We start from the raw sequence: 136,884 nt of genomic DNA on the forward strand, positions 1-136,884 counted from the left end.
TGTATGCATTGGGAATGTGCAGCTGAGACAGACACACAGACAGAGACAAAGAGACAGAGCGCATGCATGTGTGAAAGTGATGCTGTGAGGCTGCTACGACCAGTGTTGCCAACTCTTTTGCAGTGAAAGTGGCTAGCACCAGCTCCAAAAGTCAATAGAAGTTGCTAGATGATGGGTTAGATGATGCTCATTTACATATTGGTGGCATCACTGGGGATTAATGGAAGCAATGAAACTTGGCCACATTCGATTTGATGGAAATATCCTGAGCAAAACCATGAGAAATATGGAGCTTATACTACAGAACTTCCAGTGCAGTCTCCTTTCTTCCTGCCTGTCACACAACTACTGCAAGCCACAAGAGGAGAGAGGGGAAGAGACTCGGCATTGATGATGAAACAGACATGGACAACAATTTCTCTCAGCATGCATGGTAAAAGATCACAATTTATTACTCGCTTTTAGTCGCTTTTTAGAAATAAAGTCACCAAGAGGGTCTAAAAAGTCGCTAAATATACAGACAAAGTCGCAAAGTTGGCAACACTGACCGTGACCAGATTAGGGAGTATGGAGTTAAAAGTAGCAGTGCAATGTGTGACCGGTTTAAATCAGTGCCATTTAAAAATTAAATAATTAAATAAACAAAAACAATTATGATTAAGGCTATTTATTTGGCAATGAATAAATGCTGGAATTCTGCGACACCGGAGCCACATTGTGTGTCTTACTTGCCAGCTGCAGATTAAAGTGAAGACGGTTAGACCCAGATTTGCGAAGTAAAGTCAGCGAGCGAAATTAGTCTCTCACTGGAACCTGACTGGGTTCACTTAAGGTGGACTGTTAAGGTGGACCAGCTTTTGTCACTGTAATGATACTCTCAGCCACCCCTTAACAGATAATGTCTGGTTGCAGAGTCTCTGCTGACGCTGAGAGACAATAATTGATCACGGCTCAAATTTATTTTGCTGTTAATAGTACTGTAGCTGTTATTTAGTAATAGTTTATTATTTAAAGTAAACATTTTTTTTTTAAGTGTCAGTTCAGGCACCTTGTAGGCACTGGTGCCATTTTAAAAGTAATGTTTCCATACCAGAATCTGAAAAAGCCTAAATGATACTAAACCCTATCTATGACCCTGAAGAGCTGGTCACCAAGCTGGATGACTTTAAAAATACTTCAAAATGAAATCATCTATTAAACATAACTAATCGTTCACAATAATCTATTGTTAGGGAATGCAATGTAATCAGAGCAACTGCATAATCCAATCAAGCTTATCCAGCAATATACAGGCAGCTGCAGCTTTGACCAACACTGTGACTGTGAAGAGTTTCAGAGCAAGGGCAGACAGATGACCAAGAAATGAAAAGGAGATGCAGGTTTTGGAGAGCAGAGAGAAAAGGAGAAAGGAAAAAAAGAAGAGGGCAAAGCAGGTCAGAGCTGGTAAAGCCATCGTGTGGGCTGGCAGCTGAGTTCATGTCTTAGGCCAAAGCCACAAGCTTCTCCAGATGCTTTTACACCAGCTCTTGGAGCGAGACAGAGGGCAGCTTTCTGTAACTTAGAAATTTAAAAAATATCACAAAATATAAACTGATAAACCTCGATGTCTTTGAAAAGTGAGTTGTGATTTTAAACTTTAGCTTTTGTTTGTAGGAGATCATCAAACACACTCTTACCTCTAAGCTACACATTACCTTGGATTTAGACATCATGTACGTCTGGTGAAGTCAAGTACCAAATGTCAAATTCAATCCGGAACACGCTCCGTAAAATGTAAAGTTTACAAGACCAACTGTTGATTTCCCTTCTTACTGCAGATTTGAAGCATGTTTCATCCATTAGCTATAAAACAAAACCCAATATGACCAAAGAAAACACTGTGATTAAGAAGAATGTGTTCTTTGGCAGGGTTTTTTTAGGAGACAGCTTGACAATACAAATCATGCTGTGGTATACTGGATTCAGACAGAGCATTAGCTCAAGTTGCAGGTCGTAAAAGAGACAACGTCCAGATGTCTGGCAGAATGCACAAGAACACAGAAGAGGATTTTGAGGACCTAGTTTTATTTCCAGTCAGCTACTGATGGTCGTGGTTCCCCCAGGTTGAGGATCAAATCCTTATTGGGAACCACACTGGAAAAACCAAAGAAACCACCTCTTATTCTACATGTATTTTCAGAGGATAAAGTTAGCGCTGATGAATATCTTTGTTAATGTCAACAAACCCCATGAAAAGGCCAAAACCAACAATGAAGTACTCCATCTCAGATGACTTTCAGGGTTTCCCACACATTCACTTATTTGTGGCAGCGCCATCATAACAACATGAGCGGCCACACATATATACACACACACACACACACATATATATATATATATATATATGTATATATATATATATATATATATATATATATATATATATATATATATATATATATATATATATATATATATATATATATATATATATATGTATATATATATATATATTCCATCATTTATTGCACCACACTCTCAGAGCGCAGAGAGTACTCTGAGTGCCGACAGAGCAGCAGAGTGCCAGGCATAGTGAAAGTGAAACCATTTATTGCACTTTTTCTAAAAGTTTGCTTTCATTCGCCTCTGCAGCTGCTGCTCTTCTCATCCATCAATCTGATCATATCAGCTCTGAATGGATCAATCAATGCGTGTTCAACAACAGATATGAGTCTTTTCAATGTCAGTGTGAGTAAGACGGTGTTAGCAGCTGCTGCTGTGTCAGCTCCTGTTAGCTAGGCAGATGTTGAACTGACTGGGAGGAGAGGGGCTCCGGACTATGGAGATAGTCATTTAGTGCTGCATGTCACCTAAATAACGGACAACAATGGCAATGACAGGAGGATCTTTCATGTAAACTTTGAGTTTATAGTTTAATAGGCTGCTTGAAACCTGGTTGTTCAATAAGTGAATTTCAAATTACACTTGTTTTCTGTTGTTAGCCAATTTACATCCCACTTCTTTACTTCAGATTTGTTTCTTTAGTAATACTTGAATGCTTACTGTGAGTACTTGAATATAGTCTGTCTATATACGTTACTCACAATAACCATCCCTAAAAGTAGTCAGTGTTTCCCACAGAATGACAGTGTATGTGTGGCAGCAGCTGACGACGGGCGGGTCCCTGAACGCAGAGCTGCAGGCAGAGTTTCCATGACTTTTTTCCTTTTCCACAGCACTTGTCACACAAGCCGATCCGTTCACAGCTGATCATATCACATCAATGGAGGAGAGGAGCTGTTTGCAGAGGCTTGTGAGTGAAAGTAAAGTTTATTATATTTGTTTAGCTGTATTTGGCAAAGGTATGTTTTATTCATATAGGAATTAAGGCTTTTTTTAAAGCCGTTTTTGCCTTTATTGAACAGTAAAGAATTTAAGCATGAAACGGGAGAGAGAGGGGATGACATGCAGCAAAGGACCACAAGCTGGAAGTGAACCAACAGCCATCGCGGCATGGATATAGCCTTTGTACATGCGGCACCTGCAGCTAGCAGGCGCTTCCTGAATTTAGGAATTTTAACAATACTCTCATTTGGCTGACATTTTTCACTTTAGGATCCTACTATATGGTTGCTAGGCTTGCTGAGGGGTATGTCATAATTTCACCATAACGGTCTTTTCTTTTTTTAAAAAAAAAGTGTCGGAGGCTTGGCGGAACAAAAGATAAATGACATGAGAGTCTGCAAATAACCTTCCTCACAATGACACGTTTTTTCCTGTCTTGGTCTTATCATGAAGACTTATGAAAGCCGGTGCCTCTTGCAATAAAGGAGAATTAATGATCCCAGCTATTGGCTTTTGTGTTCTTTCACAAAGAATTCCATTGATATAAATTAAACTCAACCAAAAAATTGCCTTCAAAAAACTGCCATTGTAACCCCTTTTCTCGAGACACAAATTCAAGTGTTGCCACGTGTGCCATTAGGTTCTCATTCCCTGTCTAGTGGAGAAGAAGCATTTAACCTGGAAGAATAATTAGCACCTTTTAAGTACTTCTTATGTAACCCACTCTACCTAAGCTTGCTCTCTAATCCTCAGATGGCAATGCTTTACAAGAGAAAAATTGCACTGATGTAAAATCAACACCTCGTTTTGAAGGGCCCATAAAAATACCAACCTCACACCCAATACTAAGAGAATGCCCCACATTACAGAAGTGAGTCAATGAAGTGTGGGGTGCAATGTGATGCATACAGGGAGTGAAAAAGTGTTCCCTATAAAGCCCCATGAAGGTGTATGGGGAAGCTTGGAGAACTTGCAGAAACTCAAATTCTCTGTGGATTTCATTTCAAAGCCATTTCAAAGCCACCGCAAGCCAGCGTAAGCAGCTTTGTTCCTTTGCCACCTATCCTCACTTTCTGCCGATTCTAAACCTATCTTCATTGTTTTGGCCACAGCTCTCTATCAAGTCTCAGCTGCCTGCTTTTCACATTCCTAAGTCATGGGGACATAAGCTTCGGTTTTCCTCTCCCACACTCTTCAGCCCCTCAGAAAACAGGGATACGGGCTGGCGGAGCCGCTGTATCAAATCTATTTGTCGGTTAAACCTTCTTCAGAGTGGAGCCTGGATTAGGCCTGCTTTTAGCTGCTGCTGCTATTCAGTGAAACCTGGCGTGTGCGTTTGCTTGCACTGACGGCCAGTGAGCTCTGACAGGCCAAGCTATTCACGAAGCTCCTGATTTGCCAAGAGGAGTTCACCCAACGGCCACAAAAGCCTCAAATTTATCATCATCATGGATATAGTCATGAGAGAACTGTGGGCTTATGATTGCTTACATTTGGGTCTGTGAAACTTTGCGTAATTTTCACATTTGAACACACACTAAAGGCCCAGACACACCAAACTGACAGAGAACTAGCAGTTACAAAAGCCACCTGCTGTGTCGTCTCACATGGCCGTGTCTTGGCCAAAAAGTTGCACATAAAACAAGCACATCAACAGCTAACATTCACTTACTGTATGTTCTGCACCTGCATGAGAGGAGATACCCCTTCATACCAGCAGACGGCAGTAGTCTGTAATCGCCATTCAAAAAAAAGAGACCAGAAGACCGTCTTGGCACTAGTGTGCAAGTTAGCACATCAACAACACAATCCAATGTTGAAAGAACAGAGACTGTGTGTCAGTGAACAAAAACACAAACCACCAGGAAACATTTCTGCTAAAGAGCTCAGTGGCTAAAGAAAAACAATCATAACTCACAGAACAAATTTGTTTTGAACTCAGTCCCTCTTGTCTTAAGCAGTTAGTTTACATTTTGCACTTCGGTTTCTCTTCTCGTATGCTGAGCATATGTTTACGATGTACAAAGGCTATATCCTTGTAGCAGGGGCCGCCCTTGGCCCCGTTGCATATCATCCCCTTTCTCTATCTCCCTTTCATATAGCTGTCCTGTCTAATAAAGGCCAAAAAGCCCCCCAAAAATCTAGTTTCCTACCCAAATAAAACCACAGTTTTGCTGAAAATCGAGTATTTTTGGCTACTTTAAAACAGTGACCTACATGCAAGTTGGGTTTGCAGCCACTGGCAACTTCTGTTTTAAAGCATTAAAGAATTGTTTTCCGGCGAATATATAATAGTGTTAGGTTATACATGAGAAAAATTTTGAAATTTGGAAATATTTTACACTGCAAAGTCCCACCAGCTCAAAATCTGTACGGGGAAGAAAACATTTGTATCGAGACATCTTCAGCTAGTTATACCAAAAACAAATGCCCATTGCTTCAAAGGGCCATTTCTCCAAAAAAATGCTACACACTCACCCAAACAGAAGTATATGGCATATAATTCAGTGGAATGACATCATTGGACCCTCCTACTACGGCGATGCATGTTTCGCATATGTGACATTTTTTGTTAATGTTCAAATGTGTGACCTTCTTGGTTGCATGTGAGGAGTCAGATATGGGTCACGTCAACACATGAATGTGAACAGTCAAGGCAAAGAGATCAGAAACCGGGAAATAGTTGAGCGTAGGCCCTGTAATGTGAACGCAGCCTAAGAGTCTATTGAGAGAATCAATGTTAATCACAAGAGTATTGAGGAGAGGACGTTTAAGTGCCACGGCAGCAGCGTGGCTGCGTTTTTAGCCAAGTGTCGCTGCCATCAAGCCAATAAGATGAGTAGAATTAAAGACAGAGGAGAAAGAAGAAAAGAGAGGAAAAGAAAGGAACAAGTCTGTGTGTGTCTGAAGAAGCCTGGGAATCATCTGTGCACGGAGGGAAATTGACAAAATGTGGTAAGGAAAAAAAAGCATGACCAAAGTAGCAGATCCTCTGCTTCGACTGTAAATCACACCACAGCTGAGGTCCACGAGCAAGAGGCAGGGTGAGGTGGGGAGAGGAAGAACAGAAAGTGTTATCTAGAAAAAACAAGCTAAATCTGAGTAAAAAGAGCTGTTCAGGGCCAAAGAGAGTGCTGCAGACAGAAATATACAAAGATTAACTGAGATAGAAAAGAAAATGTTAGAGGCAGAGAAGTGTAGAGTCTCAACGTGAGTTCACAAGTTCAACTGGGAAAAAAACCTTTCCGTTCTCTCCTCTTTCTACTTGTCTGCACTTCACAGTGAGAACAGGAAAAGAAAAATATCAAGGATTCAGGTAGCCAAGAACGCCTGTTTATCTGTGTGTGGCCATGAGTATGTGTGTGCTGTGTCTCAAAACGCCACCTGCACCTCACCCCCCTGATACAGGCCTGGAGCAGCATTAAGCTTTAATCCTTGTGGTCAAAACTGCACCTAAGAAAACTTTAACTGTCCAGCACCTCTGTCTCACCACAATCTGGCAAAGTACAAGCGTCCGCAGATATTTCAAGTGTCCGTGCAGGGTCTGTGTGGTGTCTACTGGGAACCAACAGTGTGGTAAAACCTTGATAATGAAAGCTATAAATCACCACGACCACATCCCCAGCTCCAAAGGTCATAAAACTTCAGCCGACAACAGCTTGACAGAAAAAAAATGCCGTTATCTCTCTGTTTTTTTTTCTTTTCGATGTTTTCTACTCTTTGCTAGCGTTCGCACTATAAACAAAGGCAGTGGCAGGGGTAGCCATGGAACAGCCAAATTGCCTTTAAGACTTTTGCCTCTTGTTTCTCCCCATTACATTTCTCCTGACACTTCAAGATGTATCTCCAAGTTGGTTTTGACTACAAGTCTGTCCAATCTTTTTAACGATGTACACAGGTCTGGAAACTGAGATGAAAAAGCTTACAATTCTGAGAAAAGAGCTGAAGTTTGCCTTGAGACACACCTCTTTGACTGAGCTGCCCTGACACACTAACCTTTTTTGTCACAGTACAAATAATCGCGTTGTTCTTGTTGGTGTATGACATTAATAAAGCATTTCTTTAAAATAGCATTACATGTGTCAGATCTGATTTAACAGCTTGGCTCAGGGGAATTCTCTGGCCCTTTCATCACCTTGGAAAAAATGGCAAGACTTTAGTCGACAACCGTCCTCCCCTGCATAAAAACTCTTCAGATCTACACTAATTACGAGGGTGTAATATTTTTCATTCGAAACAGAAAACTTTGCCAAAAGTTGACAAGCTTGCAGCTGTGCACACTGTATGTCTGCCAACATTTCAGAGGCATAATGCTAGACGGGAGTCAAGGTTGGGTGCAAGTTCACGACATCAGGAAAGAAAAGCATAAGGATACATTTCTTTTTGGTTATTTTGAACAGACAGTAGTGCACATGTCAAAGACTGACAGAGTCCTTGTGCTGGGGACTGAGGTAACGTTTTGTCCAATGGCAGCGCTGGTGAACTATTTCCATTATAAGCTCTAGTACCCCCCTCAGAGGGTGACTAAAGGTGCCAGCTCCTCTTTACTTTTTTTTCTCTCTTTAGTTATCTATTCAGTTGACTTATTTATATTTTTATAGTATTATTATCATATTAATTATTAACTATATTCAGTATAATATTACTCATATCATTATGTATATTTTGTATTTTTCTATTAGAGTTATTTGCTCAGGCCCTCTTCTCTATCTTCCTTATAAGCTGCAGACATGCATGCACCTCAGCACATGCACAAGTGCCCTAAGTGACTACTCATAGTAAAACAGCTGGTTTGCTTATCAAAAATAACAAGCGTACTATTGTGGTAGATTATCTTGTGCATGTTTTTTTGGTTTGCTTGCCCTGTTTTATCCCATCTTGTCTATATTCCTGTTTCCATCTACCCCCATGCATGCATTGTCTGTCACTATCTTGATATTTTTTGTGCTGCACTTTGCATTCAGTGTAAAATGGTAAAAAATAAGGATTTTTTCAACACTTCTGTATTACACTGTACAAACACTGACCACTTTCCCCAACAGGTCAAATAAGGCTATAAAACTGAAAAGCATCTCTTATGCTGTGAAATTAAAAATATTGAATAAATACAACAATAAAATACAAAACTTGTGAGGAGTGTTACAATAAGCTCTACATATGACAATGAAAATGCCATTTCTTCAGTAACGATTTTATCTCTTTCTGCTTTTGTGTCTGAAGGCTGCTTGAAAGCTGTGTGTATTAGAGTTAGCATTTGTTTTTTCCTCATCCTGCATATCATCTAGATGAAATCATCATATGCACAACTCTCTTTCCGTTGCTTTTGTAGCTGACCAAGAACCTGCAGACCGGTCTTAAAGCTCTGCCATTTCATTTGCGCTTACCATAGTGTGACTGGCTCTCACATCAATCTAACCGATGGCTTTCAACTAAAAGTTTCCGTGCAGATATCACCGTGTATTCTGCATGTGACTGCATGCACTATACGATGCCCCCCCACAGCATTACAGTTTGGCACAGGTACACAAACCATTACAGTCCTACTACGTTTTTGTTGTTTTGTGATCCGAGATATATTTTACAAAATTCTGCTATTCAAGTCTGCAGACTTTGCGGTGTATTTAGTAAAGTGGAAACAAATGTTTTGTTTATTTGTGTACACATAATAACAGATGAAGTTGTACATAATTGCTAGCTAGAACATTCATCTTTGCAAACGGATCTAAATCTGTGTTTCTTAACAATATGATCTGATTTCTATCCTACCATTTTAAATCAAATGAATTATGATTAACTTCGTTTGTCTACAATCGTGTTATTTCAAAGGACATAAAGTCAGGAGTCAATGATAGTCAGAGATGTGTACCAATTTACCAACCACACACACATACATTTGGCAAGAACAGCTCTTAAACAAGGCATAGGGAAAAATATGCAGCTCTAACATAAAGGTAAGAGAGAGCCAAGTGTACGCTAATGCTTTTAATCCTGACATCCGAAGACACATGCCCACGTCTTACAGCAATTAGCCTAGAGTTTTGTTCTCGCTCTTTTCTTTATTGTGCTGACAGTCCAAACAATCTCAAAGCACCAGACATAGTCCCAGGTAGCATCATTAACAGGCAAAGCCAAAAAACAACATCCACGTTCTGTGGGTGTACAGCTTAAGTTGACAGAACAACTTCCCAGAGGAGATGGTCAACTGTAAATAAAGGCATAAACACATCCATGACTTTGAAAACAGAAAGATAGCTCTTTGATTGAAGGTGTAGTTCCTGCTTTGAATATTTGGAAGTAAAGCAGCTAAACATGATGACAGCAGAGGTCTACTAGAACTAATTCAAGTCAAACCCGTGATGTACGGCACAATGCAAAACAAATATTGTTATGCACTTAACCAAAGGTGGTTCTATTTATGACAAATATTTAGTTTGGCAAATATTCAAAGCTATTTTTTACATAAACTCTAGCAACAGATACTGTCTGTATATGGCTATAGTTTGCTACAGCAGACTATGCATGAGCCATGAAACTAAACAGCAGTGATCCCAAACCACATTTTTGTTTTTATTCCAACTAAACTCAATGGCAGCTAGGGTTGGGTACTGCTCAAATTTAAACCAATACTGGTACCCTTGCCCTTAATTCAGTACCAGTACCCAGGGTTACCCACACATTCATTTATTTGTGGCGCACTGTCATAACATCAGCACCCGCTGCAACATGTAGATTTTCTGGGGTTGGAGCACACTGTCTCTTGTGTGTGAGTGGCAGAGCATACCCTGGGCACACACAGAGCAGCAGAGTGCCAAGCACACTGAATGTGACAGTGAACCACTTGTTAGTGTACGCAGCTTCAATGAAGTTTGTTATTTGAACCTTCTTTAAATGAAACAGGCTGCATTCCAGTGAAAACTAGACACACCATGGTCCTGCTGAGTCTTACCACAGCAGCAGAGGAAAGTTTGCTTTCAATTACCTCTGCAGCCGCTGCTCCTCTTATCCATCAATCTGATCAGCATGATCCGAGCACAGACTGATGAAAGGAAGTCTTGAATGTGATAATCAAAGAGTTTGTTTCTCAATTAACCACCCCGCAACTCAAACTCATGAAACTGCAGCTAATGAAAGAAAAAGGATTGAGGTTCTGCTTGTGTTGCGTTCACGAACCTGGAAAAACCTCACAGTTTAGAAAGAGGACACAGAATGTTTGCAAAAAAAATAATAATTCTGCGTGTATTTAACTCCCCTCCACCCCCTCCACAGCCGTCATCAAGTGCTGCCACGCATAAAATCTATGTCTGTGGGTAACACTGGGTACCTGAACCTGTAATTCCCTATGGTACACAATGAAACCCTTTTTTTGGTAGTATACTTTCTTTGAAAAAAATGAAATGAATCACATACATCACAATTTGCTGTGAAAGTATTTTGAAAAAATCAGTTCACATTCGTAAGTACAAATCCCACTCATTTATGAAGTCAACAGCCTGGTCCTGCAAATATTTCAAAATAAAATGCCTCATGTCAGCAACTAATGGGAATCTGTCAACAGAGACGCTGTTAGAGGGCTTTAAGTTTGAAATGGGAACAGGGAAGATTGAGTACAACAGACATCTTTGTATTTCCTCATCTCTGTGGCAGAGAGAGACTTTTAAAGTGTAGTAAAAGGTGGTATAGAGTCAATATAATCATCAAAACACCATTTTCACCGTCTATTTCTGCTGACAACTGCGCACAGCACGCGGAAAAAAATCAGCAAGCCACCGTTTCTCAAGATGTGCCGCGGCTGACAAGCAGCTGAGACGCACCTGACAAGCGCTGCTCAGGCAGGCAGTGTGGATGCTCTAACCTGTTTACACGGGCGCCGCTGCTAAACGCTTTGTGTCGAGTTAATATTTCAGGCCACTGTGACCTTCAATGATGCACCAGGTCAAAGCACACTACAGAACACGATTAATCAGCGTTAATTCTTTCAATGCATTATTATTTCTGTGACTGATTAATCAAAATTAACGTGTATTTTGACAGCCCTACCAAAAAGTCATTCTCCCTGCGAAGCTCTGTTTCCAGCCTCTAAGCCCTGGGGCTGGTTTACAGGCTATGGGGCACTTCGCACCACTTCTGCCTCTTGTCCAGTGTTCTCATCCAAATGCACTCTGAGGTACCAACATTTGGCACCGATTCATTAAACATGAGTCGGTACTCAGTAGTTCAGACGTCATCCAGGTGGTATCCTTAAAAGTTTAGAGTATGTACCCAATCCTAATAGCAACCAGTTTAAAAGAGTAATTAATCACAAATGGGTAGAAAGTGATGGTGCAGGGTGTAACTTGGCATTGATATGCCTCTCAAAGGCACCTGTTTGGAGACCACTGGGGTAGAAAATCTGTACTTGTATTGATTAGGCCTAAACCAGCTGAGAGGCAAATGGATGTAATGCAATCGGTCACAAGACGAGGAGGCAGATTGACAAGTGCATGTTTAATGGCCGTGAGAAACAGTGTGCATGGGTTCCTGGGTAATCGTTGTTGTAAGAGATGGGAGAGGGACAGGGCTGTAGACAGCAAGCCCTGTGACACTTTGACAGATGTGAGGCTTTGCACCTCTCAAAGGGGCAAAACAGAGAAAAGGCCTTTAAATAAAAGGCGGACTGCTAAGCTTTCTGTGCAGTGCCCCCTGCTCCGCGGCTCACAACCAAAGAAAGGGTCAAGCCGTTGCTTGACTACAGGCATCTGGGGTTTTTACTGGCAAAACAAAACAATTAAGTCTGGGGGGCTGGATCTTCCTAAGGTCCACCTTTCTCTTTCTTGCGATCATCACTCTAAAACCTCTACTACTCTTCATTTCTCTCTACCCTCAGCCTTTTCCCTCTATACAGATCAAATGTCTCCATTTTTCATTTTTTCTTTTCTACTTCTAACTGCCAAAACTCATCTTTTGATCTTTCATCAAACTTCCTTCCCCTGCGTATCTCTAACTCCCTGCCTTATCTCTATCAGGTGTTGCTGCTATCCATGTATCTCTTTGTATTTTTTTTTGACCATCTCACTCTCTCTCCCAATCTCCCACTGTAGCCCACCTCCTCAATTCATCCCATTCATTTGAGTTGATTTATGATTTGATTTAAATATAACAATATTTTTTGAACTTTACTAACATATTACTTTATTTAACTTTATACTTTACTTTATTTAACATTATAACAGTATTTTATTAAACTTCATTATGACAGTAGTTTATGTAGCTTTTTTTTATGGCAGTAGCTACTTTATTTGTAACTGTAGTTCATTTAATGATTTTGTATTTTAGAAGTTTATAGTAGTTTTGAGGAGATTTCAAAATATCAAGATATATATTGTGTATTGCGACATAGCCTAAAAATATCCTGATATTATTTTGCTGTTACACCACCTCATCAGTCTGTATATAACATAGGAGTGCAGAATGGGGGGCCAGAGTTTAAGCCGCCATGAGAGGTGGTAACAGCGCTGAAACAGTCTCTGTATCAACAGGACAGCCTGTGGGACGGTATCCACGGTCAGCGTGGGTGTGACGTTTTGACAGCATGTTTTGTGTGCAACCCACTGTGGGATTAGTTAGCGGCATACTCAAAAAAGAAGAACAGCGGCTGAAAACGTCCACAAATTGGATAAATACTGAGGTCAGGGATCTCCTTATCCTTCAAGCACAGGATAAGATCAGCTACCACATGCCAGGGACAGAAAATGACAAATTTCGGCATTGTTATTGTTTCGAAAATGCTAGTGACTTGTATGTCGTACAGTATGTCAAAATAGAGGCCGAGCATGTTATCTTGAACGTCTCTTGTTCTGCGATGCCAACATGCTGTCTAAAATCACACAATGGAGCAGCATGATACTGTTATTGTGTAGTTTTGTGTAAAAATGCAAACTTCGTAGCAGCCCTATAGCATGAGCTCTCTGTAAAAAGGGCCTAAGTATCACATGCCATACTTCAAATCTGAATGTATTGCACTGCCATAACAAAAATGTAATAATCTGACCTTGAAAATGTTCACTTTTTCCCCCCAATTACATTTTCATCAATACAACAAGCATACCAGAAATACCTACATAAACTCAAAGTTTTTCTTACAAAACATCATGAGCTGAACCTCATATTTTTTAGTTTGGATATTTCCTTTGGATAAAACACATCACAAATTGCCATACAACACAAACAGATCACAGCCGACAGTCCTGCTTACATTTCTTTTAATGGTTTTAGTCCCCTAATGGCTGATGTGTACACAGGAGTTTGAGTTTCAGCCCTTGTTTGTTCAAAACAAACTTCTAGTTCATGGAAAATCTGAGTTTGTCTGTCTTGTTGTAATGCCGTATCAGAGAAACAGAGTTCAGGATAAAACACAGACGCCTCTTCCATTAATTACAGAGGTCTGGGAGGGCAACATGACAAGCTTTTAATGATAGTGACTCTGGTACAGACTTTTAAATAGAGCTTGCAGGGCGACAGGCCCCTTCCTGAAAGACACCTGCAGCGAATTATTCAGTCTTTATTCAAGGTTTATGCCACTTGCAGAGTCTACCAAATGAAACACATGAGCCCTCTGGGGAAATTGACAGTAACTGAGTCTTTGCAGAGGTTCCTGTCCACAATCTCTGTGTAACACATTGACAATATGAGGGGAGAAGATAGTACAAGTGGTGTAAGCTGCCTTCTTTTGACAACACATGATGAAAGGATACTTCCTCTTGGTGCATTGCTCCACTGAAGAGTGGCTGTGGGGATAAAAGAGCGCTACAGAAGGAAGCTTTAGTTGTAAAAAAAAAAAAAAAAAAAAAAGGCTTCTAATTACTGTTGTTAGAGCCCTGCATTATCATTACCCTCCAAGGTTTCTGACAACACAACAACTGTGCTGCTATGGCAACACAGTGCCGGAAGAGATGATGATGGTGCTGCCGTCTCTCGATTTGCCAGTTCAGTCTGTTCAGTGTCAATCTGGTTACTGACCTGTGCCCTAATGCCGAACCCACTCTGATGAGCGCAGGTGGACTCATCAGTCGGCTTGGCTGCCACCGCTTCACCCATAGGCTAAACAACACAGCACAGCTGGGTTCATCCGATATTATGTAACGCAGCAGCACCACCCCCGCAGGCCCTGTTCACACTACCCCTCTCCTCCTACTCCGCCTCCCACTAGTGCACCATTGGCCATTTGCGGGCAGAGGTGCTTTGTGAGACAAGAGTGCTCCAGCTCTGACACAACCTGTAGGGCTATTTATGGAGGATTCAGCTTTGGAAAATACATGTAAGATAAAGCCAGTGCAAAGGGATGCTTTGACTCGCAGCTCATGTCCCCCCTGATTAATTCAACTGGAAAAAACATAAGGTAGCCTGTGTGGTAGGGCTGCACAATAAATCAAATATCAATCACTATTTTGGCTTTCCACAATTAAATGAACATGATCGACTGCGATATTGGCGTTTAAAATGTGTCCTCCGCTCTAAAAAAAACCCTGCTGCACATCAAACCAAGCGCTTCCTAAACTAACAGCCAGCCTCCACTTTTGAAGAGCTGCCATGCCGTTACATGCGCACCCTGCTGCGGCATTCTGTGAAAAACTTTCCTGAATTATGCGACTGCAGATGGCAAGACAAAAATCATCTGTCATTAACCCCCATCATCCGTTTTAGTATTTCGGATTAAGGAGAGGACTAATCACATTCAGAGAGAGAATAAGCCCTGTGTCTGCACCACAAAGCAACTCAACTAACTTGTTAAACCACCTGAAAAAACAAGAAGAATAACTAACATTACCAGGCTGTTATCATTAGTCAACTTAGACATTCATAATAAAAGCCGTACCGCAGTGGAACTGAGCAGATACATATGCATGGGAGATGCAATGAATTCAGGTAAAGAGGAACTTTATTTGAAGTCTTATTTTGAAGTCCTGTTTTGAGGACTGAGCAGGACTCTGTTGATTTTAATTTGGTTAAAAAGTTTTGGTACTATTTTATGTATATTTTGCGAGGAGGTGCACTGACTTCATTTAAAAAAGAACCTTATTTGAGTCTTATTTTGATGCATATTTTAGTAGGCTACTTTACCAGGACTGCAGTATTACATATAAGTAAAAGTGTTGCAATGTTTTAAATCATTTTTATTGAACTGTCACATTTAAGTAATGTGAAAGTGCAATTCAATAGATAATTGAACTTTGTCTATTTATCTATTGTCAATTTACTTCTACATTTTAGTCTGTTTCATTATTATTATTTTGAACATATTTAATAATTATTTTAACTTGTGATTGTGTATTCTGTTATTACTATTATCATTTTCTTTCTTTTTTTATTTAATTATTTATATATTTCTATTTATAGATTTTATCCTGCCTCTGGTGTTTCCTCATTTTCTGGTTTTAATGAGTACTCCTAATTTTTAGTGCCTTACTTTAGTTGCATTTCTTAAGTTGTATGTCTTTTTGTAAAAATGTGCTTAAAAACAATGAATAATCATAAGGAATAATCATGATCTAAATATTGATCAAAATAATATTGATTATCATTCTGGCAATAATCCTGTGGGGCATATACTACCCTATTCTGTAGTTTAACATAGTAACTGCTTTAAATTCCTAAAATGTGTGTTTAGATTTCAGGGTTGTATCCATCATTGATCCCACCAGTGCTTCTGCCTTTACTTCTTGGAAACAAATTTTGTTACTAAGCAATACTTGCCAAAAGTGGAATAGCACCCGTTGCCTGGCAACATTAGCTTATTGAATCTCATATCAGGAAGCAACGAGAACCCAGTGGTGCTTTGAGCTACAACCCTCTAGATACTCTTTTCATCTCGGGTACAGACTGTGATGTCCAACTACAATCATGCTATTCAAGTCATCTGATATCCCATTAAATCTCGACACCTGGCCTCTCATAATCATTGATATAATCCTACATGCAGGCAAAAACTGGATACATATGAATTAATGGCACAAAAGTATCCTCGTGACAGTTACTCAGGTCCATTGTTTATTTTGTAAAGGTCTGTTCTTTAACTCTCACTGCAAAGAAAAAAGGCCATTTCTTTCACACCAGTATGTCGATGATGAGACCATAAAATAGAGAAAGCGAGGGAGGCAGGCTGAAGGGAGTCCCTTCATTTCAACCTCTCCTCAGCCGTGGCCATTTTCCCCCAAGTGCTTTATAACATGCGAAAGGGCTTCAGGCAGTCTCTTCATTAAAAACAACCCTGTGGGCCCTTGTTGCAGACACTTTACTTCTAAACTAGCCTGCTGTCATTAGAAAGAACCGCTAGGGCTGTCAACTTTCCTCCCATGCGCCAGTTGCTTCTTAATGAAAAACAGTGGCTTGCTTAAGCTCGCATGTCTCACATCCATAAACCACTGATCGAACCGTCCTCCTCGCAGCTGGAAGGACCCAGCGGAGGCATTAGCTAGAAGCTGTCAGAACGCCACTGGAATGGATCAAAGCTCCGTGTGGTAAATCGCCTCCGATGACCATTTAAAGCACTCTAATGCCAAAGAGCTGCCCGCTCAATTTGAGCGACTGGGTAACAAAGCAGCAACAGTCTGTGTCTTTGGTGATAGGCAGAAGAGAGAAATGCAAAGGAAGCAGGTGTGAGAGGAGAAGGAGGTGGGGAGGTTTTCTGATAGACAAGGTCACCATCACTTGCTCCCCGAGTCTAGAGTTATTCAAGCAGGACTGAGGGATGACAGCAGGTTACTTGTAGGGCTGCAATTAACAATTATTTTCATTATCAATTAATTTGTTGTATATTTTCTCCATTAATCTTTTTGTTTAATTAATGTTAAAAAACAGGGAAAAGAAACTCCCATCACAATTTGTCAGAGCACAAAATGACTTCAAATTGCTCTTTTTGTCTGAATGACAGCCCAAAAAACAAGGATATTCAGTTTACTATCATGTGACAAAATCAGCTAAATCAAACATTTGAGGAGCCGTGAGAGGATCTCCACCAGCGGCATATGCCAAGTGGCCAGTAAGACCTGATGGGAGAAACAAAACCGTAAGTGCCAGAGGAAGAGAGGAGGAGAGTCGGCATCAAGGCGAGGCTGACTCGACTTGGACTGAAAGCTGGTCCTCTGCCAAGCTTTCTTCTGCCTAATGTCCGGTCGCAAGAAAATTAAATGGATGAGATGTGACTGAGGCTCACTCAGCAACAGGGAATCAGAGACTGCTCTTCACAGAGACATGGTTAACCCCTAACATCCCAGATCAAGCTGTTGAACAGGATGGGCAGACCTTGTTCAGAGCCAACAGGACACAAGACTCTGATGCAAAGTCAAAAATTGCTCTGCAGGAATTGTATAATGCCAACAGCAGCAATATGCTCAAACAACGGGATGGAATTTTTATAGTAGCTGGTGATTTTAATCAACTCATCCTTTAATTCCAAAGATGTAGCAGGATCAAGGACAAATTATAATTTCATTTTTTAAGCTTTGCTTAAAAAATGACTAATAAATCTACCTTGTACCTTGTACCTTGATTTGAAATGCATCCCCACAGTTCACTAAGTCAATGGAGCACTGGACTTAAAAGAAAGGCCTCTTGTATTTCACATCATTTTGTGTCTTTTCTTATAAATTAACCAATTAGTTACTGGTTAATTAGTGTGGCGCTATAGAAAGTAAAATTAACCAAAGCTGAAATCACAGATCGAGACAATACACTGCAATACAGGCCATCTTTACTCTGAGTGAGTTTTTGTGATTGGAGATGAAAGCATAAATTAGATTTTCCCTCAGTTTACAGGCTATCTGAGCAAAAGTTCAGCAGGGTCAGTGAGGTCGGCACTACATTCACTAACTGACACCAGGAACAAAGCCCATTGGAGTTGGCAGGTCTGCGACAACATAACCCCAGTGTGTGTAGCCCAACAATTCCAATTCTGCTTGTCCAAATAATCATTAACCAGTTCAGCCCTGAGTAAATATTTTAAGAACCTCTGTAAACTAGAATGTTAATACACACCTCAGAGATGGCCACGTAAACACACAAATGTAGTGTAAGGTGGGGGAGGTTTGGGCTGTGTGGCAGGCAGATTTCATTGTTCTTCAGCATGTTGAGCTTAGATGAAGTTGAAAACAATGAGGTCATCCCTATTGTGTACACACTGCATTCTCACACATTCTGCTGCATGCCATTGCACACCCATGGCCCGACTAAAAGCATGATGGGATGAGCCCAGTGAAAGACTCACACACTTTCACCAAACATTTGCTCTTTACAAAGCCATGAACCTGAAATCCATTAAACCCCAGAATGGAAACTCCACTCTGACTCTCAAGGCCATCACCTTACATGCCAAAACACTCCCCTTCTTGGATGAGCTCAGTGAGCGGAGAGGTTGCATGGAGCACCACAGATCATGACAGACCACTTTCCTGTTTTGGTTTCTGCTTCCACCACCTGCAAGCCAGATGTTGTCAGCCTGGGCATTGTGACCTCATTTTTCTGGTTTCAAAGAAAATCATCTCAAGGTCTTCTTGCTCCAGTCCAATTTTTGTAGCCTAGTTTATGTTTGTTTGGGGAATATGTACTGATATCAACAGAATAAGCCCTTTTTTTGATTGAAGGAAAATTCATCAATAACTTAAATGTCATATTGTTTAATCAACGAACAATGCCAAAACTGACTAGTTAAAAGTTTCTAAAAAAAAAAAATACACTTATGGCTTTTTGTTTGATGTCACTGTAAATTGGATGCCTATGAGTTTTTAAGAAGCAATATGAGGCCTGAGTTTCAGTGCAAACAGATATTTTCTAGACTCAATCACAATTTTTGTTACGACCCCCCCCCACACACACACACATCACTTTCATGACTCATTTGGTTAGTTTTTAGTCACCTTAAAAAAGTCCACCAAAAAAAAAAAATCAGTTTTAGTGTATGCTACATTTAGACTATTTTTAAGGCTTTACATTGTCCACAGACAGCCCTTTCCAATGGGAAACTGTAGCTGTTACCTCAAAGCCACAAGACATCATTGACAAAAGCAGCAAATTTACTTCGCAGAACATGTGAGTTGCTGGTATACAACTGCCTTGACTGATTAGTGTCTAACGTTAAGTGGAGAAAATTTGCATTTGTTGAATCGTAGTTGATAAAATGATTTGCAAACCAGTTGCGGGAGTCTGGATGAATTAGCGGACATTATTCTCTTTATGGAGTGTTTTGCTACTTTTGCTATCTAGCAATTTGTCCAGCTGACAGCTGTCAGCTGACATTAGCCAGCTAAAACAACAATATCACAACGTATTTCACATGTAAGCGTTTCCTTAGTGATTTTATTAGCGCTGTGGATCCTTGAATTTGTTAATTAGACCATGAAAAAGCATAAACATCAGATAGGTCATACCACTGTGTTTAACTACCTTTAAATGTCACATTTACAGCTAAAAATAATAACAGACATAAACAAGTTCGTAATTATCACATATGTCCACAACTTAAATGTCTTGCCAGTTTTCTACCAGAAGTGATTGTTGTCCTAAGTGCAACAGCATAGTGGTGTGGTTCACAGAATAAACTATCAATCCCTTTGACAAATAATTCAAATGACAATAAATAACACAATATATCCCAAGCCTAATAACAACTGCAACAAAAAGAGCATCATGTCCGGCTCCTACCAAAGTGTTAGTGAGGAATTCACTGCTATCAGCATTATCTCTGGCTTTGTGTCAGTACATGGATCTGCGAAGCAGGAAGACTGTCGAGGGTTCAGCCAAAAGCTGCTGCTGCTGCTGCTCTCAGTGCATCAGGATGGATTTATGTGTTTACCTCCCCTGGCACAATCTAGGACCTCCTTGGAACCCACAAATCCGAGCAAGACGGCTTTCATTACGAGGGATCCACCAGAGCGCTTTTCTCCTTGGCACAATGAGCGACTGCTGGAGCCTTATTCAACTTTTTTTAGTGAAATGACATCAATGAAAATATGCCTCGATTTTCTTTGTTTACCAAATGTAACTTTTTTTTACAGCGGTCTTTAATCCAGATGCATGCTGTTTTTTACAATAAAATGTTTAAACCAGCATGTGATCAGCCAAGTAGTGGATATGCTTTATACTGAACTTGATATTACGATGCAAACATTTAACACACAGAGATGTAACCATTAGTGACCCCTAAGACAGAGAAGTAGCTGCAACCAGCGTGACTGCTAGCAAGCTGGCAACATCTGAGCTCAAGCAAGAAACATCCATACATCAATTTGTTACTTGCCCTGTTCAAGGTCACAGGAGGCTAGAACATTGACTATGCATGCCACACATTTTCACTGCATGCTGGGGTGTGTTAAAACCCAATTCACATCAACATTTAATATATATAAAGTCTTGTTGCCAGCACTGTCAATCAAATGTGACTAAACCACATCCAAAAGTAATTTCAGTCTGATGAGGCAGCTCTGCTTCATCAGTTTTGAGAAATGAGCTCTTGATGTCTTGATAAATAATATGTGTTGTTTTTTTTTATTTCAAAAGTTAACTTGATTTCTGTTTATTTGGTCCTAAATATCAAATTTTATGTAGAAATTACATTTGAAACCAAGTTTTCAGGGTCTTTAAAAACTAAGCCCTGATCAGATCCCCATCTATCACAGGATGACATTCATCCACAATGGTAATCATAGTTGTCAGCATCTTTCTGTATTTTTTAGTATTACTTAACAGGTGCTGTTTAAAGACTCTAAGGAGAACAGCCTACAAATTTGGTTTAAAAACAGCTCTTTTAAACTGTCCATTTATAAGCTTTGACAAATTCCCTTTTCACAACTGACATTTTTAAGTGTCTCAAGGACTTAACCACATCTCTCCCTTAAATGTGTGTTCCAGTATCTTAACACAACCCCTCCCAGGCAGCTGCATTACCAGAAACATCAACATGGCCACAAGATTATCTGTTTGGTTTGCTGTGGCTCAGTGGGACATTAAAGCCAGGGAAGAGAACTCAAACTGACAGTGAAATCACAGAGACTGTCAATTACAGCGCACTTAATGAATCAATTCCAAGGACGGGAAACAACTCAAAAGCCTGTTGACTTTAAAGCCAGATTTTCTCTCTGAACCACTTCTTCATGCTGTGGCGGCTCTGCAATGTGTGCTATGACATAGAAGAAGACAACATCCCTTATATCTCCTTCATCACATGAAAGGGCAGCTGCTTAAAAAGTTTGTGACAGTTTTTTTTCACTGCATGCAGTATTTTATCAAAAAGTAAACTTACTGCCAAGAGATGACAGTTTTCCCAACTTCAAGTAGTAACGGTTTCCTTGAGATCAGAGAGGGGACCCCATCCAGCAGTGGTGAACAATGACCAGGATGCGTCTTCCTTTAATCCTGTTCCTACTTGTGTGACTGTCTTCAGACGAGGTTTTCTTCCTAAAGCTGCATATGAGAAAAACAGGAGTCTGTTCAGGAAATTGCATATTTTACAAGACACAGTCAGTTGAACACCTAAAAATTGGTCAGGACTGCACTTGACAAAACAAGAATTACTGCCTCACGGTTGTATGCCTCCAGCATCCAGTCAAGTTGCAGTTTACATCCACATCTGTCCAGACTCATGAAATAGTTCATTCCCTTCCGACTTTTTTTCATACGCTAGTTTTAGAAATTGTTGTGGGCTGAAGTACCAAATTTTAAGACAGCTTTATTAGCGATTTGGGATGCATGTTGCAGTTTTTTTTGGTTGGTTGGTTTTATTTTGTTTGTAATAAAATAGCTGAAGCAAGTGAAAAATGCAGATAAAGTTGCAATGCTTGGGCTATTATTATTGTGAGCATTCAGTGTTCCAACAAAGTTATAAACAGTGAACTTTGACCTATGACCACAAAATCTAATCAGTTCATTCTTGATTCCCTCGAGGCGTTCCTGAGATATCACGTTAACAATAAAGGGACTGACGGACAGACGGAGAAAAAGTAAAAGGAAAGAAACCTCGAAACTGAATTGCAATTGCTTGACTATGCTTATCCAGCCTATATTAGCAAAACAATACGTATCATATAGAGTCTGCTGCATTAATCAGTAATAAACATGGTCAGAGTCTAGAGAACATCCAGAGGGCAGGAGTGGTATTTTTCCAAACTGTACTCCCTGTTTTATGGAATACAATTAACCATGATCTGATTTTGTAGTTTATATCACAGTAATTCAGGCATCAAATTGAGTGGATGTCTCATGCCATCCGAATGCTTGGATGCCAACACAGTCCCACGAGGATGGGTCAAATGTTCTAGGGGCATGTGGGTGATAAAAACTGGCCATGCTCCTTGGTGTAACTGGATTATTCTGGAAAGCATTTTAGCCAATGCAGAAATATAGTTAATGATTCGTAATTAACACCACTTTGCCTGGACATGCTGTGTAAGGTGAAGTGCAACACCAGCAGGCCTTCTGAATATAAGCAGCCTTTTAACATATAGTTACACAACCACAGCTTAAAGCCTGGATCTTCTAATACAATTAGCTGAAAATACGATTATTGGTTAAGGCTACAGGGTCACCTCTCCAAACAGAGGTCCTTTTTTTGTTTGTCTGAATACATTTCTTTTAACATTAACAAAATCCTAACTAAAATCTTTCATTGCACCTCACAGAGCTCAATTTGCTGGTAGCACACAAATACCCACCTATATATTGCAGAGAATAAAACATCTCATTGGCCTTGCAAAATTATTTCAGTTGAAGATTCATTCATCATAAAAAAATACTGACAAGAATGTCAAAAAACAGAGCATTTAGGGCTCCACTTAAGAAAAATCTTGTGTGTTTCCATCTGAAGGGGAATGGTTAAAACTTCCAATTACGGAGCTTCGTCAGGTAAAATCTATCACATGATAAGAGTGCTTTAATCTCTTAACAGTTTGTCCTTCACAGAACGCAAACATTCTTCATTATCATTCATATTATTCTCCTCTCAGTGTCTTATAAAGCAAAAATGTATGCCCATCTGGCTGAAGCTTTGCCCACTGTTTGGCTCCAGAATTTGCTCCTGGTGCCAATTTACCAATCAATTTAGGTGGACCTGGATTTAGCGTGCAATGTGATGGATTATTTGACATTGTTGCCATGGTTTCAACTGTTTGCATTTATAATGACTGTCACTGTTGCTCTTTCTGTATTAACTTTCCCTTAACTATGCCCAAACATTGGCTATCCAGTATTATACATCCTCAAAATGTGATGTTGAAATGTTAACTCCACAAAGAGTTGGTGTCGGTTTAAGTGTTGAATTTTCTAAAAGTAATTTTGAACTCAGTTTTCCAAAAGATATTGAGGTCAACACAGATGAGATCCTGTTATTTTTTTCATGTTAGGGCTATAGGTAAAGGCTTGTATAAAACCATGATGTTGTCTCTCCTGTACACACACAGTTTCAGGCCTTAATCTTAACCTCTTCTAAAGTGATTTTTGAAAACTGCGGTTACTGTCCATCCGAGGGCACGTGTAAAACATCATCTCCTCAATTCATCCGTGCCCATTGTTGCTTTGTTTAATGAGCATATTTTCTAAAAAAAAAAAAATAACAACACCAGCAAGACTACTGGTTTGCTAATATTTTGTGAGCAATGCTTGATCTTAGGACTACTTGAAATTTTAATTTAGTATTGCTGCACCACTTAATGGTCAGAGGGATCAGCTCTAGAAATTCCAGTTTTGGATCTGGCTCTGGGATAATTTCCAGAGTGGGATTGTAGTTGATGAGGAATGGAAGGAAAACTTTCACAAGTCTGATGCATCAATCGTGCGTTTGCGTGAGCTCAACGTTGACGAGATCTCCAGTGGTAGGTTTTGAAAATTGTATTGTTAGCTTGTGCACCAGGTATCACAGTATTACAGAATGATAATCACTATTTTTACTATTATTACTACAGTCAGAATGACCCTTGAAACAGAAGGGTTGGAACTGGATGAACAAATGCTTTATCACTATAATTAAGACGTGAAGCAATATTTTTTAATGACAGGATGGTTAAAAATTCTCCCTTTTGAAAATGTCTAAAATAAATGTGAGACTCTCTGTCCAGTTGCATTTTTATCAATATTGTAGATAAGCAAATGAGCACTGTTGATAATTGTCATCTTTCATATCATGGTATATCTTAAAACTATTATATCACTGCAACCCTGTGTGCTTTCCTACCTTTGTGATGACAGGAGACTGTTGATTACAGCTAACACCGGTGGGCTTTTAGGGTCAATTTTGCATTCTAGTGTGGATGGAGATATTTGTACAACAAAGGTCTCACAAGCACATTTTCTTTTATCTTTGTTTTTAAAGGAGGTGAAAAAATCTGCTTTCAAAATATCTGCATACACGCAAACAGGGCCTAAAGCATGTTTGGTAATGAGCAGAGGAACACTTGTGTATTCGAAGTGATGATGCATTATGTTCTGTCAAACTACAGGGATGTCTTTCAGGGTGGTGCTTCACTGTAAATATGTACAGGCAAGGTTGGTTACACGGTCTTTTAAACTGTCTATATTTCACAAAGACAAAAAAACAATCCCAAAACAGAGAGATACTGTGTAAGATTTTCCCGGGCCCTTAGCTGATACCAAGTAAGTTGCAAGTATTGACAAATCCAGGAAGATAAACTGCTCTCAAAACATTAAGTAACACAGATTGCACTAGAATTTACCTGATGACATTTAAAGAACATTTGAGAAACATAAAAATATTCAGAAAACATATTGGCAAAACTGTTTTAAGAATTTGCAACACATGGAATATGTTACAGTTAATTCTAGAATGAAGAACAGGGCTAAGTTACCAACTATTAATCCAATATGAGCCAGTAGCTCCAAGTTTTATGAGAAATTGAATCTAGTTCCAGACTGACAACAATCTAATTGCATTCTCATCACATCCTTTCTCATCGAGTGTTGAAATAGCTTTGTAATTTCCTGACAAACAGCTTGCATAAATTTCAGGTTGCAGCTCCACACACACACACACCAATTTTCCCAAAATGGCACAGGAGAGACAGCAACAATTAACAAACCCAACAAGGTCAGAATAAGCACTTCTATCAGTAATACCAGCCCCAGCAGCCAACAGTAGGAACATCCTTTTAGTCATCCAGCAAGACAAAATTGAGAGCTCTGTCTGCATGAAAACAGATGGCAAGGCAGTTGGTGGGAATTTCAGCGATGCTCCCATACATGTTTTGGGGATAAGATTTACAGTTCTCGTGCACAGTCGCGTTCTTGCGATGTCATCATGGTGTCGAAGAGAGGAGGAATTGAGGACATTTTGATGCAGATTAATGAACACATGTTCCACCTGCACTTGACTTTTCAAACCAGACAGTTGCCATGTTGTGACTGTTCTCCTACTTCTGTAAAATATTTATATCAGAGCACAGAATCGTAAACAACATCACTGATTCCCATTAATAACCAAGACGATGGCGGGCCGCCATAGTCTAATTTGTCCCGCCATAGTCTCAGCGGAGCTGGACTGTTAATTAGGAGCAGTATTAAAACACTGTTGGGTAATTTATAGCGCAGTAGCGGCAGAGAGGAGCAGCAGACCGTCATTAAAAATTAAACTAAACATTCTGCTGGGCCTAAAACTCTCTTTCACTTCCAAAAATCTGCAAATATTTTCTCTTATCCATTGATCTGATCAGCTCTGAACATATTAACAGATCAATTATCCACCTCACGAGTAACATACAGCCGGCAGAGGAGATAAAAAGAACTTCACCTGCTGCGCTGCATTCATGGACCCACAAAAAACTTTGGATATTAGTGAGACCACAGAATGCATGAAAATACCTGTAAGTTGATGACTGCCTTTTGCAATATTTGTAGTTAATATTGACCACAGTCATTCTGCAGACATTTAGTTTTGGGTGTTTTTTTTTATGAATACATAGTTAACTCAACAACATGCATTTTACTACATGTTTTAGCTTCTCTGAGATTAAAGGGGCTCTGTGCAAAATCACAGCATATGAGTTATCTGTACATGATTCTCAACATACAGGTGGCTGTGTAGGCAGATAGCAGCTAACGGTGCTAGCTCTAGGGCTGTAGCTGACTCAGAATTATGCCAGTCTTATCGGATTTGGCCGTTCGATACAAATATTCAACGATTTCTTTTGTTCTCTAAACAAACTTTTAGTTGATCGGGCTCCGCGGGATGTTCGGTGTGACAGCAGCATTCACATCATATTGTAAACAAGCTAAACACACTAACATCAGCTCGTAAATGTGCAACATTTCTTGCTGAGACTAGATATCGATCAAAAGCCAGAGACTGTATTGTATTTAGTTGCTGTGAGCTGTAAATGTACAACTTCTAAGCAGAAAGTGTTGCCTCACCTGTGTTGCTCATGGTGCTGCTGCCTGCATGCCCACAGCCCCAAAAGAGTTACATGAAGGTCAAGAGCACCCACTCCACAGCAAAATCTGGGGACCTAAACATCCCCGGAAATAGTCTACACAGCACACTGACTAGCAAAAAACGAAAAGAAAAAAAGACTGCTGGACTTGAAGCAATCTCATTTGACTGAGGGTCTTCAACTGATGATTCGAATCTCTGACTTTCAAGCTGCAGCCTTAGCTAACTCCATAAACAGCACTTAACAACAGTGAAAGTGCTGACAGAGTTAACAGTGTTAACAGGTGGGAATTGCAAGGTGGGCCCAAAGCTTCAGAAAAAACGCCTTCTCAATACCTGCTGTAACTGCCAAATGAGTGGCATTCTACAATTATTTTATAGCATAGTATACAAATATTTATCATCTCTCGAAACTGAGCATTGTCAGACCTACATTAAATCCAAGGCCAGGAGCAGAATCATGAAGTCAGATGGAAAGTCATTCAGTCAGTTAGTTGAATCATTCACACTATTCTCAAACACGGTTCATTCTGGATCAATGCATCGGCCTTGACAGGGTCTGAGGCCACATGAAGGAAAAAACAGGCAGAATAAAATTCCCAATTGGGTGTTTTGCCTGCAGCAGGAATGAAATCAATTTCGTTGATATTTCTAAAAGATTTTGGATTTACACTCAACATAAATAAGTTGAAGGGAAAGGGTTGAGGGCTTCAAATAGTAAACCTCAAAGGTCCAGCTAAATAAGCCTGCTGTCCTCAGGCAGACGGTTCTCAATGTTGTTATACCCTTAATAGGCTTTAAGAGACAAGCAGGAGTATTTCATGTTTTTAATACAAGCCACTTTTGCATTACAATGTGGAGCCATCAAATTTGCTCATATTGTCAATACTTGTTTTGGGAGATACCCTGAAACCAAACTTAAAACCTGCCAAGTACCAAATGTGGGTAGATTTTCTGTTTAGCGAGTAAATCTTGGAATGCTATCCACCACTCTGGCGGGTAAATGTTTGTACCAAAATAGTCAAGTAATAAAAAAAAAATGCAGAATGTCTCCACTGGGTTTTGGTGTCATTTACGAGTGTGTCGTTTCTGTCCTCTGCTGTCTGTGTCAGAAATCGACACATATGCTGACACACACACACCAATAGTGTTTAAAGAGTTACTAAAGCTCCCAACCACGTTTTTTAGTTGAACAGCTATATAGATATTTAGTAGTGTTATTGATTGATTCCCATCCTGATCTTGACATTTAAGTGAAAGTATTAAAATTCTACCTGTTGTGATATAAATATGTGTAGTGACTGCTCTCCAAAGCTTGGAAACTGGCTATTGCAAATTGAAGTTAGTCACTGGCTAATCCTGGTACCAGGAGCCTGCTTTCATCACCAACCAAGCCCCCAGTCGCCGCCCTTTAATAAACTGATTAGTCTGTGTGTGTGCGGAGGGCAGGGAGGTGCTGTGGATAGAGATGTGGCGCATTTGGATGACTGGGTGTGTCTAAGCCCTTTCCCAGCTCTGCCCAATTTTGAGACTGTTTTCACACTCCAGGGAAGAGGCACTCTTCAGAAGTGGCCAAAAGTGGGGATTGTAGTTATTCTTTAATGTCTAAACAGTGCTGTGAAATTTAAAAAAAAAAAACAAAAACATGTCAAGTTCCAATTATAATAACACATTTTCCCAACCCCAAAAGTCCCTCTGTTTTTATTCCTTTAAGGTAACTAATAAAAATAACAATAACTGTGTACTGTTAACTATTATACAGGGAAACCATGATATTTTCTGAGGCAGATATCATACTGTGCAGATTTCATACAGTTGCAACCCTATTTGGAGATAAAGGAGTTGTAAGAGGCTGACTGCAGTATGATGCTGAGGCTGTGTTGATGAGTTGTTCTGTGTGTCACCAATATGCCAAAGACAAAAATAGAAACAACTCATTTTGCTCTGGCTTCTTCTTTATGTTTGTATTCAACTGACGCCTTACTACCTCAATGAAAGGTACTGAGACAAATGTATGCCAACTGTGTAGAAAAGGGCAATTCATCATTTTGGCCAGTAAAAAATATGCCTGGAATTTTTTCAGCATTCATCATTGGTTCCCTTTGCCGGCGAGTCAAAAAGCTTATTTCGGTCACTGCAGATACCCAACTTGAGATATCCTGATTGATATGTGGAATGTGGGGAGATCTAATAGATTTTGTCCAAAAGTGACAAATATTACACATAGTCTTTTCATATGTATGTAAAAGTATACATTTGGCTGGTGTTAAATGTCCACCTTGGCTTGTAGCATTATAAGAATTATGAATGCTGGCTAATGCTGAAAGTATTAAAGCATGGTTATAATATCCAGGCTGCCCCCCCCGCTCTCAGGGCTCTCCATCTGTACAGTATGTTCCTTCTGTTTACTTCTGCATGGATTAGCCTGCTTAGTCATTGTTTCATGATGTTTTTATAGATTTTTTGCTCATCTGTCACAACTGAAATCTGGGCCTTTTTTTTAATCCACACTGCTTTCATGTACCATAATCCACTCATACAGCCCTAATTAAGAAGTTATTTCTGCAGACAGCGGGGAGAAAATGGAGAAAGAGAAAGGGATCCCATACAGGGAAAATTTAGCTTTTAAGTCCCCTCACCTCAGGTGGAACGGCTAAAATTAACTGGCTCTTCTTGTGCCCTCTCTTTCCTTCCTCTGGCTGCTATGAAAGACCCTGACACAGCCCAATGAAAGCCTCAACAGGGTTTCCGATTTATTCTGTGCAAAAGACTGTGGATCAAAAGAGATCTGCAATTTCACATATCAGAGAAAACACCGCAAGGGCTGTTTGTTAAGTGAAAACAATATGCTGGCTTGCACTTCAAATGTGTCAGAGCACACAGACCTAGCCTTTCTAACAACACTGCCCTCAAAGTCTTCAGGGATAAAATATTTTAAAATACTTTTTAGATTTTACAGTCTTACTAAAATAGCCAGACATGCCCAACTATCTACAGAATCAGAGTTCCCAGACATTTTTAGGGACAAAATTTCAAAACTTTTCCATGACTTTTCAAGGACCCATAATAAAAGAAACAATTTCCTGCCCCACTTTTCTGCCTTTCCATGATGCAAATACATCACAGTTTTTTAAAAGAGATCATGCCATGGCTCAATATTTTTTTTACATTCTCATTATTTATTATGCACGACACATTGCCATGATTTTTCCAAAACTTTCAAGGATTTTTACTACTTCCATGACTTTTCCAGGCCTAGAAAATGTTATTGTGAAATTCCGTGACTTCTCCAGGTTTTCCATGACTGTAGGCATGCTACATGTCTTGTCTGTAATATGAAATTTGCTTAAAATGGTCAGTGTGTCTTTCAGTGTATGCTATTTTATTGTTTTTACTGAGGATTTTATGGTGTCTTTAATATTTGGAGCACTGGACCAAATGAATTACCCTGTGTGGGATAATGAATCTGAATCTGCTGATTAGCTGGCATAGCATCTTAGAGCCATCCTGGACCGATTCTGTTGCTGCAATCGCAGTTGGCAATGATGTATTTAAGATAGCACTCTTGAAAGAGATGTTATGTTAAGGTTAAGGTAAAAAATCTGCACAGTAATTGAATGAGAAGGCCACTTTTCAATTCTCTATGCAGGAAAACCCTGATTTGCCAGAGCCTAGTAGTTTTATTAAATCATCCTGCCCTGCAGTGTGATATTTTCACTGTTAACGAGTATTTCTTCCTCTGGTATTTCTCAAGAGACAGCCCACCCCAAGACCTTAAACAGAGGGAACTCACATTCCAATCTCCAGCATGCAGAGAGACAGCGGAGAAAGGGAGGGAGACAGACACACGGAGAAAAGGAGAAATGAAGACCAGGGAGAGGGAGGGGGAGTGAGAGAAAGAGAGAAGGATAGATAAGGTTAGGGATGTGGACAGAAATGATGAGAATGTCAGAGTCTTGACATGCTTTCCACAACAGGAAGGAAGCAAGACGAGAGGAAAAGGCACTGTCAGTGATGGGAGAGGGAGGAGGGAAACGTGGGAGGTGGAGAGTAAAGAAGTAGCGTCAGAAGTGAGACAGAAGGGGAGGACGACGCAGAAATGCGAGAAAGTTGTCTGGCAAAGGCGAGGGGGGGGGGCATAGTGAAGCTAGAGTGGGGAATCATAAACAGGTAAGACCCCATTTTTAGCTCCTGTCAGCACAAGCAAGCCCCAGGGAGTGTGCCAGGCTCTGATGCAAAGTTTACACAGTGGCCAAAAGTGAAATTACACCATCCAGGTCCATCACGAGATAGAAAGACTTTTCCCAATTGACTTACATTGGAAAACAGATGTCTGTAAACCAGTGGCTACGTTTTCATGAGTGTCAAAACTTTGCAAAACGACTAATTTCACTATCTAGATTCAAGCCATCCAGTTCGATAACATTTGGAAAGTCGAAAAGAGCTGCATGATTATATTTTTTAGACTGCCATTCAAGCTAACGAAGCACTAAACTGGAAGTCGCTTCGCCGGTGTTGTTGATGTTACCCACTCGGACACACTCGGTCACAGTAAGTCTCTAGTGCCCAAACCTCATCAGCCCATAGATCTGGGTATTTTATACCACAAAAAATAGCTTACTTTGTTTCATGCACCACTGAGCAGCTCTCATTGGAATCAATAAGACCCCGCCTCCATGCTGTATCCAGACTTTCTTAATATATTTCTTAATATATATATCCAGAATTTCTTAATATATACTTTCTTAATATTCCCCCATTATTCTGAAATTGACAGTCTTATGAATTTGTTACAGGTCATGTAAACAGCATATACTGTTTAAATATTCCAAATTACACTTCTTTCCCAAATTTTACATTTTTCAACTAAGACATGTGGGATATGCCAGTAATATTCAGTTTTTGGAGCATTATTTGGGCATGTACACAGCCAATTTGGAATATGAGTCTCAACTGTGTTCTTTTGACCCCAATTTGCGACACATGGCCTGTTGTCTGTTTACAGTCAGCTCTGTGCATTGTCAAGGATACATTGTACACAAACCAACTCGCCAACAGTTTGCAAAGCTGTGAGGTAGAAATGCATGCAAAAGAAAATCCCACAGTTCTGGTCGGACAGAGAAACACTCCCGCTTTTAAAGCCTTTTTAAAGACAGATATCAACAGGTTTTTGGATATGTGCAAATATTGCAGCACCGACCTTTTCAAGAAGGTGAATGAAGGAGAGAAGGGGGTTCAACAAATCTGCCACTGATAGAAAATGTTTAAAAAAAATCTTATTTTGATGCAAAAAGGCAAAAGGCCTTCAGCTTTTCTACTTCTCCATGTTATGATGTGATAAATGGCGTATTAGGGCACATTAATCAGAGTATGCACGGATGCAAGTAAAGGGGAGTGTTAGTGGAATATTCCTTTTCATTAGACATGCAAACATTTTAGTGGGAATATTGTCCTTTTTGGAATAAGGGCAAAAACCACACTATTTTGTGCATGTAAACGTACTCAATGAAAGTGCAAGCTGGCCAGCTATGAGATTGAAATGTCCTCTTTTTCCTGACTTTGCATTTGCCAGATTTCTCTCTGTGTGCACTGCCAAAAGCCTTGTCTGTTCCAGATAGGCCTAGGCTACACATGAGAGGATTTTTGAAAGAGTGACCACATCGCGATCACAGTGCATCTGATACAAATTTAAAGCTAAAGATTTTGCTTGCAAGGCCCTGGGAAAATCTTCATTTGAAACTCCCAATAAGAGCCCCTACTGTGCTTACATTTGAGCAGGCTGAAGCCCTTCCGGAGACAAGTTTTTAGCCAACTCCAGCTGTTTAATCCAGGAACACCTAGAGGCTGCTCTACATCCCAAAAGCCCTTTGATAGTCTTGCCGCTGCCCATCAGCAGCCCTGACATGTTTCCCTTTCTTTTTCTCCCACCTCTTCCTTAATTCCGCAGCTACATGTGTTACAGAACATGTGCGCCTCCACCTACACACTCAATCTCTCAATAGCCTACTTAATATTGTAAATGCAACACAGCCCCCAGATCTGCTCAGCCTTGGCATTCACAAGCACTGACAAGGGAGGGCTGATGGCATGAGATGTTCACACATGGGAGTTTTTTGGGAGGTGGGGGGGTTGACACAGCGGCTGCAGCAAGCAAAGCAAAGTGGACAAAGCAATTGAAATGCTGTCTCCAGGAGAGAATATATCTCTAATGCTGCTGTTGTGTTTCAAGTTGAGAATCTGACCCAGCCCGGCCACCCGATGAATAGAGATGAGATCTCTTTGACGTGTCCATTTAGGACTTGTCAAAGGAGGAAGCAGTGTGTTTCTGTGTGCGTGTTTAAGCCCCCTGGGAGGCTGAAGCTGGTAGCCTGGGGGCTAACTCCACAGGTTGAGATGGCAGCAATAACACAAGACAGAGCAGCTACGGGGGGGCCGCACTTTCAATGAAAATCCCTCTCAGGGTGTCATTAGGGCAGAGGAGCACTCTGAGAAACTAACAAACTTGCATACAAGCTCACATTAGTGTGTCTTGTCTTAAATGACCTAAAACATTATTGAATTTTACAGAATAATTTATAATTCTCCGGGTAAATCATCTGATGATCAAAAGCTTTCTGGCACCTTCATCACTTAAATGTAGCACTGTTACATCACTACTCAAATCTGACTAGACTACACAGACGGCCATTTTGATTAATGAGACTGGTTTTGACAGAGCACTGGGTGGAAATGATGCTTTAACTTGATATGTGATTCCATGCAAGTTCCCAGGCATTGCTTTCTTCAGTAAGAGATCATGCAAAACATTTTAATAACCCTAAAGTCTGTTTTGCAGAGAAAGAATTGATAAACTTTTACTGCAAAAAAAAGAAACAGTCGCACTTCACTGAAGGATTTCTATGTGCATCCACACCTACAGAGATTTGGTGAAGCACTGCAAATGTCCAAACAACCCGTGCAAACGACAGCAATGCATGACAACAAACTGCACTGCAATACTTCAGAGAAAAGAGAGGGCTTCTTCACCAGATGTATGACAAGATATTTCTGGTCACTGTGGTTGTGTCATCGGTCACAAGTTAAAAAAAAAAAAAAGATGGACAGCGAGGTTGAGATGGACAGGAAACCCACAACTGCAGCTAGCCATCCCAATTATACAGCAGCCACGCAGGGACTAAACCAAACAGCAATTACCTTTATCTGATGGTGATTTTGCAGGGTTTCCTGTTTCTTTAAGAGCAACTGTGACAAACGTTAAATTTTAAACGGTGTGGGGTCTCATTAAAAAACATTTATTGTGAAAATCGCAATGTTTAATTAGCTAAAATACCGCTAAGTTAATCAGATGTTAGCAAGAAATAAAGGCGGTGCACGAGCCGTGACACACCACAGAGCAACGCTACTATCATTACCCGACTGCTAACTAAACTTTACAGTGTAGTTTTCCCTCTGAAACGATACCTTGAATGTTTATATGAATCACAAACGTTTGCGCAATTGTTTAAATGGACAAATATCGACTAAACCGCCAACAACTTGACTGTTAAGCCCAAACTAACGGTGTTGATATCGCCTGTGTGTCAGTGGGAAGACCAACGGGAGGAGAGAGCGCACTCACCTTTATTAATTTCCACCTTGTCGGCGTTTTCCGAGAGGAAAAATAACGTTTTCGCTGGTCAGTCACCGGCACACACACACCGTCAGAGCCGGTAGAGATAAAACGAAGCTGCTGTAAAGACTTGGCAGCAGAAAACCCTCTGAATCTCTTCACCTTTGTTGTTGTCCGTGCACTCTGCCGACCGCCTCTCGGTTTGTTCAAATCAGAAGTTCATCCAAAGTTGCAGCGGTTCGCTCCGCCTCGCGACGACGATGAGGTCACCGCCTCTCTCTCAAACTCCTCTGGGCTATACTCTCGCGAGACGAAGCAAGAACCGTGGTACTCGCATGGGGCGCAATCTCGCGAGAGCGGGACAGAAACTGCGAACGGGCACATTGCTGGTGAAAGGATGGGGGAAGTGAGGGAGAGCGTTGCTCTGGCAACAGAGTCGGACGGGCTTCTCAGCAACAGCTTTTCTCCTCAAGCAACTGGTGTTTGTGTGGCAGGTTTCACTGTGATGATGAACACTGCACATAATGAAACCCCAGTAGCTGGAATTGCATCATCTGTTGCAGATTGCATCCAGGTATGATGAATTGACAGCCATCAGGAGCCATATAGCCCATCTGAAAGATGTGTTGTTGGGAAATTTGGGCCCCTTGACAAAATAACATGACATCATTATAAACCACAGTAATAATATATAGCACAGCTGTGGAGACAGTAAGTCAGTATAAGTATTTGGGCACCGTCTTTGGGCGACAAACTGACTTTTGAGGTCAACACTGACTACATCTGCAAAAAGGCCAATCAGAGACTGTTCTTTTTGAGGAAATTAAGGAATTTTTAATGTCGATAGATTGCATGTAGAGGGCAAAGGTCTTTTTGGCAAACCATGCAAAGTTTAGACCCCGGCCTCAGCTGTTGGGTTTTTAAACAAGCTTTAGGCCCTTATGTCTTTGTAATGAACAATTAATAATTAACCTGCAATGTTTTATTTTCACTACAACTAACTTTAATGAAATCTACTGTATGTTATATGTATCTATGCCTTTTTTTCTTGTATTTATTTATTATGGTGTGAATTGGCTGTGTTAACTACTGTTGCAAACCAAATTGTCCCTTTGGGACAATAAAGACTTTCTAATCTAATCTAATCACTTCATGTAGCTACAGAGTTAATAACAGTCCAGTATTTAAGTGGGAGGTTTATTAATCTTGTAAAATCAGTTTCTGGCTGAGTCAAAAGTCCTGCTTTGGTTTCCACCAGCTCCACAAGAAATGTCTAGAACGTAAACCCCTTGAAACCTGGAGCGATATCACTTTTCTTGTGCTGCTTCCAGACGCCTTTCACAAGTATTTAACCTCTGACCCCTGAGCAAATTGATGCAATTTCTTTCAAAAAAATGGGGGAAAAGGCAATAAGACACTTGGTAAGAAATGTCCCACGAACTGCAAGCAACTAGTAGATTCAGAAAATTGTTTAAAAAAGCTCGGGTGAAAATGTTCAGTAAAAAGAAAAAAACTTGACTATGACTGTAATCGCATATTTTAAACTGTTGTTTTTTATAGAGGTTTTTGTTATATTTTAAGCACTTTTAGCAGATCATTTACATGTTTTTTTAACTTATTTTTTCTTTTCTTTCAGGTAATTTTCTTGCACTTTATACTATTTTATTTGCTATTTTTGGGTCATATCCTCTTTCCATGTTTTTGAAAGAAATGAAACCAATTTGCTCAAGTACGTTTGTCTTTCCTTACCTGTTACTTGCTAATTTTCACTGCTGTTTGGTGCTGCAGTTTACACACGGTAGGTTGATCCGAACTTTAATGCTGAAAACAGCTTCGCACTGTGGCTGAGAGTGCTTAGACTTCACTGAAAGAGTTAAGTTGTGGGTCATAAAAAGGCCTTTACTGAAAGTGAAGGGGGTCTTGGCCTTATAACTCTTGAAGACCCCTGCTATAGACTTAACTAATACCCTTTTTCACCAAAATTAGCATGTGTACGTTTTTGTTTTTTTGTTTGTTTGTTTAATATGGGTAAAAATATGCTATGCACCTCTTTACCGTTGGTGGTAGAGCAGAGATGTGTACACGGCACATTGTGAAAATTCAATGCGTTCTCATCTTAACTCATCACATGTTGCCGTTTTTCAGTGGACTTCCGTGTATACATAATACATTTTAGTATCCTTTGGCATCTGCTTTTTACCTTCCAGGATGCCACCACTGTGATGTGTACACAGCTCTGCAGCATGCAAGTATGCATTTCTGTGTGTTTTTATTTTTTAAAATATTTTTGGTGTGTCACATTTGACGTCAGAGACAGGCCGGGGAACAGGCTACTAAACAATAGAAATCAGTATGGATGGAGTCTTCTTTTTATATATCTCTAACATATTCAGCCTGTCTTTCAAACTCAGTGCAGACTAATTTGGATCGATGTTTGAGCACCGCTCAGACAGAAACGGACAGTATTTAGTGGCAGTGCGTCATTGCATCTCACCAGTAAAGGGACTAAAATTAACACGTTCAACAGAGTTTCCATCAGTGCCGATCAGAGCTGCTGATGATAAATACCATTGACGACTGCAGAGTTATTTCACCTGTGTGTGAATGCAGATCGTTGCCTCTCCCATTACATTAAAAAGCCAGATGTTAGCAGATGTTACTGAGGGTTTTTTGTGCAATGGGAATGAGGCTTAAGTGACACCCCTGGAGGTAATTTATCAGACTTCACACTCTGGAGCCACAGAAGGCTTTATGCAGCCTTTTGTTTCAAATTTCCAAAAGTTCTCCTCACGACCTGCAAGGAGACTTTGACTTTTACATTATGATACTTGAGTAGTTGTACTTAGTCTTTATCCTCTGCTGATTATTTGGTGAGCTAAAAAAGTTGACCAATGAAACATTGGTTGTTTATGCCACCCAACAAACAGCCTTTGCATCATGGCATGAGTAATAAAACCCATCACATCTTTCTGTGTGCCATCCATCAGACATTAAATGTCACAAACAGCAGTGATGACGCATTTATGTATGTGAAAAAAAAACTAATTATAACATGAATGCTGTGAGCCCAGCTTTGCAAATTCCACCTGCTTGCTTTCCGCACATACATTAATTATTTCAGCATAAAAAATTAATTAGATAAGAGAAAGAACACTGCCCTAATTAAAGCAGCTCAGCAGGTACTAACATGGGGAGTGGGTGAATAGTATCGGAGTCACAGGAATTCATCTCTCTCTCCTACTCTCCTAATTACCTGCGAATAGTTACAACCTTGCTCTTAGTAGTCTCTGTCTGCAAAGTCTGTCTGTCTTTTCTTCTGTATGATTATTAATTCTGGTTGCACTGACAGTACCTCTAGTTCTCATCTTCATTTACTCATTCTCTCCGCATTTACCTCTGCCTCCCTTTCATTTCCACTTTCCATCCATGCATCCATTATTCTAAAATGTCATCTAGGATTGCATAACAATCTAATAAAGACAAAGGAAAAGAGATTACCGTCATTAAAACCTCTATTCCTGTAGCTCTGTGGGTCCTAACACTACCCACCCCATTCTGTCATGGGGCGGATATTTGTGTGGGCGGGTTGTATTGTTCTCTGGTGAAAAACTGCTCCCCCAGGATTAGCTCATGTAGTCTAATTGGGTTAGCCACAGAATGAGATTCAGTATGGATTAATGCATAGAGACGACACCTTCACCGACGATAAACGACAGCGAAACTTTGCTGTTTATTCTGCCAAAAACATAATGGGGCATCAGTAACTTGGGTGGCAGAAAAAAAGTGAGGACTTGAAAACACTAAATGTATATGGTGGTGGGATGTTATGAGAAATGGTGAGGCGTATACTGTGTCTTTAATTTGTTTTATTTATGAGATCTTTTGAAATACGCTATAATACTTTCACCCTTTGAAAGCTAAGCATATGAGCTTGATTTCTTTTAAAAACATGGGAGTAAGGCAATGAGCAACGAAAGAAGAAATTACCCCATAATTATCAGGAAATTAGTAAAAGAACAAGAAAAATACCCCAAAACAAAACAAAACAAAAAAAAAAGAGTTTAAAACATTCAACAAGGCAAACAAGACTTGGGAAATGTGCTTTAAAAAAATAATAATTGAATATAATAACTACATTTGATTAAATTAGAAAAAAAAGATGTAACATAATTTTAAAGATGTGATAATATTAATAATAATATTAACAATAGTTATTATTAGTAATAGTAGTATAAGTATTATATTTTTCCCTAGCCTTTTAAAAAAAATTGTCTAAATATACTATTTTCTTGCATTCAGTTGAATATTTCTTTCAGAGTTGCTCATTGCCTTTTTAAAAAAAATGGGTTCAAATTTTTAAATACTTTTGAAAGGCGTCTGAAAGCAGCACAAGAAAAGTGATGTAGCTTCAGGTTTCAAAGGGTTAAGTACATCATTAGACTAAAAGATGAATGGCACATTTATCCACAATTTATAAGAAAACTCACTGTGCAGAGCAAAAGAAGACAGCCTCTCAAAATACTGTGCTCTGATGTGCAGGAATGTGTGTGTGTGTGACCTTCAGCGTATGTGTCGATGATGCAGCAAACACTTTATCAGCTGCTGACATTTCTTACTCTCAAAACTCACTTTCCAGCTCATTTTCCCTGAAATTACAGGACTGTGATGGTGAAAAACACCACATACAGTCCGCTAACATATGTAGCTTATAAGTACATTCTAGACACTTTATGCTCTTTAGAATTACACCAGTCCAACCAGTCACTCTTGATAACTCTGATACTTTAACCATTAACCACTAACCATCTGCGCTCTCCACTTTAATCTACCCCAGAATGCAAATTACCCTGTGCGATGCTGCATATAGTGAAATTCCAATCATATTTCTGATATCTACGTACTCATTTTCCTTCTTCCTTGTGTATCTCATATTCTGCTTCTAATGTTGCACTGAAGCGTTGTACCAAGTGAATTTCCCCAATGTGAGGATCAGTAAAGACTATTTTATCCAGTCTTATATTAATCAAGAGTAGCGTGATAATGAAAGCATTGAATTTTATAGTAACACTGACAAAAAAAAGCTGTATTTAAAGGAACAGTGTGTAAAATTTTGGGGTATTTAGTGGCATCTAGTGGTGAAGATTGCAGGTTGCAATCTGGTGAAACTACTCCTGGTTGAAATTATTTCACTGTTCATTGTTTAAGAATTTTGGGGCTTTTTTTTTTTTAACCTAAAGCTGAACTATCGGCAGAGGCCTCTTCCTTTCCAAAACAAACATATAGCAGAGATTTAAACCAGTAAAATCACTGAGTAAAGCAGTTTCATGTATACAAAAAAAAAATCTTTTTTTTTTTTACTATGCTCTTGTCATAGAGGGGCTTCTAACTATGGTGACCGATGTTAAAAAAAAACACAAAAATATGATTGGCCCCATCTGGAGGTAGTGTTTGGTTTGTCCGCTCTGGGCTACTATAGAAACATGGTGGTGCAACATGGCAATCTCTGTGGACAAGGACCTGTAATGTAGATAAAAACTGCTCATTATAACAACAAAAGCAACAAAAACCCAACAATTCTTATTTTGAGGCGAGTATTATACACTAAAGAAAACAGATTGTGATATTTTATTCAATTTCTGCTACAATCCTAAACACTGGACATTTAATGAGGGTTGGTTACATCTCAGCTGATACTCTATTTGCTTAATGTCAGTACAAGAGCAGATACCAACTAAGTGTATCAGATTGTTGCAACTTCATAGTATGCTTATATACATTTTTGGCAGTTTGTGAATAACAAAGAAATGTACTTTCCTTTTTGGGGGTATTGGAAATTGATAAAAGATGCTACTTTGAAATTTCTATGTTAACGTTTGGCAGACAATAAAATAGCTTCTGTTTCCACTGTGTGTTACATTATGTAAAAACAGTGTCTATTCAAAAATCACACTTTCAGTGTAAATGTACAATACTACATTGGCAAAATATGGTTAAAATGTGTGTGTGGCTTGGAAATGGGACACTGATAGTACTAAGCTTTATACTGTGTCCCAGTTCCATACTATATATTAATTATGTACAGTATGTACTAGATGGTTATTGTAATATATTATGTTTGTTCTGTTAGTATGCAAAAAACAATTAGTGTGTCCCATTTCCATACAAATTGTATACATTATTTGCTGTAATTGTCCTAATATACCGTTTGTACCATCAGTATATATATATATATATAAAACAGCATAGTGCTTTCAGTTTCGCACAGGAAATTTAGCATGTTCATGTTCATGTTCAGTCGGCTGGACAGCATACGTTTAAAAAAAAAACATGTGAAACTATACTAGTGTGTATTTTAACATATTCATTCTGTTCAATGCAATGCAAAACTTGAGGTGACATTCTAAGAACACAATTTATTTAAAGCCAGAAAGTCACTAATTATTAAGTATATTCCCACTGTAGTGACCACTATGCGTGACAGGCTTAGATTTAGTTTTATTATAAAATTGGTACAAATCAAAAGATAATATTGTAGTACCTACTTCCTAGCAATGGATGTCACGGATTATTTTATAACGTTTCTTTAATGTCATGAGCTATAGGGCCTTTCTTTTCACTTGCAGCATCTTGGCCTTTACCTCAGCTATTACCTTTGATGTACTCCCTTGGTGGTATGATGGACTGAACTGTGGAGAAAGAAGACATCTTAATGAGGGAGGCTATTTTCAAAGCTCAGTCTCTGACCCTGACTCATTTACAGCCCGCCCTTTACTGTACAGCATCAAATGGGATGTTATCATGTCTGACTGTGACTCTGCTGCAGCCGGCTGTTACGTTCTGTCTGAGATATATTAAGATGTCAAGTAGTGAAGTCAGACGTGGGGCGACCACCTATAGGATACATGACCGCAGTAACCCGGAGAGGGAGAGTGGTGAAATTCCTGGCTATGTTGCCCCTGGAAGCAGAGGAATGAAAAGAATGGGCCCATTCACAAAGTTCCACTCAAGCGGCGCTCCTACGCTAATAGAGATTGACATGAAGAAAGGCGACAAGTTGTTTTCACATACACTGGCTCTTTTGTCTGTTTTACTAAAGGGCTGCAAGCAGACAGTGCGCTCCTAAAATAGACAGAATTTGATGCGCTTGTTTTTCATAAGTGGAGACCACTGTGTCTTGATTGGAGTGTGTGTGTAATTAGTGTTTTGTCGCGCATTGTTATTCTGAGAGTAAACTGGAGGGGTTAACTGCTAGGTTGAATGATTGGCAGACATGTGAGGTGGGCTACTTCTTTCTGACTGTTTTTCTCAGCCCTTACATCTTGTGCTGCATCACGTCTGAGGGACATTTTGAGCAAAATGGATACTTTATGCCCCATGCATTCCTAAAGGGTATGATCACAAGATTGCACATGAAAAAGAGACACAAATAACACAGTTAAGCAAGAGTCTGCAGCGACGCCCGCAGCTCTTTGAGGCTGTTCATAGATACAGCTGTGCTTTCAAAATGATAACTTCAGATTGCTACTGTTCAATGACAGTGTTAACATGCTAATGTTTAGTAGGTAATGTTTTCCATGCTCACCATCTTACTCACGGGCAGATTATGAGATGGATGGACGAATTTTAAGCCCCTCAGCACACATATGCTGAAGGCCCAAGCAGCCACGACAAACAGACTTATGTGGCTGAGATATTTTTGTGTCATTTTTAGTTGTTTTGTGTCTCTTTAACATAGTTTTTTGCATTTTATGGTTATTTTTTGTAAGTTTTTTGGGGGTGAATTTGTGGGGTTTTTTGGGGGTTTTTTTTTTGCTTGTTTTGTGTCTCTTTGAAGTAATATTATATCTTTTTTAATTGTTGTGTGCCTCTTACATATTTTTGTGTCGTGTCGTTTCTCAGAGGTATTTGTGCCTTTTTAGTCATTTTTTGTGTCTTCTTGAAATAATTTTGTTTCTTTTTTTAGTCATTGTGTGTCTTAGGAGAACTAACTGTCATTATCCACAGCATTAGAGGAATTAAAAGTATGACCTGATGCTGATGATAAGTTAATTGATTGAGTTGTTGCCATGACCTTGAACAGGATAAACACTTTAGAAAATGGACAGATGATTAGTTGGTGCTGGAATATTATCATAAAAAGTATGGATTCTTCAGTCTTACTGTGTTTAGGTTTGTAGCCTGGGGCATATGGCTCAGACGTACTTGAAGCAGTTAGAGCTAGACAAACAAACCACTTCATCACAAGCCCTGCGCAATCAGCTCTATTTGAACACGCCTTAAAGCCTTGTCCACCAAGTTGAATGCCAGTTGCTAAAACAAACACAGCAAAGACAAGACTAAGGAAGGATAAATCTTCGATTATTTACCATGTGTATATCTTATGGGTGCAGCTTTGCAGCATGCCTGAAGCATATTGAATACATTGAATGAAAGTTAGAAAGAGAGGCAAGCTTTCTTCTCCTCTCGTACCTTTACCCCCTTATTCTCAGTAACGCACACAAAAAACAATTTATTTTTTGTTTTCTTGTTCATTCAATGTTACTGCATTGCAATTAAAGCAACTTTGTGAAACTCCCTCTTCACATGTTCAGATTTTCTTCAGCCACAGGCATCTAGACAGATCTGTCCCATGGGAATTTGAGTTATCATTGTGCATACTCCATTGCAAACTCTATGTCATACTTGTTAAGAGACTAAAATATTAAATGAAGTGCACTGTCAGAGATGAATATATAGTAAATATATTATATATATTGTTCCCAGTCTCTGCATATAGTAAAGAGGCAGAAAGTTCAGCAGAGGATTAACATCGGAGCTGCCTGTCAGAGGCTTCGCTGCACTATGATCCTCTCAACCCCAGCCTCCCTTTGTAGAGTGCAGGAACCAACAGAGAACTCTTTTAAGCTATGTATAAAAAGGCGGAGGCATAGACAGAATTTAGGTTCAAAATACCCCCCATTTGGCTCTGTATGCACACACAAATACACACACACTCACTCACCTCCCTACGAAGAGAGCTGGAGCGGTGTGACTCACGTTGGTGTGAAAACACAGTGGAGAGGTGGGAGGATGACATCACAGCACCCTGCAGAAGAACAAGTGCATTGGAGTTGGACTTGTTCTGACATGCACATAAGGGCATGTACACATGCACACCCCTATATACACACACACACATTATATATATATATATATATATATATATACACACACACACACACACACACATTTCTACACACACGTACACACAGTCCTCCCCCACCCGCCTCTCAATTGTACCAACCGCCCCCGCCACACGTGCACACAAACACTGAACATTTCCTCACCAGAAATAACATTTGTTGTCCTGAGGAGACTTTGGAGTTGTTTATGATTCCCAACTTCATATGGAGCGGGGGGCGTGGGAAGAGGCGAGCCAATGGTTGGCCTGGATACGGACACGCTCTGATGGGATTTGGGGGCTGAGGTTGAAAAAAAATAGATATTAGAAAGGAGAAGGTGCCATCCAACTCAGATGAATCTCCACCAAACTCTTGCATGTCTATGTACGTTAGAGCGCCTGCATTCAGTATATGTTTACCCCCCTGCTGCTCGGGCCCGGCTCCAGCTCCTGTGATGACAGCACAAGTAGAGAGGAAGTGTGATTAATTGTCAAACAGAGCCCCCCCCCATACATACTGCTTTCATATGCAAGAACACGCACATGCTCAGTGTTTCAAACGCGATTGAAAGGAAGGAGGCAGGATTAAAGCTTGATCTGTGAGACAAGTTGCTGATGCAGTGATTCACCAACAAAAACACATTTCACCATGCTTCCGACAAGCACTGTGTCTTCCTCGGCAGTGATTAAAAATAGAAGAATGCACGCTTGAGTCATGCAAACATGGTTGCTTTGAAAATAAATCTATTTTATAGCTGTTCTGGAGCTTTTAATCATAATGCATCTTCATTAGCTGATAGAAATGTCTTTCCTATCATGGAATTGTAGATGTTTACAATCCCGTAAAACCAAAACAAAGATGCACAAAAGCTCTTTAGAGCAAAGGTGAACTGCAGAGCTGAGTGGTTCATTGCAGCGAGCGACCCCCTTAACGTTACACGTTCAGACACTTGATCCCTTTAAAATATTGATTAGAGCAGCTGTAAGCAGAGCAGCTCGTATTCAAGTCGGAACTTCTTTTAAAGATTAAAATCCACATCACAGAGCTCCACGTAAAAACGCGTTACCAGTTATGTGATGCAATCAGTGTAATCAGGTGTGTTTCTTGTGTATTCACAAGTGGGAGGATGACAGCACTGACTCATTTCAATTGCACTGGCTCGATATGGCTCTAAAGTGCTCCTTGGAATCCCCTAATTATTAGTTTGTAAGTCTCAGGCACACATTTGTCTAGATTAAAGTGCACACATGGGCAGAAATAACACTAATATGATGGCCCCTGGAAAGAGTTGTTTTTATTATCAGCATCAACCAGCAAAAATTTATTTTGGGCTGCAGTGGAAAATCAAAGGGAGAAAAAACGTGTTATGTGACTGATGTTTAAAGAAATATTGATTATCGTTTCGGTGCTTTTGTTCATGGAAATGATCCCATTATAAAGTTAACAAGACAAAATCTTTAGGAAACAGTTACCTACAGTAATAACTCACCCCGGAGTTGGCGCATCATTTGTATCCATTTTCAAGTTGTGTTGTTCGATATTCACAGATTATCTTTGATTCAGAGTAAGGGTGGGATTGTCTGCACATGGTTCTCAACATGGAGGTGTCTGAGGCAGCGGTTAGCAGCGAACAGTTTTAATCTATAGACAGCGCTAACAACTGTAGCGGTGGCCGCTATGGTTCTGTGATGACACCCTCTGGTTATCCTCATTTACTGAAATATGAGCACAGTGCTGAGCATCAGTGATTAGTTAGCCTGAAGGATGCACACACACAAACTCACACACACTAACATCAATGTGTGGCTGAACAGAGCAGCTCAGATTACAGCGCACAAGGCGAGTGTGACTTTATTTTCTGCCATCATATCACTCCTCTATATTTGTTGCTATATTAACGCTCCGAATGTCACCTACAGCTCCTTTAAAATCTCTGTAAAAAAAAATAGCTGTGATAATTCTTTGTGGGTTGTTACTATGAGCAACATGTTTCACATTACACATAGTCATTTGGTCAGTTGTTGATATAATAATATTAAGTAGTGCAACTTTAAATTTATCCTTTGACACCTGTTTTTTCTTGCACTGCATTCAATGCATTTCACAAGCTTTTTGACCCTTTAAAACCTGAGCAAATTGGTTTCATTTCCTTTGAAAACATGGACAAAAAAAGCCATGGCCAACTTGCCAAGAAATGTCCCACAAATCACAATAAACTAGTAAAAGGTGACAAGAAAATTATTTTTAAAAAAAGCCAAAAATCATCCAAAAAATAGTGGAAAATGTCCAGAAAAAAAAATAAATAAATAATATATATATATATATATATATATATATATATATATATATGTCATTTTCCTTTTTGTTTTTTTTCTGTTTATTTTCATGTAATTTTCATGAAACTTTTTAATGAATGTTTTTTGCATCTTTTTTAACAGAAATTAAACCAATTTGCTCAATTTTCAAAGGCTTAGTCAGTTTGCTATATTTTACTGTATGTGCTCAACTGTGGAAGCAGAGCATATGCAGCATTTATTGTTCTGAGAGTAATGTAGGATCTGCATCGTTTATACTTTCATTCAAATTTTTCCGACATCTCTTAGTTACATGCTCTTTTCTCTTTGAACTACATGAAAGCACTCAATGTGTGCAGCAAAATTACTCAAAAGTATTGATGACAACATGCGAGTGAGGCATAATGTCTGTATTACTGTTGCTTTTTGGAGGGAGATGTTTGTGCAGCAGACTAGCCCTTCCCACTCAGTTTGTTTTTTAGATATTGTTAAGGAGGTCAGGTGGAGGTGGTTCTCGAGAACACAGGTAGCTTTAAAAAGCACAGTGCAACCACAGGTGGCATGAGAAGATGGAGGACAAAAATGATTCAATGTTAGATCTGGCTGTACAAGAAACCTTCCACCTACACTGCTACATCTGAATGTGTGATTTAGAGTCTATTTTCTCCGCTGATTTTCTGGCTCGCTGTGAACATGAAGCTACAGCTCCTTTTGGAATGGAGGCATTGGCGCAGATACTGGGAAGTGCGGAGATGAAGGGGGGGCGTCTGGGTCTGGCTTGGCAGCGCGGCGCTATAGCAGTTAATTAAAGCTGCTGGTCAGGTATTTAGGTTTGGGAGTGGGTGTGCAGAGAGGTCACATGAAGTCATCATCTCGTGGGTAGTAGTGACTGTGAACACTTTATTTGCTGATAGTGACTCTGAATGTTGTTACATTAAGAGGATTCATTTCATGATTTGTTACAACTGGGCACGAAGCATTTTTGTCGGTGATGCATTTGATAAATCTCGTGCTAAGATGTCATCCTGCTGGCCGGCAAATCAAAGCCTACATATTCAGCGAAGCACTATATGAGTGTGTGATTATGTCTCATGGTTTGTTTTCCCCTGGTTACAGATAATGTGATTTCAACAGAACAATAGGCGTAGATGTTTTTTTGGGGGGTGGTGCAGAATTTAGAACATGAGCATTTGTCCCACCTCCAAGGGAGAAGATATTAAAGAAGCGAAGGACTTTCATTTTGTCGAACTCAAACACAACAATGTTTGATAATAAATTAAAGTAAAGCAGAAATTCCCTACCTCTAGTTAAATAAAGATTAATAATAATAATAATAATAATAATAATAATAATAATAATAATAATAATAATAATAAATAAATAAATAAATAAATAAATTAATTAATTAATTAATAAATAAATAAATAAATAAATAAATAAATAAATAAATAAATAAATAAATAAATAAATAAATACAGATACTCTTTCCACACTGAACCAAAGACTGAAATGGTTTAAAAAACAACTATTTAAATAAATACATCACCAAGTCAAATTAAGTGCTGTGCAGTGGCAATAGGTAAAATTCATTGTAATAAATAATCAAGGTGAAATAAATAGGGAAACAGATAAGTAATAAATAATCAACGTATGTAATCTTAAAAACGATCTCATCCAGATACACATAAAAGACAGTAAACTGGGACAGCGAATTCTTCTTGTAAATGGCAGCAGGGATAAAAGAACCCTGCCATGTGTTATTTTTGTGGCATAACATTAAAAAATGAGTTAAAAAAACTAGAAACTTTCACAGGATGTTGCAATTTTGCAATACAAAGTATCCTCATACTACGGTTCGTATGAAACCCTTCGTATTAGCAACCCCTGAATAACCTCAGCAGCCGCGGGTTCAATTCCCGCCTCTGCCCTTTGCTGCATTTTCTCCCTCTCTCTCTCCCCCTTTCAGTCTTTCCTATTCATTAAAGGCATAAAAGCCCTCAAAAATAATCTTTTTTTTTTTTTTTTTGAAGAATTATTTCATATTTAATAGCAAAATGGCCGGTAATTACTTTCAAAAGATTGCAATTTTTCAAATTGTGTTTACAAGAAAACAGCCATATCAAGACAGAAGACCTTGGATATCTCATGATCTGTTCATTTTCATGTTAACAATTAATTAAATTACTGTGTGTAATTTGAAACAACAAATCCATAGACATGTCTGCTCATCGTCCCCAGGGTCTGTCAAACACAGAGATTCAACTTTCAGACGCACCACAGAAATAAACTTCCAAACCATTTGAGATCTGTCCCCAACTTTGTTCTATTAAACTGAGGCTTTTCTGTTTATCACCTCTTTTTCTGAGGTCATTAAATGATGTAGCATTAAGTAATTAACATTAAATCCCTTTTTTGCTTTATTCTTTTATGCTTTTTTCTTTTCTTTTTCATTAATTGTCTTATATTGTTTTATATGTTTTCTTTTGTATGTTTATGCTTATGTAAAGCACTTTGAATTGCCCTTGTGTCTAAAACGCGCTATGTAAATAAACTTGTCTTGCCTTTTAAGGTAATCAGTAGAAATTAGTGTCAGCAGAGGATATTGGAAGTAAAACTGTAAGTTGTGTTTTCTGTTTCAGAAGTATGAAAACCTTTCTTTTAATAGATGTTGTTTCCCACAAGCCCAAGACCTTTGCCGGCTCAGGTTGACCAGCTCACGGGGAGGGGCCAGTTTAGTCGCCATGACGGGTCTAGATATGGCAGGACAACAACGTCGATATCTTCAACACTTTGCAACTTACACCAAAACAATCTAGACCGACAAAAACAGCACTACAGGTCAAAGGAAACATATATATATATTTCTGATTTAGGGGTGAACTGCCCCTTTAATAAATAAGTCTTTATACTCCCAACACTCAAGGCTATTTTTTACAGGTATTTCTTATATTCTTCTCTGGGTGTTGCCAGTGGAACTGTACAAATTCAAACGTGCACGGTGTGAGGGTCACAGGGGAATTCAGCCCGCTCTCTCATGTGAACATGAATGAGCCATTCTGTCTTTGTCTGTCTGTACCTGTCCTCATCAGAGCACGTCTCTGTCTTACTCCTTCTTTCTCACTTTCCTACACACAGATACAGTTTTATCACCCTGATGCCCAAACATTCAGTCATTTACTCTCACATACACTGAGACACACACACACACACACACACACACACACCATATGGCCGAATGTCAGACAGCTGCAAGACCTGGAGTAATGTGATGTGGGATTGTGTTGCAGAAATGATGATGATGGGCTTCTGCTCACAACAACACCAAACCCCCTCCTCGTGAACATATATTTGTGTGTGTGTGTGTGTGTGTGTGCACGCGTGGGTGCTATGTGTCAGCGTGCAAGTTGACTTGTTATTCTGTACGTGTGTCTGTGTGTCACTCAGCCGTGTGATAGATACTGAGCTGTCATATCTGTCAAGCAGACAACAGTCCTGCATGCATATTCATCATTATGCTGATTTTCACCCAAAAAGCTTTTAATGACTTCACAACATTAACAACTCAGATGAGGTGATGAACAAAAGCTTCGCAGCTTTTTTTTTCCCCTGTAATTATTTCTGAGAAAACCCCATCACTGACGACTTATGATGAATTATTATTACTGTTAATTTCCTGTGTGCACTAAATTTGTGTGCGCGGGTGATAAAACTGTCAGGGTTTAGCAGTAAAGTGGCTTCTGGCTGTTTAAAGTAATCAAGTTATTTTAACAAAAGTGACCACCAGATGGCAACTTTATTATTCTGTGGTAACAAGTTGTTCTGTATATTGTTGTAAATATTTCTTAAGTAACACTATAAGTGATTAATATCTCTGTCACCATGACACATTTTTTAAGTGCCTCACACTCTGAAAGTAGACTGACAAACTGAGGAGTAAAAACAATATAATAGAGTAAACCTGCCACCTAGTGGTCACATTAGGAAGTAACAGATGTTTCTCAGTTCATTTGCTGCCAGTATCACTTCTGTCTACAGTATTTCATGCTGTGGAACATTACATTGAAAATCTCTCTTACTACTTTTTATGTGATTTGGTATGCATCCTCAGTATCATAATATTAACCCTTTAAAACATGAGCAAACTCTTATTTTTTTCAAAAACATGAAAAGAAGGCAATGAGCAACTTGAAGAGAAATTACCCAAACATTAAGAAAATATTAGTAAAAAGTTAGAAAAAAATAAAAATCAGCAACAACATAAAAATTAGCACAAAATTGAAAAGTAATAGAACAAAAACAGGAAATGACCAGAAAAGTGCTAAAATAAAATTTTAAAAAGTTGAGTTAATTACTAAATATACTTTTCCCCACTGTACCCTTATTTTAAGGGTACAGTTTATTTGATTATGAAAATAAAAATATAATTTGGGGAATTTTTTTGGATCATTTTCTGATCATTCTCTCTCTGTTTTCTGAGCTAATTTTCAGGCAATTTTCTTGTCACCTTTTAATAATTTACTGTAATTTGCAAGTCATTTTATGCCAAGTGGCTGATTGCCTTTAAAAAATAAAAATCACATTTCAAATGTTTAAACAGCACAATCAAGACTGCTCAACACCACAACTGCAGAGATATTACTGAACTGCCCATGCAAAAAAAGGAATTTGGAATAAATGTGTTGAATTTAGCCTCTTAGGAAAATCTCACACATCAAATTTTACCTCTGAATTCACCTTTTGATTATTTTATAAGACCTTTCTCACAGTTTACTTAAACATACATACAGAATTAAAAAAGGGTGAATAAAGAGGATCCTTCATGTGTTTTCTGTGGATGTTTTCTGGAAAAATTGATTTTTAAGATGAAATTGAGGAGTACTAATGGTTTGCATGTTTCAAATTGTGTCTTTTCTTGTCTCAGTCTCAGTTTTTTTGGGGCCTGGTCACGAACGTTAACCCTGACCTGTTTAGAGAGCTCCTTTGTCTCTATGGTGCCGTTTGCTTGGTGCTGGGTCTTGTTTAGTGTTGCTGCAGACGCTGGGGACTTTCAGAACAGGTGTGTAGGTACCGAGATCATGTGACACTGTGATTACACACAGGTGGACTTCATTTGACTAACTGTGTGACTTTTGAAGCTCATTGGGAGCACCAGAGCTTATTTAAGCATCAGTCCAAAGTGCATTAATATATATGCATGCACCACTTTTTAGTTCATTCAGTTTATTTTCTAATCATTTAGCAATTCAAATGTTTTTCACTATAACAAGGAAGCTATTTTTTTTCCAAAAAAAAAGAAGAAAAAATAGTGTCCAGGCTGCCTTAAAATTTAAAGTTGACTGAATTTTAGAGGACCAGTTGAGGTCATTTTGAAATTATTCAACTTGTCATCTCAAATTTTGTCAACTTAAAAATTTAAGGCAGCCCACACACTAACTTTTAGAAGCTGAAACTAATAGTTTATTTCTACAGTGTAATATAACAAAACTAAAAAATTACCAAGCGAGGTGACTTTTCTTGTGAGACGCAGTATATCATGGCACATATCAAGATACAAGATTACCTTATCTTCATATTGCCCATCACTGCATATCAGTACTTTAAAAATATTCTTATTCAGGTATTGGTTTCAGCCATATTACCCAGTCATAATTTGATGTTTTTTTCCCCCATTATTTCATTCACCACCACTACACATGCAATTTAATACACTCTACTTTCAGGGAAAGGATCCTGAATTACAGGCAGGATAAGCATGGATGTGCTCTCGCCTGCCTGATTTCACATGTAAATAAAAATACTCCAGTAAATGTGCACATCATCAATAACTCATACCCTAATGCACGGCTCAGGAAAATAAGACAATATTTATAAACCAATAACCAATATCAGGGTTTCCACAGCTTAAGAGTTAAGACTTAAGAATTTTAAATGTCATTTACAATTAAATTGAAATCTAATTTTACAAAAGAAGAAAAGGAAAGAAAATTAAAGTTTAAAAAAAACATGGGGAGAAATTAATTACTTAAAGTTAGGGATAATTTAAGAAAGAAAGAAATCATCACAGTTTTCTCAGGTTTTAGAGGGTTCATGAATGAATTAGGAGGATGTGCACAGCCAACAGCCCATAGTTTTTGTATTGTAGTTGAGATCGTGTTCTCCTCAGACATTCAGTACTTGCTACTTCCACACAGCGCCACAGTGTTTATTTTGTACTGTAGGTCTCCACATAACCAAGAAGACACACTGGCACGGAGTCATATATCTGCAAGTATTTATTCATAAACATCTGACATCTTTTCTCCAAGAATAACATGTTGCATTTTACATGTTTGCATGTAATATATTTTCACAAATACAAGTTGAAGAAGTCTAAAAGAAAGAAAAATAGTTCTTGAAAACGACAAAGATACATTGTGTATCTAGAGCTTAGTCCAGAACATCATTCAGTACAACATACTGCCATTTCACACAGTGCACAGATTAACAACTGTTTTTGAGTAGCATTTAGTATTACTATGTTGCAAAAAAAAAAAAAAAAAAGTAGCCAAAGTTTGTCCGATGATGGCCATTCTGTTTAAGTCTCAAACAGGCAACTCTGGTCAAATGCTATACTTGTATTACTGTCAGTTGATTATTAACTTCACTGAAGTTGCGATAAAAGAAAGGAAAGAAGAGTGGATTGCATGCAAAACTCTCGCTTGTCCCTTTTAAAGTCTGAGGGGAGGAAAAGAAGAAATAGCATCTCCACTGAACTCTGTACAAAACAGTGAGAAAAGGACAAAGTGACCAAGACATTATTATCTTCACAGAGGGAATATTTCAGACCATCTAAATTATCACTGCAGACTTTTTTACACAGCCCCCTAAATGGTAATACATTAAATTAATGGCATGTCCCCATGACTCTATCGACCTACGATTCTTTGTAAAATCTGGTATGTACAATGCAGCGGGCAGTTATCAAAGCATCTGTACTTTAAGATACTTTCTCTTCAAAACAAAGACTAAAAAATGAAAAATGTCTTCACTTTTGCTACAGGGAAATCATTTTGTCCTCAGTGTTTCCCTCAGTTAACAGCTTACACTGGCGCACTTAAATGAAATGATCAGATGAATGTGTGGTCTCACATGGATGACATTACAATATCTGCTTAAAAAACAAAATAACAAAATTGCTGCATATTTTTAAAAAATGTTTCATCGCATTATGGTAGTCGTTGCAAGCATGGATGAATTATCAGGGGATCCCCGGGCCTTCATCTGCAAAATGTAACTAAAATTATCGCAACAAGGTAGAAACTCAAAATGACAATGAGCAGATGCAAAGCAATTGTAAAGACACACTTAATAACAAACAGGGACAAAAAACAACAACAAAAAAACTCAAAATAACTCAGTAGAGACACAAAATGACTACAGAGATGCGAAAAAGAAAACAAGAGGCAAAATGACCACAAAGAGACATGAAATGAAAACAAAAGGGTCAAAATAACTACAAAGAGACAGAAAACTAAATCAAAAAAGTGCAAAACAACTACAGACATACAACAACCCCAAAACACTCAGAAAAACTCAGTAGAGACACAAAATGACTACAAAGAGACATAAAACAAAACTTAAAAAGGAGTAAAAATAAATAATAATTGGTGCTCCTGAATTATAAAAATAATAATAAAGAGACACTGAAAATAACTTCGAAAAGACAAATTGACCTCAGAGGCACAAAATGAAATCCAAAAAAGGGACAGAATAACTTAAGAGACACAAAATGACAAAAAGCCCACTCAAAGTAACAAAACCACTACAGAGGCAGAAAATGGGAATAAAAAATGACTTAAAAGAGACACAAAGCAACTACAAAAAGATGCAAAGTGATAACAAAAGGGGCAAAACGGCTACAAATATACACAAAATGAAATAAAAGGGGGAAAAAAAAACCACAAAGACAAACAAAACAACAGAAAGAGAGAAAACCACCACAAAGTCTGTGTGTCTCACTCCTGTGTCGTAGAGGTGCTGGAGCCTTTTTGCAAGTCTGTGCTCAGGGGCCCACGATTGCAAGTGCATTACAACCAAAAACAAAAAGAAGAAGAAGAAAAGGCAGTGAACTACCTTAACACCGAACACCTCGCCAGTGCGTGTGCGGTTTGTCACATGCACGTAGCTCCCTCTAGTGGTCCGATCTTCACACTACATCCGATGCTCGGCTGCAGAGAGGCTGCAGGTGCATCAAAGGAAAACACTGAAGGGGTGGATAAAGGCCAAATGTAATCAATCACATTGTTGATCTGCCAGCCCTATGATCAATATCAGAGACAGCGCTTGGAAAATAATGTGGAATACAACATTGTCAAAAGTTTCAAGTCAGTGGCGGACGATTCCAAGTCATTCTGCGTCCCCCAGGTCAGGACTCTGTACAAAGTCTGTAAGAAAAGGTGATGAAATCTCCATTTCCAGCTCTACTGGAAGTTTTGACTTTTCAACCATATGTCAAATTCAAAGTTAGTGGTGGGCAGGGGTTTGCATTTGTTTACATCAAATACACGCTGAACTGAGCAGGAATTACTGCTTCAGACAGGTGGTTCCCAACTGGTGGGTCGCGGGTCCATTCTGATTTCACTGTGAATTTGCAGCACAGAGCTTTTGTTCTGAAGTGTGGTTTCCTACTGTAGAGTTTAAGAGTTGTTTAGTTTTTTTTTCTTCTGAGAGCAGTAACAATTTTCTTTTCTTTTTTTCAAAAATAAGAACCAGCCTAAGTAGCTGTTCTTTACTTATTAGAGGAGGGGGGTCGCTGTGTTTTTTTTGTACCTCCTAAAAGCTACAAATATTTTTCAAGGACAGTCAGAAATGTGAAAATCCAGTGATAATTTCTGTTTCTACAGTTTCTGGCGGTGATGAATGGTGTCATTTTTAGTGATAATTATCCTGGCAGGCCTGTTTGGAAGGCATGTTTTCTTAGAAAAATTACCAAAAATTTCCGAGGATCAAAAAACTGGCAAAAAAGTTTAGTGGAAAAGGAAATCACCTCTGAAGAAAAATTACCATTTATAAAAGAAAGATAAAAAAAATCCTTGTCAAAATGTTTTAAAGAATTTTTTTTACCAAAAATTTTTTTGTAAAATAAAACGTTCTTAAAAATCAGCAAAAAATCTAAAAAAAAAAAAAAAAAAGCCAAAATTTTAAAAGGGAAAAAAACTTTTCAAAGAAAATGACACCTGTCAAACCTATGGGCCTGCAGGTTTGAAAGACGTGTTTTAAAAATGTGGGCAAATTTTTTTCTTTCAGCGGTTCAGCTAAACCCCCAATATCCTCAAATCTTAGGAATGTCCTTGGTTTTAACTAATTGCACTTTATTCTTGCAACATGTTTTATCTTACTCTGCTTTAAGCCCTCGTGTTATTTACAGGTGGTGAAATAAAATCAAATATGTGGTCATCTCTCTTGCCCATGAAGAAATCTGGACCCGGTGGCTGGACCAGTTGGGAACCACTGTTTTAGAAAATGAACATTATGTCCCACTGAGGGACACCTTGACATCTGGACCCTTCAGTTGACTAATCCACAGCACACTTGGCACTGTATGACAAAATGTTTCCACCTTTTGTCCTTGAAACTGCTCTCAAATGGCTCGTTAGCATTTTTTGGCAACGCTCATGCGAAACAGAGAAACACGGCTGGTTTCAAAATCGCAGCCCGATGTTCCTCTCAATTTCGACAAAAAGGAGCAACATTTTGCCCGTAGTGTGCAAAGTGTCTGGTGACAGCAGACGAACTTGAACTGTTTCTTTAACACCAGCAGCCTTTTCCTTGGTCGTGCGGCGCGCCGTCACAGAGTCCCTCCTCTTCCTCCAGAGCAGCAAGATTAATCTCGTCATTAATGGACGTCCGGAGAAGATCCAGGTCCTTTTTATTGGCTGACAGCACCTGTTCAGCCAGTCGTGTGAAAGTCTTGAAGGGGAAACAGAGCCCACAGATTAGAAAAGAGAGATAAGACGTACTGTGAGCGGGAAAAGAGGCCCTCAGAGCTCAGCGGTAAGAGCACTGTTCACTGGAGCCCGACTCTTTTCAACGTCACTCTGTCAGTGAATTTTCTTAATAAAGTTGAATCTGATCTAATTTATTCATAATCATGACCCAGATATGGAAACGTAGCTATCTCGCTGGCAGCTGTACGTCAGAGTTGTCACCATATTGGAGACTCGCCTATAAACGCATGCAGTAAATCAGAGGAGCTACAGTCGTTCTGGATAAAAAAGCATTATACCCTCATTTTTTTTCAACTGATCGCGTCAAGACGTTTTTTTATATTCAAGGATTTATGATCTATGTGTAGTAGGGATGAAAAGTTTTGTCACCGTTTAAGTAGAATCATGATTTTTAGGTTATAATTGCGTGGACTAAACCACCGATGTGGTTAAAGGTAAGTCATCATCATAAATCAAAATTTTTAAAAAATCAAGTTTGTCAAGTATGAATTTGGTTAATTTTAAGACACTGAATCAGAAATATTTATAATGTGAATAAAATACTAATTGTAGAAAGTATAAATAAGATTAATAAATAAGAATATGAACTAAGATTAAAAAACAAATAAAAATATGCGCATTATGCTTCAATGTCACACTAATATGTAAAATGTTTTTTAAAAAAGTAAATTAAGTATAATATAATAAATGTGTAAAGTGTTAAAAAATATCAAAACATATGCCTTATGCTACATGACAGTTTGCAAAACTAGTACAGAAATGTTTAAAAATATAAGAAATATGTGCATTTGCTACAATGCACAGCACAATATATACATAAGTAGGAATAAGAATTAAAAACAATATTGAGGTCTTCCTTGGTTAAATACTTGAATAATAATTTTTGAAATGCTGACATATTGCTGCAGTGGGCCGACCGTATACATATGCACGTCTCTGCTAATGACTGCATGCATTGCTTTGATGGCGTTACTAACTTGTGCATGGCTATAAATGCTGTGAGCTCCTCTCACCTCTGTGATATTTTGGTTGGTGAAGGCACTTGTCTCAAAGAAGTCCATCCCATAAGCCTTGGCCAGCTGCAAGACAGAAAACAGTGACACGTTTCACTTTGCTGTTTTGGTCTTTTTGAATTAGCAGCAGAGACTGACTGACTCGTTATTTCCTCTCTCGCACAGGTGCAGCGTGATCCGTCGCCTGTCTGCTTTTAATGGAAACTGTGAGGCGACGTGAGGCGAAGCATGAGTCTGAGGTCGGCTCGATGCGTCAACAAACGCCCGACTGAAACTGAAGACAGAGGTGTCCTACATTGTGGTGAATTTGGAGCCAAAGTTTCTACCAGAGCAAAAACCAAGAAGGAGCATGAACTTTTGCTGAATTCTGAGCAACTTTTTATTTTCATTTTTTTACTAAACTGAGGGAGCTGGAAAAGCTGTTTCCTCCTGCTTACAGTCTTGATGCTAACTGCCTCCAGTTTGATATTTAATAGAGACAGAGAGAGACTTTATTGTCCATCTCAGTGGAAACGTGTCCTTGGCTTTGCTCAGACGCAGCAAAGATACATACAAAACACATAAAACAATACAACATTAAAAATGCACAAATGTTCAATATATGTAAATATAAATACACCATAAAATATCTAACAGAAGAAGTAGTTTTCCCTCATATGAATATTCGGTGTTCATCGATCTACTACTGAAATAGGTTTTAACTGAACTTTGAGCCTATTATTTTCTTACAGAACCCAAACTGACCATAAAGGCTGCAGGCTCCTGGTAACTAATATAACTCAAATAAAAACCAGAATCATAATTTTGTATTTTAGAACATCTTTTTTTTAATCCATCGTTTTTGAACCCATGTGAAACAGTAAGAACAGAGCCGGTGACGGACCCACCTTGATACCTTGCTCTGTGGCCACCTGCCTCTTGTCCACCTCATCTGCTTTGTTCCCGACCAGGATCTTCTGGACCTTTTCAGGAGCGTACTGCGGGGGTTTTGCCATGTGAATACAAAAGAGATGAGGACATTTACCGATAAGGAACTGTAATAATAAAAACAACGTGAAAGAGACAGGAAGAGAGAGAGATTTCAAATGTCAAGAGACTGCAGAGTGGAGAAAACACAGCGCTCAGGAAATGAGACCTAAATTAAAAGTAAATGGGAAGCGTGCCAAGATCAATAGAGTGTATATTCAGACAGACACATAGAGGAAATTAGGTCCGTAATGACTAAATGAATAGAATAAAATCATTTGGGAAATGACAGAGGGGAAGCAGGACAGACGAGACTGCTTTATGGAGACTCGGAGACGGTTCAAGAATGTGACTGCAAGAGGAAAAAATGATCGCCGTCTAATGTTTATGACGACACGTTTAAAAATAAGCTGAGAGATATTTGGAAATGAAGATGATAAACAGAGCAAAGCAATATCTGTCAGGCCAGAGCATTTGGTTTTTATCACACCACGTCAGGCAGCTGTTGTCTGCCAGCGTGAGGTGTCTGCACAGTAAGTAGTTGTGTCAGTTTTGCCCTTTTCCACAATGTGGGGAAAAAAAAAAAAGTCTGTTGATCTTAAATCTGCGATCTGTGCGTGACTCACCTCATCCACATCACTGGCCCACTTCATGATGTGTTGGAAGGATCGCTCACTCGTGATATCATACACCAGGAAGATTCCCTGAGGAGAGATGTTTGAGGATTTAAAAAAAACAAACAGAGGATTTCATGTTGCAGCATGTTTCAAAACGTGTTGATCCATAAACGTCGGTGAACGACGTTTAAAGTCGGGACATTTGGAAACATTAATATGATTCTTGTATTAAATCCAGACCGCCACTCAGAAAGTTGGCAGCCTTTACCAACAATTCATTTTACAAGGACATTATAAGACACTGGCTGATTTTTTATTGCACAAAACAGGAACAGGACACAATTTGATTGTCATTTTCTGGTAAACGCACAATTCAATTTTGAGTCAGTTTAACCTCTTTAAAAGCCAAAAGCAAAGTCAAAATTCAGCAACGTCGGTGTCGTACTTGTTGTGTTTGGCCTCGGAGAGCTACTCGTAACATCCTCCACACTGACTACAGCACTGCTGTGACACTGAATCCTTTAACAATTTTACTTTTATTGATGTTTTAAAGTTGCTACATGCAGCAACTTTGATCCATGAGAGATCCCTTTAAAACCTGAGCAAACTGGTTTGATTTCTTTCAAAAACACGGGAGACAATGAGCAATGAAATGACTCCAAAATAAGCCGGAAAATTAGTTTAAAAAAACCCTAGAAAAGTACTGTAAACTTTGGAAAAACAAACAAACAAAAAAAGAAAGAAAAGAAAACAAACAAGGCAAACAAGGTTAAAATTTATTACAATTATTTTTAAAAATTATTTTTTAAAAAATCTGTAATGTAATTATAATAGTTATGAATACAGTTTTTCCATAGATGTCTCCACTACCTTTTTTAAGTATTAAAATAATTTATAAATCTAGTAATTTCTTACAATTTGTGGAACTTAATTTCTTTTTACCAAACTGCTCATTGCCTTTTTTTTTAATGTTTTTGAAAGAAACCAAACCGATTTGCTCAAGGTTCAAAGGGTTAATAGTTCATCAAAGCACCTGATGAACTATTAACCTGTACATATTTAATTTCGGAGATAAATTTGATTACATTTTTTTATTCTTCTCTGTAGTACTGATATTACTTTAGAGGCATGCTTCACCCACAAAATGATTATTTTTATATTAGTTATTTCAAATATGTCACGTTGAAAAGGCTCCATGTTTAACAGTAACAAAACTAAATAATACAATAATACTAATAATAATAGAATAAAACCATCCATTTACAAACTCTCGCACAATTTGTGCAGTATAATTCAAATCTCCTTTATCCAGTTGTAAGATCAGATCTTGACAAACACACATTTTTTCTACAGCCTTACTGTCTGAATGCAGACCCTTTTAGTCCAATTCATTAAAAAACGTTTGCCAACTTTTGTGTTCTTTGTTCACTGTGGAGGCTGGCGAGAAAAACAACATTTTCATGGGAGATTGCTGTAAAGACGATCATTTTTTTGGGGTAAACTCATCAGTTAATGTGTGTAAAATCAGCTGCGGCAGCAGTCCGTGGAGGACAGCTGGTACCTGTGCTCGTCTGTAGTACTGCTTCGTGATGGTCTGGTATCTTTCTTGGCCTGCAGTGTCCCTGAAAAAATGAGAGGCATAAAAGAACATCAACACCCACAGAAACACATTATGTGAGATTACAATATGACAACACAGCCACCAGGGTAGTGGCCAGGATTTATAGAAATACTCGGGTTGTTATTCCCCGTCCCCCCCTAGTGCACTCCTTCTTAAAATCATGCTTGTGGGGACCTAAATGTTTTCTCTTTTCAGTTTTAAATACCTTTAACTTTGTGTCATTCAGATGTACGTCCACACTGTTTATCCTACTGTGCGATTCCCTAAAGAAATCTAATAAAATGACTAAATGTTCTTTTCTATTGGCCTTATATTCACTTCAGAGTATTAAAGAGTTCACATTTAACTGGCATTTTTTATCCTTGATTTGCAATTACAGCAGCCTAGATTATTATGGCATGGACACAAATGTATCAGATTTGTCAGCTAAACTTTCATTTTGTTCATGTTCATTAATTTTTTTAACATACTGAGAAAGCTAATACAATTGAGTAAATGTTCTTCTTTTCTTCATATTCACTTCAGAGTACTGAAGTTCACATTTACTCGGCATTGTTCATGTTCCTTGATTTGCAATTACAGCAGATTATTAGCAGATTTGTCATTTTAACAGTAATTCTGTGAACTCTACTCCTGCATCATATAGCAAAAAATAGGTTTCAACACTGGTAATGCTGTTTATCCCAAATTCCTACACTACCTTTGTTATGTAATTTTATTAAAATAGTTACATCAGATCATTTTGTCTCTTTTTAGGTGTCAGGAGTGAAAATTAGTCAGCAGTATTTGTTGTGTTACAGTTTCCGAATGATGAAGACAGTTGGACAACAGATGCAAAATAGGATGTAGGCTCTAAAATAGCTTGAAAAATAGTGCATGTAGCTGCTGTAATTGGGGAAAAATGCCCCCCAGACCCTCCAGGTTTGAGCTGTGCCTTGTGTTGTAATTTTTATTAGCAAGTGTGCATGCAAATACTCTGGCTACATCAATATCCTTTTTTAAATCACCTTTGAAGACCTCTGTCTATTGAAATATTTTTACTTTAAAAGGTCTACTTCATTATTATAGTGTGCCTTACTCCTGAAATAGCACTGAAATCTTTCACTGCTCTGTTTTGATTTTAAATTCAACCATTGTTTTTACATTTTTCTTTTATATTTTTTTCCCTGTGTGTTGATTTAATGTTTTTCTTTTGTATTGTGTTTTTAAATTTGTCCTCTGTGTGTTTTTTTGTGTTTTAAGTGTAAAGCACTTTGTAATGTTGGTTTTGATAAGTGCCATATAAATAAACTTTATTATTATTATTATAATTAAACAGACTAAACTAAATAGCGACCCTTACCCGCTAAAGATCAATATATTAGCATATTCAGTGTGAGCGTGTTAGCTGACGATCACCTCTGTGCCCAAATTCTGCCTCACAGAGACGCTAGACCAGTGCAATATATATTGGATGAGAAATGTTTTTTAAATTGTGACGGTAAAAATTCGACCTTTAGGTTTTGAAATTCTTGAATTCTCCAGTATCATAAAACAATTACACTGTAACTAAGTTTAGGAAGTTTAGGATCATGGCTCCACTTTATAAAAGCAGGTTTATAGCAGGCGACAAAGTCCAGTCTCAATCTAAATTATTTAATTGACCTAAGAGTAGGTAAATGTAACTGTATTAAGTCTAAAACTAGATGAATCGAGCAATTTGCTCAGGTTTCAAAGGGTTAATCTTGGGGTTAAAGCAAATATTACAAATGAATAATATCCCCTTTATCAGATCTACTGTTGTGTAATATCTAATGACAGTTTTTTTCATCTCCTGCATGAAGCCTTCCAGCCTGGCGCCTCATGCCGCTGTCTTACCATATCTGTATCCGCACTTTGATACCATCTATTAGCAGTGTCTTCATTTTGAAGTCGACTCCTGCGAGAGAGAAAAGATAGGAAATATTACATTCACAGAGGAACTTTACATGTATTTGATATTCGTCCAGACCCGTGAGCGCCGTGTTCAGACTAAATGTTCTGAATCTTCTCAGAGGCGTTTGCACTTTCCACCCAGTCATTGACTGAAATCAATTAACCCCGCGTGTCTTTTACAGACGGAGGTTCACCAGTGTCTGCTGCAGCTTTGCTACATCATAGAGGGCATTAACGCAACGAGAGCCACATCATCGCTGTATAATCAGCCTGTTCGAGGATGGGGCTAATGATCCAGCCAGCCGAGTCCTCGTTTAGCTCAGTTCTCTGCATCGATCACACGGGAGGTGAAATAAGCGAGAAGGGCAAAACGATGGAGGAAGAGATGAGAGAAGAGGAGCAGAGCTGAGATGGGGAGGGGGGGCACTCATGCTTCAGTGGTTTCTGATCTCTTTCAGACGGCTGAGTGTGATGTTGTTCATGGATGGAAAACCACAGGCGGGGCCAATTTTTTATTTCTATCAAGTCTCACCCTGAGTTCATGAATAGATATTGACATACGTCAACAGACAGGCTGCTGATAGTTCATATTTTGTGCTGATGCATTAAAGTATTTTTTTAATGCATAAAAAAAAGTAAATTCATACATTGATTACTTCTGCAGAAAAAAGACCATCTATTCACGGTTCAACATAGTTTAACCAGTTGGCTACTATTCAGGATTATTTTAGTATTTTAAATAATATTAATCTCTTTATTTATATACATATCTATCACGCACACTGACTTGTATATATTAGCTAAAAAATATTTAATATGGGCTTTTACATAAGAAAATTTAAAACTAGATTTTTCTGTTTTCTGTTCTATATTTATATTTTTTACTTTATTTTTTATTTTCCTTTTTATTTAATGTTTAATTTCCCTTACATTGAGAGCAAAGCTAACTGAAGTCAAATTCCTTGTCTGTGTAAGCATACTTGGCTAATAAAGATGATTGTGATTCTGTTTTAGGGTTGTTCAATTTTGGCAAAAATCACAATACCAAATATTTGGGTCAGAATTTAGATTATGATTATCTAACTCAATTGACTTTGGAAGTGCATCATGCATTTATCGAACTTTAAAAAAAACTTTTCAAACAGTGTTTTTTTTTTAACTTTAAATATAATTCAACTAAAAAACTAATTTTAAAAATGTAGAAATAATAATAATTACCTTTATTCCCAGAAATGTTACAGAGATGAATTGCTGCAAAGTTTGGAAATGGTTAACCAGCAATATGCCACAAAATATGTGCAAAGCAATTGCAAGAAACACGGCTCGGTCTGTGGCGAGGGCGCGACTTGCTGCCATGTGGGAGTGGTGCTTAATCTGTTCATGCTGAGGACACAACCCTGTTTTCCTCAATGATAGCTACAGCCCTGAGCATCTAATACCACTAAAATAATCCTTAACAATAGCAATAACAAACATAATCATGGACTTGTTAATAAGGTACAATTAAAATGCCCAAGCAGAAGAGTTTGAATTTTTACCATTTAAATATGCCAGTTTAAGCATTAGCTCAGTCTCTGCTGAATTCTTTCCTTCGTGTCTCTTTTCTCCATGACTGTCTCCTCAGACTAATGCATCCAAGTCGAAGAAAAGCAAACCCACAGGCTTCTACAGACCACACTAATCCCAGAGAAATCAATTAACAGTTCATCCCAATTAACCTGACACTCAACACCCATATGTCACAGCCGGCATCACGCTCCGAGAAAGAACTGCTGCTTTTTTTATAGCTGTATTTCTGCAAGGTTTGTATTCCAAGAGATTGACATAAAGAAACAGCTGACATATGTACTATAGCTAGCCTGGCTATTTGCTAAAAAAAACAAAAACAAAAAAAAAAAACAAGCTGGAGTCGAGGGAAGACCCCGCGGAGTCAGGAGCTCACAGAGGCGACAGCATGACGCCTCATTTAAGTCGTGAGGCAGCCTTTGCCTTTGACGAGAGAGCATTCAGACTAAATGAAAGGTCACCATAACAATCAGTGGCTTGCTTTGCCTGAGGCTCGCGAGCAGATCATGAAATAGAGGCTGTCCTCCTGCACCATTGTCCAGCTGTAACAGCAGCATATAAAGCTCCAGTCAGGAGTCATCCATGCAAACAGCGATGATTTTAATATGAAATGCAGACCTGGACTGATGGGTTCTCCAGATGTACAGTGGGTGTCTACAGCAAGGGGGTCGTACCAAGTCTGGAAAGTTGAATATAAATCCAGATTGACTACACAGGCAAGTCACATGAGAATTAATAAAAATCAGCAGTGAGTCTCTCAGACACGAGTACATTTTGAATTATATTTACCAGACAACAAAAGATGCTTCAACCCACTCTGTCTGATTCCTTCTGTGAAACATAAATTGTATAGACAACCATGTGATTGCTCTGCATTGTTTTATAACAGCCGAGCAAAATGAGGCTGTTTGCAAACAATTAATGACCCAACAGCTGTCGTGAAGGTATAAAAAAATGTCTCTTTTTATTAGAGGTTTAATATTCAAATTGTTCTGGGTATTGCCGTCACTACAGCAGAGGTCCCATTTGCGGCACAATTTCTCATTTCTCTCGGAGACAGAAAGATTAGAGTTGCACACATGTCCTCTGCAGCCAAGGATGTTGCATTCAAGACAACACAATCACCGGAATAATGTTGGGATTGTATGTTTCTGTAAACCATGTATGTGTAACACTTGTACATTATTATGTAGCGAACATGTTGAAATTTTGCTTTGGTTGACGTGTGATTATTCTTAGGCACAAAAACCACCTTGTTATAGTTTGGGAAAAGATCATGTTCTGGCTTAAAATACCCATTTGTTGTCGCACAATGACTGGAAATGTCAGCTATGACTCACTTAAAAATCACCTGCTTTTGGTTTGGAGGCACGACTGCTGCTGTAAATGTTGTCTTGTTAAAAACAATCATCTGCTTGCAATGGCACAATATTAGCTGGAAATACCACCAATTTTTCACAAAAGAGTACATACGTTTGGTTGTACAATTACTGCCTGAAATGCTGCTGGTCAATAAACGACTGTTTTTGTTGTCTCCTGGTTTTGAACAGCGGTTGGCAGATTAGCAGCTGTCTCGCCAATAATGCACTAAAAATCACCCACTTTTGTTTGGTGGAAATACTGCTGCTGTCTGGCTAAAAAACAACCGGTTTAAATTTGAACAGTGATCTGCAACGGTCTGCGGCTTACTAGCCGTCTTGATGAAATCTGCAAAAAACACCCTTTTGGTTTGGTGGCAAGACTTCCACTGGAAATGCCAGCAATGTCTTGCGAAAAAAACAATCACTTTTGGTGGAAGAATTACGGCTGGAAAATCTGTCTAGCTAAAAAAACGTTTTTTGTTTGTTTGTTACTATTGGTAGACATCCCGCTATGGTGGAAATGCTGCTGATGTCTCGCTAATAAAACAACTGCTTTTGGTGGCAAGACTGCAGATAAAAATGCCACTGATGTCTTGGTAAAAATCAACCGGCTTGTTCATGTTTATTGTGGACAGTTATGTTAAAAGTGGACCACAGCTGGGTCCAACAACTGTTGGCATAATTGCTGCTGGAAATGCCGCTGATGTACGCTCATTTACATGTAATCAGAGCTACATCCCTACTCACAAAATATTGATACAGAAATTCATCTGCAGGCTTACAGGCAAACTGTGAGCAAACCCCAGCTTACACCTCACACTGACTGAGGACCTAGTTTTAGGAATACTTCTGCTGTTCAGCCTAAATCACCAACACCAGCTTGAAGAAAGAAAGTCATTCTGCAGACTCCCCTCTCCTCTTCAGAGGGAGCTGTGACAATGGAGACAGGCACGATGTGCGAGGAGAGACGGCGGTTAATTTAACACGGCAGCCTTTCACAATCAGCAGTGTGAAAGCCATGTAAAACCTAATGGGTGCACACCTAAAATTGACTTGACGAATTACCAGGATGACTGTGTTCGACTATGCAAGACGGATTAGGTGGCGACACGTGTCAGCGTGCTGTAGGTAATGGCGACAGGCTCACTAATGGATGGACGGATGGATGCTCTGGCGCTGACACAAATTCACTGGGGAGCAGGTCTGTCATCCATGATGATCAGAGGACAGCCAACAACTGTCAACAGCAGTTGTCTTTGGGGCTCAGAAGGACATGGGACACTTTTTGTCCAATTATGAACTTGTTATCAATCTGGAACAATTTAGCTTTGTGTTGAGCCCCTGTATGAAATGAAACACGTATAGTGAATCATTGTGGTTATTTCATATCAAACCAGTGTTACACAGCATTTATATTGTGATTAAACACATAAATGAGCCCAAATCTCTTATCAAAGAATAAGACAAAGTGATAATGGAGAGGAAAAATCAGTTTTACTAAAAATAAAACAAAAATAAAATTTAAAAAAATGTTATTGTTTGTTATTTGTTATTCTTGAGCCTGTAAAAAAATAAAATAGTACTAAAAATACCATCAAAAGTACTGAAGCGCTTAAAAAAAAACAGATTTACAATGAAACCTTCAACCTAAGCCTGCACAAAAGAAAAAACAGAGAAGAAAATGAGTCTGACTGATAAACAGATATATTGACATGGCTGTATATTAGGGCTAACAATTAACAAGAACTCGCAGTACAGAAATGCCAAAGACATACGGCCGATGTTTGACATAGTTTTTTGTAACTGAAAAGTTCATTTATTGACTGTAAAATGTCCTGCTAAGTAAGGATCCTTATTAAAAATATTTGTTAATGTAAACTTCAAAATCAAAACACCAAATTCTGTTCATGTGTTGGGAAGTACTACTGCAAACATGGAAGTTGTTTAAAGCCTTTAAAGCCTAAAGTCTGACAAAGACATTTCTCTTGAGTCAGAGTCGTTTGTATCTGAAGACGACAAATTTGAAAATGTAATAAATCTCGAGTCGTGGAGTTCAAAAAAAAGGTGAGCTTACCCGAGCTCTGTAGTGTCTCGTTGCAGTTTAGCAGCTCAGGGTTACATAAAGTGCTGCTAACATAACATACCTCAATCTCTGACTGAACTGATGGTGGCCAAGTAGCATTGTGGGTAATGTAGGCGACAGGTTTTGACAAGAAAGTAAATTAAAGTAAAAAAAAAAGTTTTCAAAAGGATAAATACTTTGATTCTTTTTTGATACTGCATGTTTAAATGCTGATCCCAACTTGTCAAATACTGCCGCTGTGTCAGTGGACCTTCGTGTCCAAATCGGACGTGGTAGGTACCCTCCCGCGTTTGTTGTTGACGTTTTGGGACGGCATATGAATTTGCACTTGATACAAAAATACACTTCCGTTTTCACAGGACATGATTTTTTAAAGATTTTTTGGGGGGGCTTTTATGCCTTTGATTGATAGGAAAGCTGAAGTGTGAAAGGGGGAAAGAGAGGGGACGACATGCAGCAAAGGGCTGAAACCGGAATCAAACCTGCAGTCGCTGCAGCGAGGACACAGCCTCTGTACATGGGGCGCCTGCTCTACCCACTGAGCCACCTATCTATGTTCATTTTATTATGTAACAAAAGTACAGATACATTTAGAGAGAAAAAAACATCATCAGTAAGCAAACAGCGGGCTCCTGGATGAAAGTCCAGGGTTTGGTGGATCCCTGACAAAGCGGCAGTATTTGATAAGATGAGAGCCAACAGACTGGTTCAAAATGATGAGATCTCTCTTAATTATCCATTCAATAGTATAAAAAGCACTGAAGCAAAGAGACGTTTCCCATACCAGCACTGTGTGCAGGCTGTTCAAAAAATCTATTTTTTGAGCTTTGGAATTTTGTATCAAAAGACATATTGAGTGTTTTTTTATTATAAAAGCATTGAACCAAAGTTAAATTCTAGTATCGTCACATGACTATGACAGCACCCCTGTCTTCTTTGGAAGCTCTTTATGAGGTGATAACTGTCTGCGGAGGCTGCGACCCATGCCCGGCCCTTTGGACTAATGAGCCCGTCGAGCAGTGGCGCGCTGAGTGTGCCACCAGGCCGTGACCATAACACCACTGGGATCACCACCAGGACAGCTGCTTATTGAGCCATGATATAGGGCAAGCGCCGGTATTTTATAGGTGTTTTGACAGCCAGGTGCTCCGAGGAGCCCGGTGACGAGACTGCCGAGGTAACAGTGAGGAAGATTAAACCCAGCAGTGTGACTGAATAGCATTAATAAATCATCTCTACAGCTGCTCTTTGCCAGAGAAATGTGCTCTCTCGGGCCCAGATGAAAGTCCAATGTGGAACAGAGTGACCTGTTAAAATAAAATACCTGGACGAGCGAGGGTGGTTTAGTCTTTTAGGTAAGAATAGTCCAAACTAGTCCAGATTCCAAAGAGTCTGGCTTGATTTTTATTGATATTGAAGGTAGGAAAGCCGGAGATTTCGCTTTAAAGTGAGCTGTAATCAGGGAAAAAGTAAGATCTTTTTTAAGATTTTTTATATAGATTTTCATTTTTATTGTTTTTTTTACATTTCTGGGCATTTTATGTGTTGTCAAAAAGCCTTGGCGGATCAACAGTGGTGGATTTGAATGCCTCGTTCTGTAGTTTCGACTCTCTTTTGTGAGAGATAATCTTTGACACTCTGAATACAAACCCTGACTGTCCTTCAACTTCATAAGGGGTTAGAGACACGATGTGCAAGACCACAAGGTTAAACTATATTGCTGCTGTATTTCATCATGTTGTCTGTAATGACTATGCACAGTATCAATGTGAAGAGAAAATAAGAAAAAAGCAGTTAAAGCACGAGAGAAAGGCGCCTTAAACATTCATCTAAATTTACATAAAAATGACAAATGTCTGATTATAGCAGAGGAAACAAACACTTCTGGAAGTGGGTAACCTCGTCCAATTATTTTAACTTTTGTGTATTTGAGTTCTGGGGCTCTTTTTCCATGGTTTGAGCCAAGCAAGTTCCAATTAAGCAAAATCTTGTTTAAGATGAGACTTTGTCGCAGCAGACCCTTTATTGTTTCAACATGAAAATGCTGTTGTGCACAACACGAGGTCCATGAAGCAAAAGTTTTCTGAGATTGTTGTGGAAGAACTTGACTGCCCTGCACAGAGCCCTGACCTCAGCATGATCCCACACCTTTGGGATGAACTGAAATGATGCTCTTATGGCTGAAAAGGAGCAAATCTCTGCAGCAGTGTCAAAAATATTGTGTAAAGTGGACGGTATCTACTTTTTCATACCTTTCTGAAATTTCACCTTGGTGTATAATATATGTGGTATTTGTGTGCATGGCAGTATCTACTCCCCCGCCCCAACGGGTTTGCTACGATCTGCAAGCTCTCTCAGCTTTTACAATAACCTCACAACAATGTAAGGAAGGTAATATTATTACACTTACTTTCCATATCAAACAATGAAATACAACCGCACAGATTCTCAATTCGGGTGTTTATCTTTCACCAAACTAATACAGCTAACACTGCCTTGTCAACGCATAGTAAAACACATTTCATTCAGACTCGAGTGAAACAAAATAAAACTCAACAACACTTTATTATTTCGTCTCGTTGGTGGTCTGGTGAGACAGTCCACTGTTCCAACAATCACCAACTCTGGTTTGGTTAAACTAAACCTTTAATTCACAGTTAGATGTGAAAATATGCTGTTTTCCCTCACAGTCTCTCTCCTCTTTTGACTAATCCTGTATTTCTGACAGTATTAAAAAACCACAGTCTGGATTTCTAAATACCCTGGTATAACGAAATCAGGGTTGCAAAAGAGTTTTGTGGTGAAACAATAGTATCAGAAAACACCATGGTTTCATGATATCACAGCATACATTACAATTCCATGTTTTTGTTGTTGGTTGAGCAAACACTATTATAATTGAAAGTTGAAACTTTGAATGAAAGTTTGTGCACAAACTCTGATAAGCAGTCCAGGAGGAAAGAAAATCAAGGTTCCTACAGCTTAAGGCAAGCTGGATTTAAGACTTCACATGCAATTAAATCTAAGACCAATTTTCGAAAAAAATGCAGAAACAAACACGAATTGGTATCTATTACTATGGGTTAGGAAGAATTTTGTCCAAATATTTATTGTAATATAAAGCATCATTTTTTGTGTATTGTTAATGTAAGCAGCAGTCTGTATATTTCAATTATGTTCTTTTAAATATATCAATTATTTTAAGATTTTACAATGCAAAGTCAGAAAAAATGACCATGTGTTGAAGACATTTTAATGCTACTTAAGGCCTTATTTTTTGTATTAATGATTTTGATGCCTTTTAAGACTTTTAAAGGATAATAGACAATAACAGAATACTGTAAATGTGCATATGTATGTCAGATTTTCCATCCAGTTGCCTTTTTTTTCCAATATCGTTGATCAGCAAATGTACACAATATGATCAATTTTCACACCCTGGTATACATTAAAATCTGTATATTCAACCATAATACCGTGATACTACCCAAGCCCGGCGTAAAGCATCGATAGAAGAGTGAAGGCAGCATGTCAATGTCCATGTTTTTAGAATAAGATGCACATCAGTCGCATAGGAGTACTGTTTGGGTGCCCACATACTGTATCTGCATCTATTCATCAGTGCACTGTTTGCTCAGTGTATGTATTTTCTGGGTTTATTATTATGCATAGCTGCAGGGGATGCTAAATAAGACTCTTATCTGCTTTTTACTCTCTAATGTTTATACACAAACTTGAGGTGCTTGGCTGAATTCAACCCTCCATGGGAGAGAGGTCCCAGCAGTTTTTCAGATAATTAAGAGCAAAAACTGAGCGAGCGGACTGCAACAGAAACTGATAAATTATGGAGCTATACCCACGAGGAGGATACAGGAGAGAATTTATATCCCTCTGTCACCGTGAAGGTTGGGAAATTATTTATTGATCCTCTGCAGGGGAGCACTGATGGTGGTCACCTTTGATCTCTCCGTCTCTTTGGACTTTGTTTGGCTTGGTTATTCTTAAGACCTCCCAGCGTGGCTTGCACACACAGGCGGCTGCCCACAACTATTCAGTCCAATATAAATATCTGGACGCCACCGCCTGCGTCGACACAAGAGCCTGATTTCTCAGCACGCAGCTGTGGTTGTAAACACTTGGTACACTGCAACAGTAGATTGGTACATGCAGATAAGGCTGGACCTTCGTTGTATGAAACATCAGAAGGGCTTGCAATTATATGAACATGAGGGAGAAGTGTCCAGTGGAGCGCTATAGGTGCACGACTTAAAATAGCATACTGCAGTCTCAGTAAGCCTTATGAGCATCATTACTGTTAGAGCAGGTGAAACAAAAGCCTTTGAAGTGCGCTGTGATGAGCACAAGAGTCTAAAACTTTGAGTTTGAGCCTCGTGCTGTGGCAGAGGGGCCACCGAGCGCTCGGAAATCAAGACTTTGAATTCACCATAAAAGCTTTCATGCAAACACACCAGGGGTCCAAAAAGTGTTAATAAATGATGTTAAAATGAAGAATTAGTTGTGGCATTGTATTAGTTTTCTGTTAGATCTTTTCAGGCACCATCTGTCTGCAAGCCAGCCTGAGTACCACCTCCATGATTGACTCCCTTGACCTCACACTCACAGCATATTCTCTGTCTTTTCAACAAAAAGGCAGCTTTCCATCACAACCACGAGAAACATCTCCCGACTTCAACTTCACACTCGAGCCACGGGGGTGTCTGTATTTCGTCCACATTATGGCCAATTACTGCAAACAATGTCAAGAAGTAAGTACTCCCACAAAAAAACAGGAGCTTACCGGGAGAAAACATCTCTATTAACTGAACACTCGCGCGCACACACACACACACACACACACACACACACACACACACACACACACACACACACACACACACACACAGAAGCGGCCGCCCAGTTGCCACAGATAACAGACACAACCACAGCATGTGGAAAAAAAACCTACTGCTTACTGTACGTCCTTCTTTCCTTCACCTCAAAGTGAAGCACGGTGATGTGCCTGTCATGCTCTGCACTCTGAATCCCAACTATGAGGTAGATATACTGCAAAGCCCATATCAACTATAGAGGAAAGAGGCTGGTTCAGCTTTGCTGAGTCAACAGTCGTCTATGACCAAAGGTAGGAAAAGGTACTGTTCGTTTGCTCAATACAAACTCTGAATTAAAATAAGATATGTTTGTTTTCATTGTTTACAGGTAAATAATTTGGTCAATGCAACAACAGAAATTGGTCAAAAATTCCAACAATAATTTACCTGATGCCTAGCTGGTGCCTTATAATTGCTGTATTTGTAGGGCTGGGCCATATGTTATATTAATATTGTGATGTGAGACTTTTTTTCAATTCATAAGCACATAAATGTGTATAGAAAAGACAGTAAGAATTTAAAAAGTTTAAACACTGCGCATGACAGGTTAGAAGCAAAAAGTGACTTATGAAGATACCTCCCGTATTAAATACCAATAATCATAAATAAAAAGGAAAAAGATAAAAAACAAAGATTGCATAATTGATCAAAATTTCATGCAGTAATACAGCAGACTAAACAATGACACACAACTGATAGAAATGTAGGGAAAATGTTTACATATACAAGTTGAGATGCATTACAAATGAATCAAGTGTAACGAATCTTTTAAAATTAGATTTCTTTTAGATTTTTCTTTATTGTTCATAACAATAACGTAGGATATTATAAGATATTTTTCTGGTTTTAAAGGCTGCTTTACAATAAAGTTATTTATTTCCTGACATTACCAGACTGTTCTATTATTTAATTTTACCCACTTAGTCAATTATCCATATTACTAATGATTATTTATCAAAAATCTCATTATGTAAATACCTTGCAAAAGCACCTATAGTCAATTCTTCAATATTGTTGCAATATTGATATAGAGAAAGTGATATTTGATTTTCTCCTTATCATTCAGCCTTGCATTTTTATCCAAAACCCAAAGATTCACTGTGATTGCTTAAGAAGCTGAAGCCATCAAATGTTTTGCTTGAAAACCACGCAATTCACCAATTGTCATAACAGTTGCTGATTTATTTTCTGTTGCACCTATTTATTGCATAATTGCTTGGCAAAAAGGAATTTAAACTGGGTCAGGAGTTCCTGAAAAAAACAAACAACACAACAAGGACCCTTCTCTGCACACAGGACAGGCGTCCATGTACAAACTCTGCTAACTAGTACTGAAATAAAACTAGTGTTTATTTGTATCAGGAGCCAACCAACAGACCCAAGAGAGCCCAGTTTCGTGGGTTCCTGATACAAAACAAGTATAAAACTCTGCTTTCGCTATATTTTGTATGTCAGTTGCTTGCTCTGGCAGTGCCAAGTGCTGATAGTTGGTAAACTCATCTGCATGGCTGCCAAGTGTTGGATCTTCCCCCTCAGGGCTTTCCCAGCCAATGCAATTACGCTGATTTTACAGTTATCTCTCTCGTTATTTCCAAGTGAATACACCGCTCTAATTAAATCTAAACAAAGCCATTAAAAACCCCCCCATCAAAATCTTATTTGTGGAAATTAAAGTGAAAATCCTGTGGCCACAAAGAGAGGGTGCTGCGCAAATGGCATCAAGAAAAAAAAACGCTGAAAGATGATGCAAACGGCAGTTAATTAACGCGCATAAAGAGAAAAAATCAAAAACTCACCGATGGTGGAGATGTGAGACGGGTGAAACTCGTTGTCCGTGAATCTGCATAACAAACATGTTTTCCCAACCCCGGAATCTCCGAGGAGCAGGAGTCGGAAGAGCACATCGTACTGCTTGGCCATGGTGTTGGATGTGTTGTTGAATCAAACAAAGGTCCGGTCAGCTAACTCAGCGATGGATGAGCGATCCCTCCGCACCTGCAGCCCATGATGCTCACGCGGCCACCATGAGGCTCCGGCTGCCGGGCTTCTTTGTGTTCACTGACGCTGGGTCGGCGGGTGACAAAACAGGGATGCTCCGGCTTCCCAGGCAGCCTCCAGCTTCCAGTGGGTGCGGTGGATCATCGTCGTCAGGTGAGACCTTTTGAGAAAAGGAGGCTTCCGGTGGGTTTTTCAACATAAAAGTCATAGGAATTGTGAATTTTAATTTGGTACAAAGAGGACTGGATGTTTTGGTAGCAAAATTGGTAATAGTGTGATTGCAATGCCCCCCCCAAAAAAATCTTTATAACATCATTATTGTTGTGAAAATAATAAAGCTTTTAAATATTTTCTTGTATTTGTAGGCTCTGACAGTGGTGTGTTCAGACTTTATTTAATGAGATGGCCCAAGTGGGCACTGATTTATGCAGGGGTGGCATGACATGGCTGAAAAAAACCCCAGCTTGACCAGCTTAAGATATTTAAACTGGTTGACCAGCTTGTTTGACCATCTTGAGGTGTGTTTTTGCATATTTTTTTAAGGTTTAGCTTGTCATAACAGCTAGTTATTATCACTCTAGCTGGTTTATCAGTTGAAGTACCTGTACAACTGAAACCAAAGCAATGTTCTTGAGTATGGAGTATGAAAAGCAAAGGTTATAAATCAGTCTACTGTCATGGGATATGCATGAAAACAGATGTGCCCATTGTAATAGGCTGGTCACATCCGCATAAAAGACCAGCAAGAACTGGGTCAGGACCATCTAAGACAATCTTCGACCAGCTTAAGCCAAACAAAACCAACTAAAACCAGCTACCAGCATAAGCTGTTTTATTAGCTGTTTTTAGTGAGCCCTGCTGCAGGCACACCCGTTGGTTTAAGTTTAATTTATCACTTTTGTCTCCACTACCCATACCTATTTTAATTACTAGCATTGAGGTGTCTTACATTTCTGTTAATAGTTTATTTTAAAAGGTAAATAGACATACCAATCACAACTCAACAGAGTGATGCTGCATAAATGTAAAAATAAAACTCTAAAGCTGAAGCAGGATCAAGGACATTTTAATTTCACTTTGTAAACTATATTTTAAAAATGACTCTACTTTGTAGCATATATTTAAAAGTATCTTTATCATATTTTTATCATAATTTTCCAATTCCATATTTTTGTTCTTGAGTGTTACAGTACTTTGCCTTATGTTCTATTCATCTTTTTATGTTTACAGTATCCATGCACTAAAAAAAGTAAATTTCTTATAAGTGAAAAACCGACTTTGGCAATAAATCTTTTTCTGAGTCAGACTAATAGTTTATTTTGAAAGCTAAGTCACATCACTTCTGGTCCTGTTTGGTTGTTTTTGTGGCTGACTTGACGCAAATCAACGCGTGCGATTGCGTCGCTTCTTTCGACGTCAGTGAAATAACACCAATGAGAGAGTGGGGATGAAATAAAACCGGGATGCACCCATGTACTCACTCGTTAATCCACAATTTATAACAAAACTTTAACGACCGTCCGTGTGTGTTTGTGTGCCTTCCATCCGCACAGTGAACGAGACAAGTTTGTTCCCTTGGAGACGCCGTAGCGGGCGGGCGCGCAGTTTCCGCCCACTCCAGCCTCAGCAGGAAGTGAGCAGAGTCCAGACAAACTAAACTATCAAAACAAACTGACAGCTCCGCGTCCATCATCTCTGCTGAAAACCGGGTCCCAGCATCACCACCATGGACGGTGTGCCGACGCCTCTGCGGTGCTTCAGTGAGCGCCATTCCGCAGAGATGTTCGTGGATGACGCCGTGGAGACGGTGACTTCGGTGGAGCAGGTGAGCGGCGGCACAGATTAGCTCCGTTAGGTAATGTGGCTAACGCTAATGCTGGGACTGAGCGGCAGCCCCGCGCTCTGGATGGAGGCGCGTCTGCGAAAGTGTGACAGAGATTCAGCTCTCTCTCTCTCTCTCTCTCTCTCTCTCTCTCTCTCTCTCTCTCACACACACACACTTTATTTTTACACTCGTGAATCGATCCGCGGATTAGGAGAATGATCGGGAACTGGTTAGGGTTCATTTGCTAGCTGGTTAGCAAACTTGAGCGTTTAGGTAGCTAGCATTGTGCCTTAATGAGATTATGAATTACCTTAGCTTTTAGCTAAGTAACTTAAACAGTTAAGCCTGAGTACAGCCAATGTAAATTTAGTGTAAGACCGTTAATGACACTAGGAGTAAAAGCTCTATTATCTATCAGAGATCTAATGGTGTGTTTTTTTTAGTCGGCGTGTGTGTGTGTGTGTGTGTGTGTGTGTGTGTGTGTGTGTGAGAGAGAGAGAGAGAGAGAGAGAAATTCATTCAAGACGGCAGCAATTAACCCTTTGAAACCCTAGCAAACTGGCTTGATTTCTTACAAAATATGTGAAGAAAGCAATACGCATCTTAACAAGAAATGACTCAAAAGACATAAGTATGAAGTATTATTAGAAATTAGCAAGAATAAATAAAGAAAACAATAACAGCAAAAACAGTCCTGAAAAAGTGCTGGACTAAGATGGAATAATAAATATAAAAAAAATAAAAACAAACATACAGCACTGTGCAGCAAAAGTCTTAGGCCACCATAGATAATGACATTATATATATATATATATACAAACAAAGACTACAGAAAGCATGTACAATGCATTGAAACAGCTAAAAGGTCAGAACAAAACGTCTTCTGACTGAAGTCCATATTCACTTCCTCCTGCTCTTTTCAGATATGAAATACTTATGTTTGTTTACTGAACATGTCCAGTGGGCTTTTTTTTCTTGTTTATATTTTATTTTTGTTGTCTTATTTTATTTTCCGAAATACAGATCTTAACTGCATCCATAATTATTATCCAGTCAGTGATATATGTATTATTCTGAAATAGATAATTCTGCATATAAATTATATGAGTATATTATAAAGTATATAAATGAACACATATGTTTAATGTCTGTGATGCTTGTATTTTTAAGTCTGTTGCTCTCTAAGTGAACCATAGCTCTGCATCTGACTAATGATAACGAGCAGTTAATGAAAAGCTGATGCTGTTGTTGTCTTTCATTCAAGATGACCGTCATAATGGCTGTTTACCCTCTCTTCTTTCCTGTCCTTTGTTTTTAACTAGAAAAAAGTGGAACGCAGCATTGAAGAAGTCATCACTGTTTACAAGCAAATACACAGCTTACCACAGTGAGTATCCAAAGAGAAAATATGTTGCTACAACTGTTTTTTAAACAACAAGCTCCAGAAATGGTAGCACAGACAGTGGTTGGGTCTGTTCCCTTTTGGTCTTTTAATTTTCCCTTCAGGAACCGTAATCAAAGAATTTTTTGGGGTCAGAAATGGAATATACAGAATAGATTAATGCATTTAATTTAATTTTCTGTTATCAAAAAATAAAATACTAAGAAAACAAAAACGTTAAACTAGTCTTTTTACATTTCTGGAACCATACGTCGCCCTGTGTAAATAAATAAATAAATAAAAAACACTGCTCAATGCATGGGCACCAAAATGAAATGAGTATATTTAGTAAATTTGTGCCAGGCGTGATCTCCCAGTTACAATTCCTTATGTGTTCATTGCTCAGGAGGTTTTTACACATAGCCAAAATATCCACAGAGGTCTCTTTCTCTCCAAAACAAAATGACCAGGTGATTAAAGCCAGTAATAACACAGAATAAAGCATTAAAAATCTGTTTCTCTAACATTGTTTTAGCTCTTTGCAGACAGGTTGCTTACCTGCTGATGTGTGCTCACCTGTTTTCTCTGATAACTCCAGACATGCAGGAGGTTTTACGGGAGCAGAATTATCCACAGGGGTCTCCTCCTCTCCTAAAGAAAAACAGACCTGGTCATTGAAACAAATAAAACACTGAATAAATCAATACTAAAAATGAGTGTTTTTCTGATGCTTTTTGGCTCATCATGGTGGGGCTGCATAGGGCTATGTAAGATATAAACGACTCATTCTAAGGTTAAAAAAACAGGACAATTCTTATTTTCAGGTGATGATACACTTAAGAAACATACTTATAATATTATCTGCCAATATAACCCCCTAAATCCGACATACTGAACCTTTACCTGAGTCCGTCTATGAGAGAGAAGTGCATTGCTAAACTGGTTGTGCACTCTTTCAAGAGAAGAGGGACTGCCTTTTCTCTGTTTATGAAACTGAAAATGAAGTAGCATTGCTTTCACTTCAGGCTTGACTGTTGTCAGATATTAGTACAATAATTGTGTGAAATCAGGACTCTAAATTGGCCCTCGACATGTAGTAGTATCGTGTAGTATATCAGCCTTCATACAGTATATAAACACTGAGTCTTTTCAAACCCATGGTACCAAACTGTTCAGATAACGTGTATCTGAAGTAACGAGGCGCGTCTATTCATCACACTCATAATGCTGAATACATTTTGCCGCCTTTATGAGACATTTCTAGGAATGCTGCTCATTGGCTGTCGCTGGTTTTGATCACCTGCTGTGTGACTGTAGAGATGCTGCATGCTGATGTATGGTGGCTGTTATCTAAACGACGTGTTGATCGGCCTACATACTTTGCTCCTGCTATCAGCTGTCATCAGTCTGCTCTTAATGGGGTGACTCATCTCATTTCTATGACAACTGTGCAGACCTGAATGCCACCGCCATCACAGTCGGTGGGGAAATGTACTACTAGAAAATGAGCGGTATTTATCAGCAGAGGTCATGTGTTAAGTGCTGATCATGTGTTTTCTGTTTGGACTATGGAATGAATGCAGGGTTAGTTTTCATCTGTGGGATAAAGTTAGAACAAGAGAGGTTTTTGAAAATGACTGCAGTCGTCTTGCATGCTTTACTATGATTTTTTGCAGTTTAATCAGAAATTTAATGATGCAAGTTTTTTTTTGTTTTTTTAGTTAATGGTGACATGTACGCAATTTCCACCCACATCTGCCAGATGAAATATATAATACCAATATTACTGTTAATCTTATTTTTTATATTCATATTTCTTTTGCACATAGAAGTGAAAATTAATCACTTTATCTGCTTTTTATTTGCACATATACACATATATAAAAAAAGGCAGTAAGAAAGAAAAATGGATCATGATTCAAGAGAGAGAGGAGCTCAACAATGGCCTGCGTCTTCTCTGTTTATTGTAAATAGAAAAGATGCTGACTTTAAAGCAGCGTCTCTCAGGTAGGGTATGGGTACCTCTAGGGGTATTTTGTAGTAAAAAACAAACAAACAAAAAACTGTCATTCCTAAAATAATTATACTATAATATAAATACATTAGAAATTGAAATGTAGGTTTGACAAACCACATTTTATATTCAATATTCCTATTATCAGTGCAGTTGTCAGTTGCCTCAACAAATGCAACAATGTTTACATTTTCTTTTGTTCACTGTGTGTTTCTAGCGGTGCTGTTATGAGGTGGTAAGGGAGAAAAGCTGAAAAATTATTATTTAAAAAAGTTGAAAAAAGTTTTGGGAACCACTGCTGCATTATTTACCCTCAAGCATCAGAGTGTTTGCCCTTTCTCATTCAGATGTTAGTCCTGCTAAACTTGATGCTGAAATTATAGGTTTTATTTACATGCACACTCATCTCTAGCAGGTCTGCCCTCAACTTTCTAACCGCTGAGTCAAAGTCTTGTCTGAGGAGCATAGCTGCTGTGGGTGGACTGGCTTTTAGCAGCTTAGCACTGGTCCTGTTGTTTTGTTGCAGAATGGCAGCGATGAAACCTTGGGCAGCGATCTGTGATTAACCCTGTGTAGGCAGGGTGTAAACACAGTCGTCGTAGCGAACACTGCACGAGGAGGGCAGGCAGTAAACGGGACTGGGTGGGTGGTCGCGAGGGAGGGAGGGTCAGCTGTCTTTGACTCACTGACACACACACACACACACTGTCATGCACCTGTGTGTGTAAGGAGCTACAGATGCAGATGAAAGTTTCTGTGGCGCACAGTGACATTAAAGTGGGCGTTTTGGCATCCGCTAGAAATTTCCGTCACTAACTGACATTTTATCCAGTTTTAGGACATCATTTTATGATGCACTTTTAGGTTTTTGTCGCTTTTACCCTCCAGTTTAAGACAGTTTAAAAAATTTTAGTCATCGGGTGCTTGGATCTGGAGTAATTTCTCTCGGCGGAGGACCTGAATCTGCTCTGATCTCTGCTGAAGTTAACGCTGTGGACTCCCGTCTGTGGAGTCCTCGCGTGCAAGTTTTTATTTTGTGCCTCTGCAAATCTCTAGCCAAACCAGGAGTAGCAGGGATTTAATACACACTACATGCCACCACTCACCTCGCCATCCGGGTGTGACCGCTGCTTTTATCTGACCCGATCCATCTCAGAGCTGGAGGTCTCCGGTCTTTCCTCACTCAGGGATGAAGAAGTGGTCCTTGATTCCCTGGTTAAAGTTGGCGCTGCGGATCTAGACTCCACTATCCCGGTTGACCAGTCCCACGCTGAGGACCTCTGTCAACAGCAGGGAGCGAAACCAAAGAAAATGTCTTCACAACATATCCGAAAATCCTCAGCTCCACTTTCAACCAGGAGCCCTGGTCCATCGTGCGTAGGAACAGCAGGGGGGAGAAGTCCCCCGTGCGTCCCTCTCCAACCTGTGAAGTTCAGACCACCAGCCGGTTCAGCATCCTGGATGAACAGGACTTCCCCCGCTGACAGAAAACCGTCCAAACTCGTCTCCGCTGCCGCCACCTGCACCAGTACTCCCGGCTCCGGGTGCTCGGTCGGGCCGCTTGGTTAAAGCCGGCTCCACTCCCCCAAAACCGGCTGGCAGTCATGTAGCTCCACGGCCTGTTAACCTGATTGTTGGTGACTCCATCGTTAAATATGTTTTAAAAAAGTCCCTTAACTCATTGTTTACCAGGTGTTAAAGCTGCTGCTCGGCAAACACCCAAATGTTCATAACGTTATAGTTCACGTTGGCATAAACCGGCAGCAGTCTGAAGTCCTAAAAGAGGATTTCAGTCTTTTTAACGAGCTTAAAACATGAAAGTCCATCTTCATTTCAGCCCCCCTCCCCTCGAGCGTTTCACTCGGCTGCTCTCTTTGCATACCTGGTTGTCACCTTGTCTTTTATAGACATTTTAATCTATTTTGGGAAGGAGCTCATTTCTTTAACGGCGACGGTATCCACCGTCCCCGACCCCAGCGTCCACGGCACTTTCAGCAAACATTTTCCACGCAGTTAGCATAGCCTCTGTGACTGACCGCTAATCACGCCGCTACCCTCGCGCTACACACCGGTCACTAATTGCACTTCTTCGGTGACCCATTCACCTCCTGTCAGCACCACTAGCTCCCCCTACAGCCCAATAATGGTCCTAACGCTCCAGAGAGCCACACTAGCCCGGTCTAGCCTGCATGTCATTTTCTCAATACCTGCCGTAAGAAAAATAATTTAATTCCAGTAAAACCAGTTACCATTGCCGGTCAGTATCCCCTTGTTTCAAATATATCAAATGTCGCCTCAAACCCATTAGATCTGTATTCTTTTAAATTAAGAAAAGGCTTGGGTTTGACGCATGTCAATGTAACAAAAAAAATAGAAAAATGGAGCACATTGGTGTTTTAATATCTCAGTCTGAACCGGTTATCCTTGTTTTTACTAAATCATGGTTAAAAAATAGTATCAGCGATGCAGAAGTGGCTGTTAATAATTATAATTTATCTTAGTTTTAACTAAAGGTTTGAATGAATGAAAAAGGGAACAGTGTTTTACTGATGCTCAGAATGTTTTTATGTGCTCTTCAATAATTATATAAAAACTTCACTTTTTGCTAGTGATATGAGGAAACTGAATTTTTTCCCTTTTTTTGCAGTCATACATTACATCAGTGCTCATTCATGCTTTGTATGTATCGGGGATACTCACCTTCAAGCTGCTGCCTGTTTCTGAATGAGCCCTCTGTCTTGTATTTTTTCTTCAGGCCGACGTTGTTGCGGGAACAACACTACCAATATCTCAAGAAGGGCTTACGTCACTTATCAGATGCCTATGAGGTACAGTATCACACCTCCAAAAAAAAAAAAAGTATCACACCTCCAGCGAGCAAGGAACAAAGGGTTGTAAATGAGCACCAGCCAAATGCTGGTAAAATATGCAAGTGGCTGCTTGATTCGCTTCAGTCACCAACCAAAAAACAATGGTAAACTATTGAGTAGCTGGTAGATTTTGAAATCCACCAGTTACATCAGCTCAATTTTAATTTTATTTTCTCTGAGGGGCAATTTGTCTTGCTGCCAGGTCAAAAGCATAATACACAAGGAGACGGAGACACAAGAAGTCGGGGACAAAAAACTATATGAACACATCAAGTGACAAAAAGAAACCTATATAATGTCATCGCTAAAACCGTCATCATCTGCCACAACAGTCAAATGGAAAACTACTCATCAGTTAGGTCGATGTGGGCATTTAACACCTAATGGGCTTAAAAAACAAAATATTTTTTCAGCTTGTTACACCAAGCCTTTGGATATGTCAAGCTCCAAATTTTCATGCAGAGGATAAAGAGGGCACTTAAAATATCTTAAGCCTTAGAAATTTCTCTCTCACAGGAGGTAAACAAAGACATTTGAATGAAAATTAATTGAAAATAATCGTGATATTGAAAAGATTAAATATTGATATCATGTTAATGATACACATATATTGTGTAAATAATCCAGCACCCCTTAAATAATTTCCAGTTCTTTCTGTTCTGGCTTTGTCTCCCTCCCCCAGCGCCATCTGGTTGCCTTTGCACTATTAATTGTAATTGCTCTTTTTGTACACTTTTGTGCAGTTATGGTGACAGACTGTCTCCCTACAGTCGTTTATTGAGTTTAATTCATTTGCCAGAGAACAAGACAAAATAAAGAGGAGTCTGACTAATAGCATTATTGTATTTTCAAAATGTCTATAAATGTCAAGATAATATTGTAATTGGGAAGACTTTTGGCCATGATATCTGATATAGTTGCAACGTACATGTTGAAATGTGTATAATAGTGACATTTAATGAGTCCTCCTCTGACTTTCACTTAGTTCGCATTAGTTTCTGTGTGTCATTAACAGCAGGACAAAGGGACATTATAACACTCATTGCCTCTGAATGACCGTCTCTCTCTGCTTTAAATAGAAATACTGTTGTATTCACTTTGCAAAAAATATACTTTCCTGCTCTGGGCAAGGTCACCTCTCTTTTTGTGTTTTTACTATTCTCTACTCTCAGCAGAAAAGAGAGAGCAAAGCACTCGTTGTGCAGCCAGCCCTCATCATTTCAGTGTTTCCTTTGATTGGCAGCAAGTGTGTTTTTGTGCAGTTGCATTGTGCAGTCGTCGTATGTCCAATTCAAACAGAGCAGCACTGTTGCAAAGAATGAAATTAGAAGCTGAGTCACATAACAATGTGATAAAAGAGCAGCACATCGCTCAAATTGTTTTCACCATAAACACCATCATTTATCAGCTCCATCATTTTCCTCCTGTGGGCTCGATCTCTGCGGCTTCTGTTTACTCTCGCCTCTGACTCTGACTGACTGATCTCACCAGCTCATTTACTGTTATAATTGGTCATCTGATGCGCATCTCATCATGTGATGTGTGTGTGTGTGTGTGTGTGTGTGTGTGTGTGTGTGTGTGTGTGTGTGTGTGTGTGGGTTGCTGTCTGTCCATGTGTGGGTAGTGTCTGGATGCTAGCAGACCGTGGCTTTGCTTCTGGATTCTTCACAGTCTGGAGTTACTAGAGGAGCCCATTCCTGCTGCTGTCGCCTCTGAGTGAGTCACACACACACACACACACACACACACTCACACACTCTCACAACTAGGCTGCTACAGAGGGGCTCTGCCAAAGACTTTTATTATTTATTACCCTTGCATAGTTCTCATAATTACCGGAGAAGAGCAAATGCTGCTGCAGTGCAAAAAATGTGGATAATTAAACACAGCAGCTAAACACAAACTGTTCACATGCAGAAGTGGTAGTTCAAAATGTTTTTTATTGTTTCATACACTAAAAATATATATCACAAGTAATACAATACAAGTGTCCTACCCACATGTACTTAGAAGACACTATATTTACACCAGTCCAAAGGTTCACATGTTAAAGTAATAACATCAGGGTTTCTGCGGATCCTTAAACAGTCCTCAAAGGCTTTGAATCTATTCATGCAAATATAATGCCTCAATTATTATCAGTGGAATCCCACAAGCAGAGTGAGAAACACAAAATTGCAAAAAAAAAACCTCGCCAACAAATTCTCCCAGTTCTGTTCTACCCTCGTCTCCAAACAAGACAAAAAAAAGTCATGTTTCATGTTACAATAAACATTTGGGCAAGTTTTTTTTAATATAATCATCCCGCCAGTCTAAATTACGAGATAAAAAGGACATTAAACATTAAATTAAGATATAATGAGCGATAGTCCATCATCTCCACTTTTCCAGTCCAGCATTGATAAATAGTCAGGCTAGTGCTGTTAAATCATTTCTTGCCGTTGTAGTTTCCATAAATAACAGCAACAATGAATCTTAACTTTCCTCTGTAATCAGACACCCACGGTAATTAATAGTCACACTGTTGATGTATGAAGAAATGAATGCTTCACCCCAGTCATGGTTACTGGTAATTGTGATTAGTCTGTAATGGCAGTTTTGAGCAGAACAAGCAGGTGTATTGTTTTAGACATGTTTATGCAGCCGTGACTTCAAACGGTGTCGGTTTTATTGCTACCAAAATGTCATTTGATTAAATTACTGCCAGTCGAAAGTAACACTCAGCAAACCCCGTAGTGAGCATGGATGCCAGGCTGCCAACCCACACTCTCATTATGACTGCGAGGCGTGCCAGCACACCGGCTGGCACTGCCCAGCGCCAATGTGACGCCCTCGTGCTCACACACACACACTCTCACACACACACACACACACACACACACACACACACACACACACAGACCCTGTTCAAGGATTTCTAACAATGCAACCTACAACAGATCGCTTTCTCCATCCAATGAAACGTACACTGTTCTCAGGTCAGCATCGACACCAGACTGGCCGGCCAAAGTTAATGTAGGTTTCACTTCCAACTCAGTTGGCTCACGGCAGGCTTGCAGTTTTGTGATTTCTCTCCATGGCGGAGGATGAAGAGGACATTTATGAGGAAAGCAGCTCGGTGCACAGAAGCTGGAAAGAAATGAGACTGTGGTTGAGATGATCTGTGCTCGCTGCCACGTAAGCTAGAAGCCAGCGGTGCTGATTTAACAGCCTGCTGATGTCCTGCACATCTGACATGCAGCGTTACGGCTCTGAAGATGTAGTGCGCAAAACGTGTGTTTATAAAAAAGGCAGCTATTACGCTTTTCCTTATCTTCTGTCATATATATAATATTAAAGTGATGATGTTCATATTAAAATGGTCAAGTTCTAAGTTCTCAGACAGTTCTATTTCCAATTGTTTTTTCTAATTTCGAGACAAGCTGACATCAGCTCATAATAGATTTCTTTATATTTTCATTTGCTGCAGTCTCACTACCGCGTGCATTGACGTTACATACACTGCTACATGTAGCTACATGCTAACATCAGGGGAAACATGTAATCTTTATTCATTTCTCTCTGATTTGGGTGCATATTCCTGCTGCAACATGTCTGCTTGTGACAGTGTTGGTGTAGAAGCTGTTACTGGAGATTTTTATCGGTAAAAAGATCTAGGGATGCACAAAAAAAGCGGTTTGCCCATGTGAGGTTTTTAGAAGACAAGTGTTTGCATGTGTTTTTGAATCTTCAATGAAAATTTGCGTGCATTTTAGATCTTTTTGAGCATCATTAGGCTACACTGACACTGAAATCTGTCCTGTACAACCTCTGATAGAAACCGAGCAGCTCCATTTGGGGTTAGTCAAAGAGAAGAAAGGATTACTCAAACAATAAGACACTATCGCTTTAGTCACCCATTCAGTGTCTTCCACTAAATTATGCAAATGTAATATTTAGAAGTTGTCTATTTGTATGAAAGTAGGGAAAGTTTTCTTTTATTCCTTTTTTCAACACTTCATTAGACAAATTCTTTTTTTTAAATCTGTCCTCAGTCGCTTACTCGCACATAAAAAATGCAAATCCTCATGTTTAATGCTCCCATCTTCATAAATCTGTATTGGGTACGGTTACATAATCAGTGCAGATGCCTCAATCAAATATGCAAGACACACTTTTTGTTGTCTGATATTTCACTATTAGTGTAGTAAGATTCAGCTGTTAATGTATCTATCTGTTTGTTTAAGTACAATGAAACAGTTTTTGGTCATAACTTTTTGATCTTCTTCTCTCCAGTGTGTGTCAGTTTCTGGCTCGTTGTCAGAGCCCAACAGGCGGTTTTGCCGGGGGACCAGCACAACATGCCCACCTCGCTCCTACCTATGCTGCTGTCAACGCCCTCTGTATCATCGGCACAGAAGAGGCCTATAATATTATAGACAGGTACAGTGATGGTCAAACAATCACAGATACCCTGCTGTCTTAACACTACGCCAAGATGGAAAAACTTAGAGTTAAAGAACACAGAAGAGATATTCAAGAAGATTTGGTCCATAGTTAGTTAATTGTTTTGTTATAATACTCCTTTATACTGTGGATGCTTCCTCTATAGATATTTTAATACAAAAATGCAGCTGGGAAGCAGAAAAGCTTTTCAGCTGATTTTACTGAGCGTGAGACAAGAAATGTTTGTCTATAGAAAATGTAATTCAACTCATATTTAGAGGAGCTGTATATCTGATGTGTGCACAATTCACTAATATAATTTTTTGGTGATTTCTGGCTTACTGCTTTCAGTCATTAAAAAATCCAAACACGTCAGCAGCTTTGGTGAAGAGCAAACATTTTGCTGACAGCAATACCCGAGACTCTCGAAAAAATCCCTTCAGATGCCAAGATCAACAATTTGTGATGATGCCTTCATTGTAGAGCGATAACTCTGAGTAACACGATGTGCTGTGGATAGTAGAATACACACAACACTGTATACATCAAATATACGGAGCCCGGGGGTGTTAAAGTACGTCACAGGTGTGCCAAAGGAACTTGGCCACAAATTTACCAAAAGTGCATTTGGCACAATCCTGACGTACTTGGCAGGGCACACAAAGGTTCGCTGTACCCCCCTATTCTGGCACAAGTGTCTGCAGTCCCTCTCATTCCCTGCCAGCAGGAGACTTCTTCACCAAGAGGAGAGCTGCTGGCCATTTAAGTCGGCAGCTCTATCAAGGCGAATTCAGGCAGTGCAGACCCCACCGCAGGCTGGTGGCCAGTGGCAGCGCTGGGTCTAACCTGTGTAATGGCAGCAACAGAAAGTTTGGGTAGTGAAACTGAACCGCTGGACGCACTGTGCTGCTTCTCTTCTCACTTATTTTCTGCGCACAAATTTTCCAAAAACATGGGAATGTTTTAATTAAATAGAGGTCACAAATTATATAGAGATATCTCAAGAACGCCCAGAGGCGTTCTCCATGTTTAGCACAAATTTCCACTCATCACAGTGTTTTTATCCTGAAGTTACATGCAGTCTGAATGAAACTGCTTCAGGTTATGAATTTAAAAAATGGAACAACAGGGGTGTTTGTCAATAATATTAAATCAGTTTGACATTAGTATAACGATAATCATATTCACATGTCATTATTCAGTGGCTCTTTAATGATATTTGAAACTCATGTATTCATTAAAATCTCTTTGGGTGTAATTGAATTTTTCTTCGGACACTGTTACAGTTGTGGGAGAATATTACAGACATAGCTAGGTGGTGTTATATCACCAGAAGCTAATTATAAGAACATGTAGAGGTAGTGTTTACATGACACTTCATTTTCTGCACGTATATCTGCATAACTGATTTCTTTGTGTTGACTTTTATTATGAAATTAGCAGTATTTACTTACCCTCTACCCTCTTCCTCTGTTTTTTCTCTCGCCTCACCTCCTTCACTCCATCCATTATCTCCCCTCCTCCTCTCCTCCTCTTATCCCCCCGTCTCTTCTCCTGTGCCGACCCTCTCCAGGGAGAAGCTGTTAGATTTCCTAATGTCAGTGAAACAGCCAGATGGCTCGTTTGTGATGCACGTCGGAGGGGAGGTGGATGTCAGGTGAGAGCCCAGAAGATAACGCACCACACAGGAAGACAAAATCACCAAAATCACTGTCACGATTAAGAGCAGGTTTGGAATCCACAGTCCTATTCATTATTGAGTATTTGCTGTGTGACAGTCAGCACATTTTACACACACATTTGCACATTTAGTCTCTTCCCCAAATAAGTAGGACATTTTTTTTTTTCAAAAAGTAAGTCTTCCCTTTTATCTCCATCTCCTTTGTATTTTTTGGCTCCTTTGTTCCCCTTGAGTGTTGATAAAAAAGAGGAGATATACCCACATCCCTCTTGCGTAAGAGTGGATTTATGTTATTTGAGTTGTGTGTGTGTGTGTGTGTGTGTGTGTGTGTGTGTTTCTGGCTTTGGATCTACTTTGTGTGCCAGTGGATTTTTAATAAGCAGCTTTGAGGTATCGTCTTCTGTTTCAACAAAGAACCTCAAAAGTCAAAGTTACTTTTTGGCTCTCAGAGGAGGCTGTTATCGGTTGCCAACCAATTAATGTTCTGCTGTCATTATGCATTATTTAAACTCTTTTTTTTCTCTCAGACGGGTTTGCTTATCTGTTACTGTCCTGTGAAAACCACATATCGTAACTGTTTGTGTGGCCTGTTTTAAATTTCTGAAGTAACCCTGTGGGTTTTTTAAGGGTTTTATTATTCATTTGTTGATCCATATCAGCCTGTGTTTCCTCCTTTTTCGTAGGAGTGCGTACTGTGCAGCCTCTGTAGCGTCGCTCACAAACATCATCACACCTAAACTGTTTGAGAACACGACCAACTGGATCCTCAGGTACAACCCACCGCCACGGCGGCCTATTACTGAATATTAAAGACTGTTTCGTGCCTCCGCTCATCCGTAAATCAGGCAGCGTGTTATCATGTGTTTATTTCCTCCGTGTCCAGCTGTCAGAACTGGGAGGGCGGTCTGAGCGGAGTGCCGGGTTTGGAGGCTCACGGTGGCTACACTTTCTGTGGCACGGCCGCACTCGTCATCCTGGGCAAAGAACATATGCTGGACCTCAAAGCGTTGCTGGTGAGAAACTCTCATTCACTCCTGACTTTTACACAATCACAGATTTGCAGGTGAGCAAACTAGAGGTTTTGTTGTTAAGTTCCCTTCAGCCATCGAGAGGTTTCTCTTTTTGTCCCCAGTCAACTGGGGAATGAAAGACTATGGAAAAGACTTCAGTGCTGATTTTTTTAAAAATTGAGTATTGAATCAGATCTTGACCTTAATCAAAAGTAAAGTTGAAATGTGGATTTAGAGAATAGTGAGACCCTCTAAATAAATAAGTAATAATTAACATTAAACAGGATAACCTGGAACTACTTGGCTCGAGATCTAAAGACAAAAACAAGATGCTATCAGTATCAGTCACAACAGAGCCTTTGTGTTGAAGCAATATCCGTTTTATGGGCTGCTCACCGCTGTGACGGGCCAAGCAGAAACACACGGCTGTGATAAAAATAAAATCTTATAACCAAGAGCAAGATTTCATTAAGTAAAGCGGCTGATAACGCCTGCTGGAGACCTATTTTGCCCTGAAATACAACACAGCCTTAGTCTCTTTCTTGCTTATTTTGATCAGATTTTGTCCTAAATGTGTGGCCAGTAATGTTTTCTGTCCCTCAGAACCATCCAGAGACGCAGCTGTGAGCAAAACCATGACATTTCTTTCATTTTAGTTGATTATGTTGCCACCAGGCTCTCGACATATCAGAGGACAAAGTTCCCATCAGTTTTCTAACAGTGGCTTGAGTTGTCACCATTTGGGATACTCTGTTGGTCCATGTCGGGGTCAGAGCAGCAGTCCCGAGCTTTAGTTTGGGTAGAGACTCTGAAGCAGGGCAGATTTTTCCAAATTTTTGCAATTTTTGGATGATTTTCCTGCTGGTGCATGTCCGCTTGTATTTTAAAGTTTTATTAGTTTTTTTTTTTTGTGTGATAAAGACTGCCGCTACTCACCGCCATTCCCTGGCTGCAATGACAGTGCAGAGATGCTAAGATATGGAGGACCCAGAAATGCTGACCAATCAGAGCAGACTGGGCTTTTTCAGCAGTGAGGCTTAAAGAGACAGGTGCCAAAACACAGCGTTTTAGACACGTGCTCAATCACAGACAGTAAAAGGAAAAGTGTTTTTTTAACATTAAAGTATGTAAACATGTTTTATCTGAACTCCAGATGCAAGTATGAACCTGAAAATAAGCAGAAGAGGCCCTCTTTAAGTTTGTATGTGACTGTTTAGAAAATCTGTTCCCAACATGCTTTGGGGCTGGGACTAACAGATGTACATGATCAGTCAACCAGGCGTTTAAACGTGGCTAATCCACACCAGCAATACTAGGTTAAGGATTTATTTTGCTCAAGAATAATGATTTCAACAAATGTTATTTAACTGTTTACTGAGTGGTTGTCATGTTCTGTAGGACAGTGTGCCTTGTTTTTTCTTTTTTCTTTTTTTAATTTAAGACTAATGAATTAGTCTTACACAGTTCTGGACCAACATCCACTCAACAGCCAGCCAAAGTCACAGGTTAATAGATTGCGCTTGCTTAAGTATCTGGTGTCTATGAAACCCCCCCCTGCAAATATGGATTCCTGCCTCAGAGGTTTAACCTGAGTGTCAGTGGAGCTGGAGGTGCCAGAGATGGTCTTTGGTGGTTCAGCAAAGGTTGTAAGTCGACACCAGGTCGAGAATATTTACATCAGCATGACTCACCTCCTGTACACTGACACATCTGTCACTGTCCACAACAGATACGTGTCAGAGCAGTTGATACACAAAGTCCTTTAGTGTTTTATAGTGTGATTATGCAATAGAAAATTCGACAGTTTTCGAGCCTTTATTTTCCTAAGCGGCCGCACCCAGTGGCAGACAGATTTGCATAGTGAAAGCAAGGCTCAAAGAGAACCAGTCTAGACGCTGATGGTATTATTCTTTAGCCTTTATATTGTGAAGTCAACATTTACTTCATAATGATAACTTAAAGCAAAAAAACATGTAAAATTTCCACTTGTGGTATGATGTGGTATTTGAGTGCGTATGAAAAAAAACAGCTTTCATCAAGTTGTCCTTTATTAAGTGATGAGTCACGCTGAATAAATCAACCCCAGTTTCATCTCGGAAAGAATAATTTAATCATCCACATTTGTTTTTTTATCCAATTTTACTTTTGTTCCACTTTCAGGGACGACAATTAACAATCGGCTGATAAGTGCAGATATGAATGTGTACAGCGAATACAAGGCTGCAAAAACAGCTGACAACTTAAAATGACAATTTGGAGTAGGTAGATGCAATTGTCTCTCTGACAATAATTAATCAGTTCCAGGTGTTTCATTTGAATATCAGAGTTTTCACCGGCATTACAAAAACAATATTACATATTGCCTGTCGTGCACAGAGACGGAGAGGCAGCATAATTCCCACAGCGCCGTCTGACCAGTGAGTGATCTGTCTGTCTGTTCTAATCAAATAAAGACGGCACTAAACTCAGCGGCAGCATGAGGTGACATCATTCGGAGCCATAATCTGCACAGTAGCCATCTTCTTGGTATCAAGTTCCCGCCCAAACGCCTGTCCGACCAATCGCGTGCAACACTATTGATAGCGAGCAAACCCGACGTCAAGCCCCCTTTTTATAGCATGAAATAACTAATTCAAACTTATCAGAAACACAAACACTTAAACAAACGTCAGCGTAATAGCAACTTCATTAAAGGACAGAAACCATCTTTGGGAAAAATGTATTTGATGTGTATTTACTCATTAACATGCAAGGTTTGTAACCTTTACTGCAGCCAGACACCAGGGGGAGATTAAAATGTTTTGGCTTCACTTTTGGAGAGCTGTCATGCCATCCATCTTTATTGTACAGTCCACAGTGGACACACACACACACGCACACACACACACGCACACACACGCACACACACACACGGCTGCAGTGACCTCAAAGCGCTGCCATCTCTCACTGGCTCACAGTGTTCTTCTTGTCGTTCGTCTCTTTCACAGACTTTTGTGGCACCATTTTGTTTTTTTACTTGGAATTTATTGCATTTTTAATCTGTGTCAATTTCAGAGGGGTTTGCACATGTGCACTACTGCAAGAGGAATATTATTTTAACAAATGTATACAAAAGTTTTAACTATTGTTAATGTTACTTCAGTCATTCCGCTGCTACCAACCAAGAAAAGAAAAGTTGTCATGTCACAGCCTTGTTATATTAATCTTTTAAGAAAAATATAAAATGTTACGCCCTTAATGTCAGTTTTCCCTGTGGTATTGATAGTGGTATCTAAAAATTTTTTTTTCAAGTTATTGCGTCAAAGTTAGAACTTCCAGTGTCATAAAAACACTGGGAAGGATTACACGCCGCTCCAGCTCTGTTCCTCGAACATGCTCGACCTCCTCTGCGTCAAACTTTTTTTTCTTTCTTCACTGAAACACCTTTTTCCTTCTTCAGGTGCTGAAATGAATCCCAAAACTTGTGATAATGAGCTTAACACAATGTCCCTCTTCCTCACAGACAGACTCGACCCCCAGCTGGTATTAAACCCAATATTCAATTTTCACTTAATCCAAGCTGAGCAGACTGGATGTTCACCAATTAGTGGTTTCCATGGCAACAATATGGCAAATTCTGTCCCATTTTGAAAATAATAAGACATCATCTTCATCCCTTCTTCTGTGTCTCTCTCTCCTTTGTGACCCTGCGGGGCTTCAGCTCTGTGTCTGGCAGCGTTCAAGGCAGACGCCGTTACACTCAGTTATTAGATCAGAGTTAAACAAAGTTTTCAGGGGATTTGCACGTGATTGTGTTGAATGTGTGTTTGTCATGTGTCCTCCTCAGCGGTGGGTGGTCAGCAGACAGATGCGATTCGAGGGAGGCTTCCAGGGCCGCTGTAATAAACTGGTGGACGGCTGCTACTCTTTCTGGCAGGCAGGACTTCTGCCTCTACTCCACAGAGCCTTATTCAAAGAAGGTACAGTGAGCCCCGTGGCTTTCTCTGAAGGGACAGTTCACCCCCAGAATCAAAAATACATATCTTTCCCCTTACCTGTAGTGCTGTTTATCACTCTAGATATTTTGGTGTGAGTTGCTAAGTGTTGGAAATGTCTGCCATAGAGAAAAAAAGTCTGCCTTCTCTCCAATACAAAGGAACTCAATGGCGCTTGGCTCAAAAAAATGTATTCAATTTTATTTATAAAGCCCATTATCACAAAACACACTTTGTCTCAGAGGGCAAACGCCTTAAGTGGTAAAAACGCAGCTTGTTTCGCTGCCGCTGGCTGCATCGCTCTCCCTCCTTACTGGACTTGTTTCAAAAATTGTCAAAAAAGTCACTTAGACACAAGAACGTGGGGAAAACGGACCAGTAATTAAAGCTTTCCTTTGAATCCTGACTTCAATTTGACCCTTTTTGTTTTTTTTATTTTTTATTTATTTTTTGTTTTTAAACAAATGTGTGAAGTTTTGTGTTTGGCTGATTTGTGTTTGTGCAGGAGAGTCGGAGCTGAGTCGGCAGCGGTGGATGTTCGAGCAGCAGGCCTTGCAGGAGTACATCCTCCTGTGCTGTCAGAACCCAACAGGGGGCCTTTTGGATAAGCCTGGCAAGTCAGTACCACACCATCTGGACACACACACACACACACACACACACACACACACACACACACACACACACACACACACACACACACACACACACACATAATAAAGGCTGGTGGCAGCACCCACACTCTCCACACATTCAAATGTAATTCCCATAGTTTTTCACTCCTGCACATTATTTACTCTGTCCTGTATTCTGTCTTCATGTGTCCAGATCCAGAGATTTTTACCACACGTGTTACTGCCTGAGCGGACTCTCCATAGCGCAGCACTTTGGAAACATGGACCTTCATCATGAGATGATCCTCGGCAGGGAGGAGAACAGATTGGTGAGGACTGCAGCAGGGCTGGGAGGGAGGACTGGCTGAATGAGGGTGGATTAATACAGACATGGATTATTTATTATCAGGAAAGGATTCGATTTTAGTAGAAACAAAAAAGGAGCTGATAAGATATCTCAAGATATCTCTAGTATTATTATTATTATTATTATTATTACGACTTCTCATCAGTTCAAGAAAATAAAAGCCTTGGTGCAGCTGAAGTAATGTTAGGTTAACATGAGCTTAAGTGCGTCTTTATGTTTTTTATTATTTTAAACACATTAGTTTTTAACATCCCTCTTTATAAATAACACTTAAAATGTTGAAGGCGATAGTAGAAGAAGTAAAACCATACTTAAATGTTTAATTTTTACCTCTTTACTTAAGATTTCGTCAAACTTATTTTTTCTCTTTTTTTTTTTTTACTTGCTACAAAATAAAAGAAAACACTGACAATAAGAAAGATCTCAGGTGTAATAATGAAACTGTGGATAGAAAAAATGGACACAAATAATTATGTGATCATTTGGCACTGTTTGGCCAAATTTCTTATTTTGTATTTTTGAAGTAGGTTTGGATATTTTGCAGTACAAATACCCATTTATCCGTCACTCTGATTTTACTCCTCCACTAGCTCACAAACTGGTTTTCATGCGCTGTCAGCTGGCAGGTGGTGGTTTGAGAAATAGTTGGACAATTTGGAAAATATGCGTATTCAGTTTTGCTGAGAGGGTACATACCAATCCCCTGGTTGGGAATCTCTGGTTTATCACACTCTGCTGCAGGAGCTGTAAGAAAAGCTGAGCAGCTGAGCAGGCAGCGGTGCAGTCTGCTAAAAATAATATTTATTTTTCACATGAAGAATATCCTGTATCCAGCACAGAGCTTTCATAGCGTACAGCATTATAAAAAAAGAAAAAAAAAAGTCATAGCATAGTATGCCATCCACAAAAAAAAAAAACCCTAATGTTGTAGTATGTCCTTGAAAATAGCATATAAAGTTAATAGTTTAATGTGTCTGATAGTCAAAGAGGAGGGTTTCTTTCAAAAACATTAATGGTTATGTTGATGAAGAACTATCAAAACATTTTTTAATCCCAATAGTTGCCCCAAAAAATACCAGCATTAGTCAGGCTTCTTAAATAGTTCTTTTATTTATTACCAAACAACATTATAAGTAATTAGTTTCAATGATTTAATGGTTAGAATAACAGAGTGTAATCTGCAAGTCCTTGAAAATGAAAATATATTTTTTTTAATAAGTATCATTTTACCCATAAAGCTCGCTTTCATTTTTCCGCCATGCGGTTAATTAAACTATTGGCTTTTTTTCTGCCATTTTTTTCAGTTTACAGATGCATTTTCAGACACATTCAGTCAAGAGAGCATGATGCTGTTCCTCTTTTTTTGCACCTTTGAATGTACTACATGCCTGAGATTTCCTTCAGATGGTTTGAGGGTTTACTTCCTGATCAGGTTGCATTTGGATGCAAATATAAAACAAGAGTCTGACTGACGCTGGGTGGTGCTGAGAATGAGATTGCATGTGGTTTTACTCGAAGATGGCGGTGGTTTTAGCTTTATTTTCCTGTTTCCTGTTGAATTACTGGCACTTTGAGTTGGTTACGGCAAGTCTGCTCCTACACATGCACATATCACCTCTGAGATTACAGCAGATCATTCTGCATCTTATCAGTAACACAACATGTGTTATCACATCTATAGTAAAAGTGGCATAGTAATTATACTGTCACTTAAAAAAAAAAAAAAAAACAGGAACATGTTCAGTCTAAAACATCAGCCGTGAGCATTGGTCTCTTGTTCTCTTTTTTCAGACGTCGTCAGCAACGTGTTGACTCAACACTGGAAAGTTTGAGGCTGCATTTGTGGCAGTGTTACATTAGACAGCGTTGCACTGTTGTGTCCCCCACCACATACTTACAAAATACAGAAACAGGACAATAAAAACAGATGTTTTTATTTACGTTTACACGGCATTGTTCATGTTTACGAATGTTATTGTTTAATAAATATTGGGAAAATGTCATTTATGTACGCCTTCATGCCGTATAGAAGTGGATATTTAACAGATCAGTTTTATTCTGACGTAATCAATCACAAGTCTCCATGGATAGTGGAGCACAGTTTGCGCTGTACTATGATTAAAACAGACTGTATAGGTAAAAACATAACTGGAAATACACCCAAACCAGGTTAAGTAAAGCTGTTGGAAATAGAGCTACTTTTTTGGCCTAAGAGGAGGCTTAAAATAAAATATTATGTTACAGCAGCAGTCTTATTTTCCTCTTGTTCTCTCTCATAGGCTCCAACTCATCCAGTTTACAACATTTGTCCAGAGAAAGTGGCTCAGGCCCTGCAGCACTTTCTCCGCCTGCCCGTCCCGGACGACAACAGACAGCCAGGAGCCTCTGCTGACGACAGACTGTCGGACCCCGCCACTACCTCTGGTCCAGAGGACCATCAGTCCTAGTTAGTCATCAGTGGAGACGTCACTGTGTATGAACCAGCCGCCTCCGGGGAACGGGCTCAAACCAGCGAACAGCAGTCAGCAGTCTGATGTAGTCGAGCCCTAAAATAACGGTCAGAGGGTCGGCCGTTGGTAGAAATGAAGGCTGGAGTTTAGGAGGAGTTTGCCTGAATAAAGGTCAACAGTTGTGTGCGGGCAGCTTAGCATTCAGCTGATTTTTTTGTTTGCAATGCCTAATGTTTTGATTCTCTGAAATAAAAGGGAAAGTTGGTAAGGTTTCTGTATGACCTAAGTTAATAAAACTTTATATAGAACTTTTCATAATGGCGTTTTAAAATGCTTTACAACCTTCAGACGCTCTTTTGATATATATAATTCTACATTCAAAAACACGATGTGCTTCACGTGACTACATTTGTACTGAAATTTTATTTCATTCATGATCTGTAATGCATCCTGACTATTAATTTATGCACAAATCGTGCTAATACGTGTAAAGTTATCGTGGAATATGAAAATATTCAAACCACCTGCAGGACAGCACAAGTGATAAGTTTTGCATTGAAAGACAACCACCTTTTTACTCAACCACTGAACAAATCAGCTGATTCTTGGTCATTGTATGCTTTTTTCCCTTCTTTTAACATAAGTTGAACACATTGGATATTTGACATTTGTCACCAATGTATGGGAATTTTAGTTTGGAAATTAAGAGAGTAGCACAGGGTATGGCAAGTTAACTTTAAATCACAAAAGTTCACAACGGATGGGCCGAAGCATGAAATCTACACAGGTGCAGGTAGTTTACTGACGACCTCTTTAACTTCACTCAAGGCCAGAAACCGGCCTCAAAATGAGGAAGCAAAGAAAGGGAGATTTTAAACTTAAAATAATGCCAACAAGTTCACTGTTTGGAATACAAGTCTGAAATTAGTAACACATTAATCTGCTACTTTCTGTTTTACTATCTAATACTTTAAATAAAGTTGTTCAGGAAGTGAGTGCTTGGCAGCCTGGGACTGCAACCTTGGACATCTACAGCAACAAGGCAGACACAGTTTCTGTCAAACCCTCTGACAACCTGAAGCAGTGATGCCACTGTTAAGCCCAGGACCACACAGTAACCATTTAAATTAACATATAAAAGATAACACGACCAAAGCAAACCAAGATGTAGGTCAGTAGTCAGTGGTGAGGTGTGTGGGTTTTAACTCAGACCATAAGGAAACAAAAGACTAACCAAACAAACCAAACAAAACCATGTTGAGTGAAGGAGAGCTATCGTGGAAATGGTCGAGCTTAAATAGACCTGTGGCAGGTGAGGCGAATCCCAACAACGAGGTGGGAGGAGCCGAGCAGGGAGAGAGATCCTAAAACAAAGAGCACAGGCAGGCCAAACAGGAACTGACAAGTGTCCATGGGGCATGACAGTCACAGACAAAACGTCATAGAACAGTATGTTGTCCAAAATATGTTCAAAATGTCATAGTATTGTATGTCATTGAAAATTTGGTAACTGCATAATTTAGTTCGTCACCCAAAATATGATGAAAACATGATAGTACTGTATGTCGTCAAAAATTTTATGAAAATGTCATTGTATAGTATATTGTACAAAATCATAAAAAAACGCCATAGTATCGTATGTCGTCCAAAATCATGAGAATATTTCAAAGTAAAGTCATAAATGTAATAAATCATGATAAAAACGTCATGGTGAAGTATGTCGTCCAAAATCATGAAAAAAAAGTCATAGTATCGTATGTCGTCCAAAATTTGATCAAAATGTCATAGTATTGTATTTCGTCAAAAATATGATAAAGCCATGCTGTTGTCTGTCGCTGAAAATGGAATAATAAAATATTCCTAAAGTTTGTCATTCAAAGTGGCATAAAAAAAGTCATGCAACAGTACGTAAACAGAAATGGTATAAAAAAGTCATAATGTAGTATAATGTCCAAAATATGTCTGCCAAAAAAGCATAAAAAATATAATATTATAAAATGTCATCCAAAATTGCATAAAAAGCATTATGTTCGCGTGTCATCCAAAATGGCTTAAACAAGTCATACTTAAGTATGTTGATGAAAATAGCATAAAAACATCATACTATAGCACGTCGTCCAAACTCTGCTATTAACATCATAGTAGACTATGTTGTCCCAAATATAAAAAAAATACATACTATAGTTTGTCTGTCCAAAAACAGAAAAAAATCATACCACAGTATATCGTCCAATAGAGCACAGAAAACTTATTCTTTATTACGTCCTCCAAATGGACATGATGTAAAATACCACAAAAATGTCATACTCTTGTATGTCGTCCAAAATGGCGTGACAGGGTCATACTATAGTATGTTGTTTAAAATAGCATAAAAACATTATACTATAGTATATCGTCCAAAATAGCAAAAAAAACCCAAAAAACAGTTGTACTATAGCCTGTTGTTCAAAATGGCATAAAAAAGTTATATTCTATGGCATCTAAACTTGCATATAAATTCTTACCATCGTATGTCATTTAATATATCTTAAAAACGTCATACTATAGTGTGTCACCCAAAGCAGCATATAAATTTCAGAACATACAATGTTTCCCAAAAAGCGCAAAAAAGACAAAGTTTTTTATTTCCTTTAAAATAGCAAAGTTGTGGCATATTATGTCAACCAAAATAGCGTAAAAAAAGTCATACTAAAGTATGTTGTCCCAAATAACATTAAAAATTTCATAGTATAATATGTCCTCAAAAAATAGCATTAAAAGGCATAGTATAGTATAAATAATATTAGAACAGCTTGTTTTGGAAGATAAATAAATGTATACTGAACGATTATAAGTTTAAGAATCACAGAAAAGCCACACGTTTTGGAACCTCAAACTTGTGAATGTTTTTTTGTGTTTTTTGCTTGAAATATAAATTCATCAATCATCAGAATTAACATTAAATAATCAACTGAATGACCATTTCACCTGCAGTCTGGTTTAAAAGTTCATTTTTCAAACAGGTCCAGTTAAAATCAAGTTGCAGAATGTAATCAGCTTACTCAGTAAATAAAATATGAAACATCAAAATAATTAAACATTTTAGACTTCCTTTTCAGGGTCAGCATGAGCTGTTACATGGGGACTTTGACTCATCCAGGCAACATTCCTGCCTAAAAGCAGCAAATTCAAACCAGGATCTAACTCCGAAACAAGGCAGATTCACTGTGTTCACACTGACGGGAGGCTGACTACTGGCTGCTGCTCACAGATGAAAAAGCACATCAGCTGGACCGGTCTCTTTTTTCCTCCACGTAGTTAAAATCAACACCAGAAAAAAGAGAGACTGGTTACATAACAAGACATGTAAGGACAGTATGCCCTCAGTCTTTATTCTAGACACCTGCCAGCATCACTGGAAACCAGAAAAACCTGAAGTTATGTTTGCCTGCAGGACCACAGCACATCCAGCCCCGGAAACTCTGCTGACAGCAGCTTTACGAGTCACAGGGAGGAAGGGCGACTGATTACTAGAATTAGCGCAATGCTCCTTTAAAACGTCTGGAACAATGTGAATGCTTGGTTTATGGTTTTGTTACTGTAGCTTTCTCCAGAACCACTCATTCAAAAAAAAAAGTCAAAATTGCATCAAATTTGACACTGCACGTCCTTGGATGCCCTGAAATAGACCCGCCAAGTTTGGAGTAGATCGGATAAACAGTTGAGACATGCGAGTGACTCACATACATAGAGATTAGATTAGAGCATAGATTGGTCTAAGGATGGGACGATCTACAATTTAATCGCGATAAAAACACTCACAGTAAGTTGATCATGGTGAATTTCCAACATAAATTTGATGCACGATTATGTATTTTTATGAAGCCTTTATGTCCAAGACTACCTGTCCTGGGAAAAATAAAGTTATCTTGAATAAATGAGACGTGGATTATGCTGCACAAGTATACCATGAGAGTTTGTAGACGGATGTTTTGTTTAGTTTTGCAGTAGTAAAAAGTGATCGCCTTTGACTTCAGTTCATCAAGAATTTTTGCCGTTTGGGGTTATTTATTCACCAGAGGCATGCGAGACAAGTTTTCTTTAAAGATTCAAGGTAGCCTGCGGTGAGTAATTGATACACAAATGGTCATTTTGTAGTATTTTTTTTTTTTATAATAAGAGATAATTTTGTGAGTCACAATTATTTTGGCCGGGATAATCGTAACATGATTATGGGCTGAATAACCACAAAGAGCATGTTAAAGGATAAAATAGTTTATTTTATAGTCTCATAGTAAAGGTAGGCCTCAACTTGCAAGACAATTGTTGGCAGTATGTACAACATACTCGTAATTTCCATGGAATGGAATCGGACAAACAAAGACCTATTACACTAATTATATCCTCCTAAATGGAAATAAAATGGAAACAATATACATACACACACGTTTCCTAGACACGCAAAATGCTTCCTTTTTTTCCTTGGGGGATTCAGCAACATTGATTTTTACTGTGTAAAGCACAACACATCGACAGGGATTATTTTTGCTTCCTTGTACTGCAAAAGACGGGAGCTACCTTTTTGACATTCAATACCTATTTCATACCCTTAAGGAAAACTACATGTGACAAATTGGCATTTTCCCATGACTCGTGAGATTACTACAAAATGCATAACATACTTTGAAACTTGAAAACATCCAATCAATGCTTTTTTTTATAATATATAAAACGAGATGCCTAACGTATTCAGCCACCTAAAGTCATTCACTACTTCAAGCTAAAGGACAAATTACGATACAAGTTTAGGATTATTCTCCTTCAAAACATCAATTTCAACAAAGGAGGGTTTTTTCTTTAAATCTTGTGTTAACAAACGTGTCGGGCAGAAAACATCTGCAATCCAGTGGGCCTGAGGTGGGTATCACTTTTAATATTTGCTTCAAAGCATCTTCACATTCTTTAGTGGAAAAAAGTAAGCTACAAATGTTTTATTGTTTTTTTTTACTTTAAAAAGGTCTCCGGGACAATTTATCTAGGTGTGTGTGTGTGTGTGTGTGTGTGTGTGTGTGTAAATTCTAAACAGGTTTTTATCAAGAATAACAAAATAAACAAAAACAAAAATATATAATATAGCAGTGCTTGGAGTACGCCAGGCGCGCCCTTCCCCCCCAAAAAACAACCCGGGGAGGAGGAGGGGCTTTATTGAGGGTACAAAAAAAGCATCAAGTCCTTAAGTAGCCAAGCTGCCTCTTTTTGGGTTTTGGATTGTAGATGTTGCCGGGGGGGGAAATACCAATGCCGGAGAGAAAAGAGAGAGAGGGAGGGAGGGACGGGGACGGGAAAAAACCTGAAGCTCTCTACATGGATTGAAGCAGTCATCTTCCACCCTGCAGACTTCCTCCCTCCTGATTCTGGAGATCGGGTGGAGAGAGAGACAATTGTGGCGGCGGTGTGAGGAGGTCAGAGGGGTCATGAGTCTCCAGTGCGAGCCCACCCACAGATGGAGGAGAGAGGAGGACGGTGACGGAGGCCGAGGTTGGTGGTTGTGGGCATGAGAGGGGGGGAGGGGTCGTTGAGCCTCGAAAGGCTGCGTTTCCTCTTGCCCTCCTTTGTGCCCCGCCGCCTCGACCTTAGCCAGCTTTTTACCGCTCCACTCTCTAGCTGGCCTCCACGCGCAGCTTCTTCCTGTTGGGAGGCTCCTCGGCCTCAGACTCGGAGCTGGAGTCGGAGCCTCCGTCGAACGCCGACACGGCGCTGCCTTTGGGGTTGGTGTACAGGCTGCTGTCGGAAGATGAGTAGCTGGCCTGGAGCTGCGCGGAGCCCTTCACCTTCTCCAGAGCACGGACTGCGTCAACACACACACACACACACACACACACACACACACACACACACACACACACACACACACACACACACACACACACACACACACACACACACACACACACACACACACACACACACACACAAGGAGGAAGACGATGAGAACCGTACACAGCTTGATTTCAAAATACTACTTTACGTGACCCACTTTAAAGGGCCCAGTCAAACCAGCACATTTGTGACCAGTGTTGACCAGTGACAAACAGTTTTGACATGACTGGCCTTTAGGAAACACAAATAATCTGAGAATCCCAAACGGAGATCACTTGTGAGGCACCAGTTTTTATGTAACTCTGCTCCGCTGAGTGGGAAGCAACTTCAGCAGAGATTTTCTCTTCATATCCTGTCATGCCCCATTTTCTAGCGAGCCTCCATGCCACTGGCATCTTTTACTCATTGTGTTTTCTCACAGAAGGTTTCTATTAACCCTTTTTTCCTCTAAAAACCAGACACAAGCTCATTTAGTTTTCCATCAATATCCGAAGCTTGATGTACATCTGCTGCTGTGCCGGTTTATTCTGAACATTAATATTGTATCAAACAACTCTTTGCTTTGTACAGTGTTGAGAGGATTACTTTAAAAACCTAATCCACAACAGATTAGAGTACACGCCCTAAAATGGCATTTGTAATGTAATGTATTGTATTACTCAAAATAAGTAATGTATTCTAAATATTACTTTTAGAGTACTTCAGAATCGTCTTGCAAAGCTGATTTGTCAGGGTCTAATATTTCCATGCCAAAAACAAGTTTCCTCGCTGCATCTCCTCTGCCCCTGTTGTGTATCAGGCGCCCTGCACGCAATTTTTTTTTGGTTTCTGTTAATGGGAAATGTGTGCCTCACAATAATTTTACACCGTGTCCTAGCAGCAAGCGAGCATTGCTCTCTGTCCGCACTGAATCTGTTAAAAAAGCACATGTCGCGTCACGTAAACAAACTACGAAGGCTACCTATCAGCTGTGCACTTGACTGGAGATGTTACCACCAAAAGATGGGCAAGTACTTGCTATTTCTGTACATTTGCACTTTTTTTTTAACAGAAAACGCACATTTTAGATTGAGAAACTTAGTGGAAATGACACACAACATAGCCGGCAACGAGTCGGTTGTTATCAGCGATGGTCATTTACCAAAAAACACTGGCTAGCTAACTGCCACCACTCAACACTGCGCTCATACACCAGTTACGGCTCGTATATACAGCACTGAAGGGCGTATACCTTTAAACAAGTTACAGTGATATCTGTTTTATCAACACTCACGACAGCATACCTATTGAGGTTTTGGCTACCATTGTCGTTTTTTTTTTGGTTTTTTTTTGCTAGAAATTTGTTAGTTTTGCCCTGAACAGTAGTTTATACTCTGTAATGGAAAATTAATCAAGATGGGATTTTAAACACAGATACAAGTTTGAAGTTAATATTTTAATAACTGAAGTTTTAATATAAGACCTCAAAAAAATTAAAATATTTCACAAAAACAGGGGCTGAAATTAATAATTAAAATATGACAACAGTTTTAAAAAGTGAGAATCTACATGAAAGAGCAGGCTGAAAGCAGGTATTTTGAATATCCTGGCTGAACTCTTGCATGCGTCTCAGTCGTCTTGGCACACCGTCAACATTTAAGAGAAAACCAACAGAATTATGAAAGCTAAATTAAGCGCGAAGAGGGGGTTTAACTTTAGCTTTTCACTCGTCTGATGTCGTGTTGGCACAAACACTTTGATGTTAAGATCTGGACTTTATGTTCTCAAACCATTAACCCACATGCTCTTTTATCACTGTAACATCAAACCAAAACAAACATGGCAGTGAAGCGTTTGCATTTCCTCCCTCCCTGCCTTCACTCTCACTCTCACCGGCTGCAGAGGGTCAGATCTGATTTGCTAAAACTCACAGCTTCTATCAGCAGGTAAAAACTGCTGAATCACAACAACCGCCCCAAACTAGCACATATATTTCTTTCTCAATTCTTAAATTACGTTCTGACAACTGTAGACCGTCCCCCCGACTGCACAACACAGCGAGAGGAGGGGATGTGTTGTTACCTTGTTGTTCCAGCAGTGCGTTCTGCCTCTTCAGGTCGTCGATGTCCTGCTGGTGCGTGTGATTTTTTCGCCTCATGTATTGGATGTACTCTGTGGCTTTGTCTAGGATTTGAGCTCGAGACGCCTGTTTGGTAGACTGCTGTTAGTGACACATGCAAAAATTGAAGCAATGACGCAAGTATACAGAGTTCTCATCACATTTTTTATACAATCATGCTCACAAAACTGCAGACTGAAACAAACTGCAGAAGAAATCTAGGACAACGCTGTGTGTTTCTGCACAGCTTGCCGCCTCTTAACCTCCCAAAATCCTCCAGCACTTCAGTCTGACATCCACGGGCTCGGTCACAACCCCTGCACATTACTGTCAGGGTGTTCGCCTCAGCAAATAAATGCTCTGCTGCAGCCTGTTAGCTGCTATAAAGCTTCCACTCACTGACTTCATACCAGCATCAGTGCCATTTCTACTCATTAGGGCTGGGTATCATTTGACATTTTTCGATAGCAGTGTGTGTGTGATATCCAAGTTTCTGTATTGACTCCAAAACCCCGTTTCTTCAGTGTTTAATCGCCTAAAACAAAGTCGCCCTCCGTGAAAAAAGAGCAGACACGTTAATAATAGGACTGCACATAATTCATTTAGTGATTATTGTCTAAATTATTTTTGCTTGGTCTGTAAAATATAAGAAAAAAGGGAAAACTGTTGATCACAATTTCCAAAGGCTTTAATTTTTTCCAAGTCACTAGTTTTGAATGACAAACTGTCCAAAACCCTAAAATGTTCAGTTTGATATCACTGAAGACAGAAGAAACCAGAACCAGGGCACCAGAGAGGTGAATTAGGGACATTATTTTTTTAAATGATAGAAATTATAAATTATAAAATGGTTGAAATTCATTGTAGTTCCAGCTCTAGCTATTATATTTAGCGAGTGTGTTTTCTGTTGAGGTCACCATATACCAAATAAACTGATCACAAGACGAGATGAAGAGAAAACCTCTGCACACGGGGCACAGGGCGCCCCGACACCGGATATTTTACAAGGAAAAAAAATTCTCAGTGCTACTTAACATCTACAGAGCTCGGCATTAAGTTATTGCTAATGCAAAAACATTTCCCCCTGCTGCAGCTTCACATTAAAACACTTAACCTGCAAAACACCACTTGACTTTTATTATGAAGTTGCCACAGCAAATACAACATGTTTGTCAGTGAGATAAGCGCCACCGCTATCGTTGAGGTTAAAACCAGGCTCAAGTTTTGGCTGAAATCTACGCAAAAGTGTCAACATCAATAAATGTCTTGTATACTGATTTTTACTTACTGTGCTGAATTTTGGGGAAATGCATATAAAAACAAATCTGGAGCCTATAATTAAATTTCAGAAAAGACCTCTGTCCCATAAAGGATTGAGGTTTGGTACCCAGCCCTAAAATTCTCCTGTTTTTTTCTTGCAAGACGAGAAATACTGCATGTTGGCCCTAAATCAGGGCTTTAATAGCAGCATGGTCCTGGGAGAGAGGCGGGGGTAGAGCACCGAGGCAGCTGTAACCCAACACTTCATACAAATAATCAGCAAACGCCGCTCACATCATCCCGTCAGCCCCTCCGCCCCTCACACTGTGTCAAGAGTGGCCTGGTCTTTCAGGGGAAAATAAAACGCCGTGTTCCTGAACCAGCTCTCCAAATGTTCTCAATGTCATGGATGTCAAAACAGGAAGAGAGCAACAAAATTTCCTCATAATAACTTCCTGACGCTGGTCCAAGTATTTAGACTGCATCGCTGTCTTGCTGCTGCCAATCTGCACTCGTCCTCCGCCATCCGCCCTCCGCCCTCCGCCCCGTCCCTTCAACTGCTCCTCATCACTGACGCGCGCACATTACAAAGTACGTAAAGACATCTCTGTACACTCATTAAAATGACGTCATGGTAGAAATACACGCATGCCTACATATCCTTAAATTCTCACTGAACATCCCACAATATTATACTTTACCTTTTAGAAAACACATGGCAAAAGTTAAAAAATGTCTTACATGAGAACCTGAACCTGGTGTGCCTGGTGGAGCTGCAGGCTGAGCTTTACCAACCTTTTCTCCCTGCAGGGCGGGTACCGAGTCCCGGAGGCTGTGAAAGCTGTCTTTGATGTGGTCCCTACGTTTGCGCTCCAGCGCATTGTGGTGTGCCCGTTTGTCTGCCTGCAATGAGAAGAGTCACAAGGCCTTCAGCCTGGCAGCAGAGCAGCGTGGGCAGGGGACAGCGGGTGTCCCTGGTCGACTTACACAAACGGCTCTGCTGCCTTTGCAACAACTCCCCCACTGTTGCTGCGGTTTAAGTCAGCGTGGTCATCATTTACACCAAGAAATATATCTTTCCATCAGTCATATCAGATCTGCACAACGACTAGCTAGTATTTGATTTTTAGAAAGAAGACTTTAAAAAGTCAACATCGACGACGACATAAAACCCCAACTGACAATCCATTTAATCTGCTGATTATTTATATCAACGCGTTGTTTTATAACGAAACTGTTTTTCTGTCTGACCACAGACGAAAACCTAAAACTATCCAATTTAGCGTCTCATGAGAGAGAGAAATGCAAATGCTGATGATGGGCATTTGTGCGGGTGAAAATTACTTGAATCGTTCCAGCCATACGTGACAAACTGATCTAATCCTAACCCCTGCTAGTTATCAACAAAATCACTACTGTAAATATTCTTGGTTGCACAATATTTTTTACTTGGAAAAATCAAATAATCTATCTACCAAACCTCAGCCGAAAAACACGTCAACATGCACTCTCAGTAAAAAGGTTGTTTTTTTTTTTACACAAAAAAATTATAACTAAAGCTAACATTAAACCTTAACATACTAAAATGACTTCATGTGTTTGTGGCTGATCAGGAAATTAAACTTTTTTAGTCATTTGCATACTACTAGACGACAGAAGTAAAAATCTTGCAGTAAATATTTGTAATTTCTGGTTGTGACCAGTAATAGGATTTAAAAAAACTATTAGAAAACCTGCACAGTGGCAACAGCAGAATTCTCAAAATTCACCATCCGCATACAGATTATCGATGAACGTATTTATTTTTGGAGGGTGTCAATTTGTCCAGGGGGCCAGGGGGATTGACATTAACAGTTATCAGGTTGCCACTAGTAACCAGTTTGAGAAACTGACAAAAGGGCTGCACAATAATTTGAAAAATTTTATCAAAATCCCAAAATGTCCAAACGCAATATCCATATTGCATGAGGTCCAACTCAGGTTAAAGCAAAATACGTCACAATATACTATTATATTCATATTCCAGACGTGAGGGAACGTATTTGTTTGGTACTGACCTGAGCAAAAATCACATCATACTTTCTATATTTTTCAAAGTGAAATAAAACAAATACCATTTCCACTAAAATTGCAACTCACATTGCAATTGCAATATCTGTGTAAATAATCTATGGGGTTTTCTTTGCATATTGTGCAGCTTAATTGGCAACCAGTTCTTGGCCTTCGGCTATGTGACAACCACTTTTATACATATAAAAAAATAGGGGCAGCAAAAACAAAATATGCACCCTAAAATAAATTATTTTGAAATTAATGTTGCATCAGTGATATTAAATATTACAGTTACAGTCAGAGCTGGAAAAAGAAAGCACATGCGTTGGTGCATTTACTCACGTGCACACAGGCATCTATTTTAGACACAGTGACGACACAAATTATTTTGTCTGACTAATGGATGAAACATTTGCACTAACCCGTCAATATCACAAATATTCAAATTACTTCAACTGACAAAGAACCAGATGAACCTGAGCAAATAGACTAATTCAAATAAATAATTTCATCAGATCAAACAAAAACTACAGATTTGTTTTGGGTTTTTTTGTTATTATAAAAGGCTTTTAAAAGTTATTCTATGTCACATTTTCGTTATTAAGCTGTTGCATAACTGAAAAGTATCTTGACTAAAAACAGCAACCACATTTTAAGTTTCAGCCTCCAAAAGCTGACGCCTGGTTGTCATTGCCTCATAGTCAAAACAGTATTCTTTTAAGACTGATTTTTTTAAAAAAAAAAATATATATCAAAAACCTGACAAAGTGAAATCCTAACGTAAAAGTAACCTTAAAAAACAGCTTTACTGTGAGGGTTTATCTCCAACAAGAATGTACAGTCTAACACAAGTAAAATAATAAGAAAAAACTCTGCAATTTCACATCTAGAACTAGTTAAAAATACATGTAATGACAGAAAATTGCGGAACAAATGTGCCACCGTTTTCTCATTAAAGTTACATGCAATAAAAAATAAATCATGAACAAATAAATGCACAAACTAATTGCATGTTCCCGGTCTGACTGTGTGTGCACAATATTACACTAAAACCTGTCAGGATTTTTGGGATATCCTGCTGACGGACAAAATAATAGCCGCCTTGGCAAACATGAAGACAGATAATCAATACTACGAAATGTCATTGATTAAGTTTCTGTCGCCTGACTGATATCCATTTAATCACCAGTAGCCTCGGGGTAAAAAGGCTAAAAAAAAAAACTGTAAAAACTCATTTAAGTCAGATTTTCATCACTACGAGTCGCTGCGTTCTGTGGTCTTTTTGTCTTTTGGCCCCCTCCTGAGCTTCCATCCCCCTCCTACTATGTGACCCGAGCCGACCCCGCCCTCACTGCATTTCTGTGCCTCCCTCTCTGCAGGAGCAGCCGTTCAAATGCATGACCGGGCCAAAGTCAAGAGACTCCGGTCATTCAGACGGGGTGTGAGGTGGGCGGCCGAGAGCAGCTGATCCAGGATCAGGATTATACTAACTGAATAAAACAACACAATGACTAACCAAAGCCTCGTGAAATGTAGATTTAAGAAGGACATTTTGGAGAGTTTTGCATTTTCAGATTAAAGGTTTATAAGCAAAACTAATATACAGTTGTTTTTCCTTCCACCTCAAACCACATTTAACATGTTTTTAGCAAAGATTTAAAATAATGCCTTCATAATAACTACTTTTATAAACAATCTCAATTTAACACACATCATGCAACAGCATCTAGCATGCTCCAAAATTTCAACCACAAATTTGAGTTGTAATTGCACGGTTAAAGGCATATGATGGCTGCCACAATCACATGACGGAGGCAGGCAGGAGATCAGTTTGCTGCCTCTAGTTCGACCTGTTTTTAGGCCAAACCATCACAGCCTCCAATCACATCTGATTCTTCCCTAATCCACGCTGTCACCAGACCGAGAAGTTAAGTCCGACACCCAATCAAAGCTCGACTGATCATCTCACTTCATACACCTCCACCAAAGCACGCCCCGATTTCAATATTAGAAACGAAACAGCGCCGTGGTGTGTGGTCACGACATCGCCTCGAGCAGATGGGAAACAGGGTGGAAGTCATGCCAGCTGGTATCATCTGACTCATTTTGTCCACGCCAAAGTAGCCACATGTGAGCCGCCGCGCAGGTTGAGACAAGCCTTCAGGGTGTCGTATGTTGGGTGGGAGGGTGACTAAACATCCGCAACAAATACAAGCTATTAGTTTGCAATTTCATGCTAGAAAACAAGAAGTGACTCAATCCTAAATCATCTTGCTCGTAAGAAACTGACGCCGTAATAAAATACACTCAAAATTCGCTGCATCTCTCTCACGACGCCTGCCTTGTGATTAGTTTGGCTGGCATGGTGACAGCTTCTCCTGCGGCCTGTTGCACAAGAGCCACAAACCATCCAGGAGAGACAAATCCACGAGGACCATGTGCCTCCTCCTCGTATCACACACAAAGCCACAGAGAGGCGATACTCCACTCCCTCCATTAACCCGGGCACAAACACATGACTGGTATTGATGGCATGTGCAATTACAAGTCTGGCAGCCATTGTGATGTGCGCCGTTTCAGTGCATGGACGGGAGGTTTAGAAAGCACATGTGGCTGATTTCCTGCTTACAACAAGGACTGAAAACACTAAATTATGAGAAAATGCAGACTAAACTTCAGACTCTGCTTCTAACTTAACGATATTATGTTAGTGTTTTTGTTTTTTTGTGTCACGCTTCAATTTGATACGCTACACACCGTTTGTGCTTCATGCTATTTATTTATTTATTTAACAGTTTTTTCAGGTCCAATGCTGGATTAAATGTGTGTCTTTTGCTTTGATTTGTTCCCTTTAGCATTAAATGTTAGTATTTTCAAGTTATCTTGAGCACATGTGATGACAGAGTTTTCACTTCACACTTTTACCAGCTGTTCCAGACAAGACTATTGTGCCATTATGCTGCCTCACCTTTCTTTATAAAAGGTACAATCTCACAACTGGGGGACAGAGTTTTCTTGTCTTTGAGCCGGCAACTGAATTCGTGACAGCGGCACAGAATCGAGGTCCGTGTCCACTTGTTCATTTAAGTCGGTTCGATTTGTCTTGGCTTTAAGAGAGGATGTAAGTGTCAGCTCACTTGTTTTAATGCTTAAAAAAACCACACCTTTTTATCAGCCCCTGCACTTCATATCATTACTCCTTTAAAGGGTAATTAAGATCCAAGCATATATTTAAGCTCGCCTCTCTGGAGCTGCTCCATGTACAATTACTTGGTAATTGTGGACATTAAGTGTCCTGAGTGATTTAATATGAACTCTTTGCTATCAGCTGCATCTGCACGTCCCTGCTTTGAAGTTTTTCTAGGTGAAGTCGCCCAATAACCTTGAAGAAAACCGTCCTACAAAAGATAAAGCCAGTTGAAAAAAATCACTGGAGTGCACCTCAAAACAAGCTTATTGTATTTTTTTTTTGTCGGTGAGCTCTTTAGCAGAAATGGTTTGTAATAATCATCGTTTGGCACACAAAATGATCATTTGTTCTTTGGACATCAGATTGTGTTGTTGATGTGCGAACAGGCTAACTAACGTTAGTGAATCGGTCCTCTCTCCCAGTATTTTTGAGATGAGTACAGAGTACCGCTGCCCGCTGGAATAAGAGTTATTTTCTCTCATGCAGGCGAAAAACAGACTTTCTTTTTGGCTTTAGTCTTTGCGGTGTGTTTAAGCGTAACATGTTGGCTGAGACATTAAACAGTCGGCCTTCATTATCACCGTTCTCTGATGTTATTTTAGTGTCTAAAATAGCTTCTTTGCCTGTAAATGTGTGTTTTATTTGTTTTTATTTGCCAAAAATTGAATTGTCTTTGTAGATTAACTAAGTCACACTAATCTAAATTTACATTTTAAATGTTTGCTTTTACAGAATTCACCTATTCTTTCTATAGTGTTTAACAGTAAAAGTGAGCCAACTCGGTTTACTTTGATGAAGTTTGACGCAGAAAATGACACATGCAGGACTGAATAGGTGCGGACGTTTTTGAGCCGACATCAACGACTAAATGGATCCAAGGACAAGATGCATCAAGTTCTGAGTGTCTCAAAAAAACATTAAGTAATAAGGACAAAATTCTTGATCATACTGTGTCTAACTTTATGCCAAAATGTCATAAATGTTGTGATAAAGTTCATTTTCTGGAAAAATCTAATTAAACACGGTTGGGTGGATACAGTAAATAGACAAGATGTCTTTTTTTGATAACCTCGCATGTTAAATACTTTATAAATCAGGGTACTTAAATCATGAAAATTAAATATTGGCATAAAGAAATCCTTATTATTGATTTTCAATAAAGTGAAGTTAAAGTGACACAGCTGCATTAACAGTACAACACAATTACTTATTTATCAAAAATTACTTTCAGGAATTCTGTACAAACTCCAACTCGCTAAGAAATGACGCTATCTAACATGTATCCAAAGACCCGGTGTGGCGAAAGTTTACTGCGTGAGAACTATGAGCACCTCATGTCGGGATGAATCCCGAGAGCCAGTGACCGGGAACCTTCACTGATGTCAACATAGCTTCAGAAAAACAGCTAACTGTCCTCAGACAGGTTCTTCTAAGCTACATGCTATCAGCCATCTGAGGTGACGAGCACACCAGGCACCGCGAAAAACAGGTGTCCGATTACCTCAGTGCAACCATTATCAGTTCATCATAAAACTGATACCTTTCGCTGGCTGCCGAAGAGGACACGCCAGCTGAGCTGCTGCCTCCATTCTCCTCATACCTGACCATGACACATTACATAACTGCTCCAGGTGCCGAGTGGAGGAGCTGGTATCTGCCGCTTCCCGGCTACCGATGGCCGTCTCACATTGTCTGCATGAAAGCCTACACTTCTGCCGGGCCGGTGGAGCACGTGGAAAACCTTCCCGGTGGAAACACCAATAAAACAGAAGCTCCAGCTACCGACGAATCACTGTTGCAAAAATAAAATAGAAAGTATAAACAAACATGTCCTTCTCTGCTGTGAAATTACATGTTCATGTAGAGCTGCAGCGACGACTGGTTTCATTTTCACTGGACTACCGATTACTTTCCTGATCAATCATTCAAGACTGTGAAATGTCAGCAAATAAATGGGTGCAGGAATGACTCCTAAAACTCTGAAATGAGTTAAAATGTCAGCACGTTTTGTTCTGAAAGATAAAATACATCAGTAAATACCCCGATCGTGAATTTTTCAGATTTTATTTGTCTAAAAAAAAGATGTTTGCTAACACGTAGCTAAATAACAGTAGGGGATGTAATCCTAAGCAAATACAGCCTCATTGCGTTGGCGACATCAAGTCATGCGACAGTCGTATAATTTGTTTAATGCACTATACATATCGGGTTTTAACTGTACAACTGGTGCAGTAATTGCAGAAGTAATCAGTTACTGAATATATATTTAAAATATGAAGCACATATTGTGTATATTTTTTATTATTTCTATTTATAGTATGTTTTTTCTCAACCTTTACATATTAGTTCTGCACACTGTAATGTAGCATAAGGCACATTTTTATATTTCTAACACACTTAACATACTCAGCATTTTATACATAGTCTAGATTTTTTAAAAAATATTTCACATACTGTTGTGAGCATTAAAGCATAATGCACATATTTTTATTTTTCATTAATTCCATACTTGTTATTTCTACTTTCTATAATTATCTATGCTCTATTAAATCAGAACAACTGAAACATATTAAAATTTCCCCTCCAGGGATCCACAAACGCATTTTAATTATGTTGGCTTTTCACTTGTGGCGACTGCACGTTAAAAAACATTATTTGTGAAGATAATCTTGCTGAACAAAACATTTAAGTATGACAAACGTTAATTTGCCACTGAGCTTATTTTCAGCAAAAATCCAATGGAGAAATCCCACGGGCTTTGTGATGAGGGAACCAGTGCAATGCCAACTTCCACATCAGCCTGCAGAAAAAAACGTCATTCCTCGGCCACTCTATGGTGAAAAATGTTGATCACAGTCCACGGCTCTATTAAAATGTCAATGCCTAAATATAATTAATTTATTATGATGTCAGTCTCCACATTTGAGGACTGATTTTTATCGTTTTTTTTTTTTTAGTTAAATTGACTTTTTTAATTGATCTAAATTGTTGGCAGCATGGTTACAGTTAATTAACCTCATTCACATAGTTAACTTATTCAAGTTAAACTTTCCATATAATGCATACTATGCATCAAGTCCGAAGTGCTAACAACCCATTGCACTTTATGTCTAGACGGTCGGTCTGTTATCTCACCAACTCAGACAACACACCCTCTATCTAGATTTGAAAACATATACAGTGTCTGTCACACTCCACCCACCATTAGTGCCTAAAAGATGTTATTTCTTGGATCCACTGGGTTCCTTCAGCCTAAAGCAAGTTAGATTTAAGACTTTCTAAAAGACTACTTTTATGGGCATTTTGCCTCTATTGACAGAACAGCTGGGTTAGACAGGAGAGGTGGGAGAGGGGACGACACGCAGCCAATAATAATTGATATCAAATCTGCGCCGCTTCTACCAGGTGAGCTAGGGGTCGCACCTTTTAGGTCTTTTTTGATGCCTCTGGGAATTATATTTAAGACCAATTTCACAATAACCAAAGTTAAAGGTTAAAAAGAATATGAACTGACACAACAGAACGAGTTAATATCTGGTATTTGATGGTAATTTTATGCCTCACACTCTGCATGTGGAATCCCACTGCCTGGATTCCCATCTTGACTTATAAAGTCTTTTTGCATTAAGCACACTGAGCCTTGTTTGAACTGTCTTTTACCGCTTTCTGCCATAGCGCAAAACTTGGTTAATTAGCCAATTTTTGCACTTCCCATGTCATCAAGGGCCCAGTGACCACTAGCTCGCAGACAGTGGATCAAACGCGTGCTGTTGGTTCCACTATGCTGTTTTACTGGACATTAATGGGAGAAGCATTCAGTAATTTATTTTAAAAAATACATGTCAGTCATTTTAAGATTATAAAATAAAAAGTCAGACAAAAAACAAATCATAAAATCCTACTTTCCATATCTTAGCATTTTTGAAAAAATATTTAAGGCCCATGGATGAAATAAATGCATTTAAAGATGTTTTGTACACATTCACTTTGTTAACAAAAAATATATATATATATATATATCAGCAGAAACCAGCAAGTTGGCCATGTCAAAAATTAATTTTAAAGCCAACATCAGCTGATATCAATGACAATAATATTGTGTAGGCCTAATATATTTTGACAATATCTTAACAAGGTGTTGCAAGTAAAAGTGTAAGCTGGCTGCAGTTGAGGCTATTAGATATATCCTCTAATTATTCAGCCTCATTTTGCAGATTTTAACGCTTCGTTTTCATTCAGTTTGTTAAAGATATGCAGAGATGGGAGCAACTGACTCTGGGGGACACAAACAGCTACCAGGACATACATAGTTTATGCATATGGCTTTGCTAATCACATTTAATAACACTAAGTGAACTGAAATCAGGTTTGACTTTTTTTTTTATGTGGCTCTGCAATGGAGGCATATGTGACCGTGATCAAGAGGTCTGTTGGAGGGCATAATAAAAATCTATTTTATTACCACAAATGCATATTCTAAAACACTGCACTAATGTTTCATTTTTGCATTCAAATCGTGGCTATCTGACTGGAGGTGACGACACGTCGAGTTGTGCAGCCTGTGTGCATCAACCGAGTCGTGCAGGGTGTTTTTCTCGCCGGTATGCGATGCAGCTATACGTCATTCATTTAGGCTGCCAGCCCTTTAGTGGCCTGTAGAGAGAAGATGGCTCTAATCACTGGCTGCAACACAGGAAAACATCCCGCAGCACCCCTTCCTGACACGAAGGCTTGTCCGAGATGCAGGCGCGGCTCCTCTCACACATGCAACAAGCACTCGACACCTTTATTCCTCTGCATCATCATGACTGCAGCACAAATGTGTCTTTACTGGCATGACCTAGATGTGTGATTTGCGAGAAAAAAAAGGCGATCACGAGCGGAATCCCCGCGGTGTGTGAGGTAAACCACCGGGGGAAAACTGCTCAGAGCGACTAACCGGCTGCGACCGAGCACAGAAAGCTTTGTATTAACCGGAAAAAATAATAAACATGCAACAATAAAGCCTTTGTAGCGGGATAAAGCTTTGGTCTAAATATAGATGTCGTGTCACCGTCTCCCTGTGGCCGCGCACACATAGGATGGGGGATACCCTGCAATGCACTACTAACGCTGCAATCGCTGCACTAATATAAATGCTACACAAAATTATGCCTTACATAAATATTAATTTCAGAACCTAAATGCATTTTTGCCATGAAGCAATGCTTTCGCTTTCTCTCTCATAATGCATCATCCGGCAACATTACCAATCGATTAAGTAAATACCAAAATAATAATAATAATATTAATGATAATAATAATAATAAGCAGAATGTTATGGATAAATCAACTTTTGCAACAACAGTGAAAACATTTTTTCGACATTGGACAAAATCCCCCCAGCATTACGCACCACACAGTGATATCTCGGCGAGTCTTCCTGCAAAGAAACAGAACAAAAAGTACAATTGTAGCCATAATTGTTCAGCAAATCTCACTGTTTCGCTGAAGTCACTAGAAAGTCAAATTTAGCGTGTTTATAATGCTCTGAAGCAACAAAAGCTATGGTGTTGCGTATCATTTAACAAGAATCCCGACGAAAAAAAAACATACTTATCAAGACAGAAAAGCTAGCCAGCTTAATGGTAGCTAACGCTAGCTGAGCCGCTAGTTCAGCTAAATCGTCGGGTAGCAAAATAACACATGTAAAAAGGTGAAAGTGGAAATACTCACGTCACTATCGACTTCGATATCATCGTTATCACTCATTCTTCGATACAATAGTCTAGTTTAAAGGGACGGGAGGCTAAAAAAACAACATGAAGCAGTTTAGCACCGAGCGGCGCTCCAACAGACAGGCTGCTAAACGCTCACTGTTTGGACAGATCCGAGGAGGACTCCTCCACGTGACTACTCTCCACACACACAGCCACCGCTGCGCAGCACGCATGCGCAGAACCCCGGGGGCGTCTGGGAAAAGTAGTCGCCCCGGCAGATTTTCCGTGATTCGTGGAAAAACCCTTAAATCAACGAATAATCTTAATTTATGTTAATTACAAAAGAGATGTTTATCAAGCAATGAGCAGCAGAAACATCAACGTGTTTTTAAATATTATCATAACATGACGCAATCTTTACGTGCAAACTACAATATCCAGGACTCATTTAGTTTGCTGGCGACGTCACAGCGTCTTCTCGCTTCATATGCATTATGGGAATTGTAGTTAGAGTCATATTTGTATGTCACAGGAGCTAAATAAGGCCATTGCTGAGACACGTGGATTATAAGAATACACTCAAGACACACACACACACACACACACACACACACACACACACACACACACACACACACACACAGAGGTCCAGATTAAGCAGCCTACAGATATGTACTACTCATGTGATTGGTTTCTAACCCAATCATTACTTTCTTTTTCACTAACAGCCTAAATCCATAACTGTATGCTACTAACATTTGTTGAGCAGAGTTGCTCTAATCAAACAATCATTTGTTTGTCACCTGAGCAGAGGTGTATGGAGGCTTTATGTATGTATACAGGGTATACCCACCTTTTTCTCCAGCTGTCTACAGTACTCCCAGATATCAGCCAAAAGGCCATGTGAATATCAGTATTGGGAAGGTTACTTTTAAAATGTAATAAATTACAAATTATTAGTTACCTTGTAAAAAAAATGTGATAAGTTATGTAAATATTTTAATACTTAATCAAAGTAATTTAACTTATTACATTTGATTACTTTTCAATTACCTTTCTGACAAATGTTAACAGGACAATAAAGTTGAAAATTCTTATAAACATAAGTGTATAACTGTTGCTCTCAAATTTGTTGTTTGTTTCATTTCATTTCATGTTTCCTTCTACATATGAACTTTTTACTGCAAACATTTTTTTCATATGTAACCCCTTGGTAAGCACCAACATTTTGATTAGTAACTGTAAGTTAATTACATTTTTTTATCAGTAACTGTAACTGATTATCAATACATTAATTTTGGAATTTAATTACTGTAACCAGCTACTCCCAAACACTGTGGATTATATAGGAGAATATATGTATGGCTTACATACCTATCTACCGAGTTGTAGCTACACCAGCCTCATGAACTACCATAACACCACTGCACATGAGGTCATACAAGGTACAACTCTGAAATGTGATCCTGCCAGCCCCTCTAATGTGTCCATTGCAATTAAGTCCTATGTTACCTCTTCTTACGTTGTAATGGTCCATATTTCCAGACTGGCTGCAGTGTGTTTATAGCAACCCAGATAGTTCTGGTAATCCATGGTTTTTGGTTCTGGAGTTATTCGACTGTAGTTTTATAGGTACATCTGCTTCTGTTTTGTTTTTTTGTTTTGTTTTTTTCAAAAATTAAATCCATCACCGACTCAGTGAATTCACTGCGATCATTGGTGACGTCAATGGTGTGTCCATAGACTGTATATAAAGAGTAAGTATGTATGTACAAGTATGTTTCCATATATTTCCATCTGTAAGAGTTATTTTAAATCAAGAACAAATAGTATTGTTTTCTATACCTCATCCCAAACGTGTTTTAACACTGAGCAGAGAATTATCATACACTCATTATTGTAGCCCTAACAGTCTGACAAATAGCCACTCTGATGCATGACTTTCCACAATACATACCTTTAATTGTATTTATATATATATCATAGTGTAAAAATATGTAATGCATGGACTGGTTTCAGGACCAAGTTGCGAATAATCTGCTCTGTTGCTTCCTTTTTCACAAAATTGTGCTGTAGATAAGGAGCTTACACTGTGGATTATTTTGTGCTGCAACAGTGGATCAGTAAATGTGTAAAAAAACAAGCTGGGAGCAGCATCATCCATCCCTGCAGCGGGTCAAGAGGCCACAGCAGCTGTTAGCGACACCCTGCCCTCCATGCAACACAGGGCTTTAGACCTGCACTGACCTTGATCCTACCAGCTCTTCCTCCACGTTCCAGCCATTCTGGATCAACCCCCCTTTTTTCCCCGTTTTACCTCGTATCTGGTCCTCCCACCAATTTTACACCCCATCTACCATTTTATAGAATTATACAGTATGTCCTGCAGCAGCAGAGCCAAACGGGGTCACCCAGAAACACTGTCGGTAACAGTATAGCCTACGTAAAGGACGACAACACAATAAGGGCAGGCTTTAATAATGCATCCGCTGCAGTGAAGCCTCTCCGTCTTCATGGATGACAGCGAGAAAGCATCGAAGCCATATTTGTGCTCCACAATCACATTTAAATTACCTCTGGGGATGGGTAATGTTACAGAAAAAATATGATAATGAGGCAGAGCTCACAGAACCCGGGATTTTTCTCTCCTGCCGTCTTGCCACACCCTTAATGCTTTTCCCCCAAGGCCCGTGCTGAGTTATGAAGTGTTTTAGCACCATTTCAGTCCATAACACTCAGGCTGCAGGGAGCTTAGACATTGATTAGCTGTGGCTGGGGCTGGAGGAGGAAAGAGTAGTAAAAATCCAGGTATGTGAAGCACTGCGCTGTAATTATAGCCAGAGAGGCTGATCAGTCCAGGCAGAGCGTCCCTCCCCTCCCCCTATATGTCCTCACTGGGCCGGCCTGTTAAACCATTAAAATGCCCTCCTTTTGTCCCCGTCCAGCATATTGCAGACTACACTGGAAGGAGCCGTGTCACCATTAGAGATTTTTTTTTTTTTTGTTCTTGCTATTGTTGTCAGCGCATGACTTATGAAAGGGAGGGGGGAGGGGGGGACTATACCATCAGATTAATGGATGAGTTGTTTCTCTGCCCTTGGATGATTATAGTTTCAGATGCAGTTTTGTGAATTAATTGTGTCGTGTCAACATCTTAAAACCCATACAGTCTTCTAGAAACATTTACGAGAATTTAATTTACATGTGATTAAAATGATGCAGTTTAACTTGTGCAGTCACAGTCATCATTTTGCTGTGTATGACTGTGATTTAACAAACTACATTAACTATATTTGTACAGAGGGGCTTGGCAATATATCAATATTATATTGTAATATGGGGCTAGATAACATCTTAGATTTTGGATATCTTTTTCTGGTTTTAAAGGCTGGATTACAGTAGCCTTATGTCATTTTCTTATCTACTTAGAACCTTTTTTTGAAGCTATGCTCTTATTTATTTTAACTCATGTAGTCATTATATCAGCATTACTGATGATTATTAATCATAAAATCTGACCTTGTAAATACTTTGTAAAAGCACTAATAGTCAACCCTACAATATCAATGCTATATCAGTATCGATTTTGAGGTATTTTGTCAAAATATTGTGATATTTGATGGGACCAAAAACAAAAGTGCTCTGTTTAAAGTTTTGTTCAGTAAATATCACATTTCTAAACAAACAAGCATGTTCCAACTCTCGGCTACAGAGCAACATTGTGCCTTGAAACACAAGACTATTGATTTCTGGGAAAACAGGTGCAGTTGGCTAGTTGTATGTTTTAATCTGCTTTTGCCACTTCAGTCATGCAGAACACTCCTCATGTATCTCTCAAGCTGCAGAAGACATTTGTTGCACTAGATGGCACCTCTGTACCATCAGCAGCCTGCACGTGTCACTGTGACTGACAGAAAAGAGACAGCCGGCACTGAAGGATACGATTTTGTTTCTGAGAGAAGAGTAGAGGAACCTCTGGCCCAGCAGGTCAGAACAACACAATATATGAAATATAGCTGCAAACAATTCTGTCAGTTTGACACGTCATGCAGAGACAAGTGTTTGTTTCTGGGGAATCCACTTGAGGTGGGATTTTGCACAAAGTCACCTCCAAGAAAAGGTGTGCAATTCTCACTTGTAGAACAGTCGAAAGTCTGTGTGCAATTGAATGACACATTTATGAAGCTTCTTTTTATGTGTGTATGTGTGTGACTTTTTTATGGTGCAAAATAGAAATGATAAATCCTGCAAATGTAATTTGTCTGCAAACAGCACGTGAGCATGCAGGGAGGGCGTGGCTGTGAACTCTGGAGATGGAGGTGAACTTGGGATTGAGGCACAAAAAGAGAGCAAACAATGTTGAACAGTGTTTTTCCACTGTTCTTAACAGATCTGCCAGAAATCTGTGATATCCTGGAGAAAAGGGTATTTTTGGTTCAATCATAAAAAAAAATATAATAAGATACAAGAATAGGTAAGTGAATGAAAGATGTTTGTGACTTATTTTTGTGGGAAAGACCCAAGTGTATTTGGAAATAGATTATTTATTTGAATATAGCTGCTAAAACTGTGAGGGGGTTTTAGCTTTCTTAATTACTTTTTGATGTTGTTTGAATTAGTTTGTTTATAATTTCTGTGTTTAGCATGTCTCAGATTTGTAATAAGTTGCTGACAGTACTTTTTTAAAAGTGTCTGTATTTTCAGAATATATACAGAAACATTGGAAAACTGGTTTATAATATACTGTGATGCATAAAACAACACAAAAAACAACTGTATTAACAAACACACAGTGAATGTGAACAGTCACATATTAATCAAGTTATTGGCTTTTTCTTTACTTTATTTGTGTGGTGTTTTTAAAGATGTCTTAGTTGTTCATTGTGCACTAAATGCAGACTGTATTTAAGACTTAAGTTGGGTTAAAGGTTTTCCGGACCATAAAATGTGAACTATGAACTGACATTGTTAAATGATCAACACAACAGCAACCCTTCTGCCCGTTCAGACACACCTCAAAGACAACAAACACACAAAGAAGAAAGTAGATTTCATTTAATTAATGTGATAATTTTTCTTTAATTCGGGATCTAAATATTTCTTTGGAGGACAGTGCACTTTATTTCTTATTTACATAATTTCTTATATGGACAGTTCATCCTGCTATTTATAGATCTGGATTGTTTTGGTACCAGTTGCAGAGTTTCGGAGATGTCTGCCTTTTCTCTAATATAATCGAACAAGATGACATTCGGCTTGCGGTGCTCAAAGCACCAAAATAAAGAAAAACTCAACAGCGATGTCTCTTTCCCGAAATTCTGACACAATTTCTCAAGATAATCCGCGGATCTTGTTGTGAGCACTTTCATAGGAACTATTTTCTTTCCACCAAATGTCAACCATTAACTGTATCACTACACAGAGGGAAGAGTGTATCTACTCATGACCGAGAGGCGTACGCTTTTGTCAGCATGAGATGTTAACATTAATGGCGTCCTCCTCAGCTAAACTGTAACATTAGCTGACAGAGTGGTGATACATGAACTAGAATATGCAGGTTTCATTCTGCACATTTGAAAGATTTGGGGAGGGGAACTTAAGGTAATAATACTCAAACTAACAACAAATGTTACTATCATTAGCAATAGTATACAGCATGTCAACATCACCAAATAATGGACATTAAAGACCTGGTCACTCCTTAACACGGCAGTAACATGTGTCTCCAGTTAACAACACGGAGTTATTAATAAACCCAATCAGGATACATATATACATACATGCAGTCAGGTATCTGGACCTAGCTTATTATTGTCTGTTTATGGAACAGAAGTAGCCTATGGTTAGTTAAATTTTAACATGCTGATGGAGCTCCTTTATAAGGACGCCTTTAACAGCCATACATTCATAGCCTACTTTTTTTTTTCTATCTTCGTTTTTTGGAGATAAAAACATAATTTTCTCAAGTTTTCGAGATAACAGAACTGTGTTTTGAAAAAAATAGGCACGGTGAGGTCCCGAGCCATCAAGTTAGCTCAACAGACAGCTGTTGTAACATTAACATTTGTGTTGTAATATTCACTCATTCATTCATTTAAAAATATTTTTGAATAGAAAGCATAAAAGCACAAAATAATCAGCTTATCTAGCCTACATTAGTGTCCAGGGCGTTATCAGTCACCATGGCATGACATGTCACATCTGATGGAAATCTCATTTAATCTGTTATCTCTTTTTTGAAGTTATCTCGGTAAAAACAATAAACAAAAAATAAACAAAAAAAAAAATTAACCTGAGATAATGGAGGGAAAAAAAGTATGACTGTATGGCAGTGGAGGGCTTCCATACCACGCACTCCCTCAGTGGTTTATCAATTAACACAAAGAAATGTCCGAAGTCTGAAAAAAGTCTGCTATAAGTCTCAATTTTAGGGGAGAAAGAGCCTATGAAGAGTCAACAAAATCAAAGTGACAAAAAAATTAAAATAAGTAAACAAAGTTGTATCAATTTATTTGCATGTAAAATTAGTCAGGCTAGACTGGGGTGGCCCTCGACACGCCGCCGCTGCAGACCTGCTCTGTCCACCCTCCTCTGCCCAACACAGGATGAGACTTTATCTGCACTCTCTCAAGAAGATATTGTCAAAGCCTTTCTCTCTGGCTGCTGGAAGTGTTTTCATGCACTGATTGTATCAGCATCAAGAACAGCAGCAGGGGCGTTGTGCATGACATTGTTTATGACACTAAGATCTTGTCCTTGTTTTTCTTGTATTTTTAGAAAACCTCTCGTGCTGCTCAAACATGGAAAGCACCCCGGACCAAACAGCTGATCTGTTCTCTGCTCAGAATCAAAGCTTCATGTTCAACGTGACGGCTGCTAACAGCTCTGATTACACACATGTTATGTCGCCGGAGATAAACAAAACCATCAACTTGCTTATGATAATCGTCCTGCTCGTCACCATGGTTTCACTAGGATGCACTATGGAGATCTCCAAGATCAAGGTGACTCCAGGTGTCCGTACATCTGTTTAAATACATTATCCATGTTAATAATGAAACGATTTCTGCACTGAAACATTGTTTTGCTTTTTCCCCAGAGTCACATGGTGAAACCTAAGGGGGTGCTGATAGCAGTGCTGGCTCAGTATGGTGTCATGCCTCTTACAGCCTTTTGCTTAGCCAAGGTCGGCATTCCTGGTTTTTTACAATAATAAACAATTTTTTTACAATTAAAAAAAAGCACATGAGGCCTCCTGCTGACTACATGAATGCATGTCATTATACCGTTTTTAACCATATTAATGCTTTTGAATATATTTGTCCTGATCTACACATTTTACAAGCAAGGTTTTTTATTTGTGTGTTTACCAAATTTAGTTGTGTTTTTTTGTTTGTTTTGGGTTTTTTTTGTGGCGGACCACAAGAGGCATGGAAAGAGTAATAAAAAACACTTAATTAATCAATAACTAATTGTCCAATTGAAATAGATATACTCTATATGATTTTTTCAAATAAATTATTTTAATGAACAGCCTACTATTATGGTATTATTTTGTTGTCTTGAGATCTCAAGAAAATTATCGGAAGGAAAGGATCTATGAATGTATGGCCGCTTTGGGCTTCCGTAACTTTTAGATATTGTTGTCAGAAATATACATTGGCAACAGAGTCAGACACACAAACAAATATTGTTTCCATTCCTGATGGTTTTCTGCTGTAGGCGTTTCAGCTGACGGAAATAACGGCTGTGGTGGTCCTGATCTGCGGCTGCTGTCCTGGAGGAAGCCTCTCCAACCTACTGTCCCTGGCTCTGCAGGGAGACATGAACCTCAGGTACGTACACACACACACACACACACACACACACACTCACACACCTGTTTGATGTCACTTATCTGAATTAGGCTCCAAAAATATAAAACTGTACTTATTTCTGTTTTGTCCAATGTATCTCCTTTAATTGAGAAATCCCAGTACGGTATTAGGAAACCTAAAGTATCTAAATGGCTGCAAAATATATTGCGATTTTGGTGAATTGACCCTTTGAGTTAAGGTTCAACGACCTCTGCCCACGTGCTGGCGCTTGTTTTCATGTATCTGTAATAGCACAACATAGATGATGTTGTGCCAGCTAGAGAACGCCCCCTGATGTAATTACAATTGGCATATTTCCTGTTATTATCAGAGTTGAACGAACCTGCAGGGCATCACCAGTCTGATCATAAAACTATGATATTATCGTAATAAGGCAAACCCCTTTACTTTCAACTGCTGGTCCATTCAGCCCATCAGGTACAGTACCTGTTTATTCAGGACTAGGTGTGCAGTTTATGCTCATGACGTTCCTTCTCTGTCTGATGTCTTTTATCTTATCTGGCTTATTTGAACTCTTCTGTGAGGACAGTTTGAGACATTAATGGAGGCACTGGTGACCGAAACAACACTGACAGCATCCTAAATATAACGACACATATTTTATAATTTGTTAACATACTTGGATGAGAGGTGCTAATTTCTGGAACCAGCAAAAAATGTCACTTACTGTATAAGCCAGTAATTTTTGTGGTGATGAAGATCTGCCGCTGACAAATCAGAATATTTTATATTTCCGGGTGTAAAGCTCCGTGTCCATTATTCTTTCACAGGTTAACTGTGGCATGTTGTTAAACAGTTATTGTCATGTAAAAGAACCACGTGAGAACAATAAACTTTTCAAAAACTGCCTCTTATGCAACTCAGAAAATAGTCAACCTGCAATTAATAAGTCTGAAGTCCCAGCTGCGCCCCCTGGTGGCTACAATCTGCACTCCAACTCACACATTAAACATTCAACTGTCAAGTGTGCTGCAATGTGACAAAAACTTACAACTATGACCTCCAAATATTCACCATTAACATGCTCAAAAGATGACGACCTTGACATAGTGCACAGGGAGAAAGTTCAAGGTTAAAGGGTCGGCAGAAAATAAAATCAGGATACACAAATATCCACCGACCTTTATCACAGCAGACAATTAATAAAATTAGTTTCACCTGCGTTTTTCCCATCATGACGTGTCCAAACGTCTGCTGGGAAAAGGGTCCACTGAACGCTGTTGGATTGGTTCAAACAAAAAACGGATCTGGGGAATAAAGTGTCGTGTTGATGGGAATGAAAAGCGTTAGTCGATTCACGTATGAAAGGAAATAAAGTATTTGAAAATTGGGCAAATGTAACTAATACTGCATTTCTTGGCAGTCTGACTGACAGTTACTGCAGTATCTGGCTTTGGATCTGTCATTTCTGTATGTGGCACTTGTTTAGCAGCCAACAGTTGTGTTTGCAGGATGCTGAGGGAGTAAGAGGTTACCGCCCCCCGTGTGCTTCCCCTCAGCATCGTGATGACGACTTGCTCCACGATGCTGGCTTTCGGCATGATGCCCCTGCTGCTCTACCTCTACTGTCGGGGCTTCGACCTGCAGAACTCGGTGCCCTACGTCGAAATCACGCTATCACTGGTCATGATTCTTATACCCTGCGGCACCGGCATCCTCATCAACCACTACAGGCCGCAGTACTCCAAAATGATCACAAAGGTGAGCGCAAACACACAGGGGTCAGAGGGTCACAGTAATAGTTGATTAATGGTTTGTAAAAATACAATACAATATTAGCAGCAGTTTTGATGACTGATTTATGCCAAAGTTGTGCAGGTTCCAGCTTCTAAAATGTGAGGATTTACTAACTTTGTCAGGTAATCATAAACTGAATATCTTTTGGAGCGTTGGTCAACACGGACTTTGTGTCATTTTAAGCAGTAGTGGAAGTATTTAGACCCTTTATTTAAGTACAAGTACTAATACCACACGGTAATAATACTGTGTTACAAGTTCAAGTCCTGCAATGAAAATTTTTACTAAATTTTTTAAAAGTAAGTAAGTATATTCAGGAAAAAGGGATACTTAAAGTATTAAAAGTAAAGGTTCCCACTGCAGAAAAAAAACAAGCACACAAACACCCCAAAAACTCAGAATTATAAACAACAAAATAAGCACTCCCAAAACTCAAAATAAAAACAAAACAAAAAACACCCAAACCATTTTGTAATTTACAATAAAAAAGAAAAAAATAGTGCCAGTGGAGGATCACCCGCACCCCCTGATGGAGGTCCTAGCTGAGCCCCTAATGTCCGAAAATCCTAAAACTGTGTCTGGCTCCTGTGGCCCCCAAGCAAAGCCAGTTGAGTATCCCTGATATAGGCTTCATCAGACAATACTCCAGGAAAATACAAATATAAAATATCACACTTTCTTGTAAATAATACTATAGAAACTTAACAGAAGGCGTAGTAAATCTGATTTGTCTCCCGTCCTGCTGTTCTCAGGTCGGCCTCATTTTCATGATGATGGGCATTGTGGCGATCGGGATCATTGCCAGCATCGGGATCAGAGACACCCTCCTCACGGTGCTGGCTCCTCCACTCATGGCCGTCGCCGCTCTCATGCCCTTCATAGGCTACGTCTTCGGATACATCATCTCCTGGCTCTTCGGACTCAGCCAGCGGTGGGTTAACTGGTAAAAAACTGGAGCTCTGGTGGATGTAGTGACAGGAAGTATGTCAGGGAATGGATGTATTAATGAATCGGTCCACCCCACCCTTCAGGGAGCGGAGGACTGTTTCCATGGAAACAGGCTGTCAGAACGCCCAGCTGTGCACCACCATCTTGAAGCTGGCCTTTCCCCCGGCCCTGATCGGCCCCCTGTTCCTCTTCCCCATGGTGTACGTGCTGCTGCAGCTGATGGAGGCGGGGGTGCTGATCGTGCTGTTCAGGTGTCACCAGTGGTTCACACTCAAGCAGAAAGGTGAGACTGACACCAGGAGCCACAAAACACCTCAAGTTTTCTCCTCAAGTATGACACTTAAGGCTTAATTCCTCCTTAGCTGAGGGACGTAACGCTGTGGAACCTAAGCACACTATTTCAATAAATAAATTAAGCCGCCGAGCAGCAAAAGAAGAACTAACCCAAGAAATTAGTAAGTAATTAATAACAAAAAAGTACAAGAACATTACCTGAATATTAAAAAAAAAAGACCTGGAAAATACACGCTAAAACATTTTTAGAATTTTCTACCATCATTTTAAATAGCCTATGTAATTATGACATATGGTTTCTATCTAGCTTGCTTATATTTTTCTGACATTTTCCCCAGCTTTTTAAAAATATTTTTCTAAATCTATTCATTTTTTATTTCGCAATTTTTGTAACATTTCTAACCATGTTGCTCGTTGTCATTTTCCCCATGTTTTTAAACAAAAATTGGAACCAAATCAAAGGCTGAAAGTCTTTAAGCAGCACAAAAAAGGGGTGTTGCTCCAGGTTTTAAAGGGTTAAGGGTGTTATCAACTTGTCAGATTTTACAATGTAGAATCACTTTAAATGTTTCCTTTAGTTAAGAAAAACATTAAGGCATTTACGGCATTAATGGTGATTTTACAATGGTAAGTTTTACAGTTTCGATAGTAACCATTGGGCTAAATGTCCAAAAAATCTTACCAGGGTTATCTATGGTCCCAAAAATGCATCTTTTACATCTGTTTGAGAAATATTTGTCCCAAAATGAGCGTTTCCAGCTGTGGGCTTCAGGGACAAGAGGCCAGAAATAAAGCCATTGCTTAAAAGACAGAAAAAGAAAAAAGAAAAAGTTCATCAGAGGGCATGTACATTTCTTAAAAATACGGAAGTTAAATTTGTTGCCGCTCTCCCATGAAGCCCCGCTCTGTGGAGCGACTGGTATGACTGGTGCTTTCAGCTCCTTCAGGATTGTCTTTGTCCTTCTTCTCTGGTCCATTAGTTTTAGTTAGGCCCTCTCTTTGCAGGTTTGTTGCGGTGCTATAGTTTTGAAAAATGTTTTAATAACAGATGTAATGGTGCTCACGGGGACGTTCAAAGTGTAACAGATTTTTTTTTAGATCCCAAACCCGATCTGTACTTTTCCAAAACTGGCCTGTTAGGAGAGCTCCTTGCTCTGTGGTGCTGCAGACTCAGAACAGGTGTGTGTGAGCTGAGATCATGTGACTCTGTGATTGCACACAGGTGCAGTTTATTTAAGTAATTATGTGACTTTTGAAGGTAGATGCTGACACGGGGTCTTATTTAGGAGGTTCATTGCACACACCACTCTTCAGTTCATCATTTGTAGCTATTTATTGTAGGTCCGTCCCAAAAAGAAAATCCATCTAAATCAAAGGGTTGCAATACAAAAATAACTGAATTAAGGCCAAGGGAGATGAATCTTTCTGCATGATGCTGAGGTTTGTACCCTCGACTGTGATATTTAGTCACATTTAGAGCGCTGGTTATCAGGATGACGCAATCCAACGTTGCTTTGAACAAAACATCATTTTGATCCAGATCAAATTATTTTAAAAACTGGGCCATTAGGAGCATCACTGTATAACTGCAGTTATTCTGTTTGATTCCAGCTGCCACATGTTAGTAGAGGCCAGGGTCCTGCCACAGTTACAGAAATGTGATATACATGCATTTCTGCGCTGGAATGTGAGACTGATTATCTTGATTTGGTTGCAACTTAAAGCTTCGTTTCATTGAATGTTTTGCATTTGCCATCTGCTCGTCTGTCTGACCTACAGTGACGTACCAGCCAACTACCACTGCTGAAGGAGGCCTGTGAGGGGACTGTGTGAGGATGGATCTCACTTTTTATTTCCTAACACTGTAACGTGGATTACTGTGGATCAAAGAGCCTCCAGCCTGGTGCAGTTCCCGAAACAAGCTCCAACCTAAACACATGTCCACCTGCACAACAGCTGTTTTGAGCCACATCATTTTTGAGAATATTTATGTCTATCCTAAATTGTAAATTAACAACTTTGTCAATGTTTTGTCATAAAGCTCAGATGAACACAGGTTAATGATTTAGTTAAAATTGTTTTATTAAGTCCACTGTCTTCCTACACCATACAAACGTCCATCATATTTTTCACTGAAAATAAAATCCTTACGTACAAAAATGTTGCTTTTTTTTTTTCCTCTTTGAATTCGTCTACACGTTCATTTAAACCACAGTAACATCAGTCACAGTACAAACAAGCATTCTTGGAAATACATAATACACTGGTGTAAAACAGAACTCAGCAATGCTGTACACAAAACCCTCAACCGAAAAAAATAGAAATATAAAATAATTACAATGCTTAAATTAACCGTATTCTTTCTAGGTGCTGAATTAAAATGTTGACCTTATCCTCAAAGAATTACATATCCTAACAAAATAAAAGTCGGTCAACTGCAAGAAAAGATCCAAGACATTAGCAGTTAATTCACTGTACAGCTGATTTCCTGCTGGAACAATGTGCGTAAGTGTACAGGGATCTTAAAACTGCCAATGCCAGTTTTAACGGTGGATTTTGAGCTTTAAGCAAAAATATTTTCACAACTGAAAAAGATTCTAAGTTTCGATCAAACCAAAAATACATGCAAGCATCCTCGTGTATATATATTTTACACACACCAGCTGTGGTAGGTACAGTAGGTAAGAAAATACGGGGCAAAGATGATGTGAGAAGATTTTGGGGGAAAAAATGAGCGAGAAAGACGGTAATGTGGAAATCTCTTAAAATTCCTCTGACTGACGAGCAAAAACGAGCAAAAGTATTACAAAAAAAAGTAAAGAAAGTGGTCACAGGACTCATCAAAAGCATCCTAGTGCGGCTGAAAAATACAAATTCCCTCTTCAAAGTTTTTCAAAGTGTCGAAAAAACTAATTTTACCCGGTAACAGTGTAACTTGATGCTGGTTGACTTGGGCATTGGAGTGATTTTGTGAGAGGAAACGGTGCGGCGGTAGAGGACCTGCAGCATGTTCGGTGCAGAGCGATGGATGAGTCACTGGGTGTAAACCAATGGAATTAAGTTGAAGGGTAATGAGAGGGATACGGACAGCATCAGTGTGTAACAAGTGTCTTCTGTAGTTTAATAATGACAATAAAATATCTGAATATCACTGTTCCTGTCTGATATTGTATCCATGTTTTAAATGTGAAGAACTTGATCGTCCTGACAATCCAGACAGAAAAAACAAACTTTACTCGAGAAAATCTCTCGTCTCTTTCAGAGGGAGCTCCAGTGTGCCAACTCCTCCACGCTGATTCTGAATCAAATTTTCTCACCTGTTGATTCCCGTTAAACCGAAACGCAGCGTTTAGCGCTGGCTGTCAGTGGAAGGAGAGCGAGAGCGGGAGCGTGAACGAGAGCGTGAGCGGGAGACAGAGGCTCTCTGTGCCGGTGGAGGGGAGGGAGGGGTGGCAGACTTACTCGTCTTGGACAATCGTTTAGCGGGCTCCTTAGATTTGGCGGTTGGGGAGGAGGTGCCACCGGCGGGGGAGCCACTGTGGGAGCGTGAGCGGTTGTGGGCCTTGTGGGCGGGGCTGCGGGAGCGTCTGGGGGAGCGAGATGGAGAGCGACCGCGAGAACGGGACCGTGAACGAGAGGAGCTTTCAGACCGGGAACGACTTCTCGACCTGGGAAAAGATAAAAGAGAGAAGGAAAAATATTGAGATAAATTAAACGTCATTTTGTATATTAAGTCTTTTTTTTTTTCTTTCTTAGTTACCGTTAATGAGTGTCTACCTTTCAAAAGTCAAATGAACCCAAAATCATCCCTAATATTGACCTCAAACTTAGCTCTGACACACACTCCTTCCATTTAGTTTGATAAAATGTTCTTCATACAGCCATCTAAGATGAGCGCTGACCTGTCAGCGCTGGATGAAGTTATTTTGGATAGTAGCGTGAAATATGAGTGGAAAGTGGAAGCCACGATCTGTGTGCAACCAATCATGGGTGACCAGCAGCTCACCTCTTCCTGGCTGCCTCAATGAGCTTGATTTTTCTGCCATTGATTTCCTTTCCTGACAGCTTTTCCATGGCGTTTTTCAGATCACTGCCAGAAGCAAACTCAACAACTCTGTAAAGACATCATGAGATAATCATCGTTACGGCCTTTTGTTTCATGCCTCACGCGCTGTGATATTCATTATGCTGCTGACGCGCACAGAGATGATGGTCTTACCCTTCGTTGAGCTTGGGCCGATGTGCGTCTGCAAATGTCACCTCTCCAGCTTGTCTCATGAAATCTTTCAGGTCCTACACATGTTAAACACCAGTCAACTTACGGAGAGGCTCGGGACACAAGCACAGCCTGAGACATAAAAACTGATTTACCGAAAAAAAAAAGAGATGGTTAGATTGTCTGAGAAGACTACACAGGCTACTGCAGAAAAGGACGATGAGTCCAAGAATCTCCGAGTCTGTTTAATCAGTTTATTTTTCTTAAAGAGTGTGTGTTTGATATAAAAACAAAACAAAAAAAAATTACAATATTTTGGAAAAGATATAATGTGTGCCAATTTAGATCAACCAATTTTCAATTGCTCTTCAGTAGACAGTCAAAAGTGTTTAGAAATCTTTGAGATTCTTAGACTCATTGCTACAGAGACATGAACACCATCTGCATGACTGAACTGCAGTGGCGCCACTTGGGCAGCCTTTGGCACCAAGAGCCCCGTTTTCCCTACCAAGAAGGGCACAGGGCTCCACGCCGGGACCGCCCCTGTCTCGGCACCCTGCCTCAGTAAAGAGAGTGAACAGGGTGGAAGAGAGGAAACTACTACCTGAGAGCGAAACCCTTTGTGGTGGGCCGCAGGCTCTCCGAGCCCACCATAACCTCGGGATAACAGCAGATTTTATCCATGGGCACCTGGGAGGAATTCACACTCTCTCTCTCTCTCGCGATGTGCGGGAACACCAGAGGGGGGAAGGGAGGGGGGATATCGATCGACCGAAGCCCCTCAAATTAACGAACCATCGATCAATACGCCACCACCATCACCATCGACTCTCGCTCTTTCCTCTCCTTTCTTTCTGCCAACTCTCTGTTTCCTCTCTCTCGCTCTCAGCCACACACCAGGCGCCCCCCTGCCTTCAACAGGGGGCGTTGCGAGCGAGTGAAGGGGCCGCCAGCGCCTCTAGTGTGGAGCGAGCGCTCACATGACCAGCAGGCGTCAACTAGGAGTAGGACAGACTGGCTGACACCACAGGCTCAACCCAGACAGAAGGACCCAGAAGGGGTTAACTCCACCATAAGCGAGCTCTTCCATATGACACAACAGTCAGGCTGGCAAATAAAGGGGTGAAGAATTGGTTAAAATTTGAAAAAAAGGAACAAATGAAGTGTTTTCTTGTTGTTACTGCTTATTGATTCATTACTTAACTGCATGAGATGCAGATTTAATTGAGTGCTCATTGATAAAAGAACAATTTGGGTCTTATCACAATGAAATAGATTGTTAAAACATGAAATAATAAATTAATTAATAATGAATAATTACTGGTTTGACTGCAGAGACTGAATGTTCTTTAGCAGCATTGAAATTCTACACGTGTGTATTGTTGGAGGCAGACTGTTGGAGGTGATAACATTTGTGGTGTTGCAGCTTGTAGAGACTTGCAGTGCATAAAAAAACATGTAGCAATACTAACCTGCCAGCTGACGCGGGAGGACAAGTTCTCCACGATCAGGCGGTTCTCAGTGCGCATCGGAGGAGGGTTACGGCTGAAAAAAGGACAAAATCAAAGGCTCAATCAATTGAAAGATAACTGACTGTGGGGCTGAGACACAGGCTGCAGCACAGAGCCTAACAGATCTCATTAGCTGCTTGTCAATAGTGAGACTAATCCACATCATGGATCTTTAAAATGCAGTAAGCACAGTTTGCATGTTAAGTAAGTCTTTCCCAGTCTGAAGGTAATTTTTTACTGTCTAATTATATTGGTTCACATAATGGAAAAAAAAAAACACTTGCACAGTAGCTATTCTAGACCAGGACTGCAATAACCAAGTGATCAACCTTTCACCAGATAACTGATCCAACTGAGCTGCTGTGCATTTAATAAAATGTGTTTCTTCCTCATTTTAATGACTTAAATTACCTGCCATTATCTCACCGGCTTTTACCAAAAACCGTGGGTGGTGTGCAAACATTACCTCCGACTGTTCTGAGAGCCTCGGCCATAGCGATCAGAGAAACGTCCTCCTGCACCGCCGCCTCCTCTGCCACGGCCGCCACGCAGACGAACACGGGCGTGCTCAATAGTCACCCTGAAATTACAAAAAAAGACTAACATGAGGCCAGTTTATTCACATTTTTTCATTTACATCGTATTGATTACCAATTCCTACCTTTCATTGCACAACTCCTTGCCATCGAGCTCATAAACAGCATCTTCGGCATCTCTGGGGTCGTCAAACTCCTGCAACAGAGCGTTCACAACACTTGATATTGTTAGTGACTTTTCAGCATGTGTTATGTTCAATTCCTAAATGTATGAGAAGAGCAAAATTGAACAAAGTGCTCGCTTTGAGTAAAGTCTTTTTATTAGATCAACTGTTAAATAGATTTGTTGAAATTGGTGTTAGTGAACATCTCTCCTTTTCCACGACAATCCATTTAACTGACAGGTGTGGCGTATCGAGATAACAATTAAACAGCATCATTACTGCACAGGTGTGCCTCGGGATGGTCACAATAAAACGGTCAGTGTACGGTAAAGTGTGCGGTTTGATCGCACAGCACAATTGTGTCCCGGGTCTTTAGGGAGCGTGTCATTGGTATGCTGACTGCAGACAAGTCCATCAGAGCTGTTGTCCGTGAACTGAATGCTTATTACATGACCATAATGCGTCTCTTATGTTGTGTGTCTGAATCTGACAGTACATCCATCCTGCATAAAAACTGCACAAAGTCTGTTATGATCACAAACTGTTGTCAGCTTAGGACCCTGGTGAGGATGACAAGCATGCAGATGAGCTTCCCTGAGACGGTTTCTGAATTTTTGTGCAGAAATACTTCAGCTGCTCAAACCAAATGTTGTCTCAACTGTGCCTAGTCTCAGATGATCTTCCAGGTGAAGACACTGAATGTTAAGATCCTGAGCTGGTGTGGTTAAACGGGGTCTGTGACTGTGAGGCCAGTTAGACGCACCGCCAAGCTCACGGAAACGACATTGGAAATGCTTTATCATAGTGAAATACTCATTAGGTTCATAAACAACGGCTCTGGGGGACATTACTACAGTCAACATGTCAATGGCACGCTCCCTCAAAATTTAACATCTCCTGCTGAGCAACAGATGTCATTTAAACATTATCTGCAAGCTTGAGCCCTGTTATAGACCAGGATTTATCGGCTAAATACTGCCCGATTTCAGACAATACTTTAAAACAATCACTACTTCTATTAAAAATACCTAAAAGCCTATACATAATTAACAGAAGTACTGCATACCCCCATGTTTGCATTACAAATATTTGTTTTTTGTCATATACAAATTTCTGTTTACTCTTTTATCCAGGCTAAGTGTAGAGGTCTAATAAATTTTCACTTTTCAACCTTGAATATCGGAAATTTAAATGTCTAAAGATAGTGACAGGAGTGAATGACTCCTATTACCCAGATGCTCCTCAAAAAAGATTTTGGAGGTCTTTTGCTCCTGCAGCAATCAGATTTTTTAATAACATAGCTGAAAAGCACTAATATACTGTATCTGACTGGACAGTCTTTAGTCTTGCAGTTTGTATTTGTTGCTGCAGCAATATGGCACCTTTTGCACATGGCATAATAATTCTTAATAGTATTTCATTTTCAGAGGCAGTTGTATGAATACTTTTTAACATTTAACTATTATTGTGGTGGACTGTTGCACCTCTTCAGTAACTATGCCTGTTGCTATATTTATTGTTGTATGTTATGCTGTACTTAATAAAGTTTATCCTATCCTAAATACACTAAATTTCTAAAGACAAATACAGGTATAATAAAAACTTATTAAACGTCTTTTCAGCGTTAAATTGCTCACTGGGCTGTGACTCTGGCTTTGTAATGTGACCATCACCAGACACACCTGTGTAGTCATGATGCTGTTTAATCAGCATCCTGATATACCACACCTGTCAGGTGGACGGATAATTTCAGACAAGGTAAAGTGCTCACTGACATGAATTTAAACAAATTTTTGACCAAAATCTGAGGGGAAACACATCCTGAGAGCAGGAAAAGGCCTTGGATCTAAACAATAAAAGTGTTGCGTTTACATTTTCATTCTGTATAAAGTTAAATAAAAACATATGCTGCCGTTAAACGAAGCATAAATCGCCATATGTTTGAATGTAGAGGTTGAGGACATTATTTGCGTATTTAGGCCGTTTGAACCCATTTTAACGTCGACGACTCACCACAAACCCGAAGCCTCTCTTGAGGTCGATGTCTCGGATGCGGCCGTATCCTTTGAAGAACCGCTCCACATCCTTCTCCCTGGCCGAGGGGCTCAACCGGCCGATGAAAATACGACATCCGCTCATCGTTGGTGTCGCTGGGAATGAGTATCTGCAAACGGACGTGCATACGGTGTCGTTATTACGCGCTTATCCAACACAAACAATGACAAATATCGCAAACGTACTCACAAATGAAGCCAGTACATTACCTGACCGGTGTCAGTTTACCCCCCCCCGAGCTAGCCTGACAACGGTGGGGCCTAGCAACCAAATTTTACCAAGCCGTGTTTCGCACTAACGTAAGCTAACGACACCGAAACACGACAGATAACGTTTATTTTTTTAGCAAAACGCGAGCCGCACGTCGATGTCAGCACGTATTTTAATGGCCGTAAACATACCTTGAAGTAGTCCTGGTGCTGTTTCCTTGAAGGCTGTCGACGGTGACCGCAAAATTCAAACAAAATGGAGCCTCTGCTGTTCAGGGAGGGCGCACGAGAGGAGGGCTCACGTGACATGTTATGGAGGGGCCTTGTGTTTTTTTCTTTTTTCAGCGCTTCTTCTGCTCATATACAGTGTAACATATATCTGTTCAGATATATTAAAATGATATATATTTTAATACAGTCTATGCTTCTTTGATTTTTTCCCCCCAGCATCCTTAGTGCTACATTATCGCCATCTTCTGGATGTCATTAATTCCTGCAGTGCAAGGGACCTCGACCTTTTTTGTCTTTTATTTATTTTAACCAGTGGTGGAATGTAACTAAGTATATTTACTCAAGTACAGTACTTAAGAATGAATTCGAGGTACTTGCACTTTACTTGAGCATTTTTTTTTGCCTACTTTATACTTCTACTCCACTATATTTCAGGGGGAAATGTTGTACTTGCATTTACTTCACTACATTTATATGGCAGCTTTCACAAATTAAGATTTTTGCATAAAAACATAAGAATGGTTTATGAAATGTCAT

The 136,884-nt window shown here is 39.4% G+C and overlaps 6 protein-coding genes and 1 long non-coding RNA gene across 15 annotated transcripts in view; 2 read left to right on the forward strand and 5 right to left on the reverse strand.

The window, feature by feature from the left end:
• sipa1l1 (signal-induced proliferation-associated 1 like 1) overlaps positions 1-34,600 on the reverse strand; it is a 111,687-nt gene extending 77,087 nt beyond the window's left edge. For 2 of the 3 annotated variants that reach the window (XM_088089213.1, XM_088089212.1), the window contains exons 1-2: positions 34,341-34,597; positions 21,593-21,753 (exon numbers count right to left, since the gene is read on the reverse strand). The gene's annotated coding sequence lies outside the window, so the exon portion shown is untranslated. Of the gene's footprint in view, positions 1-21,592; positions 21,754-34,340 lie in introns of all 3 variants that reach the window. The other variant, XM_088089214.1, reaches the window with a different exon arrangement.
• A 6,290-nt stretch (positions 34,601-40,890) lies between these two features.
• Positions 40,891-43,875, reverse strand: LOC148186885 (uncharacterized). Its single transcript, XR_015779101.1, has 3 exons — positions 43,658-43,875; positions 43,333-43,416; positions 40,891-41,017 (listed from the first exon to the last, which is right to left on the reverse strand). It is a non-coding gene; the product is annotated as an uncharacterized LOC148186885 (long non-coding RNA).
• An 8,165-nt stretch (positions 43,876-52,040) lies between these two features.
• On the reverse strand, positions 52,041-81,752 carry rab15 (RAB15, member RAS oncogene family). Its single transcript, XM_042503913.2, has 9 exons — positions 80,127-81,752; positions 77,583-77,657; positions 73,599-73,960; positions 61,847-61,907; positions 59,930-59,990; positions 58,378-58,455; positions 57,673-57,762; positions 56,786-56,851; positions 52,041-55,734 (listed from the first exon to the last, which is right to left on the reverse strand). The coding sequence occupies exons 3-9, from the start codon at positions 73,720-73,722 to the stop codon at positions 55,573-55,575; spliced, it is 642 nt and encodes a 213-aa protein (XP_042359847.1). The 5' UTR covers positions 73,723-73,960; positions 77,583-77,657; positions 80,127-81,752; the 3' UTR covers positions 52,041-55,572.
• On the forward strand, positions 75,309-96,729 carry fntb (farnesyltransferase, CAAX box, subunit beta). Its single transcript, XM_042504107.2, has 12 exons — positions 75,309-75,625; positions 76,948-77,012; positions 81,776-81,848; positions 83,515-83,606; positions 86,166-86,312; positions 87,889-87,972; positions 88,680-88,766; positions 88,880-89,009; positions 92,833-92,965; positions 93,486-93,597; positions 93,809-93,923; positions 96,241-96,729. Exons 1-12 carry the CDS (start codon positions 75,527-75,529, stop codon positions 96,406-96,408), a joined length of 1,305 nt encoding a protein of 434 aa, XP_042360041.1. The 5' UTR covers positions 75,309-75,526; the 3' UTR covers positions 96,409-96,729.
• A 3,920-nt stretch (positions 96,730-100,649) lies between these two features.
• max (myc associated factor X) lies at positions 100,650-116,781 on the reverse strand. 7 transcript variants are annotated; one of them, XM_042502985.2, is made up of 5 exons: positions 116,586-116,777; positions 116,266-116,292; positions 106,370-106,531; positions 104,332-104,455; positions 100,650-102,238 (listed from the first exon to the last, which is right to left on the reverse strand). In XM_042502985.2, the coding sequence occupies exons 1-5, from the start codon at positions 116,619-116,621 to the stop codon at positions 102,051-102,053; spliced, it is 537 nt and encodes a 178-aa protein (XP_042358919.1). In that variant the 5' UTR covers positions 116,622-116,777; the 3' UTR covers positions 100,650-102,050. The 7 variants fall into 7 exon arrangements, with proteins under 7 accessions (XP_042358919.1, XP_042358918.1, XP_042358922.1 ...); XM_042502984.2 differs by having other exon boundaries at positions 104,332-104,470; XM_042502988.2 differs by having other exon boundaries at positions 106,424-106,531; positions 116,586-116,773.
• A 4,107-nt stretch (positions 116,782-120,888) lies between these two features.
• On the forward strand, positions 120,889-129,398 carry slc10a1 (solute carrier family 10 member 1). The gene is given in 9 exon segments (XM_042503519.2): positions 120,889-121,043; positions 123,347-123,573; positions 123,669-123,755; positions 124,292-124,404; positions 125,946-126,147; positions 126,936-127,114; positions 127,215-127,414; positions 129,205-129,226; positions 129,228-129,398. Coding segments are annotated over 8 exon segments (1,038 nt in total). The 5' UTR covers positions 120,889-121,043; positions 123,347-123,369; the 3' UTR covers positions 129,259-129,398.
• Positions 129,399-129,482: 84 nt separating this feature from the next.
• Positions 129,483-136,461, reverse strand: srsf5b (serine and arginine rich splicing factor 5b). Its single transcript, XM_042503518.2, has 8 exons — positions 136,309-136,461; positions 135,866-136,016; positions 133,814-133,884; positions 133,619-133,732; positions 133,114-133,186; positions 131,645-131,718; positions 131,432-131,539; positions 129,483-131,093 (listed from the first exon to the last, which is right to left on the reverse strand). Exons 2-8 carry the CDS (start codon positions 135,989-135,991, stop codon positions 130,775-130,777), a joined length of 885 nt encoding a protein of 294 aa, XP_042359452.2. The 5' UTR covers positions 135,992-136,016; positions 136,309-136,461; the 3' UTR covers positions 129,483-130,774.
• Positions 136,462-136,884: the final 423 nt, after the last annotated feature.

This window comes from Plectropomus leopardus, chromosome 16 (genome assembly GCF_026936395.1).
Source record: "Plectropomus leopardus strain MGB_pleo_1.0 chromosome 16, ASM2693639v1, whole genome shotgun sequence".
NCBI classification, from domain to species: Eukaryota; Metazoa; Chordata; class Actinopteri; order Perciformes; family Serranidae; genus Plectropomus; species Plectropomus leopardus.

Coding starts and splice junctions, on each gene's coding strand:
- fntb (XM_042504107.2), top strand. CDS start 75,527: ATGGACGGTGTGCCGACGCCTCTGCGGTGCTTCAGTGAGCGCCATTCC. Junction 83,607..86,165: donor CCTGCTGCTGTCGCCTCTGA/GTGAGTCACACA, acceptor TCTTCTCTCCAG/TGTGTGTCAGTTTCTGGCTC. Junction 93,924..96,240: donor GCAGGGAGGAGAACAGATTG/GTGAGGACTGCA, acceptor TCTCTCTCATAG/GCTCCAACTCATCCAGTTTA.
- srsf5b (XM_042503518.2), bottom strand. CDS start 135,991: ATGAGCGGATGTCGTATTTTCATCGGCCGGTTGAGCCCCTCGGCCAGG. Junction 133,885..135,865: donor AGAGAGGCTTCGGGTTTGTG/GTGAGTCGTCGA, acceptor GCTCTGTTGCAG/GAGTTTGACGACCCCAGAGA. Junction 133,187..133,618: donor GGCTCTCAGAACAGTCGGAG/GTAATGTTTGCA, acceptor TCCTTTTTTCAG/CCGTAACCCTCCTCCGATGC.
- max (XM_042502984.2), bottom strand. CDS start 116,621: ATGAGTGATAACGATGATATCGAAGTCGATAGTGAC. Junction 106,532..116,265: donor CGCCGAGATATCACTGTGTG/GTGCGTAATGCT, acceptor TTCTCATTGCAG/GCAGACAAACGGGCACACCA. Junction 102,239..104,331: donor CGCACTGCTGGAACAACAAG/GTAACAACACAT, acceptor GTGTTGACGCAG/TCCGTGCTCTGGAGAAGGTG.
- rab15 (XM_042503913.2), bottom strand. CDS start 73,722: ATGGCCAAGCAGTACGATGTGCTCTTCCGACTCCTGCTCCTCGGAGAT. Junction 59,991..61,846: donor AAAGTGCGGATACAGATATG/GTAAGACAGCGG, acceptor TCATTTTTTCAG/GGACACTGCAGGCCAAGAAA. Junction 58,456..59,929: donor AGTACTACAGACGAGCACAG/GTACCAGCTGTC, acceptor ATCTCTCCTCAG/GGAATCTTCCTGGTGTATGA.